At 31.2% G+C, this 127,470-nt stretch overlaps 6 protein-coding genes, 1 non-coding gene and 4 pseudogenes across 15 annotated transcripts; 6 read left to right on the top strand and 5 right to left on the bottom strand.

Moving 5' to 3' along the window:
• LOC149515391 (uncharacterized) overlaps positions 1-11,849 on the top strand; it is a 25,453-nt pseudogene extending 13,604 nt beyond the window's left edge.
• A 12,877-nt stretch (positions 11,850-24,726) lies between these two features.
• Positions 24,727-37,924, bottom strand: LOC111302912 (protein ENHANCED DISEASE RESISTANCE 2-like). Of its 4 annotated transcripts, none has more exons than XR_002691682.2 (22): positions 37,462-37,924; positions 36,250-36,324; positions 35,924-35,977; positions 34,955-35,020; positions 34,774-34,832; positions 34,157-34,233; positions 33,166-33,291; positions 32,669-32,703; positions 32,166-32,266; positions 31,990-32,085; positions 31,635-31,699; positions 31,449-31,520; positions 30,936-31,106; positions 30,171-30,373; positions 29,984-30,050; positions 29,572-29,747; positions 28,734-28,835; positions 27,450-27,497; positions 26,719-26,876; positions 26,533-26,628; positions 25,965-26,066; positions 24,727-25,104 (listed from the first exon to the last, which is right to left on the bottom strand). XR_002691682.2 is itself a non-coding variant. In XM_022898797.2 (22 exons), exons 1-22 carry the CDS (start codon positions 37,759-37,761, stop codon positions 25,012-25,014), a joined length of 2,328 nt encoding a protein of 775 aa, XP_022754532.2. In that variant the 5' UTR covers positions 37,762-37,924; the 3' UTR covers positions 24,727-25,011. The 4 variants fall into 4 exon arrangements, 3 of the variants coding, with proteins under 3 accessions (XP_022754532.2, XP_022754534.2, XP_022754535.2); XM_022898797.2 differs by having other exon boundaries at positions 26,719-26,862; XM_022898799.2 differs by lacking the exon at positions 27,450-27,497 and having other exon boundaries at positions 26,719-26,862.
• Positions 37,925-41,744: 3,820 nt separating this feature from the next.
• On the top strand, positions 41,745-46,573 carry LOC111304093 (uncharacterized). 3 transcript variants are annotated; one of them, XM_022900611.2, is made up of 4 exons: positions 41,745-41,935; positions 42,382-42,433; positions 43,134-43,289; positions 45,796-46,301. In XM_022900611.2, exons 1-3 carry the CDS (start codon positions 41,848-41,850, stop codon positions 43,282-43,284), a joined length of 291 nt encoding a protein of 96 aa, XP_022756346.1. In that variant the 5' UTR covers positions 41,745-41,847; the 3' UTR covers positions 43,285-43,289; positions 45,796-46,301. The 3 variants fall into 3 exon arrangements, with proteins under 3 accessions (XP_022756346.1, XP_022756342.1, XP_022756344.1); XM_022900607.2 differs by lacking the exon at positions 45,796-46,301 and adding an exon at positions 46,341-46,573 and having other exon boundaries at positions 41,746-41,935; XM_022900609.2 differs by lacking the exon at positions 45,796-46,301 and adding an exon at positions 46,354-46,573 and having other exon boundaries at positions 41,747-41,935.
• A 4,205-nt stretch (positions 46,574-50,778) lies between these two features.
• TRNAL-CAA (transfer RNA leucine (anticodon CAA)) lies at positions 50,779-50,862 on the top strand. Its single transcript has one exon. It is a non-coding gene; the product is annotated as a tRNA-Leu (tRNA).
• A 433-nt stretch (positions 50,863-51,295) lies between these two features.
• LOC149515392 (uncharacterized) lies at positions 51,296-52,481 on the top strand (annotated as a pseudogene).
• A 208-nt stretch (positions 52,482-52,689) lies between these two features.
• Positions 52,690-55,238, top strand: LOC111302532 (Tetratricopeptide repeat (TPR)-like superfamily protein). Its single transcript, XM_022898398.2, has one exon. The coding sequence runs from the start codon at positions 53,033-53,035 to the stop codon at positions 55,109-55,111; it is 2,079 nt and encodes a 692-aa protein (XP_022754133.2). The 5' UTR covers positions 52,690-53,032; the 3' UTR covers positions 55,112-55,238.
• Positions 55,239-56,840: 1,602 nt separating this feature from the next.
• LOC111302914 (serine/threonine-protein kinase AFC3-like) lies at positions 56,841-66,321 on the bottom strand (annotated as a pseudogene). Its single transcript, XR_016326539.1, has 8 exons — positions 65,796-66,321; positions 65,530-65,635; positions 65,402-65,428; positions 65,143-65,331; positions 65,011-65,059; positions 64,593-64,672; positions 63,550-63,634; positions 56,841-57,041 (listed from the first exon to the last, which is right to left on the bottom strand). The product of XR_016326539.1 is annotated as a serine/threonine-protein kinase AFC3-like (transcript).
• A 2,350-nt stretch (positions 66,322-68,671) lies between these two features.
• On the top strand, positions 68,672-70,584 carry LOC111302915 (group 2 truncated hemoglobin 3-2). Its single transcript, XM_022898803.2, has 4 exons — positions 68,672-69,041; positions 69,121-69,254; positions 70,087-70,231; positions 70,355-70,584. The coding sequence occupies exons 1-4, from the start codon at positions 68,905-68,907 to the stop codon at positions 70,449-70,451; spliced, it is 513 nt and encodes a 170-aa protein (XP_022754538.1). The 5' UTR covers positions 68,672-68,904; the 3' UTR covers positions 70,452-70,584.
• Positions 70,585-89,635: 19,051 nt separating this feature from the next.
• On the bottom strand, positions 89,636-89,947 carry LOC149515393 (uncharacterized). Its single transcript, XM_089742425.1, has one exon. The coding sequence runs from the start codon at positions 89,945-89,947 to the stop codon at positions 89,636-89,638; it is 312 nt and encodes a 103-aa protein (XP_089598551.1).
• Positions 89,948-101,848: 11,901 nt separating this feature from the next.
• On the bottom strand, positions 101,849-104,454 carry LOC111302533 (protein ROLLING AND ERECT LEAF 2-like). Of its 2 annotated transcripts, none has more exons than XM_022898399.2 (3): positions 103,356-104,454; positions 102,516-102,691; positions 101,849-102,209 (listed from the first exon to the last, which is right to left on the bottom strand). In XM_022898399.2, the coding sequence occupies exons 1-3, from the start codon at positions 103,474-103,476 to the stop codon at positions 101,913-101,915; spliced, it is 594 nt and encodes a 197-aa protein (XP_022754134.2). In that variant the 5' UTR covers positions 103,477-104,454; the 3' UTR covers positions 101,849-101,912. The 2 variants fall into 2 exon arrangements, with proteins under 2 accessions (XP_022754134.2, XP_089598093.1); XM_089741967.1 differs by having other exon boundaries at positions 101,849-102,212.
• A 999-nt stretch (positions 104,455-105,453) lies between these two features.
• On the bottom strand, positions 105,454-110,979 carry LOC111302916 (uncharacterized; annotated as a pseudogene). The gene is made up of 8 exons (XR_016326540.1): positions 110,813-110,979; positions 110,267-110,651; positions 109,338-109,506; positions 108,579-109,248; positions 108,363-108,537; positions 107,741-107,767; positions 107,287-107,372; positions 105,454-107,203 (listed from the first exon to the last, which is right to left on the bottom strand). The product of XR_016326540.1 is annotated as an uncharacterized LOC111302916 (transcript).
• Between the last annotated feature and the right edge of the window lie 16,491 nt (positions 110,980-127,470).

Genomic DNA, 127,470 nt, shown 5'->3' on the forward strand with positions numbered 1-127,470 from the left:
GTTCTCAAAAGATAAATCTCATAGAATAAAGGCTTCGAGCCATTGAAGAACAAACTTTTATGGGTCAATAAATGCTACTGGATTATGCCTAATTCCTGATGTCATGATTCCACCAAAGTTTAAAGTACCTGAGTTCAAAAAGTATGATAGGATCAAATGCCTTATTACACATATTATGATGTATTATCGTAAAAGAGCTGCATAAGTTCATAATAAAAAGTTGCTCATCCATATTTTTTAAGACAGTCTTACTAATTTAGCTGTTAGGTAATATGTACAACTGGATAGATCTTGTATTCATGAATGAAGAAAACTTGCAAGTTTTTTCATTGCACAATATAAAAACAATATAGATTTGGTACCAGATCGTATATCTCTACAAAACATAAAAAAGAATGATATTGAAGTTTTAAAGAATATACTCAAGTTTAGCCACTGTTCACTGAAAATGAGATCATAATCCTATTTGTCAATACTCTCAAGGTTTCTTATTATGAAAAAATAATTGAAAATGCCACTAAAAATTTCAATGATATGGTCATTTTTGGAGAGATCATTGAAAATACCATCAAGAATAGAAAGTTTGAAGGTGGCAATATAAAGAAAGGGGTTTTGCTAAAAAAGAAAGAAAGAGATACTTAAGCTATAATTCATGAAGAGCAACAAGTTAAAGGCTTCACAACATATCATCCTTATTTGATGTATCAACCTTACTATCCAACCATTAATAATGTCTCTACAAGTCTTTATGTTTATCAACCAGTCATATAGTCACCCAACTCTTGGTCAGTTGCTCAACCTAAGAATCGAGTGAAAAGAGAAAGAGCTCATATAGATCTAATTCCTATGACATACACTAAGCTATTTCTTCAACTCATTGAGAACTATTTGGTTGTGTCAATTTATTCAGAACCTATAAAGCCTCCCCACTCCAAGTGATACAATGCTAATGCTACTTGTGACCATCATTTAGGAATTGTTGTCCATTCTATAAAAAATTGCATAGCATTGAAATATAAAGTATGAAGTTTGGTAAAAAAAATGGATTGGTTAATTTTGATCAAAAAATAAGGTATGTGTTATCAAGAACCTTTTACTTAACAACACTGGGGTATAATTTTGAAGGAGTTTTTTATAAATGTTGTTATCTTAGGAACATTAAAAAATAATACAAGTTTTGAACATTTGTGTGTCTTTTAAGTCAATCTTTTATTTATCTTTCATCATTTTAATAAAGTGACAAATGCATTTTCATTACATTTCCTCATTTGTTCCATTGCTTTTATATATATGCCATTCATATTTCACCCATTCCTATATTCTAAATAATGAATGTTCAAACAATTATTATAATAATTTAGGATTCAATTTTGAAAGCATCATTCATATTGATGGAATTAATAAGTTGATACTCTTAATCTGTTGAGATTATTGAGGTAAAAAAGGATAGGTTTCATGAAATGAAACTAGCATGAGATTTCACTTATTCATATATGAAAATGATGAGTGTGTGATTTTTTGTGATGATTTGCTCACAAGTTTGCTCTTCATCAATAAATATTTTCTATTGAAAGTATTCATATTTGAAATGAAAAATGATCATTTTTCTTTTCTCCTTCACATAAGGATTAAAATTATCCAACTGCTATCCCATTTAAGTTTATTGATTTTTTTTTTGGAAGACTAACCAAGAATCACCTTTCACATTAGTGGTAAAGTTTGAAAAAGGTTTGATTATAAAGAGAAAAAAAAAAAAAAAAGGAAAGTGAAAGTCTCTAATGCTTTTGGAGGAAAAAAAAAAACCCTTCTTTAGTGCTCAAATCTTTTTTAAAAAATGATGAAAAGTGCAAATCAAAAAAAATGTGAAGAAAAAAAGAGATTTGATGAAGAATAGGGCAAAAAACAATATTACTCCAAATGATAATAAATGATAATAAATGAATCTTTGGTTTATAAATGATCCACTATACCCTAGCTTACATTACATTTTTTAAAAGTTTATTTTGATCAAATGTGAATGGCTAAAATGAAGAATTATGAATTGAACTAAAACAAACTTGTAACAAAAATGTTGGAAATTTTGATCGAAATATCACTGATGGATTAAGAAAAAAGAGGAAATAAGAAGGAAAAAATGTGAAATAAATGTGCAAAAAAGCAAAAAGGCTAAAAAAGTAAAATACAAAAACAAAAGAAAAAAAAAATAAAAAAGAGAAAGAAAGAAAATTTAAACTGAAAACACGAAAGGATGTAACAAAAAAGAAACTTGAAAAAATAGCCTTAATAAAGATCTCCAAGAAATAAAGATAATTCTTGAATTGATGAAAGATCAATAATATTAACGAAATGAGTTTCTAAAAAAGAATTCAGAATTAATTTATCTAGAATTATCTAAATATTCATTATCTTAAATGTTGCGTACCCTTCCTAGCATTTATCTTGATGATTCATCTTAAAATGATTTATTTACATATTTATTATTTACCGAACTTGTTCTTATAATGAATACACTTTCTTGATTTTTTTTCTAGTTTTTCACCATTTATTTCTTCCCATGAAGAATTAAAAAAAAATATGATGGATTACATTTGGCATTGAATTAAAATGATGATGAATGAATAAATGACTCTTATGAAAGATCCTTGCATTATTTCAAAAAGTTGAAAATGATTCGGGCATATTGAAAATGAAATATAAAAGATGAAAGAAGTTTAAAATGATGTTGATCCTTGTAGCTTAAAAATGAAAAGAAACATTCTAAATGTTGAGATCAAATGATGGAGCTAATGAAAATAAATTTTTTGTCATAAATTTGTTAATACATTTGTTGGCTAGTTCCAAAGAAGTTGAAAAAAATGATGAAAAGCTGAAAAAAAAAAAAAAGATATTAAGAAGAGTTTTGAGATCCCATTAAAAGAATAAAACTTTAGATTTTGATGATATAATGGATGAGACTACTTGATAGTGCATGATAGCTCAAGTTGAAAACTGCAAGTGTTGATGAGTTAAAAGGAATGAGAAGATAAATCAAGAGTTTTGAGAACCCTCTGATTTACCACAATTGAAAAGATAAATGAATTGCTTTGCATACATTGTATTCACCACATGCATTACATGCATGCATCATGCTAAGAATATTGCACTCATTTATGGCATTCATCATGCATATTTGAAAAAGAAAAATTTTAAAGTTTGAAATTGGGTTGAAATTTTGCATTCATGCGTTGTATTCACTGCATTCATTACATGTTGCATATATTGTTAGCCTTGAATTGATCCTTATTTTGAAATAACAAAACATTAAAGCTAAATAAACTTGATCAAGATTTTGAAAAAGGATTTATTTAGTACATGTTCTTAAGTTTTATATTTTGGTACTAAATAAATAATATGATTTTCAAAGGTTAAACAAACCTTTCTTGGTGTCATATTTCTCAAACCAAATCTATCTTTAAAGATTATTTATTTGAGCTTAAATGAAAGTCCAATTGTTGTTTTTAAAGTGAACTTATTCATTTTGGACTTAATACAATTTTGATAGTATTGGTTTTGAGAAATAGATTAACTTAGGAAAGCTGTTTTACAAGAACAAAGTTTTCCAACATTGAAATTGTTTTATTTTTATGTATTAATTCAAAAAGTCTTAATATTTAAATTTTATATGGTTGGAAAGCTATTTGAGTCTACTTTCTAATGGATTAAACAAAATCTAAATCTAAATTTTTTAAGAAAAGATTTTGAATTTTTACTAGACACTCTGCAGTTGTCAGAAAAACTGCACATGGCATAACTTTGAAAATTCACTATAATTCGTACACAATGAATTAGGTAATGAAATTTATATGAATAGAAATATCTTTAAGTCTAGTTTCCAAATCTTCAAACAGTTTATAATTTGGATTTGTATAACTCAAGTTATCGTCAAATTAATTAGTAGAGTAACAAACAGGAAACAACGACCTAACAACTGACAGGATTGATACCCTCATGGAAGGGATCGATCGAGTCATGATTTTTAGACATAAATTGGTTCAAAACATGAACCAATCGATCCCCTCATGGAAGGGATCGATCGGTTTTGGGTGTGGGCACTCAAACGGCTATTTTTTCATCATTCCAATGGGCATTTCTTCACTCCAAGTTTTCCCAACGGCTACTTCTTCAATTTCTCTATAAATTAGGCACTCCAACACACCAAGAAGATTGATGAATCAAGAGAGCAAGAGCTAATAAGCCACACTTTCATTCTCTCAAAGAATCAAGAGCTTTTAGAGCTTCAAAATCCATATCTTTGTATTTATTGTATCCAATTTTTATTTGTTGTTCATTCATCATTTTCTTGTACTTAAACTTAACAAACACTTAGCCTTAGAAAGGTTGTTCTATTGTTTGCAAAATTACCTTTGATGTACAAGAGTGGAAGAGAACAAGAGGTGAGATATCATCTTGAGAGCTTTGTAGTGAGATTAGATAAAATACTATAAAAGGTAAAAGTTTCTATCTTAAGCCTTAGAAAGAAAAAGATAGGTTGTATTTTCAATTCAAGAATAGTGGATTGAAGCCTTGGTGTGGACAACCAAGAAGAGAAAACGTAGGTGCCTTGTAGAGAAGGACCGAACCTCTATAAATCATTGTGTTTGATTTCTCTATCCTTATCTCCTTACAATTTGTTATTGTTTATATTTGATTTTAGATTCATTAATTGTTATTTTTTGTATTATATTTTCATCAAAAGTGCTTATTGTTTTAATTTCCATTCAACTATATTGAAATCATTTATTTGGGAAGAATTTAGAGAAATCCAATTCACCTCTCCTCTTGGATTACCATCTAACCTATAAAACTAACATATATCATTGCATTTATTACACTCATGCATTGCATGTTTGGAAAAAAAAGATTAAAGTTTAAGTTGTGAAATTATGATGGAATTTGAAAAATCTTTGGCTTATGCATTCATTGTATACATACATTGTATTCATCATATTCATCCCATGCATCATGCATGTTTGAAAGGAAGAAAAATTAAAGTTTGAATCTTGAAATTGAATTTAAGAATTATAGAGATAAATGAATTTGAATTTGAATCTTTAAAGATATGAGAACCTTCTGATTTACCGTAATTAAAAAGATAAATGAATTGCTTAGTATACATTGCATTCACCACATGTATTACATGCATGCATAATGCTGAGAATATTGCACTCATTCGTGATATTCATCATGCATATTTGAAAAGGAAAAATATTTAAAGTTTGAAATTGGGTTGGAATTTTGCATTCATTGCATTCATGCATTGTATTCACTGCATTTATTACATGTTGCATATATCATCGCATTTATTGCACTCACGCATTTTTGAAAAAGAAATATCAATGTTTAAGTTGTGATATTAGAATAGAATTTTGAAAAATCTTTAGCTCATGCATTCATTATATGCATATATTGTGTTCATCATATTCATCATATGCATCATGCATGTTTGAAAGGAAGAAAAATTAAAGTTTGAAACTTGAAATTAAATTTGAGAATTATGAAGAATATTTTTATTCATTGCATATGTTAGGAAAGCAAGAAGTAAAAACTAGATGAGAAAATTCTTTTAAAAAGAGACATTAGAATATATCAATGATGATCTAGATGAGATACAAAGAATCACTTAAGGTAAGAATTTTTTTAAGTTTCAATGCCTTTGTTAAGGAAGAGCTTTTTTGAAATAAGAATAATTTATAAGACCTTAGGATATGATATTAAAATTTTCAAATTTTAATTTTTAAAGTTTCAAGTCTTTATTAAGAAGGAACTTTCCTAAACATGATTTTATTTTTTTTCAAAGTTAAAGCCTTGGTGGAGGAGTTCTTTATTTTTTCAAAGTTAAAGTCTCAGTGGGGGAGTATTTTAATTTTTTTAAGTTTTAAAGCCTCAATTGTGAAGGAGCATTTTATATTTTAAAAGTTTTAAAGCCTCAGTTGTGGGAGAATATTTTACTCTTCCAAAATTCCAAAGACCCAGTTGTAAGGGAGTATTTTATTTTTCAAAAGTTTCAAAGCTTTAGTTGTGGATGACCATTTTATTTTTCAAAATTCCAAAGCCTCAATTGTTGAGGGAGCATTTTACTTTTCAAAAGTTTTACAACCTCAATTGAGAGAGAGTATTTTATTTTTCAAAAGTTCAAAGCTTCAGTTGTAAAGAAAGTATTTTGCAAAAAGTTTTAAACCTCTGAGGAGGAGTCTTTGCAATTTTCTTTTTCGATTTTTCTTAACCCAGATAAAATGGAATTTTTGTCTTTGTACAATTCTAATTTCACAGAAAATGCACAAAGTGGGGCAACTATAGACACCCTATTTTGTCAAAAGATTTTTCAAAATGCATTAGGCTTCGAATTTTATTTTTGATTGTGCAATTATGCCTTAATTATAAAAGTAAATTTTGGGCCCAAAGATTAAATCCTAAATTTTATTTGTATTTTAATTTTTTAGTTTAATTTTTATTTTTTTAATCAAAAAAGTTAAAGTCAATTGGTAAAAAAAAAAATTAAAAGGGTAAAAATAAAAAAGAAAAAAATGTGAGATTTTGCATGAAAAATCTTGGATTCAATTTAACTTTTGGATTCTATATCAAATTTTAACTTTAAAGGTTAAATAATTTTGGAAAAACTTGGAGCTCAATCTATTGAAAAAAGGAATATTACACAAAAAATAAAATTTGAAGAGAAACCCTAGATTCAGTTGAATTAATTTCTTCCAAATTAAAAGAGATTCAATCCCTATATAAAAGCCTTGAATCTAAGATTAAAAGGGGGGCCTCAGAGCAATTCATTTCAAAATCAAATAGAAGTCATTGAAAAGAGAAAAAATTTAGACAAAATTTTTAATTAACATGGAAAAAGCAATTAAGCAAAAAAAAAATCGCAAGAAGATCTAGTTGGAATTTTTAGAAAGAAGACTAAGATTTATAGTAGAAAGCATCAATTTTTGAAGAGTGAAAAATTGTTGGAATCCATGATTTATTAAGGTAATGTTTATTTTCATTTTTTGTGATTTTTGTATAACTTTTATAATATTTAATTGTTTGCTCTTATTTTTATATATATTACATGGTATTTTTTTTTGCATGAATTTGCATGATTAATATTATATTTGCATGTTAATCTATTTGCCTAATATAATTGTTTGCATGATTAATATAATTATTTGTGTGATTTATTAATATATTTGCAAGATTATTAATATATTTATTTGTATGATTATATTTAATTTGATTGCATGATTATTAATAAATTTAATTTCTTGATTATTAATATATTTATTTGCATGATTATATATTTAATTGCATAGTTTGCATGGTTTATATATTATTATTTACATGATTGCATGATTTATTTATTATTATTTGTATAATTATATATTTAATTGCATGTTTATTTGCATGGTTTATATATTTTTGTTTGCATGTCTATTTGCATGATTATACATATTTAATTGCATGTCTATTTGCATGATTATTAATTTATTTATTTCTATGATTGTATGATTATTAATATATTTATTTGCATTGTTATTTATTTATTTATTATAATTATTACATGATTTTATATTTATTGCATGATATGATATTGTATGATTAATATTATATTTGAATGATATTTGATTGCATGTTTCTATATTTATTATGTGTATAATTGCATGATTATATTTAATTATCTAATATATTTATGTGATTATATTTTATTTCAAGATTATATATTTGCATGGTATTTTTTATTATTGCATGATATTATATATTTACATTATTATTATTATTTCATGATAATTGACATATTTGCATGACATTCTTGCATGAATACTTTAGCATGATCTAGGCATGATATTATTACATTATATTTGGTATGATTTATAATATATTTGCATGATAATTATTGCATGATATGATTTAATATTTATTGCATGATTGTTGATATTTTGATAGAATTTTTTTGTGTGACCATGTGGTGTAAATAAAAAAGGAGATTGAAATTGTTTAATTTGCATGATAAAACCATCTTTGATTAAGGTTTAATTTAGATAATACATAATTAATTTGATATTAATTTTAGATGTAAATGGATGCTAATACCTTTGTTGCACATAACCGACTTTTGAATCTTAATTCTGATGATGTAGACCAAAACTTACTATTTTTAGGGACTCTTAATTTACACTGAAGATAAAATTAAATAAGATATATTCATGTAAGTAGCCAATTACATTTAAGTAAAAAATATTGATGACGACTCTATAATTTTTGTGTCTAATTGATAAGTTTCCCAACCTAAACATTATGACAATAGTTAATCAAAAGATTATGTTGAGTGATAGCCTGGCTAACAAATCAAATTGATTTAGCAAATTATACACATTTTCAATGTTGTTTCAACTTTGAATTAAAAATCAATCTCAAAACAAAACTCAAATGCAAGTAACCAATAACTCGAACATCACACAAACCATTACCAACATAACTACTAATAGCTAAATCATGAAATAAAAAATCAATCCTTGGTCTCTTTGCATAACTCTAATTGAAAAATCATGTAAAACAGACCTAATTGCTTTAATTGAAATTGTATGCAATTCACCAGTATCACCTACAATAGAATGAAAAACCATAATTTCTCGACTATTGATGTAGGTAACTACTGACTCAACAACTCTATTTTCAAAACATCTATTTAATGCTGACTCTTGCCTTTTAAAACTGTAATCACTTAGTCCAGCAAAAGCATTGATAGAAGACATTCTATTCCCATGACTCTCATTAGACAAACAAACATCATCTTATCTCACTATACTCGAGTCTCTATGATGGATATATTGACCACCATTGCTCTAGCACTCACTTATAGCACAACTCCTATTATCACCACAATGACAATTAACATTAATTTACAATGTGTCGTGAACATCTCCTAAACCTATTAGCCCTTAATTTTTCTAAACTTTCAATAATTTTTGCCTTAATTGTATGATAAAATCCATAACAAACACACGCAAATTTAAAAAAAAATAAATAAATACGAACAAAAACAATCAATAGAACCTTGAAAAGAATATTATCAACTTACATCAAGCAAAAAAACCAAAAAAAAAAAAAAAAAAAGGAAAGCACAATTATCGTCATAGCAATTTGCATACAAGCATATAAATCATCAATAATAATAATTAAAAAAAAATAACCACCAACTCTTCAATTAATTTACATAAAGTTGAAGAAAGTTTACCTTTTTATCCGGTTACTAGAGAAAAAATAGATGAGTAAAACTCATGTATGTAATCTGAATAAGTAAAAGAATTTCCAGACAGAAACATATGTGGTGGAAATCATAAGTTTAAAATCAGCTAAGAATGAAAAAGTTAGAAGGGCATACTCATCATGGGGTTGTCCACCTGAATCAGCGCTAACTCTTAAATGGCGGAGTTTTTTTTTTTTTTTTTTTGGACTTTTGGTTTAGAGACCAATGAAAATATGTTGTTGTCTAATAAGTGAATTTCAACAGATTTTGATTAAAGGAAAACAAACGATTCGAATCACAATTAAAATTTTATTTAATAAACCAATCAAAATTGAATATATGTATGTTTAATAACTTTACTTTGGATTATGTTCATCACGTGAATTTGTATATTATTCATTTATAAAATTGTTTATAAATTAATTAAAAGTTTATTAAAAACAAGGCTGGTTATTGTATGATTTTAGATTTTTAAGTTTGATTATATAAATTTATCCAAAAAAAGGTTTAATTATATATATTATTTGATTATTGGCTTTTTATCGTACACAAACAAATTTCTTAATTGTTCATAAACACGAGTATTAATTACTTAAAATAATATTATTTAATGTTCACAAAAATTCATTTGAAATAAATAAATCTAATCTAATTTGATTTTCAATTTAACTAAACTTTAATCAAATCAAGCTCAAATATTATTTTGAAAATTTTTATCGAATGCAAACCAAGCTTAAAACTTTTTATAGAAATAAGTCGAGTTAAAAAATAATAATTAGTTAAATTTGTTTGAGTTGGAATCATTTATAATCCTCAAAAATAACATATAAATTCTTTTTTTTTTTTTAATATCTAATGCAATAGTGCTATGAATGTTTTGAAATAAAAAGTTTCTTTAAGTCACAATTAGGATAAGGGGGAATATTAGAAATAATTGTCTTCACCGTAACAATTTGCCAACTTATAGTTTCATAGATTGCTTGTAATAATAACCATTTTGGATTCAACTTGAGCCGAGGTTGTCAGTAGTTATAGGCTCTGTCAATTATAATATTCCCTCTTGCTGGGTTAATGGTTTTTTTTTTTTTTTTTTTATAAATTGGTTGAATTTTCCATTTTAATAAAAGGTTATTAAAAACAAGTTTGGTTTTCCCCTTTTAATAACCAAACGGAAAGCAATGCATTATTTTTTTTTTCCTTTTTTTACTAAGTTAGTGTACTAAAAAAGAATACGAAGGCGAAATATAAGACAAGAAATAACACTAAATATGAGATGAAAACACAAAATTAAGATGAATTAGAATATTTATGAAATGATTAACGGTTGTTTAACTAAAATTATAAAAAGAAATTGTGTTTTTCTCTTTATTATTTGATTTGAATTTGATAAGAAGATATGAAAAATTAATTTCTTATAAATTTACTAAGATGTTAGGTAAGTAAATTTATTTGAATCTATTTAAGAATATGAAATGAAACTTAAAAACTTTTATAGCTAAAAAAAATTCTATGAAATGAAAGTAGTAAACTGTTTGAAAAAGAGTTGAGTCTGGGTCAAGTGGAATATTCATAATAAAAATGCGTTTGGGCCTCTGTCATTTGGGCTAGTCGAAAACTTCTCTGGCTGTCTTCTTCCACTGTTCGACCTTTCTAAAAGGTGGTAAAATTTTCCAAGCAAAAGAACTTGCAAAAACTAGGACGCCGTTGCCGGGGATCGAACCCGGGTCACCCGCGTGACAGGAGGGAATACTCACCACTATACTACAACGACATTGTGTTATACGGTGAACCAAATTTTATATAAGTTGATAAGTTAAGACTTTGACAAACATGCTATATGATAAAATAAGGTCCCACCAAGAGCAAATCTCAATGGCAATGCTCAGCCCCAACCTCATCCCTCTCCAGCGGCTCCGTGGAACCCACCGAACTACGCCGCCAGACTCTCCAACCTCCTCACTCTCACAGGCTACATTCCTCTTGGTTGCCCCACCATGGCTCCATTCATTCTTGGTGCCTTAGGCAAACATTTAGACTTAATCAACACCCTTTTTTTAATACCCAAAGTTGTTCAAATTTACAACGGATTAAAGTTACGTTCCCTCAAACCGCTACTTCAAACAACTTAGCCTCGTCGCTTGGGGAAGGATATGGTCGGAAAGTGTTGTGTCCGGTTCCAAAAGTTACGGACTAAATGAGCCGCCACTCGTTCCAGATTTTCTTAAGGTTAGTGGTGGGTGGGTCCAGGTTCGTATTGGCGCGTACCAGACGAGGTGGGTGGGGCGCGATTGTGCGGATGTGGTGGTGAAGAAAGGGGAGGAGAATGAAGGGGAAGTGGATGCGGTTGGATTTTTACGAGTTGTGCGGATGAGGGGTTTTGAAAAGTTTAAAAGGAGTTTGGGTGGGATAGGGGGATAGTCTGAAGGAGGTGGCCGCGCTTAGTGGTTGCGGCTCATGGGCTGGTCACGATGGCCTGGGTGGAGAGTTTGGGAGCGGACGTTGTTGTTGTGAGTTCGAATTTTGCTAGTTTTTAAGGGACGCGCTTGATGTGCGTTTGAAGGCTTTGCGACAAGAATAGGATTGCAAGTAAGCTTTTGAAGCAAGTGAAATGGAAATGAGTGGATGTTTTGTTTTTTAAATTTCTGAGAACTCTCTTGACGAGAATATTTAACAGTGAACAATTGGTCGGTTTTATCTTGAAAAAAATCAAAAACTGATTTAATCGACATTTCTTAAAAAAAATAATCTACCAAAATAAAAATAACGGAATTAATAGGCGGGTCGATTCGATTTCAAAATTTTCATATTTTTTTCATTAACTTTAAATAATAATTTTATAATAATTTTTACATAATAACATATCTTATAGTTCTTCCACTAATGTTATATTTATTATTTTAAAAAATATAAATAAAATTACAATATTATATAATCTATTTAAAAATCAATTTTAAAAAAGTCAATTAGTTAGGTTTAGTTATTAGTTTTAAAATTCAATCAAATTAATCTATTACATTGTTTTATTTGTTTGATCATTATTATAATCGAATTAATTAAAATAATTTGATCAAATTTAATTAATTTATGTTGATTAAGTTTTAAGTATATTACATGTCTGAATCCCTGTGAATCCATAACTTTCAAAAGTCTTTTGACACATATCTCATATAAACTAACATTCAATTAGTAAAAATTAGCTACCTTTAATTTTATTTTCATGTTATTTTAATTTTGATAAATAATTTAAAACAATCTATCCCCCACCGTTTTATTTAGTAAAGGAATACTTTTTGCCTTTGGGCTTTAATATTTAAGTAGTGGTTTAGTATTGTTGCCAATTTCTTTGTTAACTAATTAAAAAAATTAAAAACATAAAATATGTTTAGCAATTAAAATAAAAATCAAAGGTTAATAAATGCTTTTTAAAATATATATATATTTAAAAATTAATAAATTAATACAATAAAAAAACAAATATCAATTTTTTAAAATTCTTTCTTAAAATTTAAAACTTCATTAATAAAATACGCAATAAAAATTTTTAAATGAAAAGAAAATGTAAGATGTTATTCATATGTTCGAATCACTTTTAGAATAATTAACATGCCATTAAAATTGGTATTTTGAAGTTGTAAATTCAAAAAAATTTATACATATAATATTTTCTTTAATTAAGTAAATATAAGAGTAAAAGATTTAACGATACATTAATAATTTAAAAAAAAAATGCTATTTACATAATTATTTTGACTATAGCAGAGCACTATGGACTAGACTGTAGCAGCGCAGTCCAAGAAGCCAGCACTGCTAAGGAAAAGAGTGACAGTAGCATTAAAGTGGTAAAAATTCAATTCAACTCCATGAAAGAAGCATGCACAGACACTACAGATTTATTTATAACTCGAATATTAAGATTACCAGTTCATACCAGTGTCATATATTATGGCTGAAGCCTGAAGGGTAAGCTTGAACTTGACCCAAAAATAATCTCCAGATAAGAACCTATTCTGCCTTAATGTATGTTAGCTTGTTAGCTAGCTGAAAGGTGGCAAGTTCATTTGTCCATAACCAGGTCAACGAATACTAAATAGAAAACAAAAGATGGGAAAAAAATAAGATAAAAAGAAGTGCGAACCAATCAGTTTTTTTCCCAAGTGAAAAATTGTGCTATTTATACTATTAGGTGTCCCAAGTTCCGCAGGTTTTGTACAAAATATAATATTGTTCTCACCTGATATGATCTTGTTCAAGCGTAAATACAAGCGACAACGCTAGTCCCCTTTTTTGGTCGAGAATGGATAAGCTAGAAACGAGAAAGGATAAGGAACGGTAAAAAATAGTTCCAGCAGCGTCAGTCAACGGCTGTAGAAAGTTAAGAAGTTCATATTGCAGTAAAAAATAAGGATTCAATATGTCAATGATAGAACTAGGACTACAAAAGTCCTCGTTCATGGGATGATGGTCGCCGCCTTTCCTTGCTAGAGCATCGATGCATTGGTTGGCTTCACAATAGATATATGAAATCTTCTTCAGCTGCAACTGGTTTAACATGGTTCTGCAATCATGAATGAGAGGTTCAAGCACAAGGTTAGTGGGATGAGTGTTTGGAGTAGATATGAGGCTAATAACAACAGTGGCATCGAGTTCAATTTCCAGGCATTTGATTTGCTTAAGGATGGCAAGGGTAAAACCATCTCTAAGCGCCCAGAGTTCAGCTTCCACACTAGTTGCCCTACCAATGTATCTGTGGGACATAGCTATTCAGTCGCCTTTGTGATCTTGGATAATGGGCCCCGCTCCCACCTGATCTGAGTCACCAATGGCAGAGCCATCGGTGTTGAGTTTGTACCAGCCAAGGCTAGGGGTGATCCATTTGACTGGGATGAAAATGGAGGAGAGCAAAGTGAATTGGTGATCAGAGATGTTAAAATATTCCGCGACTTTACTTGTAGCGCGTTGGACGAGGGATATGTTAAGGTGGGTTCCCCTAAAGACAGTACCTTTTTTGGCTAGCCATATGTCTCAAAGAAGATGAATGAAGATTAACTTCCATGGGATATGAGGCCTTGATAGGGTAGTTTTGATGTCATGTAAAATTTGAGCCAATCAGTGAAGGGAAGTGAAAAGAAGGTCAGCAAGGATGTGGGTATCTTTACTTTTTGCCATAGAGGATTGACACTTAGACAGGTCCTGAAGATGTGCTTAAGGCTTTCTTCCACAACGTGGCTAAAAGGGCAAGAGACTTCTATGGTGATTCTTCGCCGTGCCAGAAACATTTTCATTGGCAAAATTTGGAGTATGCATTCTCGAAGAAAGAAGCTTAGTTTGGATGATATTCTGCTTCCAGATTCACTTATAGCTAGAGGACTCTTGGCTATCGCTGGGAGGGGTTATACTGAGAGTAAGCTCATAGGCACTAGAGAGAGAAAAATGCCCTTTCTTTTGGGGTTCTAACACATCAAGTCCTGATCTATATGGTGTCGAGGGAGTGGGATAGTAAGGATAGTGTTGAAGAGGCTGGTGGAGAGATGGAAGGAGATGGGAGGAAGGCACTTGGGTTAGAATAAAAGTTGGAAATTTTTAACACGGAACTTATCTTTATTGGAATTTAGAGAGCCAACAAGGTGAGAGCGCAACGGGCCCATGCTAGTCCAGTTATCATGCCAAAAACTGATTTCGGAGCCTTGCCTGACAATCCACCTTAAACCATTTTCAAGCACTTTCTATGAAACCTTCATTGAATTCTAAGTGCTGGAGGCAGTGGAATTTCTTTTGGGGTGCCGATGGGGTTGAGGTACTTGGCACATAAAATATTAGCCTATGGCGTGTCAGGGTTGTGCAACAACCGCCAACTAAGCTTTGGGAGCTGGGCAACATTCTGGGGCTTGAAGCGTTTGATGCCAAGACCACCATCAGCTCTGGGTTTGGTGACTGTGTTCCAATTGATATGGTGGAGTTTTCTTCCATTTCAATATGCCTCACAGGAAGTTTCTATTTATCCTATCGAGTTCGATGTAGATATTGGCAGGGAGTGATCTGTATTATATGTAATAAGAAAGGATGGCTGCAGTGGTCGATTGGATGAGGGTGAGTCGATCCGCATGTGAGAAGAGGTTAGCCTTTCAGCCTTATAGCTTGGAACGAACTTTATCAAAGATGAAGTATAATCTTGCATCTTCACTCATTGGTGATGGATGGGGAAGCCAAGATATTTCAAAAGGTCATTGGTTGTATTTATGCCGAGCGAAGAGGAGATCCAGGTTTTTGCTGATTAGGGGTGTTGGGTGAAAAGAAGATTTTTAGATTGCTAGAGGTTGATGCTTAAGCCAGAGTCGGAACAGAAATCGGCCAGGTTTTTTGTATGGTTGTGGTCAATTTTTTGTCAGTTTTTGCAAAAAGAAAAATGTCATCACCGAAAAGGTAGTGGGAGAACTTGGGACCGGTCTCGGTGGAGTTAATAGGAAACCAAGCCTTTTTGTTGCATGCCTCATTAATATTGTGGGATAACAATTCCATGCATAGGATGAAAAGGTAAAGAGAGGGGGTCACCTTGCTGGATTCTCTTAATGGGATGGAAGCTCTCGAGTTTCCCTCCATATACTCACATGGCTGAGAAAGAGACACAACTCATGATGAGGGATTTCAAAGATTCTGGGAAGTTAAAGAAGGTCAAAATTTTTCGAATGAAGTTCCATTCAAGACAGTCGAAGGCTTTTTCAAGATTAAGCTTAATGGCCATCCACCCTCTTCTGCCTTTGGTTTTTTGTATGGTGTGGATGAGCTCCTGGGCTAGGACCACGTTGTCGATGGACTGTCTTCTCAAAATAAAGCTAGCTTGAAAGGAGAGATGAGTCCTTTAACGAAAGGTCTAAGCCGTAACACAATTATCTTGGTGACCAGTTTATAGAAAGTGTTGCAAAGGCTAATGGGTTTAAACTACGTAATGAGGGTTGGGGTTTTACACTTAGGAATAAGGGTTATGAGGGTGGCATTGAGTGCATCGGGCATTTTTGAATCAAGGAAGATGTTTTGGATGGTTTGACAGACTTTATACTTTGTTAAGGCTCAGAAATGTTGGAAGAACAAAAGGTGTAAACCATAAAGACCAGTGGTTTTGTACGGTTTGAAAGTCTATAATGCTTTTTGGATTTCCATAGGGGTTACAGGTTGGGTAAGGGCTACAATGTATGTTCCCGCAAGTTGGGGCCGAGAGAAAGGGGCGGGATTAGTGCGAAGGGGAATATAGGATCGGTTAATCTTGTAGAGATCTCTAAAGTGGGAAAGAATCAGGTTTTGCAGGTTTGCAATTGAGTTGACCCAGTTACCAACCCTATCTTGTAGACCCAAATTTTATTGTTCGTTCCGCAGCCAAGGGTGGTTGTTTGAAAGAATTTTGTGTTACGTTTGTCTTGAAAAAGCCAGTTCACTCTTGACTTTAAGGCCCATAACTCTTCTTCATGTTTCAAGACTTGTTGATATTCTAGAGATAAGACTTTCTCCAGGTTGATTAGGGAAGGGTTTGGGTTGAGAGTAAGAACTTTATAAGCACACTCAAGCCTTGCCAGAAACCTTCTTTTGAGAGCATGTACATTGCCAAAAACAAGTTTATTCTAGACTTTCAGCTTATTCGTAAAAGACATAATGGTTTGGTGGAGAGGTGCGCTATTTGGGGTCCAAGAATCTTGGAGGATGGAGTTGAAGTCGAGGTGGTTAAACCACATGGATTGGAATCTGAAAGGTTTGTTGTTAAACTTGGTGCCTTTATAATCAAGGTTGAGGAGCAAAGGGCAATGGTCGGACTGAGTGCGTGAGAGGTTTGTTATTATGGCATTTAGGTAGAGGGTTTTCCAAGAAACGTTGGCAAATGCATGGTCAATCCATTCCTAGATCAACATGTTATGTTCTCTAAGATTTGTCCAAGTAAATCGTGGACCAGAGAAACCTAAGTCAATGATTTGGCAATTATCAAGACATGAATGGAAAGCTTTAAGTTGATTAGATGGGACAGGTAAGCCTCCTATTTTGTCATTAGCAGAGAGACACCCATTAAAATCCCCCATAACTAATCAGGGAAGATTGTGGTTTAAGATGACAGCAGATAGATTTTTTCAGAGGATTTTCCTTTCTCTGAACTTAGGGCTAGCATAAATTGTAGAGAGGAGACAGGAAAGGTTGAAAGAGTGTACCTTGATAGTTGCATGGATCTTCTATTCAGTGTTTCACAGAATGTTGATGGTAACGGCATTTGAGTTATAGAGCATCCAGATACTGCCTTTATACCCAATGGTGATTGTTAGGCTAAAAACCTTCAATCCAATCACACACAGTGGAAGCTAAATTAAACAATAAATCAAACACACAAGAGACAATAATTTAACGTGGTTCGGTCCAACTAACCTACATCCACGGATAAGAAAAAAGATCCACTAGTTGTAGGAAATTACAAACTTACATCAAATCATCAACCTCACTCAACAATCAATACTCATAAGACACTCTCAATCTCCTCTAGTCCTATAGAGTATTCTCAACCCAAACAAACACAAACCTAAACCCTTGTGCACCCTTTTAACACAACCAAACACATATCCATATGTTTCCATACATCATACCTATGTGGACCCTCTCAGTCTCCTTTAGTCCACTCACAAACAAACATACACACCCATAAGACGTAGAACCCCAATACTCCTATGGGGTGTCTATCCCACAAAACCTTACAACTCTCTTACATCTTTTTCCCATACCTAACCTTGTAGAGACTTCACCTATTTATAATCATACAAACTTGCCCATTAAGAATCTCACTCCTCTTAGAATTCTTCTCCTGTAAGTCAAACTTGCCTATTAAGAATCACTTTTCTTTTAGAATTCTTCTCTTGCAAGTCAAACTTACCTATTAAGAATCTTCTTTCTCTTGAAATTCTTCTTTTGAAAGTCTTCTTGTCCATCAAGTAATATCTGACACATCTCAAACAAATCTCTAACAAATCTCTTATGAGATTTGAGTCAATATTCCCAACAATCTCTACCTTGACTCAAATTCCATTAATCATCTGTCTTTATGCTAGACATGCTTGGCTTCACCTGTAATGAAAATCTCACAATCATATTCTTTTGTGTCTTCACGCTTCATACAAATCAATCCTCAATCTTAAACTCGAACTCTTCTTTTGAATCGAGTTCCTCTAAGCTTACTTCTTTCCATATCTCAAACCAAGCTCTTTCCATATCTCGAACTGTCAACTCTTTTTATGTCTCGAACCATCGGCTCTTTTCACATCTTGAATCTTCAACTCTTCTCACGTTTCGAACTTTCAGCTCTGATACCACTTGTTGGAGAACACCACAGCTCTGATATCATTTGTTGGGCTAAAACCTTCCAATCCAATCACACATAGCGGAAGCTAAATTAAATAATAAATCAAACACACAAGAGACAATAATTTAACGTGGTTTCATCCAACTGACCTACATCCACGGATGAGAAAAAAGATCCACTAGTTGTAGGAAATTACAAACTTATATCAAATCATCAACTTCACTCAACAATCAATACTCATAAGATACTCTCAATCTCCTCTAGTCCTATGAAATATTCTCAACCCAAACAAACACAAACCTAAACCTTTGTACACCCTTTCAACACAACCAAACACATACCCATATGTTTTCATACATCATACCTATGTGGACCCTCTCAGTCTCCTCTAGTCCACTCACAAACAAACATACATACCCATAAGACGTAGAGCCCTAATACTCCTATGGGGTGTCTATCCCACAAAATCCTACAACTCTCTTATATCTTTTTTTCATACCTAACCCTGTAGAGACTTCACCTATTTATAACCATACAAACTTGCCCATTAAGAATCTCACTCATCTTAAAATTTTTCTCCTGTAAGTCAAACTTACCTATTAAGAATTCTTTTTCTTTTAGAATTCTTCTCTTGTAAGTCAAACTTACCTATTAAGAATCTTCTTTCTCTTGAAATTTTTTTTTTGCAAGTCTTCTTGTCCATCAAGTAATATCTGACAAATTTCAAATAAATCTCTAACAAATCTCAAACAAATCTCTTATGAGATTTGAGTCAATATTCCTAACAATCTTCACCTTGACTCAAATTTCATTAATCATCTATCTTCATGCTAGACATACTTGGCTTTACCTGTAATGAAAGTCTCACAATCATCTTCTCTTGTGTCTTCACGCTTCATACAAACTAATCCTCAATCTTAAACTCGAACTCTTCTTTTGAATCGAGTTCCTCTAAGCTTACTTCTTCCCATGTCTCAAACCAACTCTTTCCATATCTCGAACTGTCAACTCTTTCCATGTCTCGAACCATCGGCTCTTTTCACATCTTGAATCTTCAACTCTTCTCACGTTTCAAACTTTCAGCTCTGATACCACTTGTTGGGGAACACCACAGCTCTGATACTATTTGTTGGGCTAAAACCCTCCAATCCAATCACACACAGCGAAAGTTAAATTAAACAATAAATCAAACACACAAGAGACAATAATTTAACGTGGTTCCGTCCAACTGACCTACATCCACGGATGAGAAAAAAGATCCACTAGTTGTAGGAAATTACAAACTTACATTAAATCATCAACCTCACTCAACAATCAATACTCATAAGACACTCTCAATCTCCTCTAGTCCTATGGAGTATTCTCAACCCAAACAAACACAAATCTAAACCCTTGTGCACCCTTTTAACACAACCAAACACATACCCATATATTTTCATACATCATACCTATGTGGATCCTCTCAGTCTCCTCTAGTCCACTCACAAACAAACATACATACCCATAAGACGTAGAGCCCCAATACTCCTATGGGGTGTCTATCCCACAAAACCCTATAACTCTCTTACATCTTTTCTCATACCTAACCCTGTAGAGACTTCACCTATTTATAACCATACAAATTTGCCTATTAAGAATCCCACTCCTCTTAGAATTCTTCTCCTGTAAGTCAAACTTGCCTATTAAGAATCCCTTTCCTTTTAGAATTCTTCTCTTGTAAGTCAAACTTACCTATTAAGAATCCTCTTTCTCTTGGAATTCTTCTTTTGCAAGTCTCCTTGTCCATCAAGTAATATCTGACAAATCTCAAACAAATCTCTAACAAATATCAAACAAATCTCTTATGGGATTTGAGTCAATATTTCCAACAGTGATAGTATCTTTCCGGGCATCAAAAGGGATGCGATCAATAATGTGGTAAACCTCCTTCCCACGAGCTCTAGTCTTAGTGATAATCATGATTTTAGGGTGGTGGAAAGAGACCGAGTCCCTAACTGTGCTAATGAAGTCTGAGTGACGAACACCTCTACAGTTCCAGACAATGATGGACATGGGGTGGTGGTTTGATGGGGTAGGGCTATCAAAGATGGCTGGAGCTTCCATCGAATTAAGAGAAGGGTTATGAGGGCTCATTAGGGCTATCTCTATCCAGGGGCAGATCTCGATCTTGTGTACCAAGGTGTCGGGTTCTTGAGTTAAAAGTGAACTCACAAAGATCTTGAGTTGGCGTATAAGGTGGCTAGTTGCTATTTTTAGCATTGAGGATTGAGAGATGATCAGGTGGTTTTCTAGTGGCCTGCTGACAAGTTGCGTTTCTAAAGTCGTCAGCAGCCATGGGAGTTAGTTGGCAAAATCTTTGAGAAAGCCATGTTGCAGAAGATTCAAAGCATGTAATAGTATCGAGTTTGGTGTTACCAATGGCTATACTGAAGGTGGTAATATCAGCATTGGTGCAAAAGCCCCCACTAAAGTTTGCACTCTTGACGTGGATCGGGGTTGAAGGTGGGAACCTTGCCAGGATACTGTCTCTTGGAGACGATGAAAGCCGAAATCTCCCATGGATTCAATGTCACTCAAGGTTCTCCTCATCTAGTCTTTGTTCTGACCTAAAGAGGCCAAAGGAGAAGGTTGAAGTGGGGGATGACTGATCCCGTTCAAGGAGTTTCTGAGACATGCTCTCCTGTTTCAACGCTTTAGGCATACTCTCATTCTTTGGCTGGCACTGTGGTTTTGATATTCCGGCCTCTGAAAACGAGCAACCTGTCATTTTTAGAAGCAACAGGTGAGCTCAAGAGTGGGGCGGAAGGGGTGTTGGGTAGAACTGTTGGGGGAGAATGGGAAAAATGTGGGCGTTGGTGGGGGGATCGTTCCTATCACGTGCATAAGAATGCATGGATAAAGACGCCCGCGGGAATGATTCCTCGAGTAGGGGAAGGCAATTGCATGCAAATGGAAAAAGCTTTTTTGCGTGAGACAAAACAGGGTTGACGTTGCATGCAATTGGCAAAGATTTTGAATAGAGAGACGTTGCGAGGTCAATGGGTGGCTTTGCAGGCTTGATAGCTAGCATGGCGAGGAGCGGGTCATGGGATACAGCCTGAAAAGGGCACTTTCCTTTGAGGGACAGGGCATTTAGGATAGGGGAAAATTTTGCATCAGAGGAGTTAGCTTGAGGTAGGGTGATTGATGGGGACAAGCCATCAAGCTTTTTGTCAGGGCAGGTGGCGGGAGGAGCGGGTCATGGGATACAGCCTGAAAAGGGCACTTTCCTTTGAGGGACAGGGCATTTAGGATAGGGGAAAATTTTGCATCAGAGGAGTTAGCTTGAGGTAGGGTGATTGATGGGGACAAGCCATCAAGCTTTTTGTCAGGGCAGGTGGCGGGAGGTATGCGGCTGGGTCGTGGGATCGCGTGGCGCACTTTTACTGGGAACCGTGCCAACGACTTTTGTCCTTGAACGGCTCATTTGCACCAACATCTAAGGACCATAGCCCTCGTCTTCATGAATTGGATCATTTTCATTTGGGTAGGGTTTGGGGAATTGTTGTTGGCACTACAAATTTAGTCGTTAGCGGCACATAAAATAACATCATTAAAGATTTATTTATCATTATTATATATTTTTTATGATAAAAAAATTAAATATCATGATAGTTGTTATATTTATATCATCATTAAAAGTCCAACGTAATGATATTAAAATATTATTATCTATTATGAATATAAGATAATAATAAAATTAGACGTCATCTTATATTTTATTTTTTTATAATGTTACATTTCATTAGTTATATATAAAAAAAATTATTAAATATTATAATCGTCACAAAATAAATAATAAAATTTTATATATTTGTGAGGAAAGCTAACTTGTCACAGGATTGTTGATATAATTAACATCACTTGCGCTTATAAGATAGCATCATAAAAAATTTTATAATGTCACTAAATATACATACAAAAATTAGGTGACGATATATTAATTTTGTATCAATTAAATTTGTCATCAATTATAAACTTATTTTTGTCATTAAAATAAAAATTATTCGTTGAATTTGACGATACTATAATCATTATGAAAAATATTTTTGAGTGACAAATTAATCATTTTAATGTAAAAAAAATTCTTTTATAACGGTAACAAAATATTGAACAGTCATAAATCATCACCATCATTTTTTTACAATAATCTAATATAAATAATATTGTTCTTGCAAAATCTTGTATAAATAAGAAGAAATGATAAGATATCATCTAAATATTTGTATTGATTTTAAATGTAATACATTCTTTAAAGTCAATCCTAAAATCATATAGAAATAATATTATCTAAAAAATAAATAATATCATAACTATGAAATAAGTAGTGATCAAAAGTATGTTTTGAATCTCTCAATCCAAATCTTGTGTTGATGGTGATTGTGAGTTTGTGTCACTTAAAGCTACAACAAATAATTAATAACAAATATTAAATGATAATAAAAACAATAAAATTAAAATAAGACAAGACCATGGGATCCATCAAAATAAGGTATACAAATTCTCACATTCCTGTCAACTAACAAAAATATTCGAATCTAATAAACATAAAAGTCAATCTGGCATCATCATTCTAAAACAAGCTTTACAATAAGTTAAAGTTAGTATGTATTTTTCGTTAAACAAAAAAAAAATGATCTCGAATTTACTATGTATCTTTTACTTTCCTTTTTATCTTCAATGGATTGATCTTTGTGATTGATGTTAGAATCTTATATTTTTAAGAGTGAGAAAAAACTAATTTTTTTTTCTACCCTCTTTCTCTTTTGCTACTAATAGACACATTATTAACGTGGAATGAGCAACAAGTCGTATCTCATCTAATTCATCAAGTAAAGTTGAATTCAACAAAAAAAACTAATAAAAGAGGCCACACTTGAATTTAAAAATTAAAAAAAATAACAGTGCAATGCTATATGTAATGCTCCCAATAGCATGCAGTATGTGATTAGTAACAGACCCTCCACTAAAACCAAATACAGAAAAGGTAGGGAATTAAAAAACATCACAAAAAGAACTTTTTTACCAAATAAATTTGACTATAAAATTTGATGATAAGAATTTAATAATGTTATCTTGTGACAATTTAATATATTTTATCATATAAAATATTAAAATAATATAAAAATATGATAAAATATATTATTCATTATTTTTTACTTATTTTGCATAACAAAATATAATGAATCACTTTAAAATATTATTACAAATTATCAGATTTATTGTAGTGGCTTCCGTTGCGTCATTGATGCTTGGCTCAACATAGTCATGGTAGGTCTCTTTCTTATGACCAAGTCTACCACAATTGAAACATAGGAGACCAATACTTTCATAGATAATGGATTGCTTTTGGCCGTCTATGGTGATGAAATTTGGTAGCCGTTCATCAAGGTTTACTTGGAGACAGAGCCTAGCATATTTACCTCTTTCACTGTGAAGAGTGTAGTTATCCACTCGGAGCAACGTGCCTATTCTTTTACCGATTTTGCGCGTGATGTCGACCGCTAGAAAACGACCGCCAATGAACCAAGGCCCCCCCTTGAGAACAGTTTCATAGTTCTCAGGAAGTTGAAATTTAATTTCAAAGTAGTCATTGCCAAGGTCAATAGTATAAGATTTACCTTGTTGGAGTTTCCAAATTAGGTTGTGTTTATGGACAAGGTACTGGTAACCTACAGTTTTGCCAACAACTTTAATGACGAGGATTTTAGCCCAACTTGACACCATGCACTGCTTGTCTGCCTTTGAGAGGGTGACGCTGACAATATCTTGATCGTGATCATGATCTGTGACTTGACTGTCTTCTTCTTCAGAGTCAGTTTCCATACCGTCGCTTTCTGACTGGTACGAAGGTTGGAGATGATACCATAACTTGCACCCACGAGGGAGTCTTTATAAGAAACAATCGAACGGGCTGATGCGGACAAAGTTTCTGTAACATTTATTAGATTTCCCTTTACCTTTTTGGTGCTCCGGTAAAGTTCAGCTTCTTCATCGATGGAAAGAGTGTTTTTAGCCATTTTATATCAAGATGCCTCTAGTTACCAGATTTTCTAAATTGCTTGTAAGGGTTGATTGCTGTTAGAAAGTAAAGTTGAGTGAAGAAGCAGGAATTGATTCTTTCAATTACTGTTTTTCGTTGCTTTGCAGTGCCCAAATTATGGTAAGTAACCATCCCCAAAATCCAAATAGGAGGGGATAACGCTAGTCCCCTTAAATCAAGTAAACTGCATGCTGAAAAGATAAAAACTTTGGAAGCCAACTCATCAATAATCTTACACTATACCACATGAGACATTTAAAAATGGAGCCTACTCGTAGTGATGGCAACCTTGGAGCACAATATGCGTAAAAACCCGCATACGAGGAGTGGCAAACGTCAAACATCCAGCGGCACAGCAGATTCAAGCCGCACACGATTCAGTCGAACGGTGCCGAGAATGTACTCTGGCAATTCTGCCTCTTCCTTTGCCTGCAGATGGAGCAAGCGTCAATTATCTAAGCTTCAGACGTTTATTTTTAAGGGAACAAAATAGAAAGAATTCAACCTTACTGAGCACTTTAGATATCTAGTGTGTATTTCTGTAGTACTTTCATCATTCTGTGACTAAACATGATTATGAATTTCAAAATAATAGAGGATATTGTTCAAAGAATAATTAGTTGAACACGAAGAAACAAGGTGAAATTTTGTTCAGAGTGAAAAAAATAAGGATTTTCTAAAACTTAATAAGCAGCCAAAATTTTGGAGTTTTTTTCTTAACCGGTTGGTTGTCTACAAAGATACTATCGGCAGAAAAACCATGACGACCTATATACACTAAAATTGTTTATTTCAGGGAAGTTACAGCCGCAACAAGATCCAACCGAAAAAAAAAACCAAAAAAATTGTGCATTTCATTACTGTACCATAGAAAAGCAACAAATTGTTTGGTGCTTGATGCTTGCAAACAGCAATATAAAAAACCACACAACCCAGAGCTAAAATGCTTGAGAAACTCCTACAATCTCAAGTTAGACAAGAAAAAAATTCATAAGAAAGGGGCTGTTTAGAGTGCTTTTTGTTTTCTGTTTTGTTCCCAAAACACATTGTGAAAACTGAAAACTTTCCCTAGTCTGGAGAACAGAAAAATCTCAGTAGACAGAGTTTCCAAACATGCCCAAAGGTTTCAGAGATTATTCAAACAGCAAATTCACAAAATTCACTTGACATTGCATTATAATTAACCATAAAAAAATCCTAACCATTTACAAGATCAGGTCTATTCCAAAAAAGAAGCCCACATAAAAATCAGTACTTTCACAGATTAACAGCGCAAAAAAGGCACAAACCTCAATTAATATTGCAAGATCTACTACTAAGCTTGTGACATATCCAAGAACAAGGCCAATAACACTTCTTGCTACTGATGATGACCCAATATCCACGTCAATCTGCATAGTAGAAGATACAGCAACAGTATCATCAAGATCAGAAAGTCATCATCTAACAAGTCAATAAAATCAATACCAGTGAAAGATTGCAAATCAACTTCGGAAATTGCAAGAATAGGCATTAACTTCTCAATATAGAAATATACTACAGATAATTGCACTATATACCACTGCAGTGGAACTTCTAAGATTATAAAGATATCTAAAGACTTTAGATCCAGCCACTACCTAGGCTTCAAAATTATAATAACATTTGCAGACTTGGTCTATGAGATTCCAAATTCCCACTTGATCCTATGCAGTTAATGCATGCTTAATGTAAACCATGAAATACTATCTATGTTTTTCATATATTTGTAGTTTATCGATGAAGTGCATCATTTCACGCCTAAATAAAATGTGGATGCAGCACTCACTGGCTTGCCTACTGAGGCAAGGAAATTAGCAAAAACTGAGGTTGAATTACCTCCAGAAAGTTGTCTTGTCTGAAATATTTGCAGGTAACAGCTTTCCCAAGCAGGCAGGCTTTCGTTCCAACGGCACGCTTGACCATCCAATACCCCTGTGCATTTGAAAATAAATGAGCTTTTCAATAGCATTAAAACAGATAGATAAAATCCACTTGAAATGTTTACAATATAGCATATCATACCTCAACAATGCTTGGTATCAGTTTAAATCTTGCATCACGAAACATATCCATTCCATCCACAAACTTTCCCAATAGAGAATTTTTATTCACAGGCCTTTCAGCAGCATAATAGAGGACCAAACTATAGTTTGGTTTTGCAGGAACCTGAAAGAGAGACACTAAAACATATATCCTATTTGAAATACCAAAATGAAACTTGTTGCAATCAAAAATAGAATTCCATTAAAATTCTCCCCAAGCTACAACTATTCCCATTGTCATCCCCCAAAGCTGGCATTCTTGGGAGAAAAGTGGAAACAAGAAGCAAATCTAAAGGCAAGAGAGTGATCTTAGTTCACCGTCCACAACAATAAAATTTGTTGAAAATTTTCCACTTTCATCTTCATATCATCCACTATATGCATGCCTATTTCTAGATTAGCATTTCTTCAAATGAACTCATAATATTGTGTTTAGTAACTATGGCCTAAGTATCATTACCGATAATGATCCCATCAGAGCAGGGTCCTAAAGGTCAGAAACTGAAACCTATATGTCCCAAGCAAACAACTTTCTGCTCTTAATGGTTAGTTTCTACAGAAGTAAGATGTAAGCCTTTAACATAGAACAGTGTTCATGACTGTCTTATGCATTGTAGGAAAGAGGTCAATAAAAGTTCCCAGTATATAACAGGTATTTTGTTCAAAAACATTGTACTGATAAAGAAGGTTGAACTGCATCCACATGCCTACCTCGAGATTAATCACAAGGATAAACGGAAGCGTTTTTCCTGCATCTGACTGAAAATGAAAAATAGCAGTTAGGTCATAACTCATAAAACTGTTCTTCAATTATGCAAAACCATGCATGATAGCTCAAATATTCTCAAATTAGCTTGTTCCATCTGGAAAGGAACTTTTTCTGTCCAGTGTGACAGAGAATATGACAGTGAGTTAATTATTTTTAAAACAAATGCCCAACACATTAGGAACACAAAGATGCAATAATAAACAGTTTGGTAGTCTCAAAACAAATTATATAGTCCCCAATGGGAGTAGCATACTATTTGCTAAGGGATATTATCCTAAGTATAAACAGTTAATTTCCAAACTGAAACAAAAAACTTAAGATCTAAAAATCTGCCAGGCATTTGATAGCTGTTTCGCCAAGTCTCTTAATAAATAGGAGATGAGTGCCGTTGAGATGAGGATGCTGCAATGGCCGTGTGGGTATACAAGAAAAGATTAGACAACAAACAGATGATTTGAAAAGACAGGGTTAGTGAAATCACAAGAGAGGGAGATACGGTGAAAGTGGGAAAGGGCTTTGTTTAGCATTGTTAGACGTAGAAATATAAATGGTTTGACAAAATATAATTTGAAGAAATTAATCACTATATAGATTGCCAAAAAAACTGAAAACTTCAAAGCTTTCCATTGTCAGTTTTAAAATTGTTTCATCCAGTCTAAAAGGCTAACCAAGTTTGGGAAAAAATATGAAAATCTCAACTGAAGGCACCTTTTCCTTTTTATTCCAGCTCAGAACTCTCAGAAGGAAATGTAATAAAGAGTAACAAGCATACCAAATTGACTTTCTGCTACAACAATATGGTTCATTCATTTAATTATCATACAGAATCAAGGCTAAAGATGACTTTTAAGGAACAAGAATATATATTTTATAATCCAAACCTAAAAAATATATAAAATTTTGCTTAGAATAAAAAAGTATACCTTTAGCATAGGAATAGCTTAGCCATAGCATGAAAATTTGTGAAACCCAGAAAGATACTGATTCCCGTTATGGATTTTAGCACTCAAATTTGAGAATGTAAAATACACATAGATCAAGAAGGATTGGATAAAATTATATTAGTCTTGACTTTTCTACATAATGACTGTTGAAAGTATATTAAAAAATAAACACCAAAAGCCATCATTAAATGCAGCAAATTTGCTAAGAATGAAGCAACTTCACATGATGTTAATAAATACTTGCAAAGAAAGGGGAGCAAAGTATGAAACCTAGCATAATACCTGAACTAGACACCTTGGATGCAATGCAATTTTATCTGTGGCTTTATCGACCTTGAACCAGTCAACAGCTATTAGCTTGAGAAGGGGATCTGCACCCATTACCTGCGAAATGGTTTATATTGTTACTTAATTGATTCTCTGCAGAACAACTATTATCTCAGCAAGAACAAGGAATGTGAGGCACACATCCCAGATATACTAAACAACAGGAGGGCTGTCAGTTATGAAATAAAAAGAAAATTTTCATCATAGGAAAAGCCATAATTTCTCATTTGTATTGAAAGCTGCAGATTGCACAACAGCAAACACATTAAGCCAAGATGATTACAGTTTAAAAGCAATCAAAGAACTCGTACAATAAGAAAGATAAAATTAATAAATGGATCAAAATGTACTAATAATTCAAACAAAGCACATGAAACTACTGAACTAAACAATAGGGTTTCAACTTTAAAACAAAACAAAGAATACAACAGTAAGACAGCAAATACTGCTAATGCATACACATGTAAAGCCCATTTCAGTCGATTAATCAATTTTAGAAACCAAACCAGCCTAGATTAGGTAAAGGGAACTAAATCAAACCCATCGTTACCAAAATTACTGGCAAACAGAAGCACAGATATAAACTCAGGATGAAAACCAAATGAATAACACTACTCTCCAAGCAGAAACCACCAGTTATTCGGATATGTATCTCATTTGGCCATACTAATATACCAGAAAATCTTATTTCATGCTTTGATGTTATAAGATGATGAGATAGAATGCACTCAAAACAAATAAAACAAGAAGGAAAAATACATGTCAAATGATTTTGAAGAAAAGAAAAGCTCACCTTGGCATTATCTTTTAAGTAAGTCTTTCCTCTTATCATAAATCCCCTACCGCTAGGAGAAGTCCAACAATTTGAATCAGCTTCATCCTTTCCTTTGTGGAGGGTACCATTGAATTGACTAGCATCAACATGCACAGGAGGTACACTAGGATCTAATTCTTTATTTGCATCTGGAGCTACATCCACAGTGACCCAATACTTAGCATACTTAATAGTTCATAGTGAAATTAAGGATACGAGATTTTTTAAGCTATAAGCTATAATTATTTGTTACTGACACAACTAAAAATGCAAAAAGAATGCATAAACCAATAGCAAAAGATTTCCTCAATAAAATCTTCCTTTTCAAATAAAAAGTAAAATGTAAAAGTAAATTATCTTTCCCAACACAAATTTTCAGAGAAGAAAGAACCTGAAGCTTGCTTCAAAGCTAAGCTTGAGATGGCCCAAGATACATTCTTCAGCTTAATTTTCTTTTCCTGATAAGTTAAGACCAAACAATCAATGATAATTGGGTTACATCAATCCACTAATAGCTTCTTTTTGGATGACGGGGATGCACTTGTTTTTTTCAATGAGGTTAAGAGGAATGGGATTACCTTCTTGTCTGCATCATCCTTGCTCTCTTCATCTTCTGATGATGAAGAAGAATCACCGGTAATTGCATCATAGAATTCATCCTGAAGTTCTACATCCTCAAACTCGCCACTGGAAGTTGAACCATCAGAAAGTTTTGATTGGACAACCATGGTGGAAGAGTCAAAATTGAGTGATGGATTTGCTCCAATATATTCCTTTAAACCTGAAACAAGATTTACTAGGAAACATAACTGCACTGCAGTGACTGTGACATAAATGATATCAGTGACAAAACCCTGCAGGTTTTGATTCAGCTGTTAATATTGTTTTTTACAATAATTCTTGAATTTTTGTCATTTATGATCTCATTGTCACCAGCATTCTATGTCTGTGCATAATGTGAGTAAAGAAAAGTACTTCTTTCTAGTCACACTGTCAGAAAGTCATGTAATGTATACTCATCATAAACCTATAAAGTGGTTGAGACAAACATCAATCCAGTCATCGAATCTATCACTAGAGAGATAAATGAAAGAGTTCTATGCCGCCTTGACTTGAAAGTCCTAGGGATAGTAAAGAATAGTTGCATATGTTGGAGATCAGTGAAGTAAGGTTGTCTTAGCTGATCAAGTCTCTAAAATGCACAAAAATTTCTGAAAGCCCACCCGTCAAACAGAGATCTCAGAACTGATTTAGTGAGACAACAAAATCTAGATGTCTTAAGCCATTAACTATTAATATCAGATCACAAGTTAGATAATAAGGACTTGATTAGATAACTAAACCTGCCACTTGGGATAATAAAGCATATGGGATGGTCTTCTCAAACTTGGAGCAGCTGTTTTTCTTCCACCTACACCATCCAGCAGTATGAATCTCCAACATCTGCGTTACAAGGCATTTTGTAGTGTTTGAACCCATGGGTGCATTTAAACTTCTAATCTCCCAAGTAGACGCTGCCATCCATACATATATACATATATAAATTATGAATAGATAAACAAGATTTAAAACAAGCATAAGGTCTCTTTCCTAATGTAACCTATGAAAGAGTTATCTTGCAGTGCTCCATAGCTGTAACTACTACCTTATAAATAATTGAGTACCAGAGAATGGAAACTTGACGTCTAAAAGCAGCATTTGCTGCTACCAATAGAAAATATAGAAAAAGAAATCATATTTATGGATCAATAAATCCCTTCAAATTTTGATCTAGAGAAAGTACAGAGATCCAGAGAAGAAAAATAACAATGCTTCAGAGAGAAAATATTTTTCCATCTAAGAATACAAATTCTTACGATTAATAGTTGTACGTCGGTATCCAGATCTTGGAGGCTGCTTCTTATGTTCAGCTGGAAATTGCAAAATTGCTGCCAACAAAAAATATCTTATATGTGAGCGAAGTAGAGGCAACCAACATCTTGAATTTCATACAAGTATAAATAAACTCAAAATGTTATAATGTTATAAGCATATTCTCTTACTGTATGCACCATCTTGCCCTCGAAACCATTGCCTAGAGAAGACAAAATCTCTCTTGGATTGCCATCTAGAAAACATGCAATAAGACAAATAAATGCAAGCCAATGGCAAAAGAGACAAGATAGATTCATGCCAATTTGATTAGCTGTTGATTAACGGAGGAACCTAATATCGTTCAACCTTTAATTATCCTTTTTTATGAGAAAATTAAATGTTGTAAATACATCAAACCAATCAGAAGTGCAAACTATGGATGTGCTTGATAAAAATCACTTCATATCTTAGTACATATGCATGACACGCTGTTTCCGAATGGTTCTTCAAAGAGAATAACTAGTCCATTCTGAAAAAAATTACCGAGTAAGATATTTTGGATCATAAGTTCCGTAGATAACATCATAGTGTCCATCATAGGAAACTATCAGCTCCAAGTCACCTGTCAACATATCCCACCTGTGAAGATAGTTAGTAGAGAAACTAAACTTGCATTACTGGGAAATATGAAGTCAAGGAACCTAGGTGGAACAACTTACTCATATCTCCTATGGCGGTCGAGATTTAAGATTACTTCAAAAACAGTATCTGCGCTTGCATCTACAAGAGCAACAGCCTTCACAAGAGCACCCTTTCCACTCTACAAATAGTTCAAAGAACATCTTAAAGAAGGCTTGAGTCATTCATCTCACGAAGAGAAATTTAAAACTTTAATATTCTAGAGGAACACAAAGAAAATTGTGTTCAATGATAATTTTAAGGCAAAAAAAAAAAGCTGCAGCAACACAGGAATTCAGATATTTTAGATCTACAAGTTCAATAAGCAATATCTGTAAACTGCATGTTTAGCATTGAATTAAGTTTTTAACCGCTATACTGGTAATCTGAAGTTGTGATATATGTGATATGTTCCTGAATGTATTATCTCCACAAAGTGAATGGGATAAGGCTAAAGTTCCAATAAATATGTGGGAATTTCCATAATGATGCCTATCCTAAATAAAAAATAAAATGAAATAATTAAGTATGATCATATAAATACCTTCGAATCAGCCACATCCTCAAAGATTCTAATACCTGAAACCATATAGAAATCAAACTATTAGATGGTTATAGAAAAATGTTTCTCCATTAGGACCATTCCATTTTCTTAGCATATTGAGACTCAAAATAACATACTATCCTTTATAAACGGTGAAATCTTTCATTCTTCATATCTTAAAGAGAGGAAATTTAGAAATCTTATTTCGACATGCTCAGAAACCAGCCCTCCCAAATTATAAAGCTTAAGCAGTTTTAGCAAATAGAATTGTTAAAAGAACATGATTAGATTGCTGTAAGCCATTAACAGTGAGATTATGAGGAATACACCATTACCGTTTTTCCAGTTCTATATGGATTATTGTCTGCCTTGCTTTTATATATCATTACCCTAATCCAAGATTTTCATTATATTGGTATCCTTTACTCCTTTTTATCTTGTCAATTTTCTTGAATTAATGCATTTCATTTAACCAAAAAAAGGTATATGAAGTATACCATTGACCGTACGAACACATTTCCATTCATGTGCTTCAATTGCATCTCCAAACTCCCCTTTAAAGTATCCATCAGACGTACCATTACCATCCAAGTTCGAGGTTTGCCGTAAAAGCATCTCCGGACCTGTGAACAGCCAAAATAAAAGAAACTGAAAATTATAAATCAGCACTACAAAATTATTACATTAAGCTGAAAAATCATTAATATATACTTATTGGAAACATAAAAAGTTATCGGATTAAATCAAATAGAAGAACCTCAATGAGGAAAATGTTTTTGGAAAGAAAAGGTCCTTCATATCAATAAAATTCCTAAATTTAACTTTTCATTTCCTAGCAATTTTAATGCTTGAATAAGACATGATAATGTTTTTTCGATCTCTCGAAATCATCAATTTTCTAGAATTTTTTTTTCAAGGGTGTTCTCTATGTTTCACATGACAAAAATGCTCAATATGCCACCCCTGAAACTCCTAACACCAAGGTATGTTCAAATTTAAGAAATCATTATCTTGATTTTCAATATGTCACAAAGTTTGCTTTCTCAGAACTATCGAATTGAACTAACTTGGGATGTGCACTTAAATTTTTATCACCTTCATTTAAGATGGGAAAATTCCACCAAGACTCAGCTAAAATACACCAAATATGGAATGGAGACTATAAGATGCAGCATTCTCCTTATCTAAAGACTCAAGCACGAAGCATTAGCTTACCATGATTCAACCATAATTTTATGGTAATATCTAAAAGGTGCAGATGGTAAAGTGCATTTGAAATGTTTTTATATAATCATTTATGTGAGGAAGCATGCTAACTATGATACATTAAGAGGTTATTTTATATCACAAAGTGGACATAAAAGAATCTTCTTTGAATATTAAAAGCTAAAAAAAAAAAAAAAAAAAGAGGGACAAACCAAACTTCTCTTTTTGAACCTTAAAAGATGCAACGGCCCAAAATCAAAATGATGGCAAATACCAGCTCACCTTGTCCAATTCTTATAAGCTTTTTTAAACCATGCGCATACCGCCTTACTCGAGGTCGACGGCCTTCCAAATCAATACTTCAGAATAAACGGCAGAGTAATTTATTTTTCTTTCAGAAAACAATGTAACGAAGCATAATACTTAGAAGCATTTAGGAATCAAATTGATTTTGTTACAAGTAGCTACTAGCTGCTATACGTTCTAGCTCAGCTATAGAGTCAAAATAAACATATATATATAATATATATTATAATAGATACATACATACATACATACATATACATATACATATACATATACATATATATATATATATACACACACATATGAAATCACCAGACAATATACCAAAACCAAAATTATAGCCTCAACTTAAGTTACATCAAAGGACTATATAGTTATACTGCATCTAATTCCTCTCACAGATACGCATCCTTCCATTCGTAGTCTCTTCTCAACCTATCAATTGGAATCTATTAATGGACTTTTGTCCCACAATCTACATAAATACAATTAGTTACCCATAAAATTTGTCTAAAATCAGTCTTTAACTATTAGTCTATTAGCTAACTCAAGTAAGACCACTATAGCAAGATAGTCAAGGAAAAATAACTTACTCAGCCTCCACGTTTAATTTGTTTCTGGTACTACCTCCTCTTAAAAGCTCATATTCAGCCTGTCAAAATAGGTAGCTGATTATGTGAATAGATAGGAAAAAAATCATGAGAGCAAAACAAGTTCTTCTCTTCTAAGAAAGCAACCACATATATGAATCAAACCATTTTAAATGACTTGTACCTGTTGCTTGGCGTGATCAAATGCCTCCATCCAATTTCGAGCTTCCCCAGCTGTGGAACAAGCAATCTTGAAGCAGAAAAACACTAAGTTAGTCAAGAGCCATTTCAGAGCACAAGACTATCTAACCATTAATAAGAAAGAAAAGTATTGTCCGCAGAGAAAAGTAAAAAATTGTCTTTTTCCCTATGCCATGGAGTAGACATCACAGGAGAACCAACAAAATGCATCATGGATTCACTACATAACATGAAGGATTAACAGCCATGATTTTGAAGAAAGGATAAAATATGGTTTTGGTTACTGAAACAATGAAAATTATGGGAGCAAGGTAATCAGGATATTAGAGCAAAGCAAATTATATTTCACAAAGACAGGTACAAGAGGTTTTCCTTTTGACTCTTGCAGGAGATTAGGGGGCCATTATCTCTTTCTTAGCAGAATGATTCAAAGAGGGATTATTGCTGCACCCAATGGCAGTTTGAAGTTGAAAAAGAACAAAGTGGCTCTGCTTGTCAGCTCTAACCAGTTCCAAGTGATTCAATTACACTTTAAAAAAAAAAAGGCAGCCAAAAAGGTAATAAATGAGTCCATCAGGTATCATTTTACTGGGATGCCCATAAAAAATAGTAGGCCAGATAAGACTAACAGGTATTATCTTGTCATAATCACATCATTCCCTTCAATACTACATATAGACTAGAGGAAGTACTTATAAACCTCTCATGCAGTTACTGAACCCAACCAAATATCTTTTGACATGTTTCAAAATTAATTGTAGGGAGAGAGAAAAAAAAAAAGTGAGCCAAGACAAGCATGCTATCACCCAAAACATTTGTATAACCTACCCACAATTTCCAACAACTCAACAAAGTTAAATATTATACATACAAACAGAATGTCATTTGTCATGCAAAATAAAAGCCAGTATCTAGCAATCATTATCAATTCAATTGTGTGAAGCAAACTTACTTCTCCTTTCTTGGACTCATCCAATCGATTGTAAAACTGTATAACATAGAGATCCTATAAATGGTTAACAAAAGAAAACTGTTAAGCACAACATCAAGTTTCATTATTGATTGTCCATAAAAACATTAATATAATCAATCGAGAAGCAAACCATGGAGTGATCCAACATAAGAAAACAGTTCAGACGATCAAACACTAAAAAGTGAAAGTGGGAAAAAGAAAACTAGAAAAGAACCACAACGTACTATCTGAGAGCAAGTTTTTGAAAAAAAAAAATTGTGAATAATAACTATAAACAAATCAAATGATAATTAATATATACTCACCCCATTTCTGACTTTTCGACGCCCTAACTCCTCCACCATCATTGTAGGTCCTATGACACCCTTCCTAATAGGTCTCTGGACAAGGAACATATTAGCAACCAACAACAATTAAATTGGAAGAGTGGTCTAACCCACATAAATTAAGTAATTGTTCCTTAATGCACAATGGCAAGAGATAGTAATGAAAACTGTCCAAGAGAATTAAAAAAAAAAGATTCCATATATAATATTGTATTTGAAGATCTCTCATAAATCACCATTATAATAAATAAAGGATCTCCTTTTGAATGAACAAAGAAAAAAAGCCTTCAATTTAATCTTTGTAATTAGTGGCCTATCTGAGCTGCGAAGTTCTCATAATAGATGACAGTTCTACAGTCAAAGGCCCCAAAGTAGAGTAAGAGGACTTTACAAGCCAAATTTCATAACAATGTAATGGCAAGTTAAATTCTATAAAGAACTGAAATCCAAACTTCTAAAGAATACAATAGTGAATCAATTTTAGTTAAATTATGTAATCATTAAAAAGGTCACAAATTACAAGCACAATAAAATATACTATTTATTTTCCCATTCAATAGACTCTCTGCATCTTTTTGAATGTTGTTTTATGAACTTTAATCAACTTCCTACAAACTGCAAAGCATCTAGCCTTTTAAGAATTTCACTCTGTTTTGAAATTTGAAGGATGCCCTAGAAGCAAATAAGTTAATTCTAGAGAAAAAAGCTACATATTCTCCCTCATCTTTCATTTTTCTTATCCAAGAAAACAAATATTAACATCTAAAGGAATCGACAAGATTCATAAGGTTTATAGATTTCACCAAACAGAAATGTGTTTAACCTTCTTTTCTCTTCCTATGCTTATGCTAAATTAGCTAAAGGCAGCAAATTCATTTTACTAATTTAACAAAAATTTGGAGATAGATCAAATATTTGGACCCAAGGTCAACAACCTCAATCTTCATCTCTCCACTTAATCTTAACCCATTCACTAAAACACCATAATTAAAAGGAAAACCACCTAAATAAATTTTCAATAGTCAATAATCAATATTCTACAACAGCTCAAGAATCCATAAAAGGAAATAAATCAAAATTTCACCATACTTAATTTAAAAATGAATAAAAAAAACCTATGCATAATCAAAAGAGATGCAATAAATTCAAAACAAAAGAGAGAGCAGAAAAAGAAAAAGTGACGTTCCTTACAATGCCGGGGTTCTCGTGAGGATCTCTTTTATACATCTCAACATATTTTCCCTTTATAAAGAGAAATCGAAGGCGGCAATACTCGTGGCCGATCGAGTTGAGTCCTATATGATAAACCCACCCAAAATATTCAAAAATCCCTTTCTCGTCACAGCTGATGCTTCGGCTATGCTTATGGTGATGAGCGTCGCCTTTTTTGCTATTATTACTGTTGTTGTTGTCGTTGCTGCAGCCATCGGACAATTCTTTCTCATGTCCTCCGTCACCACCCGCCTCCGTCAACACTGTCGTTGTTTCCATATTCTAAATTTTCCGTTTCAATGAAAAAAAAAATCAACTCAGATTTAATTTAAATTGATTCGAAGATTTTTCCATAAATTATTATAATAGATTTGATTTCGATTTGATTGAGAGCGTATCTGAGGGAGGGAACGAAAAGCAGAGAGCGGCCAGGGGAGGAAGTGAAACCTTTGTTTTGGCCACTTTTTTATGTAACGCGTTAGTAATGTGGGGTCCACTGTGCAGGTTGTTCATTTTGGTGAATTAACTGAACATGTGCAGAAGTGAATTCCATTAAAAAAATAGTTAGCAACTTGTCAAAGTTGCTGAGAAAAATCAAAAAAGTTTTTCGAACATTGATCTTGTACACGTGGTCAGCTTGTCCGGTTACGATCTTGCCATGCCAGCAATGAAATAGGTGATTTTGTGTGACGTGGGGAGATCTGATTGAACGATTTGGGACTGTCGGCATTGGAGTGGGAATCACACCCATGGCCATGGAAAGCGACCTTTACATGTCAATATCTCAAATGCCTCGATATTTCCTTTTCTTTTTTTTTTTTTCTTAATTTATAAAAAAAATGAATGTAATTCAGGTATATTTTTTGGTTGGTAGTAATAATTACATTAAGTTTCACTCGTTTGTTTAATTGAAAATAATTTTTTAAAAATAATTATTTTTTAAAAATTGAAGTTTTGTGTTGTTTGAATAATTTTGTGAAAAATATGATTCGATGTTTAAATATTTTTTTTTTAATTTTACATTTTCATCAAAGTAATATTCTTTACATAATTATTAAATAATATTTTTATATTTATTCAAAATAATAATAATAAATATCATAAATATAAAAATAATAATTAATAAATTAAAAAACAGGACATGATAAAACAATCATAATAAGATTTTAATATACATTATTTTGATTGTATGAGTTGACACTTTTTTTTTGTCATGGTTTTTTTAACATATATTACTTTGTTGTATGAGATGTTACTTTTTAGCATATATTATAATTATTTTATTGTGTTTGAGTTTTTTAATTTTCTCCATTGTTATTCTTAAACTTATGATGTTTGTTATTATTATTTTGGATAAATATAAAGATATTATTTTAATAATTATGTAAAAAATATTATCTTGATAAACATATAGATTTTTCAAAAAAAATTCAAACACCAAAAAATCATTTTCATAAGATCTTTCAAATAATAAAAAAAGCTTTTTTAAAAATAAATTCATTTTTCAAAAATTATTTTAAGTGAGACAAACGTAATTTTAATTTCTTTTACCTGAACTTTTATTATGAGTTTCATTAAAAAAAAAAAAAAACTTTTCTTGTCAGTCAACTTTTTATAGGGTAAAATTATACAATAAAATAGCAGGACTAAAGTAGCATGATAAAAGAAAAGTTATATAAAGTTATGTACACTTGTTTATTAATTGTCATTCACACACATAAATATTAATATTATAAATTTTTAAAATTTTTATTATAATTTATAAATTTTAATGTTTTTGATTTTTCACTTAACCTCTAAAATAAAAAATCGATAAATAATTTATAATTCTTGTTATCAAGAAAACAAATTTCACTTTAGATTATAAAAAAATATGACTATCACTCAAGTCGCATTTTTCAGTAAGTTTCGTATTAACTTAGGACAATTAATAGAGTAATTCGTTGACAGACAGCATATTAAGTTAAACACGAAAAGATTGAAAGGTGATTAGAGTTTATAAGACGGCAGGAATAAATCTGAATCTAAGAATAACAATGAGTAGTGAATTCTTAAGACTAAGCAGAATTGGAAATTTTTCAGAAAAATATTAATAAAAAAAAGGTTGAAATGCAATTAAAATTTTGGAATATCTAAAAATAACCTAATTGCGATAATTATAAGAAAGGAAACTTTATATTAAAAACAAATAAAATATGCTATTTTAGTAATTGAAAAAAAAAACTACAGCATTCTTAAGATATAAATTGTTTAATATAATTAATTTGTTTTATATATTATTTTTTAAATTACAAATTTTATAAAATTGAATGCTTTTAAATATTGCTTCTGTTGTTGGTTGGGCCTATTTTGGCTAGTAAAAGTTATATTAAGATTACATTGATATTATGGATATAAGGATTAAATTGATAAAAAATAAAAGTTAAAGGATTAAAATATGTGAGTGCATTACTTTAATGCAACACTTGAGTTGGTAAAGCATTGTCTATATGATGATATCTTAGGTATTGTCAGTTAATTTGGAACTTTTCTCTAAAACAACTCCAAAATTTCAGTCAAAAAATTATCCTGATAATCGCTGATTTGCTCTTATATGTCAAGCTCCTAACCTTTCAAATCCAATTGCTTGGTGTGGAAGGATAAAGTGTCATTTTCATTTGTCACTGTTAAATTACGCGATTATGCCAAGTGAAGAACCCAGATGCCGACTCAGAGTTCTCACTTGATTTAACTCTCGTTTGAATTTTATCGTATTTTTATTATAATATAATTAAATTTAAATATTAATTTTAATAAAATTAAATTAACATAAATTTTTGTTAAAATTAATTTTCAATCATAATTATAATAATAATAATTATTATTATTATTTTTAACCTCACCACAATTAATTTTATTATTCATCAAAATAAAGTTTAATTCGTTTTTTTAATTTTATATACTGTATGTGTCGGCATGCATTGATTGTGACACAATTTTTCTTTAATAACTAAAAAAATTAAAGAAAGATTCTGTTTTCTATACACACACTGGTGTGTTTCAAATACATACATTACAAATTTGGAGCCACAAAATCAAAATCACTACCTTAATTAAAATTTTGAATTTACAAAAGAGTTGAAAGGCGAAAGTAGATGTGTCATTCGTGGATAATGCATATTTTTATAAAAGGAAAGTAACGCTAGAACAAAATGATATAGTATAATATTGCCTTTTAAGAGCAAATAATGGTAAACCACGTAAAATGCAGGACCGAGAAAGCCTGTCTTTTAGGGCTGATGCTCGAATAATGATCAGATGCAAGTTCCACTAGAGCGATTTCTGTTCCTATAGTTCTTTTTTTAAGGTACATGGTCGGCGGCAATTTGAGATGCATGAAAAAGTTGTATAGCTGGGGAAATGAGATGCTTCATTTTAAATGGCTTTCCTTTATAAAGTCAAGTGAATAGGGTCCAAAGGATGACCGCCCGTGTAACATTTAGGTTTGTATATATGTCAGATGTTTAAGGAGCATCTCAATTTTAGACAAAATAAAGCATATTACGTACAAGCCTGATCAGTAACACTAACATAAAAAAACATTAAATAGGAAATCTTTAGACCAATCGAAGGGTCCAAAACCAAAAGTACTGGACGGTACTCGCACCACCAAAATTCAGCATCAAGCTACCAAAATTTGAACAAACTAAATCGATTTAATCAAATTAAATTTTTTTTTTTTAAATTGGTTAGAATATACATATGTTTATATCCATGAATAGTCATAACCGATGAGTGATAATATAAAATACAACACAAAAAAATATAAAAATAACATGATTTAAAATTTTAATAAAAATTATATATAAATAAAATAAAATAAAATATATATTATATTTTTATATTAAATTATTACATATAATTTTTATATAAATTTAATGTAAATATATAAATTATTAATATTATATATTATATAAAAATATAAATTGTCAGATGAAACTTAGAAAAAATCAATTGAGAAAAATCTGCTTTAATAATGTTTGATTGGGATGGGTTTCAACTTTCAATATCGAGTAAACTTAAACGTGCTGGGCCGGCTCTAAGCTCACAGGATTGGGACGCTACCATCAGAAGGCCATGAGCCCATATTTATAAATTTGTTTTTTCCTCTACCGCCCTTTAGTAAATACCGTATTTGAAAATTAAAAAAATTTAAAATACCGGTGAAATTGAAATACGGGAAGAAATAGAGGCAAATAATTAGATTGCCTCCAAAGAATTTTAAGTATTTTAAAATTGCCCCTATAAAACGAATCAGAACCTCCATTTCTCTTTTTCTCAGCTACTGAATTAAAAAATTCTCTCTTAAAACCTCGAAAAGAAGCAATGGCAAGTTCACCATCTCAGGGTGATACTCAGTCTCTTCCTCAGCCTGCTGCAGAAGCTGAATCTCACCTCTCTTCTCTCGTCTATGGTTCATTCTCTTCCTCTATTTCTTTTTCTCCCTTTGTCCATTCGTTACTTTCATTTCGCTTCTAATTTCAAACAACGTTGAATATTCTCTTATATTATCTTATTCCTACTTGAAATCATCGCATGTTTGAAAATTTCACTTTAAAGAAATGCATTTCGTTTTTATTACCTGCGTAATTCAAATTGTGTGAAATGTGAGGATCTTTGCTTGAATCAGTTTTTAATAGCACAATTCGTAGTTAATTTCTTGAGACCGCTTGTCGTCCTCGTAATTTTGTGGATTTTGGATACTTTCGAGGATTATAAGTTTAACAGACAAATTTCATTTTTATAAATACGTGCTTATAAAATATTTTTTTTACTAAGTTATTTTGTCAGATCTTGTAACGTTCCATACATATATGTTTAGTTATTTATCTCACAATAATTTTCATTTAATTAATGCAGATATGTCGCAGCATGTTCAGATGGCAATGGAGAATATGCTTAAGACGATAACGTGAGTAAATCATCAATGTAACTTCATCTGGTGAATAATGGCGATATGGAACTTAGTTTGCAAATTTTGTTGATTATTGTTGTTTCTTTATCTAAACTACTGCCTTCTTGTGAAAATTACACAAAGAAATAATTAGTGTATTTTAATGTTTATCCGCTTTCTTCTTTTTCTAGTTCTCTGAATTATTGTTGTTGTCACTTTTGGTCCTTTGCACTATCTATACATTTTTGTTTGGCTGAGAAACTGTGATTTCAAGAATGGTTATTCTCTGACTTTGTTTACTTGTTTTAGTTATGTTTTGTCTCCTTAGCCTAGAATGCAGCTTTTTTTTTCTGGTAGTGAAACAGTTTCTTCTGTGCTAGTGTGCTTTTGTAGTAATATTCTCTCTTTATTACTTACTCTGAACTGCTAACGAACACACCAATCATGATTTTTATATAACTCTTCCATTCACTTATAATGCTGCAATAAGTTTATAGCAAGGAAAATGAATTTGTTAAAGGCATTCAGCCATGTTGTCCTTCCCCAGGATTGCTTGATCTTTATTTTTCAGATCCGACATTTCTTCACTGTCTCATTCTTTCCTTAGCTATTCTGTTAAGATTCTAGGAGACAGGTTTAACATATCATTAGCTTGTTGCAAACACCATATTTCTCCTATCAGTGATATTCTGTTTACCTTTTAATAAAAATTCTGCAGTGAAATTGATCAAAACTCTTTGGGAATAGTGGAAGAAATTGAGAAGTGCAAAGACTCTGCTCTTGAAAGGAAGAAAAGCTTGGGGGAAGAGAAGGAACAGTTTCAGAAAGCTGCATACACTGTTTTGGACATGCTGAATAACAGAGACTGAAAATTGTAAGCTCTACTGTTTCCATCACCACCTTCCCATTATTCTTAAGGAGAACCTAATAACTGAGGATGGGTTAATTTTGGGGTATAAATAAACCCTACATTACCATTAGCATTTAAGCTAAAGCACAATGGTTAAATATTGCATTGCCCCCTGTCCACAAACAATGGACGTACATCCATTCATATACACGTGCAGTTGTATTGCAAATATTTCTTTCTTTAGAATTATATGGATTTGGTTCGGTTATTTTGGTTAATGCATGATATTATAAATTTTCTAATATTAGTTTAAATCTGAATTGAATTTTTTTTTAGACCGATCGATTCATATTCTATCATTTAGGTATCAGATTTTAAAATTTAATTTTTTGATATTATTTTAATCTAATATTTAATATATTTAAATAGATTTAGATATAAAATAATTATTTTATTTTATAAAAATTTAGAAAATACATAAATCAAGAAAAATATATAATTTGATTTAATTCAGATATTTTTAGTTTTTTCATTTTTTGATCTAAAATTTAATCCAAATCTAGTAGAAACACTTAGTATCCGAATTTAACCAAACAAAATAAGAAAAACACTTACATGAACTCAACCTAACAATACAATTTTCAATTGATTTTTGATTTTATTGGTTTTTTTTCTCATTCCTAAGAAATATCATGCACCATAACTTCTCACACATTTAAAATCATCACTTATACCGATCCATATATGAATAACTGATCAAATATTTCTTTAACATTTAAAAAATGAATAATTGATCATATTCTCTCTCAAGAGCATTCAGTTCTTCAACTTTTGAGCTGTCAGCCAAAAGAATAGCGCCCCCTCTCTTTCCAAATTTGATCTCTGCATTAACCAAATGTAACCAAATTCAGCTCCTGCATTAATGCTCACTTCTCTCTCCTTTTGGGCATTCATTAAGCGTACGTTAGTGTAAACACGAAAATGCTGTTTTCCTCTTAAATTAAGGTCATTAACTTTCCAATCACGTGAATTAATGAAATTAATTTTGTTAGAATTGTTATACATTATGTTAAGTGGTCTATGTCGTTGTGACGTGAAATGGAAGTCTCTTCTACTGGTTTAATAGGCTTAGTTTCATGTTTGATGTCTCAAGACTAAATATTTCAACAAGCTGTCATGTACTCGATCACCTTCTCTTAGAAATGAGTTTTAGTTGGGTTATATCTTTGTGTTTGTTCGTTTGGTTGCATTTTTCACCATTCCTTCAAGTCTTTTAGCATGCCATGTGGAAGTTAGAAAGCAAATATTTGCTTTTTGAGAAGCTTGTAGTTGCGTCATACCAGCTAGATTGAAGAGGTCCTCGGTTGAGTTAGGCAAATATATGAGCCTTCCTAGTCTTTCATGAGACATTGCTCCTTCGATTGGATGATGCCTATGGATTATCAACCGGATGGTAATTGCACTTAGTGAAGGACTGGAAGTGTCTGGTGTTCCCGCAAAATAATAGAATCAATAAGTTGCAAATATCTACAGAATATTATGCACTTTATTAAAAGAACATTATCTGGATCTATTTGACAATTCGTTTGTTCTAGATATAGCATGCTTTGGAATCCATGCGCTTGAACATTTAGGTTGACTCAATGAAGAAAATTAATGTCCTCATCACCTTAGGACAATCATTTCTGGATATGGAGTGTCTATTGTCCAAAATAGATGATAGACTCACCATTTTTCCCTCAAAACACTAGCTTGGCTCATATGCTCAAATATGTTATATGTCAAAATACAAAATTAGATGCTAATCAAGAATTAACATCTATGTTTGGACTTACTACGGCTGACATCTATTAGTTTAATCGAATCATTCAATATTGGCTCATACAAATTTTTGTAGTATAAATGATTTTTCATCATTGGCTTCCAAATTGAATAATTTGTTTTTGTCTTGGGTTGTTTTTAGATCGATGTCTAAAAAATAATCTTTGCTTTGATATCGGTTGATGGGAGATTTGTCACTCTTGGAGTTTACGAGATCACATCAGAGAGCTCATACATATATATTGGATATCACTTGAGCCCAAAAACTTAAGTTATTGGAGTTTTGGGTCTTCCATGTATATATAGAATATCTCACTCACATTTTTTAGTGATGTGGAATTTTTTTACTCACATATGAACTTATCTTAAAACCTCCCCAAACCAATCATGGAATTGCTTATTCAAATTTACAACAACAAACTAAGTTTTATATCCCATAACTCTAAGGTTGACTGTATGAAAGGCCAAAAAATGAATTATGTTAGGTTGTAGTTTTGAATTTTCTTGCGTTACTAATTTCTATTACATGCTTATTCAAACTAATCGTGGAACTGCTTATTCAAATTTAAATCTCTATTACATGCTCTGAGCTAAGATATTTTTCAACAGCTTTGGGCCCGACGTGGATGATTTCCCATAAAAAATTTGCTTTGACTTATGATCTTTTTTTTCAATCTCTGAATTATTCTTTTTTCCCCTGTGAGTGTAGAACTGACTACAAACTGCCCATGTATGGAGACGATAAAGTTTACAAACCTGCATGAAGTTGCCAATAATAATCTCTCCGTCTTTAGTCTGTGGTTGCACCGTTTGTTTGAAATGGTAATAACTTATCTGAATAACCTGTGATACCCCAATTTCTCCTGTCATATTTGCAGAACCTAGTTTTGACAAAAACTTGAAAAGGAAAGGCAGTAACTTAGTTTAAGACAAGAAATGGAAAGAAAGAAGCTTTAGTTTAACATTACAGGTATTACATGTGGATTGGTTTTTTCACTCTTATAATCTCAAGAAAGTAATTCTCATACTACTAACATCCTTTTAAGTCTCTTGCTCAATGATCAGAAGGTTTCTTCATGATCATATCTTGTCTTCCGGTGTCTATGGTATATGTAGCAATTCTTCATGTGCATTTTTTTTTTTGCTAGAAGTAAACGATGTTGATAATTGAGCTTGCAGTTAACTTACTGATATTTGTTTCCTAGATTTGCTATACCTTACTTTCTTAAATTAATAATATTTTAATTACTGCAGCATTTTTTTGAAGGTATTAAAAGTTAAAGGTCAAATCCATCGTCTTAGAGAAATCATAGGCAAAGCGAGCTGTTACTTTGGAGACTGTCAGCGGTCTGAGATATTATCTTTCAGATATTTGTTTGATAATAGTTGCTCTTATGTTTCTATCTTGATGGTTTATGTTTTAACTATACTCTCATCATATATGGTTTCATTTTGATATTAAAATGAGGCATCTTTATCTGTGTTCATCTTTCACCAATATCTTTGTTTATACGCAGAAAATGGTATTTTGATAGTGGCTCCCCCACTGCCACCTCCCAAAACATTAGGAAAACCAAAAACAAAAAGAAAATCTATTATTGTAGTTCCTATCCCATTAACAAAAAGAACATCTATTATTGTAGTTCCTATCCCATTTTTCTAAGTCAATAGGAATATCATGCTCTGAGTCTATAAATGCAATCACTATGAAATTATACACTTGTACCATAAGATATACCAGCTCCATTCTATTCTTGTATGTCAACACATCTTGCAGTTCCAGAGAGTTTAGGTTTTGCACCTGAGGTTAAATAGAAGGCATAAACATTTGAAAAAGAATGATGCTATACCACTGCTCCCAATACTAGATTGTAGAAGTCTGTAGGTATTGCATTTTGTAAAATAATTTCAACCTTTGGAGGAAACTGTTCTGCTTTCATCTATGACATCTGTAAAATGAAAATATATGAAAAGGTACTGTATGATAACACTGTTTTTCTATAGTAAGGTGGGTAGATTTTGATTACCATTTCGTGATTGAAATCCACTGAAATATTGGATTGTAATTTTGTTAGGGTGAGTTCTTTTTTTTGAGTTGATGAGGCATTGCTTCAATTGTAAGTTGTAACCCACACCACAGACCAAATAGGAGGTTTGAAATTTGAATCCCCCCTTGTGACTTCATATAAAAGAAATGGAAATAGTGGTACCAGCTGAGAAACAAGGCCTTCGGAGACTCCTTTGAATAGGTAGGTTTTTTCAACAGTATTTAGGAAGAGGTGCTGGGCAATGCTGAATCTTATTGCCTTGGGCAGGTCCTGTAGCACTTTTTCTTGCTTCAAGTCTGCTGTCTTGAACTTGAGTTGCATGTGTGCGGGCATTTGTTCTCTTATGCCTTCTGGGAGTCTATTTTTGCTTGCATAACGCAATAACTCATTGATGGCATCTCTCCGTCAAGACATGATCTTACTTTATGGTTTATTTAATATGTTTGCATTAAAATGCTATGTGAAGTAGCATTGTGGGTCGTGCAAGTCTGAAATATATGAGAGAAATTTGGCCAGCATAGAGCTACCTTAATCTCAATACCGAAGACGATAGAATCATATCAATCCAAACAACATTAGCATTATGCGGAAGGTTGCCTGTAGGACTGACAAAGCAAGACTTATCAGTCTGTTTCCTGATGATCCACTGCTTTATATGCTGCTAATCTTGTACGCTATTGTTGTCTATGAGATGGAAGATGTTCTCTATAAATGAAACGAGAGCAGAAGAGAGAATAACCATGGCAAAGGTTCTGACTACTGCATGGATGATGAGATTTGTCTTTGTTACCGATTATATAAGCGGTGAGGCCAGTGTTTGAATAGCATATAAATCATGTTAAATATCTTCCCCCTTTTATTCACTGCATGCAAGTCTCCGTAGCCAACTGTGGTGAGAGTGACAATTGACCAGTAAATGGAATAGCCGAATAGTTGTAGCCTAGCCAGACACTTCTGTGCTTAAAATCTTCAACCTTACTTCCAATCCCCGTATGAGCTGTTGTTTTGTGGCGTGCAGCTAGTGAGTAATTGAAGCAACCAGCTGAATGTACTGCAAATACCGTAAACTGCCATTGGAGTAAAATGAAATTTACTTGTAAATGTTTGGTTAGAGATGGAGATTGGAGAATCCTGTAGGAAATTTGCCTTTTAAATCCAATAATTATGTGACATGTTTTAATAATAAAAGTTATTATTTTTACAAAATAATAATTTTTATTTTTTGGCATGTGTTTACATTTATGTGATAAATGGTTGTCCATTTTAACTATATAAAATGTGATTAGGGTACATTAATATAATTAATGTATAGGAGATTCTAATTATATTATATAATTAATTAATTATAATTTATTCACAATTTTAATACAATAGAATAATTTTATTTGTAAAGATTGTAGTGTACCAATGAGATGATTTGCCTTGATTATAAAAATGAGACATTGATTTGGTATGTTAATGCATTTGGAATGCATTGAATTTGGACTATGGTGAGAATGTATCTTTTAATATTGCCACTTATAGGATACAATTTTCAATGCTATTATTATGTAAAAGGTCTTCAATTATGAGATAATGATGAACTTTAATTAATTATTATAATTTCTTTAATATATCAACGAATGCGATTTATTTTGAAAATTTATTATTTCAAATTATGAAAATGTAAATTCTCAGGGTGGAATTCCACATTTTCGTTATGAGCAAAAACATTTCTTTAGCAATTTATTAATTTGATTAAGGAATCCTGATTGGGTATTTTAGCATAAAGTATGTTAAAATTTAATAATAATCATGAGAACAAATTGTTTCAAGGAATAAAGGACAATAAGCTTAAAAGGTTGACAGGGTATATTATTGCTTATGAATGTTTAAGCAGAGGGATTTGTTTACATGTAGTTACCAGTTTGTACGTCAAAGGATTGAGTATACACTTCTTATAATTTAATTATTTCCTAGAATGCAATTACAATTTTATAGTGATAAAAGTTGTAATTAATAAATTTTTAAATTTATTTATGAGCTAAATAAAAATTATAGAAACATGTTGGAGCTAGGATTTAAATGTCCTTACTGGTTCCTCCTTCTGCCTCTTTAATGATTATCTAGCTTAATCCAAATATTATACATATATACATATATATGTCTATCTTGTTTAAGCTTCAATAAACTGTCAATTTAGAGATATTTTTTCCAAGTATTTATGTAAACCATAGAAAATTTTAAGATCGCTTAATTTGGTTATTGTATATCAAATCCAACAAAATAAGAAAAGCAGAAGGAAAATAATACTCACACAGATTAGTTTAAGGAGTCTTGTCCAAAAGTAGCTAAAGCCTGTGTCTTTTTCTAACCTATCAAAAATGAGTTCAAATTAGAGAAGGTATTGGTGTTTAATCCCTCTTTGTCTATCTCTTGATGTTTGAGGAATATAGCTTTGAAATTCAAGAAGCTCGCAAAATGAGGCTTGCTTAAAACAATGCATGTAGTTGTTAAGTTAGGCATGATTTACCTTTCGAAGAGTTCAGTAACACGCCAGAGACGAAGCTAGCTGAGGAAGCCAAAGCCCTAACCAGTGTGCCATTTGCCAGTCAAGATTCTGCATATGAACTGGAATGGCAGTGTAGGTGCTACATCCGTAAAGAACCAGAACCTCGTCACGTATCTGAAGAATCGCAATTTTATTTAGATATTAGAACACCTTTTATTGCAATTATCAAACATTCAAACTCAAATTTTTAGGCACTTTGGAACTTAAGAATTATATCTTACAAGCGTGAGGTTAGTTGTATAAGATTATATATAATATAAAGATTTTGCATTTTGCTGAATAAAAGCTAGTAACTCTCAAATTATTTTTTTAATGAATGGTTCAAACTTCAAAACAGATCTAAGCATTCATTCCTTTGGTAATTGAATAAGAAGTTTATTTGGTAGCCTTTTAAGTATGGGTTTTCACTCTCACAAGGCCTTTTGTTTGGTGGATCAGGGCAGCTATAGTGACAGCTGAAAGTTTCAGAATTAATCAGGTCAGCGGATATGCTCAAAATGCTTGTCCTTCTAACACTTTTTTTTGTAGCAGCCAGGAAATTTTGATATTGGTTTTGGATGTAATTTATGAGAACAACGGTTCTTGAATTTCTTCAAAGTAATTTCTATTTCAACATCTGAGTTTGATCGAGAAAAAGTAATAATACTGGTGGAAATATTGAGAAGGCTGACAAATTTCTTGTCTCGATTGACAATGATGATTGTCACCAAGGCTTCCTTTTTTCAAAAAGAGCATCACAATTCATAAACATCTTCACTGTTTGAAGAGGAAAGGTTAGGGGGTTACTGTTTACTGTGCAGGAGAATTATGCTTCAATAACAGATAATGCTCAGTTTTTTATGCACCCTTTACCTCTGCTGTTCTGTTATGCTTGTTAATGATAATCTCCAATTCCAACCCTAAAAAAAATCCCCTGTTTACTCTTCATGCTACTTCAACCCCTTTTCAGTCTCTAAGCATCCTTTTGAAACTTCACCTGGGAAGTGGGAAGGAGTTTGACCGGTAGGGACGGTCCGTCCCATTCTACTCCAGTTCTATATAGCTTAGCCTATCTAACGAAATAATAGTAATATGATTAATCCTTTACACACATGTCAGGATGGCCGAGTGGTCTAAGGCGCCAGACTCAAGTTCTGGTCCTCGAAAGAGGGCGTGGGTTCAAATCCCACTTCTGACATTTTTCCAAATCTTGTCCAAAGCGACTTAAATTTTGTTGTCGGCCTGATGTTAATAAACGAAGCCCAAAATGTAGCCCTAACTTTACATCCACCTCAAAGTAAAGCCTCAAATATGATCCAATTTTAGTTAATAGCCCAAAAGGACAATGGCAGTCCGAAACGTAATATCCACAGCAAACCAAAGTCCAAAATTTGACCCAAATGTGATATATCCATATCATAACAAAGTCACCCAATCATAGTCTGATTAGTACTCATTGTCAACAGACAGCAGCATTTTTTTTTTTTTTTGAAATTAAGATTTATTGTCAACATGGCAACAAGGCGTAGGAAAATATCTTTTCCCCCTCTCTATTCACGTTTAAATATCTTTCCGAGGGTTGTTTCAGTTTATCATGTCTTGATAATTGGAGCAATTGAATTACAGCGGTAGAACAATTCTCCATTTAGGAAAGTGAAAGTATCTTCTCAGGTTTAGCTTTTGGGGTTCTTAATTTTAACTTGCTTGTTGAATGCGCAATTAAATATCCTTTGTTGGTGTCACCCAAGTAACTAAAATAACGAACAAAAGTCGAAGGATACTATACTAATGGTTTTGTTAATGTATTCCACGTTCTTTGGACTAATTGCTTTTGAAAATTTATTGCTATGCAGCTTCTCCCAATGCCGATGATAAAGGCTCTAGTCCTGTGTAGGCTAAAACATGATCCTATTTTTAATGTTGATTCGAGTCAGACCAGTGCTTATGATAGTGGAATTGGTAAGGGATCAGTTTCGCATCGAGGCGGGACAAGCATTGGAGCTACTAAAGATCCTACCTTGGATGCAAGTCGTGAAGGGAACATAGTTTCATTGGATGATCAAAATTCATTTATTTCTACTTCAGGGGTGGTGCAGCATTCAGAAACACGGTTTATGCATCTGAGAAGACACGCATTTTATGCTCAGTAATTGTGGCCGTTTTAGTTGTATTGTCAAGCTTGGGATTTCCTCTTCTAGGAAACAGACTCTTGGGGAGTATTTTTAGCTTTAGGCCTCTTCATTTTGCTGAACAATGTGACATTGTTGACCCCACGACTTCTTTTTGATGATCGTGGAAGTTCTCAGAGAGCTATAGGAGAAGAGAACAAAGCGGCTTCCACGGATGACTATAATTGGGCTGACCAATTAAGCAAGACTTTGGAGGTAGGATTGGAAGTGCAGAAGGTGATTGATGCAGCGTTAATAGATTGCAGTATATTATTCGCAATAATTGTCATATGTTGCCTCTCCTTTACATAGCAATTCAGCAAGCATGTTTCTGTTGATTAGTTTCAGAATATGTAAGGCATTTGTTGTATGTTTTTGGCTCCCCACTGTATTTTTCCAAGCTGAATAGATCAAGAATGGTATTCTTTGGTATACTTGCAAGTTATTTCTTTGTATTTCAAAACTATCGACACCGAGGTTTGGTTCGCACTTTGTGATTCTCATGCTGCAGTTGTATGGTATCTGAATTGATTTACCTGATACTGGGATTCGGAGTCCTGCTATAAGATAAAGCTCTTGTTCTATCTTCATACTTGTTCATATCCTTTTGTTTGCCACAATGCAAATTAACCTATAACCATTTCCTTAAGGACCTGGCAATTTTATTTTAAATAAGATAAAATGATACGGTGTGAAAATTACATAAATATATATATATATATATATATATATATATATATAAACATTACAGTTCAAAATTTTAACAAAAATTATTATATAAGTTTGGCAAAGATAAAAAAAATTATATTTTGTGTTTGACTTGTTACATGAATTTGATATAAAATGTTACTCTATTTTACAAGTATCTGATGTAAAAACATGATATAGATATCCGCATCCAAATCTATTAAGGCGGTGAAGTGAGACAATTCCACGGCATGGAATATGAATAAAGAATGAGACTTTAGTTCAAATGATCAAATCCATACATATGAAATATACCCGGAGATTGGCAAGTAACTCGAAGAACGTGCTTTTATTACAAAAACCACCATTTTATCTCGAAGAAATCATTCTTCGAAAGATTGGCATCAATTTTCTTCAATTCCGCTAAGGTCACGCAATCATGCAACATGGGCACAGAAAGGATTTTTACTAAATAAAGGACTTAAACTGAAACGCAGTTTTGCACGATAATCAATGACCCGATTGTTATTTCCTATAAGGAGTAAGAGGCAGAGATTAGCCAATCTCTTAAGATGTTGTTCAAAAAAATCATTGCCCGATCAAGGGGTTCAGGTTCATGCAGCAACTGTGAAAATGGGATTTGGTTTTGACTTGATGTTAAGCAATGATCTTGTAGATATGTATGCAAAATGTGGTATAATGGACATGGCTTCTCTCGTGTTTGACAGAATGATTGAGAGAAATGTGGTTTCTTGGACAGCGCTTATGTGTGGCCATTTACAAAATGGTAATGCCAGAGCAACATTGTCACTTTTCTATCAGATGGTATTTTCATGTTTTAAACCAAATGAGTTTACTTTTTCCACAAATTTTAAAGCTTGTGGAATTTTGAATGTTCTTGAGATTGGGATGCAGATTCATGGTATGTGTGTAATATCTGGCTTTGATTGTGCCCTTGTGGTGGGGAATTCTATAGTTGATATGTACTCAAAATGTGGAAGAATCAATGAAGCATTGACCATGTTTAATGTTTTGCAAGATAGGAATCTTATAAGCTGGAACACAATTATAGCAGGTTATACACTTGCAGGCCAGGGTGAGAAAGCTTTAGTTTTGTTCCATAAAATGCAACAAAATGGAGAAATCCCGGACGAGTATACATTTACAACCATGTTGAAAGCTTGTAGTGGTCTTCGTAAGATTAGGGAAGGATCAGTGATTCATGGTTTTTTGATCACTAGTGGATTTCCATGTTCAGGAAAGGCAGCCATTACAGGTTCTCTAATTGATTTGTATGTAAAGTGTGGGAACTTGATTGAGGCTCGAATGGTGTTTAATCAGATTGCGGAGAAAAATCTTATATCTTGGAGTGCATTAATTCTGGGGTATGCTCAAGAAGGGAACTTGGCAGAGGCCGTTGAGTTATTTAGGCAGCTTCAAAACAGCACCACGCAAGTGGATGGGTTTGTTCTATCAAGTATGATGGGCGTGTTTGCTGATTTTGCACTTGTGGAGCAAGGCAAGCAAATGCATGCATATGCTGTTAAGATTCCTTCTGGTTTAGAGATATCTGTGCACAATTCAATTGTGGATATGTATCTCAAGTGTGGAATGCTAGACGAGGCAGAAAAACTGTTCAATGAAATGCCAACAAGAAATGTTGTTTCTTGGACGGTTATGATCACTGGCTATGGAAAGCATGGTTTTGGCAAAGAGGCAATTCATTTCTTCTACAAAATGCAATTGGATAATATTGAGCCTGATAGGGTGACTTATTTGGCTATACTCTCGGCATGTAGTCATTCTGGACTCATTAAAGAAGGTGAAGAATGTTTTTCACAGCTGTGTCGTAATCGATGGGTCAAACCTGGGATAGAGCATTATGCCTGTATGGTTGATCTTCTCGGTCGAGATGGACGCTTGAAAGAAGCCAAGGACCTCATAGAAAGCATGCCTTTAAAGCCAAATGTAGGTATATGGCAAACGTTGCTCAGTGCTTGTAGAGTACATGGAGACCTGCAACTCGGGAAAGAAGTAGGGCAAAACCTTTTAACATTGGATGGCGACAACCCTGTCAACTACGTGATGGTTTCAAATATTTATGCTGGGGCTGGCTATTGGATGGACTGCGAAGAAGTAAGAGAATTAGCAAAAGCAAAGGGGTTGAAGAAAGAGGCAGGGCGTAGTTGGGTGGAGATTGACAAGGAGGTCCACTTTTTCCATGGCGGAGACAACACACACCCGCTGACAGAGAAAATCCATCAAGTACTGAAGGAGATGGAGAAAAGGATGAAACAAGATTTGGGCTATGTTCATGAAGTGAAATTTGCATTGCGTGATATAGACGAGGAGTCCAAGGAAGAGAGCTTGAGAGTTCACAGTGAGAAGTTGGCAATTGGTTTGGCGCTTCTCCATGGAGGCTGGGCTGAAGCAAGAGTGATCCGGGTATTCAAGAACTTAAGAATATGTGGGGACTGTCATGATTTCATCAAGTGTTTGTCAAAGATTCTAAAGGTAGTTTTTGTGGTGAGAGATGCTAATAGATTTCACCAGTTCAAGGATGGTCAGTGTTCTTGCAGAGATTATTGGTAACTCTATTTTGGCATTTCTACTTTTCAAAATCTCCCCAAATTGAATTAAAAAAATATTTGTTTGTACAACAACATTGCTTATCTGATTTTTACAGAAAGGAAAATAGTTTTCTTCCCTTCCCTCGTATCATCCCAAGAAAGTCCGATGGTCCATTTTTACTTACATTTTAAGCAATTGTTTTAAACAATCCAAACAAGAGCCCTACCCCCCAATTCAATAAAAAGAAGGGGCTATTGTGATCAAGGACTTCACAACAGAAGATGCAACTTCTATACCAACATTCGTATACAAACATGGGGATCTCAAAATTTGTGGCCTTTGCCATTGGTCTCCCATAGATATCCAAGCACTATGAAACCATTAATTTACTATTTTCTGCTTAACCTAGATTTTTTCTTTTAATAAAAGAAAAGGGATGATTAAGAGCTTGAGGTTGGATTATATTTCAATTAAAAATATCAATTTTATTCATATTTAATAAAAAATTCAACATTTTTCTCGAATAAAGATAAAAATTAACGTTATATTAAAAATATAAAAATAAATATGATTTTAAAATTTTATTAAAAACATAAATGAGAATGTATATTATAATATTTGCAACGTATCTATATCTCGTCATGTATATATATTTAATAAATAAATTTTTTTATTAAATAATATAAATTATTATTTTAAATTAATTAAAATTAATATATCTTTACTAAAAATTATATACTTATAAAAAAATTACTTAAATATACAAAATAAAAATTAAAAAAAAAACTAAAAAATCAAATTTTATTATTTTTTAAATTTTGAATATAAAGATTACATGTATAATCAATTAAATTCAAATCGATATAATATAAAATTCAAGCTCGACTTCAAACTTGAAACTCAAAATTCGATTCGAACATTACCAAATTTTATTTTTTTAATTTAAATTTAACTTAGAGATAAAAATTAAATTACTCGAAGTCGATCAATTAAGTTTGTTTAACATGTAAAAAAAACTCGATCCTTATACTCGACAAAAACTTGATTATTTGTACTTGAGCTCGAGTTTGAGATGTTTTATAATTATTTTTTACCAAACCTAACAAATATTATATTTTCAAGATAATAACAACAACAACAACAATAATAATAATAACTTACAAAACAATCAAATCCATGCAAATAAAAAACTCATCATATGATTCAAATACAACACACAAATAAAAGATATAATTAATCTTGAAAATTAAAGTTCTACTTGAAAGATATTAAATATCCAAGCAAATAAGTCCACACACACAAGTTACTACAAATCGACAACAATATACATGCTTGTAATGATGTCTTCACAATATTATGTCTTCAAATGATCGTTTGGCCCTTATTTTTTTCCTACAAACTTACACAAAAGAATAATTACAAAACAAACAAATTACAATTAACAATAAGAATAATAGTAACTTTAGTCTTTAACTATCTTAACTATACTACAGTGATGCTAGATAAAACAGAAGTATCAATTATTTTTAGAATTTTCTTATATTAGGTGGTTCCATTTTTATATTTATTTAGCTTACTTCATAGCAAGCTTTCATCCTTCATAAAGAACCTTTACTCATACCATGTTATGTTAATCTTCTGTCTTGTACCAAGGAAAAGGGGAAGTAAGGAGGCAATAAGCAAAATGATGTTTATGAGCATAACTCCAGAAAGATTAAGCTGAGATATATGTTTAAAGTAATCATAATGCTTACCTCCAACCTATGGGCCCGAGTGCACTTGCTCAGTAGGAACTGCAACTGGCAGCCGTGGTAACTGCAGCTGATGATCTAAAGTTCATTTCGAGCACTTGACCTCCTATTTTGCTTGAAGTTCAACAGTGACTTGCCATCACACTCTATGACTTGATCCAGTTGTCATAGGCTTTCTTCACCAGCTTATCTACATAGACCTGCAGAAATTTTTGCTCCCATTGTTAAATTAATGAAACTATTTTATTCAATTTAAAAATAAAACTGAAAATAAAGCTGACAAGCTGGCCCAGAGCTTAAGCAGTTGAAAGTAACAACAAGATGCGAACTCAATTAAAGGCCTATCAAAAAGGCAAAAAACAAAGACTATACTTCGGAAGAAAATCAAACCAACTCCATGGTATCTGATTAATTTAAATCTAACATCAAGCCAAGAAGTTCTCAATAACTCTTTTTATCACTTGTAAATTAAAGAATTTTTTAGTTCATTCTCAACCATGTATAATAAATACGGCAGGAAGTACAGCTTAGTTAAGACACAATTGGCTTACCCCTAAAACAAATCAACTGCCACTGCCATGCTTTTAGGTTTATAGACCAGAACCAGAGCACAAAAGGTCAATATCCAAAACTGAAAACCAGAAAGAAAAAGTCTCAGATTGACCTTCTCTTAACGAGTTTAACTCAGAAAGCTGCAGGGCAGCAGCATTAAATTTCAGCAGCCTGGAAAGTCAGAAACTGAATGCAACTGTCACATTTTCAAAACAGAATGATGTACTATCCTGCATTCATAAGACAGTAGTCATTCCTTCCAGCTACCAGTATTTTCTTAATTGTTTTATTTTGCTGAAATGCCACAGAATAATGTCAATTGATTTCAACAAATCTGCAGTACATTAACAGGGTGAGGGAAGTTGAAATTAATTCATTGGTTACTCAACCTATGACGCAGCTAAATAAACCAACACAGAATAGCCTAATCAAGTCTCTTTCAGCAAGATTTGTCATTTTATATTAGATTAATGCACATCTGAACCAGATGTGCAGACTCCCTCAGATGCATAGATTATTATGAGCATATCCTAATCTATCAAGCGAAGAAAGCATCCACAGGATCCAAAGCTTTCCATCTTCTTTCTTTCTTTTTGGTTCATTGAGTTATAAGCCCTAGGCTGGCCTCTCTTGCATCCAGCCCGCTAGATACCCTCTACTCCCACAAGAAGGCAAAACCAGTGGATGGTGCTTCTTATACACTGTCAAGCAACTCAATTAAAAAAATAATAAAAATCCAAGAAATCCACGAATGAAAAACTAGATATAGTATGAAGTATGGACTCATATTCCCCTCTGTGATCCTTGACAGTAAAAGCCTCCATCTTAAGCACTGTATACCTGAAGTGCCCGAGATTTTACTGCTGAATGGAGTCAAGAAATATCAAGACTTAAGCACTGGAATCGGAGAAGATGACTGACTGAGAAAGGCGCCACTTGGGAATTGGGATATTGATAGGGTGTTTGGGACTGGAGGAAGCACCACTTGCTTAGGAGTCGGGAGTGAATCTGAGAAAGAACAAACAAAATGAAAAAAGTAGGGTTTTCTAGGTTAGGTATATTAAAGGTAAAATAGTAAATTACTAGTTAAAATAATTAAAATATATTAAAATATAAAAACTTAGTTAGATGCACGAGCTATTTGAACCGAGTATTAGAATATTCAAACTTGGCTCGTTCGATAATTCGAGCTACGCGAGCTCGACCTCGATTCAACAATGATTGAGCCAAATTCGAGTTTTATTCGAATCAAACTGGAATAGCTTGCAAGTACTGATGTATCATTTATACCCCTAATAGAGATTACTCATATCCATTAAATACCCGTGAGGATAAGAGTGAAGATAAATTTAAAATTGTGGAAATCTAATCATCATTATTACTTGATTGATTAACTTTATCTATTTTAGTTAAGTCACTTATTTTTAGAATAACGAGTGATTTGGGTAATTGCACCAAATCCATTAAATATTTTCTATTATGAGTAGAGAGTAATTAGCTATTTTAATACATGAAAAATCTTAGGTTTAAAGCAAAGAATATTCAATTTTTAGCCTATATATTTTCATGCAATTCTAATATTGTAATAAGAAAAATATAGAAGAATAAAATAGTTTAATTCTAGAGATTTCTTCATGGTATCAAATCACAATCTGAACCTTTGAAAATTTTCACTCGAAGTCCAGCATGGTCAGTAGAAAGAAGAGCCTGACGTCGGAGGTTACCTTTAACCCCAAAGCTAGTGTTATTGGAACAGGGTTTTTAGCACAAAAAGGTAATTTTCTAAGTTTCTTGAGTGTAAAACTAGAGAAATCAAATTCATGGATTGTGGATTTAGGAGTTTTAGACCATATGACTAGGGATGCATCTATATTCAGTAAATGCAACCCATGTCATGGAAACTTCACAGTTCGAATTGCTGACGGGTTAATTCCAAAAGTAGCCGATATAGGTTCTGTTATTATTTCCAAAGAGATAACACTTAATTTTGTTCTGTTTGTCCCAAATCTAAGTTGCAATCTACTAACTATAAGCAAACTTACAAGAGACCTTAAGTGTGTTAATAAATTTATTTCAAATATATGTGAATTTCAAGATTTGGACTCAGGGAAGATGATTGTCAATGCTAAGATGTGTGTAGAACTCTATATCTTAAGAGCTAATGATTCTGAAAGACATATATCAAAAAACCTTTTGTGTGGCTTCATCCTTTAGTAATAATAAAGATGGTAATATCATGTTGTAGCAGCATCGATTAGGTCATCCAAACTTTTTGTACCTCAATAGGTTGTTTCCCTCATTATTCAATAAAAATTCTAACAACTTTCAATGTGAAGTCTGTCAACTATCCAGACATACCCAAACCACATATCCTAATCAGCCTTACAAATCATCCCATCCGTTTTCAATGATACACAGTGACATTTGGGGTCCCTCCAGAGTAAATAACATTACTGGTTCGAAATGATTTGTCACATTTATTAATTATCACACCAGGATAACTTGGGTATTCCTTATGAAGGAAAAATTAGAAGTGGGCCAACTATTCCAAAACTTCAACAATATGATCCAAACTCAATTCAAAACCAAAATCCAAGTGTTAAGAACCAACAATGGGAAAGAATATTACAATTCAATCCTTAGATCATATCTAATGAAGCATGGTATAATTCATCAAAGCTCATGTGTCGATACTCCTCAACATAATGGTGTTGCTAAAAGAAAGAATCAACATTTGTTGGAAATTGCAAGATCCCTTATGATGGCTACCCATGTACCTAAGCATTTTTTAGGTTAGGCTATTCTTACTGCTACATATCTTATAAACAGAATGCTTTCTCTAGTCCTGAAATTTCAAATCCCTTGCCAATCTCTTCTCAGTTCCTATCCTCACCTTCAAATCATCTTGTCTATTCCCATTAAAGTGTTTGGATGCACTACATTTGTTCTTACCAGCCAACAAAACCAAAGCAAATTAGATCTCAAATCCAGCAAATGCATGTTTCTCAGATACTCCCCAAATAAAAAAGGATACAAGTGTTACTCACTAGTAACAAAGAAATTCTACCATTCTATGAATGTTACCTTTTTTGAAAATCAGCTTTACTTTCCCAAAATTGCCATTCAGGGAAAGAATCCAATCACATGGGAATATCAGCTTTGGAAAGATCCTATTACCGAACCAGCAAACACTTCTCCAACTCCCCTTCAAGTCCGAAACATCTAACCAGATTCCCAAAGTCCGTTTCAAGTCCAAAACATCCAACCAGATCCTCAAACTCCCTTTCAAGTCCAAAACATCCAATTAGATCCTCCAAACTTGAAGTCTACACAAGGGAAAACAAACAAAGAATTGATTGTCTATTCAAGAAAACATAAAACTCAGAAGGATCTAGGAAAATGTACACCTTCAAAGCAAAACCAAGAATTCAAACCAACTCTAGAGATACTTGAAACCAACATAGGTAACATTCTTACTAAATCTAATTCAATTGAATCTTTTAATGATCTTGATCAACCGATTGCTCTAAGGAAATGTGTCAGTTCAAGCACTCAACACCCAATCTGTAATGTGGTTTCTTATGAAGGTTTATCACCCGATTATCAAGCTTTTGTTACCACATTAAACAATATGCAAATTCTCAACAATATTCATAAAAAACTCATGCAACCAAAATAGAAGATGGCAGTTTTGGAAGAAACCAATGGCTTAGAAAAGAACAAAACATGAAAGATTTCAGGAATTATCCAAAGGGAAAAATCCAGTTGCATGCAAATGGATTTTTACTATCAAGCACAATGCAGATGGAAGTATTAACAAATTCAAAGCTCACCTTGTTGCAAAAGGATTTACACAATCATATGGTATTGACTATGAGGAGACATTTGCTCCGGTTGCTAAACTTAATTCAATCAGGGTGTTATTATCATTGGCAGCAAATCTAGATTGGCCACTCCACCAACTAGATGTCAAAAATGCATTTCTTAATAGCGGCCTAAAAGAAGAAGTTTACATGAAAATCCCTTAAGGATTCAAAAACCAGGACAATTCTAGCAAGGTATGTAAACTTCAAAAATCTTTATATGGCCTCAAACAATCCCCACATTCATGGTTTGATAGACTAACAAAGGTGGTAAAGAAGTATGGTATTTCACAATGCCAAACTGATCACACCATGTTTGTCAAACATTCACCTGAAGGAAAAATAGCCATTCTTATTGTCTATGTGGATGATGGAGACTATGTGGAAGAAATTAGCAATCTAAAGAACCTCCAAGCCAAAGAACTTAAAATCAAAGATTTGGGAAACCTTAAATATTTTCTTGGCATGGAGGTAGCTCGCTCAAGGAATGGCATCTCTGTTTCATAGTGTAAGTATGTCCTAGACTTATTAAAGGAAACTAAAATGCTTGGATGCAAACCTGCTAACACCCTTATGAACAAAATGAATAAGGTAGGAATGAAAAAAGGAAGTCCACCAACAGATAAGGGCAGATATCAAAAACTTACGAAACTCATTTACCTCTTTCATACAAGACCAGAGATCGATTTTTCGGTTAGCATGGTAAGCAGATTCATGAACAACCCAACTAAGGAACACTTAAGGGCTATGCATCCAATCTTACAGTACCTAAATAAGAGTCCTATTTTTCGGTTAGCATGGTAAGCAGATTCATGAACAACCCAACTAAGGAACACTTAAGGGCTGTGCATCCAATCTTACAGTACCTAAATAAGAGTCCTAGTAAAGTGTTATTTTTTAAGAAGACATCATGCCGAAATGTTGAAATTTACACTGATGATGATTGGGCTGAATATGTTACTGACCGAAGATCAACTACTGGTTATAGTACCTATGTGTGGGAAATTTTGGTTACTAGGCGAAGCAAAAAGCAATCTGTAGTGGCTAGAAGTAGCACAGAAGTTGAGTTTAGAGCTATGTCTTGTGGCATATGTGAGGGAATTTGGCTGAAAAGGTTGCTAGGGGAGTTAAAAGTTTCTGCAAAAGAATCCATAAAGATATTCTGGGACAACAAAGCTGCCATAAGAATAGCAAAGAATCATGTTCATCATTATAGGACTAAACACGTGGATATTGATCGTCATTTCATCAAAGAGAAGATAGAGGAAGGAATTGTTAAATTAGTTTATACTCCCACATGCCTCCAAACTGCAGACATACTCACTAAAGCTCACTCTCAAAACAACTTCAAGAATCTGAAGTTCAAGCTGGGCATGATTAACATCTACCAACCATCTTGAGAGGGAGTATGGATATCTAATCTTCATTATTATTTGATTGACTGACTTTATCTATTGTAGTTAAGTCTCTTATTTTTAGAATAAAGAGTGATTAAGGTAATTACACCATATCCATTAAATATTTTTCTATTATGCGTATAGTGTAAATTACTCATTGATTAGCTATTTTAATGCATGAAAATCTTGAGTTTTAAGGTTGCGAACATTCAATCTTTAGCCTATATATTTTTATGCAATTCTAATATTGTAATAAAAAAAATATAGAAGAATAAAATAGTTTTATTCTAGAGATTTATTCAAAAATACCTGTTGAATATAAGTTAGTAGATGGATATAACATAAAAATTCGGGGATGGGAACGGGGAATGCTCTACCCTACCTTGAGATTCTTAATTTCAATAAACCATCAACAGTTCTGCAAGCGAATATCTTGAGCTCTCTACACGTGATACCATGGTCTGAATAAAGAACAAGTGTTAAATAGAGAAAGGAAAAGTACATACCAAAGCAGACACATGAAAGCAAATCTGACCATAAGACGATAAAGCTTCTTAACAGCTCTAATACTATCCCTAGATACCACTCCTTCAGCCCAATTTACTTTCCGGAAATATTTTTCAGCACCCCGACTGTATAAAATCCAAAATAGGGTGATACATGGAATTACAATCAGTTGATTATTACGAAACTAAAAGTAAGCTGACAACTTACTTAGCCCTTCAAATCATATTATCAGGAATAGGTCCTAACACTCTCTCCATCATTGCCAAATGTTCCAAGTTCTCATGGGTTTGAAATAATGCTTCACCATGCAAAAAGAATTCAAACAGTGTAAGTTCCTGTGTTTCACATCTGATTGAAGCTAAATGCATCAGAAGAAATGCAGCACTTACCATGCATAGTTCAATAAGTATACAACCAACAATCCATAGATCACATGGATAACTCCAACCAAGACCTGCATCAATGTTTTTATAACTGTTTCAAAACAACAGATAGCACACTGAAGCATGTCAAAGTAATTTAAAGCATACACAGAAACAAGCAAGGTAAAAAGGAACCAGCAGAAAATAAAAAATCAAAGCAAAGATCCAGACCAGCAACTGAAGTCAATAAAACATAATCAAATACGTGATATTGAAAAGGAAGGACTAATGAAATTTCCAGTTAGGATTTTCAGAGAAAAAACATTATCAGTCATTCTAGTATTGTTGCTCCTAGATTCTATGATGTGATCCTCGAATAGCCTTCCTTGAAACGCAAACTCAATTAGCACCTGGAAGTTTATCGTTCAAAATTGAATTTCTTTTACCTATTCCTGAAAAGGGAGGAAAAGAACAGAAGAAAGACTACACATTGGCTTTTCATACTAGGAATGGAACACATTCTCATTTTCCAACACAATACTTGGTTACCTAGAATTATCTCAGGGGCTCTGAAATGCCTTGTGGAAAAAATGGAGCTAGGATTCTGATTATCAAAATCAGTACCACCAAAATCAATCAGCTTAATGGCACTTGACTTTGGCAAGCACCTGAAATGCATTTCATCTAAAGAAGTCCTATCATCTGCACCATTCCAAGCATTTTTTTATTTTCATAACCAAGTTTGCACACCAAATCTAAAATGGCATAAATTGTCTATTATAAAAGGCCATATACCTTGCAGCCAGGAAGCCTTACATATTCAGAAGATACACAGGTCAGTGTGAATTAAGTGTAAATCATGCATATCTGCCAAATATATTAGCAGCATGGGAAAAAGATGTTAAACAAAAGGGAGACAATAAGCAGCCCATGCTACCCCTGAACAAACAAAATAGACCAAGAAACAGAAGGGCTAATTGGTTAGAAAAGGAAAGAGGATAAAATAGGAGCCAAGAACAATCCACACACGACACATGCTACAGAATCCAAAAGCTTGCAGTCCAAATTACCAAACAAGATCCACAGGAAATGGGCAGTATTTATATCTCTTTAGAAAATCAAATAAACTTGGTCCAAGCTTCTCCAATACCTGGTAACATCATTAAAATGCATCAACAGAAAGGTTTTTGTTTAGTTCCAATTACATGAGTGCAGTCCACAAGGACAACATATAATCAAGGTATCATAACAAATTCAACTACCCCATCCATTTACAGAATAAATATCAGGATTTCAACTAAATCTCCTGAAAAGAATCACAGCAAACAGAGAAGGAATGAAGCATCATTCAAAACTTCAGCCACTTCTTCATAGCAAAATGCTAAGCTAACCTCTTAAAAAGGCTGCCGATTCATAATTTCCTTAAAGAAAACGCATGAGTGAAAAGACACATAAAATAGTTAAAAAGAAGTTTCATTGGATACTTACCACACAAATGCGATTGCAGTTATCAAACCCATTCCGAACCTGCACACAGCTGCAAGAACTAACCAAAAGAGTCTGTAAGCACAAATAAGACGAGAGGCAATATCCACAAACTGAAAATAGTAAGACACTGACCATGAGGTGCCTTTATCATTCTTAGCCAGATATTGAAGTATATCAACTTCAATCATTATACTTCAACCATTGCTGCATCATGTTCTTTATGTATGCTTCTAACTACCTTAATTGCAACATACTCTCGTGTTTGACAGTCCCAACAATCCAAAGCTCGGCCAAATGTGCCCACAGCACTAGCAATTTTTGCTGAAATGTCCCACAACCATAATAAAAAAAAAATTAAAAGATCTCACAGTAGAGCAATTTGCCAGCTAACCTTCACCCATCTAACTAAGTATTTTATCTGTCAAAAAATAAGTTACGCAAACCATTAATCAAAAACTAAATCATAAATTCAAAAGAAAAAATTTGAAAATTAAGGTAAAAAGGAAAAAAGAAGATTACATCTGGGAGTGAGATTTTCGCCAAGATTAAAGACGTGATGGCCTTCGTGATCATCATCCCTCGTGGGGGGCGACGAACGCCGAGCCGTCACTGGAGCTCGTTGCGCCTACAAACCAATTCCCACCCCCAAAAAGGTCAGATTTTTATTCATACCCAAGTAAACAACCTTAGCCTTTTAGGTTAGCTTTCTCCATTATGCTCCGGCTCTGCCCTAAGGCCTCTAACCCTAGTGTTCTTTTTCTTTTATATATATATGAGGAACCAACCTCTGGCACAGATGGTGCCCCGTCCCACCGAAGACGAGGCCGGTTATCCTGGTTCGCGCCTTCTCCATCTCTTCCACTTCAATCATCATGGTTAACTTATCGCAATCGATCCCTCCATATATCTGCAACACCGAATCTATAAACTTCCAAGAGATTTTACAGCTTTTGCCAAGATGAAAGCAATCGGAGATCTTTTAGAGAGAAACTTCCTTTTTAAGACAGAAGCGGTTAGCCAGTTAGGTGTTTTTTTTTTTTTTTTTAAATACGAATAGGGGATTTATTTATTTTTGCGCGAGTTTGTTGATTGTATGCTAACATTTATATTCCCTTGCTCTCTCGCTCTCTCTCCCCCTGCATATGGCTCGGAGTGTCAACTGGTTGGGTTTAGTTTTGGTCAAATTGAAAATGTTAGTTTTAGGGAGCCAAGCACGCCGGATCCAAGTTTTTTTTTTTCTTATTTTTTGCTCCAACTGTATTGTGTGATATATTTAGGTAGTATTGCAATTGGAGCTATCGGTTGCATTATTTTTTAAGTTAAATATAAAAATAATTCTTATATTATATATTTTTTATCACCTTAATATCTAAAAAAATAAAATTATTTGTTTGAGATTTTAATTTTTATTTCAGCATTTATTTGGTACTTGATATTAACGTGATCAATTAATTTTTTGATGTGACATAAATATTTAATAAAATATTTATACGTTTTATAAAAATACAATTAACATTGCATTATCAATTGTTATATCAATATTTAAAAAAAATTTAAAAATTAAAAATCTAAAATACTTTGAAAAACTTATAAAAAATAAAAAATTGAAATATTTTTTAAAAATTTAAAAACATTAAAAAAACCTAAAAAGTTCAAAATACCTCAAAATTTCCATAAAAGTATGAAAATTTCAAAAAAATTGAAAATTTCAAAAAAATTGAAAATTTCAAAAAAAAATAAAAGTTTAAATAAAAATAAAATTTTCTTTAAATTAAAAAAAGATTAAAAAAACTTTAAAAATTCAAAATAAAAAATCTAAAATTTTTAAAAAAATCTAAAAATTTTTAAATAATTGTAAAAAATTTTAAAAATCTAATTTTTTTTAAATCTTGCAATTTTAATTTTTTTATGTATTTTTTGAATTTTTATTAAATTATTAAATTATTATTTTTCAGCAAAATTTTTTAATTTTTATAATTTTTAGAATGTTTTATGAATTTTGAAATTTTTTAATTTTTCAAAATTTTTAAAAAATTATCAGATTTTTTCAAAAAATTTTATATATTTTTAATTTTGAAACTTTTCAAAAAAATTATATATATTTTTTAATTTTCCAATTTTTAAGTTTTTGTAATTATTTTTTTAATTTTAAGAAAATTTTATCTTTCTTAAGATTTTCATTTTTTCAATTTTTTTTGAATTTTTTTAGTTTTCATAAATTTTTTAAAAATTTTTTTAACTTAAAAAAATTATATTTTTTTAATTTTATAATTTTTTAAAATATTTCAAAAGTTTTGAAAAATTTTTAAAAATTTTTAGAATTTTTAAATTTTTTTAAAATTTTATTTTAATGCTGATAAGAAATTATGATGTAACGTTGGGTGAACTTTTTGATATATTTTAATATTAAATTGGATGTTCATATCACATCAATAAATTGATTAATGATGTTAGTTAAAGGTACTAAAATAATAATATAATAAAAATTAAAATATCAAACTAATAATTTTATTTTTTTATATATCAAATTAACAAAAAATATAACACTTAATCATTTTTATATTTAATCTTTATTTCTTAAGTTGAAGATGAAGGGAAAAGGTCTAATGAATCCTTTTACATTATTTTTTCAGTTGGACACTAAAGAGAAAGGGTATAATGAATCATCAGATTTTATAAGGTTAGTTTGCTTAAGACAAGTATTGATTTAGTGTAAAACGAAAATAAAAGATATTTTTTAATTATAACAATAAATTATCTTTAATCAAACAATTACTATTATACTCAATCTCACATTTATTATTATTTTTAAATTTAAATACATATTTTTATTTTTAATCAATAAACACATAACTCTATTATTAATTTTAATCTCAAAATATAAACCACAATATTACCATTAAAATAATTAATATCACCTAAATTCATCTCATCATCCGCTCAAAATAAATCTCTACACGTCATCCACCTGTCCTTGTTTAAAATATTCTTTCTTTTGTCTTGGAGGCATTCGAAAGGCTTAAAATTTGTGGCCGTGAATAAAAATATAAATGATATATTAATATTTATAAATTATTTAAATTTAATTTAAATAAAATTTTAATTTAATTATTATTGAGTAAAATTTGAGTTTGGGTATTTAATTTATTGATTTAATTAAATTTAAATATTTTATATTCGATTTAAATTATTCATGAATCTAATTAAATTTTTATATTTTAATTAATAAAATATTTTAAATTTAAATTTTAATATAAATAATTAAATTTTTATCTAATATAAAAATTAAATTTATTTTTATATATTAATTAAATTTAATCAAATAAATTTAAATAATTTAATTTTTTTCTTAAATTAAATTTAAAAAATAAAATTTAATCAAATTCAAACTAAATTTTAAATATTAAATTTAAAATTAACATCGAATTCAAATTTATTTCTTATCAATTCGATCAAATTCGAATTGTGCGCTCATCTTTACAGCTGTTGGTGAAGTAATTATCAAGCAAGAAAAACGTGATACAACTCTAGATTCGATATAAAAGTTAACCAATAGCGTCGCATCAAACTCCCAACTTTGCTCCATTGGTCCACCGCTTCCCCATTTATCGACATAATGAGCCCAGAATGGCTTCATAAAAGAATAAAATATCCCAACCAAAAACCATCAGCCCACGGAACCAAACGACCACAGCCCACAGATTTGGAGATTGATTTCATTGCAACAGGAAGCAACAGAGAAAAAAAATACACATATATAATGAGCGTTCCCACCACGCGACCACCACGAACCGCCTTTATATAGTCGAAAACAGCTCAAGGGAACTCAACTGATTCTCCAGTGGTTCCTCAGTTGCACTTCCGACCAAGGACATCAAACAGAAGAAAAAAGAAATGCAGTCACTGCAGGAAAAGGCTTCTGAGTGGAGCGGCGTTAATACTGCCGATGCTTTTGCCATTGACGACTCTAATTTGTACCAGAAATTGGGACTCCAAACTTTCATCAACCTCTCCACCAATTTTTACACTAGGTATCCTTTTTTTTTCTTCATAACGGGGCCTTTTTTGTAATCAAGATCTTGTATTTTGATTGGTTGCCTTGGAAATTAGGGTTTATGATGATGAAGAAGAAGAGTGGTTTCGATCAATATTTGCTAATTCCAAGAAAGAAGAGGCCATTCAGAATCAATATGAATTCTTTGTGCAACGGATGGGAGGACCTCCTCTTTATTCTCAGAGGAAAGGTTTGCTAAATTTCCATCCTTTTGTTTCATTTTGTCATTGCCTAATCATTTGTTTGTTTATATTCTTTTTTTTTTTTTGCTTTAAACTTTTGTTCAAATCTATTCGGTGGTTTTGGGGCTTGTTTGATTAACATTAGTTCAAGAATTTGAAACGAAAGGAAAGATTTTTAGACTAATTTCGGAATATGAAATTCAATTATTCAACAATAGAAGTAAGTTGAACTCCTTAATGGTGTATCTAGGTGTTTTTCATGTAATAGATGTAGCAATGGTTTTGGAATTACCAGTATTAGACTGAGCAAAAGTAGAGTCTACCTTCCCTGTTTGGTCTTTATAACAGATCTTTCTTGACGAAATTGTGTACTTACCTTACTTCAAATTAACATTCTAGCAAATTGCAGTAAAAAATCTTTTGGCTGTTACATGATGTTGTCCTTGATTTTGATTGCGAGACATTATGGTGAAGAAAGAGAAAAGCTGACCATCTACTGTGGGATAATAGCCTTAATTTTACTTCTATATTTTGGACAATTATATAATTGTAGTTGATAGTATTAGGAGCGGGCTGGCTTTCTTACACCCTTTAATGGGTTTGTGGTTATTCTTCCTTGATATGAGTGATAAAGGATAAAGTATCCCTATTGAGGCTGCCTTTAGGGTAATAAATCAGAGAGAATATAGTTTCAGGCTGCTAGAATCCGATTTCTTCTTGCGACTTACTGGATGTTAATCATTTGGTAATAACGCTTCTGTCCTCTAGTCTTTCTCTTAACCATTTCTTGGACTGGGGTTTATTTTGGGCTTCGTATCTTTTCCTGTGATGCGTTTGCAGGTCATCCTGCATTGATTGGACGTCATAGACCATTTCCAGTCACACATCAAGCTGCAGAGAGATGGTTACATCATATGGAAAAGGCACTGGAGAGTACCCCTGACATTGATGCTGATTCAAAAGACAAAATGATGAATTTTTTCAGGTGTCATATTTGCTTTTGTTTCATTTTTGTGCTAATATTTTATTTTTTCCTTTGCTTGTGTGAGAGAAAGTTTGTCATTTTATTCTTCTTAAAATTCATGAAACATTATAATGTGTTTTTCAGGCACACTGCATATTTTCTTGTGGCTGGAGATGAGTTGAAGAATCAAAACCAACGAGTTCCATGTAAGCATGGGGCCAGCAAACCAACTGCACCATAAACTTGTTAACAGGAATCCCCATTCCTTTGTTGGGAGTAACGATGGATATTGCCATTCATTAACCTCTTAATTATGATAGTGTTGTAACTTACACAACCATTTTATATAAGTAAATCCTGAAATTTTTACATTACTTTGTTTTATATGTGGATGAAATTATTACCGGTTGTCATAATTTCATGTACTTGCTCTGGGCTGAATTCTCATAGTGGCTTTAATATGCTGTTTGAGAACGGAAAATTTTAAGTAAAGCCTCTATACCAGTGGTGATCAAACGTTCTAGAATCCATAATATAACATCTCTGTACTTTTTAATCATATCATTGCTAATTATTGTTGATTGAGGTCATGCTATATAGGTGCATGAGTAGCCAAACTGGCCTTAGCGGTTTTACCACGCTATGTTCAACTTTTAGAAGTTAAATGGTTAATCAACTTTGGTACTCGGTCATGTTCAATTCATTTTCCCTTGCCGCTTGGCTCCTTGCTGTTCATTCTGATCTTGGACCTTGTCTGATATCCTGTCTGGGTAAACTTTTACACAATCCAGATAACTGCCTACCTTTCTAACGTTGACAAGGCTCCATTATAGCTAAGGTTGCTTGTTTCCTATGGTGATTCAGATTATTGCACTAGTGGACATGGGGATGAGATCGTTTCTATTATAGCTACTGTTTGAATTGAGGATTTTATTATTGACAATTGAATAGTGATGGGTGTCATAATGTATAGATTCGTAGATTTATCGTTATATTTGAAATGAAAATGAGTCGTCATCAATTTTTTTTAGTTAAGTGTTATTGACTACTTGATTAAAATTGATCTGTAAAATAGAGATTAAGTTCGAAAGTTAATTGCGTATAAGAAAGATTGTAACATTCTCATAGCACCCATCTAAGGGATGGTGTCAATTTGATTTCGAATTATCAAAGTCTTGCTCATTTTTATAATATACCAGATAATAAATTTTATATATATATATTTTTTTTGTTTCTTTTTTTTGGAAAAAGTTTCCTTTTTCTTAAAAAAAGACAAAATATATTTTTTTATTTTTCTGTTCATTTCTTTTTTTTTAAAAAAAGGAAATAAAATATAAGTAAAAATAAATGAATTAAAATAGAAATAAAAAAATAAAAAGAAAATGGAAAAAGAAAAACTTGGGACCGGGTTGGTTCAGGATACGGGTCAGTACGCGAATCCTCGGGTCAACGTGTGGATCCTAGCTTAGCAAAATGACTTCGTTCTAGAATGGTATAAAAGGGAATTTTCAGCATTTTTTCTCAGAAACCTCAGAACCTTTCCCTTTCTACCTTTCAAAATCATCTGACCTCTCTCTAAAAACCCAACAAAAAGTTTCACCGAAAACTAGAAATCCCACTGGTTTCTGAAAATTTTATCGAAAAATTCACTCAAAAACTTAAGAACTCACCGATTTCTAGAAAGCATGTTGGATTTTGAAATATCATTGAAATCTCATCAAAAAATTCAAACATTGCCAAAAAGTTTATCCAAAAAATTTATTCTTCGCCAAAAAATTCATCCCAAACCCAAAAAAATTCCAAAAAATTTTAAAAAAATTCCTAGGTAGTCCTAAACCTCCCCAGAACCTTTTACTACTTTAAAATCACTTCTTGAACCCAAAATCCCTCCAAAACTCCAATCAAAACCAAAGTCCCAATTTTTGAATCCCAGAAACCCCATATGCTAGAATTTTCCTAAAATTTTTTTAGCAATTTTCTCTTTGCTTTCTCTTTGTTTTTGTATGTCTCAGTATTAGAATCAGTTCAATTTATAGGCGATCTTAAGAGCAATTTCAGGAAACAGACAGAATCAATCCCAGGCTTGGATCCTGGGATTACATTATGTCTCGCAAGATTTTCGAGTTCAAAATTCCAGTCAGTCTCCTGCTTATATGATTTGGCATTGAAAGTTTGACTCGACAGGATTCTGATTCTAATTTTATTACGTGTGAATTAGAACAAAAAAAGAAAGAAGGGAAAAAAGAAAAAAGAAACATAAATATAATAATAATAATAATAATAATAATAATAATAATAATAATAATACAATGGAATAGAAAAAGAAAGTAAAAAAGAAGTAAGGATAATAATAATAATAATAATAATAATAATAATAATAATAATAATAATAATAATAATAAAATCTAATTGGACCTAAATGGGCAGAACGGTTTTGACCAAAATGAACCCAGCTGGGTTCAGCCTAAGATGGGCCCAATTAGGCCCGAACTAGAATGGGTCCAATTGGGCTTAGACTAGAATTGGTCCAATTAAACTGAATGAGAATAGGTCCAATTGGACTCGGATCAAAACGGGTGTCTAACTAGGCTTGGATAAGAATGGGCCCGATTGGGCCCAGACTAAAATGGTTGTCTACAGCTGCCCATCTTTACACATATTTGTTAGACAATGATGTTGCAAAACCTAGACACCCACTATAATCTTAAATTCAAAAAATGACTTAGATTGAACCAAGGTCAAGAGATCGAGATCAAATCACGAATCAAATGAAGTGATCAGGATGGAGTCGAAGTCAAAATAGATGATCGGGATGAAACCACGAATCAAGAATAATGATCTGGACTGAGCCAAGACTAAGTGATTGAGACGAAACCATGAGTCAAATGAAGCGACTATGATAGAGTCAAGGTCAAAATAGATGATCAAGATGAAATCTTGAATCAAGAAAAATTATCTGGACTAAGCCAAGAGTAGGTGATCGAGACAAAATCACGAGTCAAATGAAATGACCAGGACAGAGTTAAGGTCATAAATAAATGATCGGGATGGAACCACAAATCATAAGAAACGATCTGAACTGAGCCAAGATCAGGTGACAGGGATGAAACTATGAGTCAAAATAAAATGATCAGGACCGAGTTGAGGTCAAAATAGATGATCGGGATAGAACCATGAATCAAGAAGAATGATATGGACTAAGCTAAGTTAGATGATCGAAACGAAACCACAAGTCAAATGAAGTGATCAGGACGAGTCAAGGTCAAAAATAAATGATTGGGATAAAACCATGAATCATAAAAAAAGGATTTGGACTGAGCTAAGATCAAGTGAATGAGATGATGCAAATATATGTCTTATCTACGATGCAGATGAATCATGAATTATGGTACTAAAGCTTTTGTATTCACATTTCTGTGCACTTTTAGTAGAGAAACCATCGAACATCATCTTACGTGTTCACCTTCATTATGCACTCCAACAGAGAAATCTTTTTTCGTATTTGATAAAGAAGCTATTCAACCCGAACATTTTGGCAAATAAACCATCTTTCATTAGCCTGAAGTCATGTAGAGGAACCATCAACCTAGAGACATGTTTTCTATTAAAGGAGTCTTTTCACCTGTTTGTTGAAAAAAGCTATGAAAGCCAAATTCTCTTTTTTATTTTTGGGTTATTTTTTGGCTTTACCTCTTTTAATCCTTCAAAATAACATACTTCTTATGATTTTGTTCAATCATTTATCATTATCCCAATTTGAAAGTATGAGGATGCAAGTTATGCATTTCTTCTATTCATGGTAAGGCATAAAGAGGAATAACAATGTATAAGATTTAGAGAATGATGAGATGGCTTTCATTTATGTGGATAATTAATTACAGATGATGGTGTGAAGGAAAAAACTATACAAGGATGATTATTTTAGAGAGGCAATGCCCCAGGACAAATGATTAGATAACCATGATAACAAATTTTAGATTTTTTTCAAAAACTCGATCAAAACTCAATGCCCTAATACTTTGAAGCTTTTCAAAATTTACTGTCTCTGATATGCCAATTCCAGTTGCCTTTTAAAGTTCTAATCCTTCTTTTGGTTTGAAATTGCCCTTTCAAGTTTTTGACTTGAACTTCTCCCCTTTTTTTGTATGGTTCAAACTGTCTCTTTTTTTATGGTTTAAATCGCCTTTTCAAGTTTTTAATTTAACTTTTTTTTTTGAAAAATCAAGCAAAATACTTTTTCTTTACGTCAGAGTTGATGGGACCAAGGAGTTTATCTCTATCCATCTTCGACAAGATCAAGGTTCCTTCAGAAAATATTTTTTTTACCACATAAGGTCTCTCTCAATTTGAAGTCCATTTTCTTCTATTGTCATAATGACTTGGAAGAATCCTTTTCAACATCAATTATTTCTCTCGAAACTATCGAGGTCTGACCTTTCTATCATGAGCTCGTATCATTCTTCTTTGATACAATTGGCCATGGCATAAGGTTGTTAATCTCTTTTCCTTAATAAAGTTTAATTGCTCATAGCGTTCTTGAATCTATTCAGCTTCTTCTAGTCCCACTTCCATTAGGACCCTCAGAGATGAGATTTTTACTTCTACTGGTAATACAGTTTCCATCCCATAAATAAAAAAAAAAAATTGCTCCTGTAGAGGTTTGCATAAAAGTTTGATATGCATGTAGGGCAAAAAGTAACTTATCGTGCCAGTCCCTGTATGTTTCAGTTATCTTTTCCATAATCCTTTTGATGTTTTATTTTCGGCTTCCACTGCACCATTCATTTTTGGGTGATACGGGGTTGAATTATGGTATTTGATTTTGAACTAAGCACATACTTCTTGCATCATCTTGTTATTCAAATTCTTAGCATTATCTGATATAATTCTTTCTAAAAACCCATATCTATAAATTATTTCTCTTTTGATAAATTTACAGACCACAGATTTAGTCATTGTCGTCAATGAGGTAGCCTCAACCCATTTGATGAAGTAGTCAATCATCACAAAAATAAATCTATTCATATTTAAAGCTTTTGGTGTGATAAGACTAATAACATCCATTCCCCACATAGAAAATTATCAAAGTGGTGCTATAACATATAAAGCACTGGACAGAGCATGAATTTTATTAGCATAAATCTGGCATTTATGACACATTTGGGCATAATCGATGCAATCTTTTTCCATTGTCAACCAATAATATCTAGCTCACATAACTTATCTTACCATCATATGCCCATTTGCATGTGCCCCACATACATCAATTTGCACCTCTTCAACAATTCTTTTGGCTTCAAATATATTTACACAATGAAGTAACACTTGGTATTTACCTCTTTTGTACAAAGTTTCCTCATCTAGAAAGAATTTCATGGCTAATCTTTGTAAGACTCTTTTACCATTTTTCATTGCTTGATATGAGTATTATTAATTTTTTAAATATTGCATGATATTATGATACCAGAGGTGTCCATCCTCATCTTCTTCCAAGTTGGCACAATGTACTGACATATCTTTGATGTCCAATTTGATTGGCTGGATTTTAGCGGTATCACCAATCTATACCATGACAACCAAGGTAGCCAAGGTATCCACAATCTGATTTTCTTCTCGAGGTAAGTGTTCAAATCAAATTGTTTTAAATTGTTTGTATAGCTCTAAAATGTATTTATGATAAAGGATGAGTTTTGAATCTCTCGTCTTTCATTCACTTTTCAATTGATAAATGACTAGAGCTAAGTCTCCAAACACTTTTAATATTTCAATCTTCCTGTCTAAAGTCGTAAGCAACCCCATGACACAAGCTTCATATTCAGCAATACTATTTGTGTAGTTAAAATTTAATCTCGCTGTGACAGGATAGCAGTGCTCCATTGGAGATATTAAAACTACTCTAATTTTATACCCCATGGCATTAACGACCTCATTAAAAATATCCACCATACTTCATCATCATCATCATCTTCTTTTGATTCTAGAATGACAATCAATTCCTCATTTGAAAAATCAAACTCCATGGGCTCATAATCTTCGATAACCCTATATGTCAAAAATTCAGCAATGACACTTCCCTTAAATGTCTTTTGACTTACATATTCTATGTCATATTCAGAAAGCAATACTTGCCATTTTACGATTCTTTCTAATAGTAAAGGCTTCTTGAAGATATATTTGATAGGATCCAATTTAGCTATAAGCAAAATGGTATGGTACAGTATGTACCACATGAACCTTTTAGCCATCCAAGCTAAAGCATAACATATTTTCTTTAATGATGAATATTTGGACTCATATTCTGTGAAATTTTTCCTCAATAATAAATAGCTTTCTCTTTCTTACTAGATTCATCTTATTGGCTGAACACACATCTTATCGAACCCTCTTGTGCCACTAAGTATAGAGGGTTCAATAAATAATGCTTAATCTTGTTGAAAGCTTCTTGACATTGTTAATTCCATTTCTCAAGATTATTTTTCTGAAAGAGTTTAAAAATGGGGTTACATTTGAAAGTGAGTTGAGAAATGAATTGAGATATATAATTCAATCTGCCCAAGAAGCCTCGAACCTCATTTTGAGTACTTGGTGGTGATATTTTTTGGATGGCTCAAATTTTAACTAGGTCATTTCTATCCCTCTTTCGCTGACTATAAATCTCAGTAACTTTTTTTATCTGGCTTCAAACGTACATTTAGCTGGATTCAGTTTAAATTGAAACCTCCGTAACCTTTCAAATAACTTTTTGAGGTTGATTATATGATCTTTTTTTTTTTTAGACTTGGTGATCATATCGTCCATATACACCTCAATCTCTTTATGTATCATATTATGGAAGAGTGTCACCATAGCTTTTTGATAAGTTACCCAGCATTCTTTAACCTGAAAGGTATAAGTTTGTAGTAAAAAATCTCTCACATGGTGATAAAAGTAATCTTTTCCACGTCATCCAGAGTTATTTTTATTTGATTATACCCAGAGAATCCATCCATGAAAGAGAATACTGAATGTTGGGCCATATTATCCACTAAAGTATTAATGTGCGATAAAAGAAAATTATCCTTAGGGCTAGCTTTGTTTAAATCTCTATAGTCTACCCATATCCGTACCTTACCATCCTTTTTGGGAATAGGTACATTATTAGCCACCCATTTAGGATACTTGACCACTTGCAAAAAGCCTGCATCAAATTATTTTTTCACTTCCTATTTAATTTTCAACAACATCTCTGGTTTCATTCTTCTTAGTTTTTGCTATATCGATTTGCATTCTAACTTCAATGGTAACTTATGCTCCACTATTTCAGTGTTGAGTCCAGGCATATCTTGGTAAGACTAAGCAAATATATCCATAAATTTCTGGAACAAATCTTCTAACCGTCATTGGTCAACAGCCGAGAGTAAAGTACCAATCTTAACTTTTTTCTTACTTTCGGGATCACCCAAATTGATCGATTTGACCACTTCTTGATAAGGCTCAATGGATTTATCCTCTTATTCAATTAGCCTCATTAAATCTAAAGACAAAATATATTCTTTAAAATCTTCTTCAATATCAAGTTCATCAGTATTAATTACATTTTCAAAGTTAAACCCCAATTCATTATCATGATTATCTTCGCATTCATCTGGGAACCTGAAAGTTAATAGAATAAGAAATATTGGCAAAAGACTTTGTTGGTGGAATGAATGGAATGGAAGAAATGAACAAAATGCATGTTCTTACTTTTATTGAAATAATGAAAAATAAAAGGCCTAAACATGATATTTCATCCTAATGCTTTTGGGCATAAACGATTAGGATATGTGATTACATTGAAGAAAAATCATAAACAATAGGCATTTGGATGACCCTTCAATTCTATAATTTATATCCCGATGGGCAAGGTTAAACCATAACTTTCTCATTCTGGCTTCCATCATCCACCATGTGAATGGACAGATTGGCAAAAGTTTTTTCCCACTTTGGTTTCTCTTTTGCATTCTCTTTAGCTTTTGGAAACATGTATCCTTTAGGAATGAAATTTTCATTTAAATGGGGAAAAATCTTCAATTCATTTCTTGCCCTACTACTGAGGCTTAGTATTTCATTCATCCCATAACCTAATCCTATTCTATCACTATTATCCTTAAGCTTTGGGAACTCTCTCATCCCTTGAAGGTTCTTGCCCAAACTGAACCCAATGCTCCAACCCTTGTTGACCATTTGATTAATCATAATTCGACTGAATTTAAGTCTTTCACCCACTACATTAACAGGTTTAAAGGATCTGTATGAGCACTCCAATGATTTTTTTATCGCTTTTATATATGGGGCATTTATGGGTTGGGTTACCAACAAATCTTTCTCCCTGGCCACAATCACCAATTGCCCTTCTATATTGAACTTGATTTTTTGGTGTAATGAAAAAGGAACAACGTCTGCCTTATGGATTCATGGTCTTCCTAATAAATAGCTATATAATAGAGAGATATCTATAACCGAAACTTTTATATAGAAAACACATGGACCAATTTGTATGGGTAGCTTAACATCTCCTAATACTTCTCGTCTAGTCCCATCGAATGTTTAGACCACCATTCGATTGTCCTAGATATGAGACATATCAAAAGATAATTTTGCCAAAGTGGACATGTACATAACATTAATGGCTGACCCATTGTCAATAGAGACCTTGGCTACTATATAGCCATTGCATTTGATAGTGATATGCAATGCCTTGGTGTTTTTTCTACCTTCTAATGGGATCTCATCATCACTAAAGAAGATATGGTGTGGCACTACCAGATTGCCTGCCAAATGATTCATATACTCCACGGAGACATTATGGGCCACATAAGCCTGATTCAATATTTTTAACAAGGCATTACGATACGGTTTAGAGTTTAAAATAAGTGATAACAGAGAAATTTTGACTAACATCTTATTCAGTTGATCTAAATAAAGTACTCACTATGTTTAACTAGCTTAAGGAACTTGCAAGCCTATTTTTCAAGCATAAATTTTGATGTATCTTTTTTTTATGATTTTTAGTTCAGTCTGTTTCTCTTTTTTTTTATTTATTTAAAGTTTCTAGAGTATAATATCTCCCACTTTTAGTTATGTCACATACTCTTGTTAAGTGAGCAATTTTAGCTTTCAGCATATCTTTTTGTTACTATTAAATTGTTACCCTATATTCATAATTTCAGGGTATTGCTTTATTGTTTTTATAAAAAAATAGGCATGAGACTTTGAGGGCTATTGGTTTGGGAATAAACTTATTCCCAACTGATTGTGGTTTCTCCTTACAACGTATAATGAGGTTTTGGCACCCATTTGTCTGTCATAGCTACCTCGGTGTCTTTTAATGCTTTTGACTCTTCAAACAGCTCTATTTGGCAAAAGTCCATTAATTTTTAAACTTCACCTGAAACTATTTACAGACAGTAATTGAATAACCTAATGTACCATCATGATATTTACATATCTGAACTGGGCTGGATTTTTTCACATAAGTATATGAAGCCACTGATTGTATCATCCCAACTTCATGTAAGGCTTCATATAGCTGGTCGAATGGCATCTTAAGATCATTTACTCTCCTTTTCACATGCTTTTTATCCGTGTCCAAAACATTAATCATATGACTGGGCAAAAGGTTTCTATTGATATTAGGTGCAAAACTTCCATTTGCATCAACGCTTAAAAACCTTTCCTTAATCAAATTTTATACCCTATATTTAAAAGAGACATAATTTTCAGTAGAATGCCTGCCACTTCGAAATGATAATCGTAATAGGCATTAGAGTCATACTACTTGAGGTAAAGAGGTTCAAGTTATTTTATAGGCACATGAGGTATTAAATGGTTTTTGTAGAGCTCTTAATATAGTTCCATATAGCTCAAAGTTATGGGGTTAAAAGTTAGTTTTTTTTTAGTTCGTGGTTCTCTAGTATTACCTGTGGCACTAACTGGGTAAACAGGGTACCTTGGAAAAGATTGATAAGATGGTCGAGTAGTTGATAGGGACACATAAGTATAATTTACAGTATAGTGGTATGCAGGGTAAACAGGCCGAGTGTAGGTTCTGAATTGCTATTCCTTAAGACTCACAGCTTGAGTCTCATTTTTTTTTCTTGGGTGCTCTCTTGAAAGGCTCACATCCCTCAAGCTTACTATTTTTTATGGCATTTTTAATGATTTCTCTCGAAATCACCATATTTGTAAAGTTCTTAATCACATTTCCAATTATTCTTTCATAATAAGGTGACTTTAAAGTACTCATAAATAGCATAGTAGCCTTTTTCTCTGTTAAATGGGGTTATACCTGGGTGACCACATCCTATCACCTTTGAGCATATTGCTTGAAGGACTCAGACACCTTCTTTTTTATTGCTTACAGGGAGAGGTGATCAGGAACCATGTCAATGATATGTTGATATTAATTAATAAAAGATCTGGTCAGATCTTTTCCTGTCTTGATATGAGTCCTATCTAATTAGACATACCATCTAGCTATAAATCCAATCAAATTATCTTAAAACACATACATGAGTAGTTTTTCATTACTAGTATGTGCAGCTATTTTATGACAGTACATAATAATATGCGCGATAGGATATTTGGTACCATTGTACTTCTTAAACTTTGGTACTTTAAATTTTGGTAACATCACTACATCTAGTACTAGGCAAAGTCCCACTGCATCCATAGATCCATAGAAATCTATTCCCTCTACAGTTCTTAGTCTTTTTTCCAACTTGTTTATAGCCTGATCAGTTTTAGAATCTTCTAAGGGCATAGCTACCTGTGAGTTTTCCTTCATCTTTACCTTATTTACAGTGAAAAGTTGAATGGGTTCAATTGCTTTTTCGACAAAGATAAGATTATCATAGCTTTGGACATTTTCATGACTTGGTGCATAGGTCATTCTTGGGTAGTTATACTTTGAAGAAACTACTTGTTAAGACTGAAAGAATGGTGTGGTTTGATTTTATGGTGGGTCGAAGCTTGAAGGATATGCCAAATTAGTAGCTTCTTGTGAAGTATCTTTTTCCATTGATTTTTTTCTATTTATCTTTTCTAGAACTTTTAGAATTTGGCTCAGCTTTCCCTCTAGTGCTTCTTGAGCTTTTTTCATCTTTCTAATTTGAGCCCGAGTGTTGTATTGATGAAAAGCTATTATTACAGTTTAGTACCATAATTAAAGATTTAATGACAATGCTATGATAATGAATGCATAAATGAATGTAATGCAAATGAAAAAAGATAAAAAGTAAGAATATTTACCCTTTAAAAAGATTCAATAAAAAGAAAATTTCATTTATTCCATAGAAGTTTGTTTTACATCAAACCTAATATTGTTCATCTATAAAAACATCTAACTTGCTCATACTGATCTTTAGCTTCCTCAATGAAGTTCAACAATTTTTGCTCATGTTCCCCTACTAATGTGATAAATGCTTTCAGAGTCTCAGCTTTTTCTATCATTTCGCCTGCTTGGATTACAACTTTGCCTATCTGGGCGTGAGGTGTTCTATGTAACTCTGTCTTTCAACCCTTCTCTTTTGTCATACCACACTTGATGGGATAATTCTCTGTACTGTTTCATAAGGGTCCTAACATGATTTTTTTGTTCCCTCAATTTTAATGTCAGAGTCAGGATGTGATCTGATAGCCATTAATTCTCTTACTCAACCTCTATGAAAACATTTTTTATGTGGTTGTGCTCTTCTTTCAACTCTTCATTTTTATGAGCCAACTCAGTATTATTTATTTTTTTAGCTTGTACCTATATACGTAACCTCTTATGCTCTTGTTGTAACTCTTTCAGCTATTTTAGGGCATCATCCCACTCTCTAATAATTTTTTGGGCCTTGCTGTATTCCTTGAAAATTCTATGGGCTTGGACTTCTAGTTTCTCTACTTTTTTTTGCCATTGGTCTTTTTCTTCATGCAGTTTTAAGACCTCTTGTCTCAATTTCTTTTTTTCCATCTCATGTTCTAATTTTAAAAGCTGTTTATCAAATTCTTGACCTACTGGTAAGTGGTAATCCTGAGGCATAAATACAATCTCTTAGCCCATTTTTCTTCTTCAAGCCAAATATCCCTAAGAACTTAATCTGTGAATGGTCATGGGCTTATTTTTTTAGGTTTCTTTCAGGTTTTGATTATGTTGTCAATCTTTTGAAAGGTTTCGGACTCTTCATATGAGCAGTCGAACTAGCCAAGCTTGTGGCTCATGGGAATAAACTATTCAGCTCCATGATGCCTCCTTACCATTAATGGGGCATAACTTGTTAACCCCCATAGGCCTAGAAATTGGACCCCTATCTCATATTTACATTGGTAAAACATAGGTTCTTTGCCCATCCATGGAGCTAACCATTTTACCTAACTAGTAGTGAGTCATTGTAGTAGACATTTCCACTCTTTTTGAGTTCTTATCTCGGCCAAGTGCTCTGACAGAATTCTCTAATCAAATTTTGAGTGCGAAAATAAAGTTTGGTAAAGGTACTTTTTTTACATTTAAGATTACTTTTCATCCATACATATAATAAAGGTATGCAACCTATGAAGCATACTTTGTCCATTACCTATAAAAACTCAGAGATCTGATAGTTTCTGCTAAGATAATTAGTGAAGGGTTACAACCTCATTCAATTTACTCAAATAAATCCACCATTCTATTTCAATATGCCCTAAAACCTTGGAAAAGATGACCAACCCATATATGGCTAAAGCAAATGCATTCATTTCCTAGACATCATCTGGATGTTTGGTAATAAAATCCTGAAAGACCACCCATGGAATACTTTTATAGTCCCCTTTCTCTCGAATATATGAATCTATAGTCTTTTTTCCCACTCCTAGCATTTGGCCCAATTTTTTGTGATTCCTTGACTTGTATTTCTTCATATATGTTCGGTCTGGATACAATAGATACATACCTATTAGAGTCGAGTGCTCATCAATTGTTGGTACCAAATTAACCTCAAGAAGGATCCTAAAACTGTATCATCACCTTGATAAGTGAGTAGTCAACTCCACTAATAAAAGATATGCTATATATCCAAGCTTTTCACAGAAGGCTTCCTACTTTGAAGAGGTCATACCACTCCATATGTTTGATAAGCTTTTCAAGGTGTTGTGTTTAAGGAGTAAGTGGACTTCTCCTGATAGATGTGATAATATGGTAAACAATCTCCTTCTTTTAATTACCTTCATTTTTATTCAATCTTCACCTCTATGAGAAAATCACATTTAAAGAGCATAAATGAGGCATAAACCTGACGTTCTGTGGAATCCATGAGGACTTTTACTGAAATAGTTTTAGGATAAGAATATTATGCAATCTGCAAACATGTTCATGAATGTGTGAAAAAAGAAATAAAAAGAAACAAAGAAATTAGTTAGTCAATTCAATGAAATACAGGGAAAATATAGCAATTAAGATAACAACATGACCTAAAATTTTGGATTTTGTATAGAGGGTGGGAAAATAACGCTCTATCTACGGTTGGGCTTCTAAAGTCAATTATATGTGGTTTGGATTGCTTCTAAAAGGTTTTCAAATTATTTCCTACATCACGATCCATTACAGACTAGTAAGACACCTCAATCCTCACCCATAACAAGCTTCAATCGGAGAGGGTTCAATATAAGTGAAAGTGTTTCGTAAACCCATGTGGAGATATGAAATCTCACGAGGGCATAGGTACTTCACTCCCTCCTAAAGGTAGAGCCCGAGTGGAGGGTTTATGTTATGCACATGCAAGTGAATGACAGATATAATAAACATATGCTTAGGCAAATATAGACACTGAATAACAGGTCAGACAAATAAATAATAATAAAGTAGATATAAGCAATGAAAAAGAAGTAATTTCAAATTTGTTAGATAAGGCCTGGATAATAAGAAATCTTTTACTGGTTTGACTCTTATAATGTCTTCAACGGAGTCGTCAAGCTCTCATAACGTATAGATCCATGGGCCTACTGCTAGACTTGGAATGAAAGGGAGTCGCTACCAATCTTTTTTGGTTATGTGTGATTGGTCACCTAGTTAAAACTAATATGCAAAACAGAGGTTAGGTTCGAAAGTCGATTGTGCATAGGGAAGGTTGTAGCACCTCATAGCACCCATTTGAGGGATGGCACTAGTTTGATTTTGAATTATCCAAACCTTACTCATTTTTCTTAATATACAAGATAGTAAATTTTATTTTTTTTGTTTTTTTCTAGAAGAAGTTTCCTTTTTCTTAAGAAAAGATAAAATTTTTTTTTATTTTTTTGTTCTTCTCTTTGTTTAAAAAAAATAAAATAAAATATGGGTAAAATAAATAAATCAAAATAAAAAAAAACCTGTGGTCGGTGCATGGATCCTTAAGTCGACGCGTGAATCTTGACCTAACAAAACGGCGTCGTTCTAGAGTGATATAAAAGGGTCTTTTCAGCATTTTTTCTCAAAAACCTCAGAACCTTACTCTCTCTACCCTTCAAAATCCTCTAACCTCTCTCTAAAATCCCACAAGAAAGTTTCACCAGAAATTGGAAATCCCATTGGTTTTTGAAAACTTTGTCGAAAAATTCAATCGAAAACTGGAGAACCCACTGGTTTTTAAAAAGCTTGTTGGATTCTAGAAATCTCACCAAAAAATTCAAACTCTGCTGAAAAATTCAATCAAAAATTTCATCATTCGTCAAAAATTTCATCCCAAACCCAAAAAAACCCAAAAAAATTCCAAAAAGAAAAATCCTAAAAAATTCAAAAAAATTCCTAGGTCATTTTAAACCTCTTGAGAACTTTTTACTACTTTAAAATCATTTCCAAAAGCCCAAAATCCCTCCAGAACTCCAATTAAAATCAAAGTCCCAAATTTTGAATCCCAAAAACTCCTTCTGCTAGAATTTTCCCAAAACTTTTCTAGCAATTTTCTCTCTGCTTTCTCTTTGTTTCTGTGTGTCTTAGTGTTAGAATCAATTCAATTTATAGGCGGTCCTAAGAGCAATTTTAGAAAACGGACAAAATCAATTCCAGACTTGGATCCTATGATTGCATTTTGTCTAGTAAAATTTTCGAGCCCAAAATTTCAGTCAGTCTCCTGCTTATATGATTTGGCATTAAAAGTTTGACTCGGCAGGATTCTGATTCTGATTTTGTTACGTGTGAATCAGAACAGAAAAAGAAATAAGGGAAAAAAGAAAAAAAATAATAATAAATCTAATTGGACTTAAATGGGCCAAAAAGGATTTGACCAAAATAGGCCCAATTTGGTTTGGCCCAAAATGGGTCCAATTAGGCCTGGACCAGAACGAGCCCAATTGAATCAGGATCAAAATGGGTCCAACTAGGCTTGGACTAGAATGGTTCCAACTAAACTGAACGAGAATGGGTCTAATTGGACTCAAATCAAAACGAACGTCTAATTGGGCTTGGACCAGAATGGGCCCAATTAAGTCTTGACCAAAATGAGTGTCTACAATGGGCAATTTGGCAATGTTCCATAAAGTTAGCAAATGATTTCCAGCTACTCTTTTCTCTATGGAAATTGGATCGTGATGATGATCTTCCAACTAATGCAGGGGGGATGAATAGGAGAGTGATAGCTCAGGCTCATTGTCCTCTTCACAAGATGAGAACATTTTACATAAGCATTTAGAGATTTCAAGAGTTGGAGAAATCTACCGCTTCATGTCAAAAAAGGCAATAGTCAATTCTTTTTCTGCGTTCAACTTCGTGAATGGCGCTTCCAAAACCTCAAACTTGACGTGAAGGTGTTTTGTGTTGGAATAAATGATAGCCAAAACTTTTTTCTACCTTAAACCTTGGGAGTCTAGACTTCTAGTAAATCGTAAGCATAATTGGTATTGCTTTCGTAGTTGATGGTTTCATGGGGAATATCATATCAATATCTAATAGAGTGGTAGTGTGGTTTCTTGGATTTCTTAGGATTGTGATTCCAACCGCAAACATCTGTACAGATACGAGGCTCATCGTCATACAACTGGAGTGTAACTGATGGGATGAGACTCCAAGTCTCCAACCATGTGAGCAACATGTCTACCCGTTCCAAATCTTAAGGCATTATCTCACCAAAAGAGGTTGAGGTTGGCTCTGTGTCCAGCACCTACTGTGCAGACCACCGCTCCAAGTTGTGAGTCACTGCAACTTTGTTTGCATTTACTAGAATCTAGATTTGAAGAAGGTACAATTAAGTTGGCCGGGGCTGCCTTGGAATACGATTGTCATATGGTACAGTTTTTTTTTTTTTTTTTAATTTTGGGGGACACTCTAATGAAGTTGGCTTCGTGATTCTAAAGTTCCCCTGCTTTTTCCTTGTAATCTTTGGTGGTTTAAGAGTTATTATAATAAGTGTAATAGAGAAATAAAAAAAACCAAATACCAGATTCCAACACTGATTTGTATGATAAAGAAGCATCATTAATCCCTGCTTAGAGAATCTTTGGAGAAGAATCTGTACTATCTATACTAAACAGTTACTCCTCAAAGTTATTTCATCATGAAAGGAATCCTTTTAAAAGTAGTTAACTACAAGAAATGAATGATCATCTTGCTTTTTTTTTATTAGTTTTTAGATTTTTTTTATCGTAAAAAAAAGATTGCAGGAGTTTAAAAATAAAAAAAAATTACAAATAAGATTTGAATTTTAAAATTTGTTGAATGTCACTTACTAAAAATAATTGTATAAATTAATTAAATTATATTTTGAATTGAATTAATTTTTAGATTTGCTTTTAAGTAAAAAATTCCTTATTTTGCTTGGTTGACTTTAAGGCATAATTGAATGGCTTACAATGGGCTTCAAGGGGATCCATCGTCACAGCTGGCTTGGCGGTGCCAATCCCACCGAGTTTTGAAACCGGTTCTTATTTTTAGCTATTTTGATTTTTCTTTAGCCTAAGGTTTTGGCTTCATTTCTAGAGATTTGAACACTAGGATGGATGTGTCTGCTAAATCTCTGTTAAGCAATGTGCAGCGGTTAAAATTGGTTGAAACTTGAAACAATTGAAATGCCTAAAACTATGCGGAGGTATTTGGTTTGAAAGAATTTATATATTTTTCTTCAAAATTTTATTATTGAATATTTGATTTCAATATTTGATTTAAGATTATTTAATTTTAAAAAATTGACATATTTTCAACAGTATCTAAAGTTTCAAAATAAAAAATTTATCTTTTCTTGTGATATTCTAGAATTCTTAAGAGAAAAATAGCGTTATTTTCAAATTTGACCTGAAAAATACCTGAAATAACCGTTATCATTTTGAATAGCATGTCTAAAAATGAAATAGATTATTAAAGACATTTTTTATTAAAAACACTTTCAATAATTCTGTCATAAATTTTTATGATATGATTACTGAAGATATTTTTTTGTCAAAAAATGTCTTGAATTATCTTTAAAAAAAATTTTAATGACATTATTGAAGGAATTTATGATAAAAAATACCTTCAATAATCATCTTATAAATTTTTATAAGGTGATTACTCAAGGTATTTTTAGACAAAAATACTTTGAATAATCTTGAAAAAATTTTGAAGACGGTTATTAAAAGCGTTTTTGGCAAAAAAACACCTTCAATTATTATGTCATAAATTTTTATGACGTGATTACTTAAGGCATTTTTCGTCAAAAATACCTTAATAATCTAAAAAAAAAATTTAATAGGATTATTGAAGGTATTTTTAGCCAAAAACACCTTTAATAATCCCCAAAAAAATTTTTAATAATGTTATTGAAGACATTTCTAGTAAAAAATACTTTCAATAATCCAGTCATAAATTTTTATGAAGTGATTACTCAAGACCTTTTTGAAAAAAATGCCTTGAATAATTTTGAAAAATTTTTTTAAGGCGGTTATTAAATGCGTTTCTAGCAAAAAATGCATTTAATAATTTCATCATAAATTTTTATGACATGATTACTTAAGGCATTTTTCGTCAAAAATGACTTGAATTATCTTTAAAAATTTTTTTTAATGGAGTTATTGAAGACGTTTTTAGTAAAAAACGTTTTCAATAATCCTTTTATAAATTTTTATGAAATGATTACTCAATGCGTTTTTGTCCAAATATGCCTTAAATAATCCCGAAAAAAAATTTTAATGGGATTATTAAAGGTATTTCTAGTAAAAAATACCTTCAATAATTCAGTCATAAATTTTTATAAGGTAATTACTTAAAGCGTTTTTGTTGGACAAAAACGTAAACAAAAATACCTTAAATAATCTCAAAAAAAAATTTTAAAGCAGTTATTAAAAGCGTTCCTAGCAAAAAACACATTTAATAATCCTATCATAAAATTTTATGAGATGATTATTCAAAATATGTTTTTGTTAAAAATATATTGAATAATCTCAAAAAAAAAATTTAATAGAGTTATTAAAGACCTTTTTGACCAAAAATACATTCGATAATCTCCTCATAAATTTTTATGATATAATTACTTAATGTGTTTTTCGTTAAAAATATCTTGAATAATCCTAAAAGAAATTTTAATAAAGTTATTGAAGGTATTTTTGACCAAAAATACCATCAATAATGTCTTTAATATTTATTATTTTAAGAAAATTATAATAATTATTTAAGATTTAATATATATAGATTTTTTCAATCAAATGAATGAATTTGAAAATAAAATATACTGAAAATGAAATATATTTTTGAATATCATATTTTCTTGAGAATTTTTTATTTTAAATTTACAATTTCATGAATAAAATGTCCACTACTACTAAGATATATATATATATATATATATATATATATATATATATAAAGAAAACAGACACTAAATACTGCAAGATTCTCTTTGCTTTCATTATGGTGTCTTCCACTAGTGAATAGTAAATGGGAGAGGCGGTGAAGCATCTTCATCTACTTGTGAATAAAGCAGAAAGTAAAAGTTGTAACATTCTATGTTTCTGTTTTTTCTTGCGTTGTTCACTTTGCGTTGAGATCATAAACTAGGGATAAATTATTTAGTATAACCAAGAACAAGGTAACTGAAGAGAGAGAACAAAGACCGAGAAACACTCAAACATGCTTTGGAACATACTATTTCTTGGTTTAATAATTTGATAAAGTTTCACCTTGAAGACCAACAAGTTATCTTGAAAACCCGCAGTGAGAACTACAGACAGATTGGCATCGCTGCTTCCTGAAGATTTTGCATGAGTTTTGGACCAGAACATGATGGATTTGACTCAAAAAAATGGCATGAATTCACGGCCATTCTAATTTTTGACTTCAATCCAATGGCCTTGCAGAGAAAAGAACTCAAAACTAATAGTTTAAAGACAAGAGGAGAAAATAAGAAAAAAATTGTATACAGAACCATGAGGTTGAATTCTTATAAAGATCAAACTCAGATGATAATTAAACACAGAGTAAAGCTTTCCTATTCATTTTTTTTAATCACATCAATGCAACAATCCATTCCTCCTTAAGATCCTGGATGGATCAGCAAAGCGAGCTGAAAAAGAGCGAGAAAGATTGTCAGGTTCTGCCCATCCTGTTCCTTGGTCAAAATTTCGTGAGTATCCATCTGGGTCATAGGAAGCCTGGAATGCAACAGGAGAACTGAAGATTTTCTTCCTTTCTCTTCTGAACTTCTTCCAAAATGTTATCCACTTTGGTTTGGAGCGATCATCTTTGCCACGTTGCGTGTAGCTCCGGCCTAATGTGATAGTTTCTCTGCCTGACTTCTGCCTGTTCCATACTTTGATTTCCATGGCTAGAAATGAAGAAATTATGACCTTTTTATCTTTAAACTCATTCTAGACTTAGGTGGGAATTGGATGAGGTTTATATAATGCATGTACCGTGACTTTATGTATATAAATATATTATATATAAGAGAAAGCAACTTACACTATATAAACTTCAAAATATTTTATATTTTTTTTTAATTTTTAATTTTGGTAGATTTAAAGATGAAATTAAATATATATATATATATATATTCATGACCCAATTATATTTATCATTTCACCTAAAAAGAAAAACGTCATCAAGTGATCTTTGAGCATTTGTTCAGCCAATTACTTGGCTGCATAAAACACGGCTTGGCTATCAATATTTTGGATGACAATGAATGATTAAAAAGAAAACAGCTATGGTCAACTTAAGAATAATTCAATGGAAATTCTCAACAAAAAGTCCCGTAGATGGTATTTTTGGGTGGCTAGAGGAGTTGAATGAAGGTTGAAGGTAAGAAAATTTGAAGCTGCAGTTAGAAAGTATGGTTATAGGACGTCGGATTTGATTTTTCGGAATGCACTTTTATTTTCAAAGTCATTAAAATGTTTAAAGTTTAGAAAGGATAAAGGTGAAGTGAGTTCAAAAAGCTACAATGCAAGAAAAATATTTCAATTGTATGTACTTAGATTTTCTATTTATTTTTATATGAAAGGAAAGATAATGAAATAATTGACATGATAAATCTACATAAATTTAAAGAGAGTTTACATAAATGATTGTAAATTATATTTAATAATTTGAAACAAACATAAATTATATATAATAATTTTAAATAAATTAAAAATTAAAAATTTAATTTTAAAATGATACTTTAATAAAATATCGATGTTAGATATCTTTTTAATTTTAAGATAAATATGCATTAATTACATAAAAAAAATTACTTTGCTAATGAGTAAATAGTTCTAATAAAATTGAAATATAAATCTTAATAAGAATATTAATGAAAAATTTTAGCTCAAAATTCAAAAACATCGGATGAAGAAAAGATGGACCTGGAATCCTGTGAATAAATGAGAGAGAAATTGAAAAATTAATCGAAACGATCTGAGGCTAAATTAAGGCTCCAGCGAGTTTAAAGGTAAGCTACTAGCTAAGTCTAGAACCAAAACTAGAAAGAGAGGCCCACATTTTCCAGCTTCAAGAGTCAAAAGTTAAACAACCGAAAGAGTCTTCCTTGGCTAGCGGCGTGCAAGTGTATCAAATATAAAATACAGATGTACGAATATTTAAGCAAGTGAAGGTGATTGAATTTTTCCAAGGATTAGAATGGTAACCAATGACCGAACGTCACCAATCGTAGTTTTGAGTTTATAAGTTAAGGGGTTTTCTTTCACTTAATAATAAGTATATATACATATTTTTTAGGTTAGAAATATGATTCGTGAAAAGTGGTATCCAAATATATTTAATTTTTTTTATATAAAGTTTCATAAAAATATTAAAATTAAAGTAAATTCAATCAAGGTGAGACCCTTTCTTTTTTTTTTTTTTACAGACGAAAAAACTATGGCTGTGGTTACACAATTGAATGAAAAAAAAAATGAATTTCACATCAATAAAAGAGATAAAATGATGTTAGATTTATAAATCAAGAATCTTCCTTTGTATAAACGCGTCTTTTCAATTGAAAAAAATGTGAGCAAGTTATGTCACTATGAAAAAAAGTAAACTAAATATAGTTTCCAATTTTGAAAATCTGGCTTGAATAGTAGTTGGAATTAAGTTTGAAAGTTCATATTTGATCAGCTATTCAGTAGCCATCTTAGTTAATCAGCTAGTACTAAATTGCTCTCTTTTCATTCTCTATCGCAAATTGGCCCTGTAAATTCCTACTTTGAGATGTTGGACTGCAAACAGTAATCCCATTATATTTACCAAACTTTGGTAATTTGAGATATCGAATCAATAAAGACACAAATCCATAACTCAAAATTAAACTGCTCCCTCATGAACAAATTAATATTTCACCATTTCTAATTCAAATGAAAAGACAGAAAAGTTGGAAAGGCTTTTACTGTATTTCAGTATCCGTCTGACCTTGGCAATTTATAGATGGATATTCTCCCTAACGTTGGTCCTTAATTTTTTTTTTTCTATTGTCACACATCAACCTTCATGCAGAAAAAGGAAGCAGAAAGGAGCAAGAGACGACAATCTTTTGCACATGAATAAAAAAAAGATTGCTACATTGCACAGCCAAGGACTACCGTCTGTCTGACGTCAAAATTGCAGTTCAACATGATATGAGTTAATCGGAAATTATTAATTGCTACATTGCATAGCCAAGGACTACTGTCTGTCTGACGTCAAAATTGCAGTTCAATATGATATAAGTTAATCGGAAATTATTAACAAAACGAAGCTGAGGTCTCTATGAGGGGGCACTATTTGGTTTTTGTGACTGGTGGTCATGATCCTCAACTTCTCGTAAGCATCACAACAGGTATGAGAATAGTCTGACATAGGCCCGGAAAGCTCAGGCAGGCGAATTTTAAGACTTCCCAAAGACTTCTCTCTCACTTGAATGCAATGTTTTTTCATGAGCTTTAACTTCCTCTTACAACCTCTTTTTCAAGCTATCAACAACAAATTGCCTCTCCGAGACAGGTTCCTTTGTATTTGCATTTCACCTCTTTCAGCATCTATTTGATATGATGCAGATATCTTTTGCCTATACGTATGACAACATTCCTCGAATGCCTGGTTCTTGTGCAAAAATTCCTTCCTAGTTTCTCACATTTTTCTTTTAGCTTCATCTCTTCATCTTGATGTAAAATTTTGTTTTTTTTTATCACATCAGCAAATGAAGAGATAGCAGATTTAGCAACCTCATCAGGAACCTTTTCAAGATAGCCATGCCATGTATGAAGGAGTGCTTAGATTCGAGGATTCTGCACTCACGGAGGAGATGAGATTTTCTCTTTCAAGCTGCTTTCAATGGGGACGAGACCAGTAGTTGAGAGCTTGGATATATTGCTTTTGATGAGTCACAAGCTTATCAAATTGTGAATGCCATTCTTTGACAACACTATGAAGTTGGATGGTGCATTCATGGTGGTGCTTTGTCGTTTCTTTGGAGGCAAGTGCAATGCCAAGATATTTAAACCTTTCAACAATCTTGAGCTGGCTATCATAATGTATGCACATACTTGGCCACATGTTAGCCATCCTTTAAATTAGACGTCAAAATTTATGGTCATTATTAAATTCAGTTCAAGATTTTCAAGTACTTAAGTGCAACATGGATACATAATCAAAAACAGCAAAAGCCATTGGTGCTAAGTTGGTTTCTAAATTCAACACATATGAGCCACACAAACAATCGGGGATAAGCTTTTGAAGAAAAGATGCCAACTACAAAGAAAGCATAATCTCTTCATCAAAGTTATTATGCAGTGCGGGAAAAATTTAGTTATAGTTAGTTGTAATATTATAATCTATATATTTATATTTGTATTCCTATAATTAAGTATTTGTATTCCTAAAATTAAGGACAAAAAATTAGAATAAACAATCCCTCAATTATAGTATCAATTTTAAGAAGATTTAATTTTCTAATTTACCCTGTAATTAGTTATATATAAACGTAAAGTGCTTATATAATTCTTAAGAGAAAATTTTCAACATCCATTCAGTTTTACTCTTAGTTTTCTATGCAATTTTATTTTTTAGTTTTTTCACACGGTATAAAAATCAAGATTTTTTTTTTGTTACCTTTTTCAAATCTGTCACGTGATAGGCTTCTTTCATCTCTGTCTACACGTGATAGGGGCTTATTAAAATGATATTATCTCATATCTAATAAATATTTAATTTCTAGTAGTCTTATATTTAAATTGGACCTTTTCACTTACAATCAATTGGTTTTAAGTTAGATACTTAATATGATATCAGAGCTTTAGGCTTTTCTAGAGAAGCAAAATTTTCAGCCTTCATTATTTACTCTATTTTAAGCCTTCGTTGCCAAACCCTGTTCTATCTTATTTTTTCCTTCTTTAGCTTTAATTGCTAAGAGTCATTTCTAGTTATATTTTAATTATTAAGACTTGTTTCAATTAAAAAAAAGATAACAATATAAAAAAAAAAGAATATGTTATCGCTACCACCTGACTTGAGAAAGTATCGACTGGTAAAATCATCGGAGTACTACAAAAATGTCAGAAACATGGTAAGTTGGTAAAGAAAAGATTGAAAAACTGAGAAGCCTATTGAAAGCCCTTGAAAAGTCTACTAAGATATATTCTTTGGGTAAGGTATCTAGTTCAGGTAAAATCTCTAATTCTTATGTGTGGCAAAACAATTATTTACAGTTGATTGTAATCTTATAATCTATATATTTATATTTGTATATTTAGAATTAAGTATTTACATCCCTAGAATTAAGGACAAAAAATTAGGATAGATAATCTCTCAATTATAAGATCAGTTTTAGAAAGATTTAGTTTCCTAGTATATCTACTAGTTAGTTATATATAAACCTAAGGTGTTTGTATAATTCTTTATGAGCAGTTTTTTAATATACATTCAATTTTACTCCTAGTTTTTCATACAATTTTATTTCTTAATTTTTTTCATATAGTATCAGAGCTTTAGGCTTTTCTTGAGAAAACATTTTTTTCAGCTTTCATTACTGAATTTTATTTCAGGTTTTTATAGCCAAATCTTGTTAAATCTTTCGATTTTTTTTTTTGCTTTTATTGCCTAAAATCATCTCTGGTTAAATCTTTACTATCAAGACTCATTTCAATTATAAAAAAAATAACCATACTAGAAATAACATAATCTATAACTACTACTCGATTTGAGGAAGTGACAAATGATAAAACTACCGATGTACTACAAAAATCTCAAAAACAAAGAGAGTTAGATAGAGAAGAGATTGTAAAACTAATAAGCCTATTGAAAACTCTCAAAAAGCCTACTAGGATATGTTCTTTAGGTAAGGTTTTTAGTTTAAGTAATGTTTCTAATTCTCATGGATTAAATATCTTGGTTAAGCTTATTATAAGTTCTTAAGTCATTGACTCAAGAGCTACAGACTATATAACACATTCCTCACAGAAATTTAGTAAATATATTCTGTGTCCTAGTAATAAGAAAATTATTATTGCAGATGGTTCACTTACTATAGTAGCAAGATTAGGAGATGTTCAAATTAATCCATCGTTTGTTCTTAAAAATGTTCTTAAAAATATTCTTCATGTTCCTGGATTATCTACTAATATAATATTTATACAAAAACTTACCAGAGATATAAATTACAAAATGACCTTTTATCTCCCTTATTGTGAATTTTAAGACCAGAGTTCGACGAAAAAGATTGGACTTGCTAAGGAAAAAGATGGACTATACTATCTTGAGACATCAAACAACACAAGTAATATCAAGAATAGTTTACCTTTGTCATTTTTTTCTAAAAAATCTACCAATAAAGATAAAATTTGGCTTTATCATTTTTGTTTTGGACAATCTTCTTATGAAACTTTAAAAAACATATTTCATTCTTTGTTCAAAGGATTAAATGCTGAAAATTTTTATTATGATATTTGTAAACTTGCAAAGCAAAGATGTGTGTCTTTTTTAATTAGCAATAAAAGAAGCTCTACGTCTTTTTACTTGATTCATAGCGACAAATGGGGACCCTCTACAATTCTTAATATTTTTGGTGCAGGGTGGTTTGTTTCTTTCATAGATGGTTATACCAGGAGGATGATATTTTGTTTCTAAGTGTTGTGAGATTTTCATCAACTTAGAAAGGGTATAAGTGTTATCATCCTCTTACTAAAAAATTTTATGCCTACAGATGTCACTTTTGAAGAAAATAAATCATTTTTTACTCAACCTTATCTTCAAAGGAAGACTTCATTCATGAAAGATAAAGATAGACTTCTTATTGCTTGATTTATCCTCCTTTTCAACATTTTCACCTATCAATTCTTTTGAGTCGAAACTTATTTCTTATGACTCAAAGTCAAACACTGAATTTGAGAGTGAACCCATTTCAAATATAGAAGATGTGACAAAGGATAATATTGTTCTTAATTTTATGGAAGAATTACAGGTATACTCAAGAAGAAAAGTTTCAAATCCTGAACTAGTGCAAGTCCAAGAACCTGATCCTAACTCTGAAAATGAGATAACTACAGTTTTTGACTCTGTTTCTCAGAGCATGAATATCTTAAAACTATAACTAGTGATTATTATCTGTCTATTGCCATTAAGAAAGGAACTAAAAAATGTACTAAGTATCCACTATACCCAGTCTTTAATTTTGTGTTATTTGAAAAAATTTTAGCCTTTCATAAAAATTTTCTTATAAGCCTAAACACTATTTTTGTTTCAACTACACTATCTGAGGTATTATCTAGTGAGAAACGAAAACAAGCCATAAAAATAGAAATTGAGGCCTTAGAGAAAAATAAGATATGAGAATTGATAGAGTTGCTTAAAGAAAAAAAAATTAGTTGGGTGTAAATAAGGTTTCACTGTAAAATACAAGGCAGATGGTATTGTTGAAAGTTATAAAACCAAGATGATGGCTAAGGGCTACACTCAAACTTATAGAGTGGATTATCAGGAAACTTTGGCTTCAATTACTAAGTTAAATACAATTAGGATTTTGTTATCATTGGCTATAAATTACAATTGGTAGCTTTAATAATTTAATGTAAAGAATGCTTTTCTACATGGTGATTTGAAAGAAGAAATATATATAAAGATTTCATCAGGATTTGAAGGTCATCTAGAAGCAAACAAAGTATGCAAGCTGAAAAAAGCTTTATATGCCCTTAAACAGTCTCCTGATACTTAGTTTGAGAGATTTGTCAAAGTGATTTTAACAATGAGATATAAGCAGAGTCAAAGAGATCACACATTATTTATCAAGTACTCTAATTCAGGGAAAGTCACAATTCTATTAGTGTATGTTGATGATATAATTGTAATTAGAGATGATGAAAAATAGAAAGAAACTCTAAAACAATGTTTGATTAGAAAATTTGAGATAAAAAAACTAAGGAGATTGAAGTACTTCTTAGGAATTCAAGTGGCTCACTCACGGCATCATATTTTCATCTTATAATAGAAATATATGATAGATCTTCTGAAAGAAACTCAAAAACTCGCATGTAAACTTGTAAATACCATTATAGATCTTAATCATAAACTTGGATAAGCTAATAAAGATGCTACTGTAGATAAAAAGATGTACCAAATATTAGTTGAAAAACTTATTTATCTCTCACATACTAGAGCTGATAAGTATATGCTGCGAGTGTGATAAGTCAATTTATGTAAAGTAGTAAAGAAGTGCACCTACAGACTGTCTACCATGTATTGCACTATTTGAAGACCAATTTAGAGAAAGGTATCTTATTCAAAAGAAATTCAACCCTAATTCTAAAGGCATATACAGATGCTGATTCTACAAGTTTAGTAACTAATAAAAGATCCACCTCAGGCTATTGTATTTTTTTATGTGATAATCTTATGACTTGAAGGAGTAAAAAACAGAATGTGGTGGTAACATCAACTACTGAAGCAAAGTTTAAAGCGATGACTCAAAGAATTTGTGAACTATTATAATTAAAGATTATCCTAAAAAATTTAAAGATCAAGTGGGATAGACCAATGAGACTATTGTGATAACAAGTTTGCAATAAGTATTGCACACAATATTGTGCAATATAACAAAACAAAATATATTGAAGTAGACCAACATTTTATAAAGAGAAACTAGACAATTGGTTGATTTGTATACCATATATATCAACCAAGGGTCTACTTGTAGATGTGTTAACTAAAGACCTCAGCAGTGCAATATTTCAAAAAATTATTTTCAAGTTGATAATAAAAAATACATATTCACCAGTTTGAGGGGGAGTGTGAGAAAGCATTTATTTACAGTTGATTGTAATATTGTAATCTGTATATTTATATTTGTATCTTTACAATTAAATATTTGTATCTTTAGAATTAAATATTTATATCCCTAAAATTAAGGATAAAAAATTAAGATAGATAATCTTTCAATTATAAGATCGTTTTAAAAAGATTTAGTTTCTTAATTTACCCACTAATTAGTTATATATAAACTTAAGGTGCTTATATAATTCTTTATGAGTAGTTTTTTAATATACATTCAGTTTTACTCTTAGTTTTTCATACAATTTTATTTTTTAATTTTTTCACATTATGGATTAAATGTTTCAATTAAGCTTATTATAAATTCTTAAATTATTGACTTAAGAGCCACAAATCACATGACACATTCTTTACAAAAGTTAGTACATATTCTTTGTGTCCTAGTCATATGAAAATTATTGTTACAAATGGTTCATTTACTACGATAGCAGGATGAGGAGATTTTGAAATTAATCCCTCATTTATTCTTAAAAATATTCTCCATTTTCCTCAATTGTGAACTAATCTTATATATATACAAAAACTAACTAAAAACATAAACTGCAAAGTGACTATTTATACTTTTTATTGTGAATTTCCAGGCCAAAGTTTGAAAAAAAAGATTTGACTTGCTAAAAAAAATGATGAACTATACTATCTTAAGACATCAAATAACACAAGTAATATTAAAAATAATTTACTTTTGTCATTTCTTTATGAAAAATCTCTTAATAAAGACAAAATCTAACTTTATCATTTTTTTCTTGGTCATACTTCTTTTGAAACTTTGAAAAATATGTTTTCTTCTTTATTCAAAGGATTAAATGTTGAAATTTTTCATTATGATGTTTATGAATTTGAAAAGCATAGACATATGTATTTTCTAATTAGTAACAAAAGAAGTTTTACTCATTTTTATTTAATTCATAGTGACATGGAAACCCTCTATAATTCTTAATATTTTTTGTGTAAAGTGGTTTGTTTTTTTCATAGAGGATTGTGCCAAGGTCTCTTAGATATTTTTACTTAAATCCAAATCAAATATGAAATGTGTGTTTTTAAGCTTTCAAAACATGATTCAAAATTAATTTGAAGTGAAAATTAAGAGATTGATAATAGCTCTAATAATGTAAGAGACTATTTCAATCATAATCTATCTACTTATTTCCAAAAAGAAAAGATTATTTATGAGTCATCTTGTGTTAATACTTTATAGTATAATTGAGTGATAAAGAGAAAAAATAATCATTTACTAATCACAACTCGAGCCTTACTTTTTTAAGCAAATGTATCCAAATTTTATTGGGGGAAATCTGTTCTCACTGTCACACATATTATAAATAGATTATCTTCAAGGGTTTTGAGATTTAAAACTTCTATAAAACTATTCTCACAATTCTATCTTAAATTTAATACCATAAACAAGCTCACACCTTAGATATTTGATTGTACATCGTTTGTTCATGTTCATAGTCATAATAAGAAAAGTTGAATCTTATAGTAATTAAGTGTACTTTTATGGGATATTCATCAGCTCAAAAAGGGTTAAAATGTTATCATCCTTTTAACAAAAAATTTTACATGTCTACAGATATCATTTTTGAAGAAAGTAAACCATTTTTTACTTAACCTTCTCTTCTATGGGAGACTTTATTCATGGAAAACAAAGATAAAAACTTTTTTTTGCTTGACTTGTCCTTCTCTTCAACATTTTAACCTATTAATTCTTTTTAGTCTAAACCTATTTCTTCTTAGTCCAAGTCAAACACTAAATTTGAGTACGAAACCATTCCAAACACAGAAATTATGACAAAAGCTAATATTGTTCTTAATTCTATGAAAGAATTATAGGTGTACTCAAGAAGAAAAGTTTCAGCTCCTAAACCGATGCAAGTTTAAGAACCTTATCCTAACTCTAGAAATAAGGCAACTACAATGTCTTACTTTATTTCTCAAAATAAACATAAATCTTCTAAAACTAAAACTAGTGATTATGATCTATCTATTGCCATTAAGAAAGAAACTAGAGAATGTATTAATCATTCACTATACCCAATCTTTAATTTTTTGTCATTTGAAAAATTCTCACCATCCCATAAAAATTCTCTTATGAACCTAAACACTATTTCTATTTCAACTAAATTATCTAAGGTATTATCCAGTGAGAAATAAAGGCAAGCCATGAAAATAGAAATGAAAACCTTACAGAAAAATAAGACATGAGAATTGGTAGAGCTGTTTAAAGGAAAAATTTTAGTTGGGTGCAAATGAGTTTTCAATGTAAAATATAAGGTAGATAGTATTGTTGAAAAGTATAAGGTCATGTTGGTGGCTAAGGGCTAACTCAAACTTATAGAGTGGATTATTAAAAAACTTTCGCTCTAATTGCCAAGATGAATAAAGTTAAGATTTTGTTATCCTTGGCTGTAAATTAAAATTACAGCTTCAACGATTTGATGTAAAAAATGCCTTTCTAAATGGTGATTTGAAAGAAAAAATATATAGAAAAGTTTTACCGAAATTTGAAAATCATCTAGAAGTAAACAAAAATGTAAGCTGAAAAAGGCTTTATATGGCCTTAAACAATCTCCTAAGGCTTGGTTCAGAAGATTGCCAAAGTGATGCTAACAATAGGATATAAATAGAGTCAAGGAGATTACACATTGTTTATCAAGCACTCGATTCAGGGAGTCACAGTTTTATTAGTGTATGTTGATGATATAATTGTAATCGAAAATGGTGAAAAAGAGAGAAAATCTCCAAAATAGTGTTTGACTAGAGAATTTGAAATAAAAGAGATAGAAAGATTGAAGAACTTTCTAGGAATTAAAGTAGCTCACTCATAGCATAGTATTTTTATCTCACAATATAAATATGTTATGGATCTTTTGAAAAAAATTAAAAAGCTCGCATGTAAACCTGTAAATACCTTTATAAATCGTAATCATAAACTCAGAAAAGCTAATGAAGATGCTGTTATGATAAAGATATATACCAAAGATTAGTTGAAAGACTCATTTATCTTTCACATACTAGACTTGATATAGCATATGTTGTAAATGTGATAAGTCAATTTATGTATAGTCTTAAAGAACTGTACCTATAGACTGTCTATCGTGTATTACACTATTTGAAAGTCAATCATGAGAAGGGCATCTTATTCAAAAAAAATTCGAAGCTAGTTTTAAAAGCATATACATATGTGGATTATGTAAGTTCAATAACTAATAGAAGATCAACCTTTAGTTACTACACTTTCCTAAGTGATAATCTTGGTATCTTGTCAAAAAAATTTAGGGCTGGTTATAGAGGCATTTACATATACGGATTATGTAGTTCAATAACTAATAGAAGATCAACCTTAGGCTACTGCACTTTCCTAGATGGTAATCTTGTGATTTTGAGGAGTAAAAAACATGTGGTGGTAAGATCAAGTGCTAAAATAGAGTTTGGAGCAACGGCTCAAGAAATTTGTGAACTACTATAGTTAAAAATTATCTTAGAAGACTTGAAGATCAAGTGGAATAGACCGATAAGACTCTACTGTGATAACAAGTCTGCAATAAACATTGCACACAATTCTATGCAACATGACAGAACAAAACACATCGAAGTAGACAGACACTTCATGAAGGAGAAACTAGACAGTGAGTTGATTTATACACCGTATCTATCAACCAAAGGTCAACTTGCAAATGTATTGACTTAAGGTATTTGTCATGCAACATTTTAGGAAATTATTTCCAAGCTAGAAATGAAAAACACCTATTCACCAACTTGAGGAGGAGTGTGAAAAAACACTTAGTTACAATTGGTTGTAATCTTGTTATCTGTATATTTATATTTGTATTCCTAGAATGAATGACAGAAAATTGGGATAGACAATCCCTCAATTATAAGATCAGTTTTAAGAAGATTTAGTTTCTTAGTTTACCTTTTAATTAGTTGTATATAAACTTAAGGTGTTTGTATTATTCTTAAGAAAAGTTTTTCAATATACATTCAGTTTTACTCTTAGTTTTTTATAAAACTCTATTTTTTTAATTTTTCCATATGCAGCAACATTAAAAGCAACATATGGCTTTTTTTTTTTTTAAAGGAAAACTTACTCATCAACAAGCATAATAAGTCCGGGTACAAGTGCTCATCACGTAATTGGTTAACTTCTGAAACTGTTGAATCCATGGACTGCATGTCAACTATGTATCTTGTGTGTAAATGACTTACAGCCGCTTTTGTTTGCTCCATTGATTTAGCACTAGCTCCACGCTTCTTTTGCTTGTTTAACAAAGCAACCTTCCTTTTGTACTCGATCTTCATCAGCTCTCCCTGCTACAACAGGGACCAAATTTTCATAAGATTGAGAACAAGGTCAAAAACATGAAAAAGAATAACTTACCAATATTAAAATTAAAATGATCTTTCATTTATGCAATAAATTTAGCAGAAATGAGCTTTGCAATTGATTAATAGGGAACTTAATATTGACATGCCTATTATCTACATAGGATATAACTTATCCAAATTTAAACAGAAAGGTGTTCGTTTAGGAAGCAATATAGATTGCCACGGCAAGCAGCTCGCCATATAAAATTGAAAGGAGAGAAACGGATAAACCCAAGATTTAAAGTGTACCTTTACGTCATCATAAAGTTTCTTTTCCCATGCCAGCAACTTATCCAGAACAATGACATGAATCTGATACTCTTTTGAATCAAATTCATCCTTTCCATTTTCACCATTTGCCATACCTCTGAAAGACCTATTCCATGTAATGACATGCATTACCCTTACAGAATGATCAATATGTCCTACAATCAACAGGATCACTAATATGATCAATATATGTCCGCAATGTAACACATTAAAGCATTTGTCATTATAACTGCAATTACAACCTACAAGACAAGATTATGAGCCAAAATCCAGAATTTCTACGACCTGGATAGACATATTCTTAAACCTCAGAATTATTTTTTTTACTTTCAAAGCTAAATGTGCATTTTTCTGCTGGGAACGTGATGACTATCACCCTTTCAAATACCAAACTATAATATTAGTAACTTTAGAATTGTCAACTAAGCACCATTTGAACCCCCAAAAAATAGCAGCCTTTTTTTTTTCTAAACAATAAAGTAGAAAGATCTAAGGTCAAGGTCAGATTCTCACATAAAGCTAAGGACAACAAGATCAAAATGTAAAGCCATCTTATATATATATATATATAAAAAAAAAAAAGTCCATTAAATCATTCAAAATAACAATTTTTTTTCTTTTTTCAGATCTAAACAGACATCGAGCTTCAATCTTTCAAAGTAAAGATGTTGACAAATTCCAGACTTCACAAACACACTGATCGCAAAATATCAACCATGAAAAAGCTCAAATTGTAACAGCCAAAACTTATTAGCAAATTAACAATCATTCACATAACTTAAGACCAAAGTAATACAGAAAAACAAGCATATTACCTACCTTGATTATCAGCAAAATTGGAATGACAATGCAACCTTGTGGCCTCCAGCAACTTAAAAACCTTTTGAGCAGTCTCTGAGGCTTTCAAGAAATGATCATCAATCTCATTCAAAACCTGCATCAAATTCACACTAGAAACAGCCTTCACCACTGTCCTGAAATCTGATGGAGCCGTTTTCAATGCTCAATATGAGCCGGCTGCTTCCCTTTGTCATCAACCTCCACTGCCATCGCCCTCTTCTCCTCCGGCATCTCCGAAGTCTTCGGCTCAATGTTACTATCAACTCCATCATGGTCACTAAAACCCCACACCACTGACATTGTTCTTTAAAGCATCAGCATTTCTACTGTCAGTTTCATTGTGGTTGTTGTCCAAATCCAAGCTCAGATCTAGCATGTTATCATCGACTATAAAGAAGTAATCGCAAGCCACGTTTTTAGCTTCGGGCATCAGAGGAGGATGGGGGCTCACATTGTTGTTCTCCAGAGTCCTCGTGAATCTTTTCTGAAATCTTCATAATTATTATTTTCACTCACCTCGTTTCCGAGATGATGTTCTTAACCTTCTTCTTCGTCCTCTTCTTCTTCAATAGCTAGGGAAGAATCAAACTCCTTACGACTCTTTGACACGCATTGCAGCCACACTGACGGCGCGTTTTACGGGGGCAACGGGGCTGGAGAGAAGTTAGGAAGTGGAGGCTGTGGAGGGAGGTTATCGATCATTGGAGGCGGTTGAGGAGAAGAGTCAAGAGGAGGGATCTAATGGTCGCGTTCAAGAGGTTTTTTAGCTTCTTCAAGGCCGTAGTCACCCCGTAGTCACTCAAGGCAACGCCAGTGTTCTTCAAGGAAATGGCGCAGCCAGAATAGCCAGCCGCAAAGGCGTTGCGAGCTACAACATCATCTTTCAGGAAGGTATTGCGGTCCTTGCAACTAGCAACTTATTCTTCGTCATATATTTTGGACTGGGCGCAACCCATTTTTCTAAAAATGTAATCCTTTGAGATAGGGAACACCGAATGGCGCGGTGGTTCGGTTCTTTTTTTTTTTTTTCTATTGGTTTGGGTTCGAAATGAGACAAAGTGGAAAAGAGGGATTGGGATTTTTTTTTTTTGGGGGGGGGGGGGGGGTGGGGGCGGGGGGAGTGACGTGGAGCGAAAAAGAGTGGATACTGCCATGCTAGTACAGAGAGGTGTGCACAGCAGTGAGAATGAGAAGTGATAATAGTGGAGTATGCGTTTGCAATCGCTGTCCTTGTATCTGTAATCTCTATTTTTACGCTTGCTTTATGGCTCGCAAGTCTTACCTGGCATCACATCCTCACCTCTTCCTGGACGGCTTTCAGCACCCATCAGTTTTGGATGAATCAGAATGTCTATAAATTGCTCTATAATTTCTCCACTCGGTTTTCTTTCTTTTTCTTTTCGGGGCTCTCAAGTACAGCTATATAAATGGTTCATGCAGAAAAGATAAAATGAAATAGACCAAGCAAAAGAATAATTTAACAACGAATAATCTCCATGCATTCATTAGGTATTACGTGAGCTGATAATAAACTCCAAAGGTAGGCTATGCAACAAGATTTCGTCCGCCAGCCAGATGTCTTATACTACTAATTATAAGTGAAATTATATTGAAAAATTCTGTCTCCCAACACCATTCTACAAAGAAAACGACTCACTCTTGAATTTCGAACCCCGTTCATCTTCTTGGCTTGAAGAACAGTTTCCCTGCTCTCTTTTTCATAGAATATTCGTAGGATTGTTAGTATGACCTCTAGAATCCTGGATGTCAGAATGAGATAATTAATTTTCTTCTTTGCAAATTAAGAGTCTATTTGAATTATCGATAAGATTAATTTTGACAAAAATAAAATTAAAAATTATAATAAAATTAATTATGATAACAGTTATATTAAAATTAATAATAAAATATGTATTTATATACAAATACAATAATAATGTGAGATAAAAAATTTAAAAAAAATCATTAAAAATATTAAATTTAAACGTGTATATCATAACATTTATAATGTATATTTGATTTTTTTTAATTAATAAATTATTTAAATTATTTAAATCAAATGATATTTTTGTTAATATGTAAAAAATAAATGAAATTATTTTTATATCAAATAATATTTCTATTATTAGGAACATTATAAAAATAAAAAAAAAATAATGAAGATAAAAGAAATTCAATTGGGACTCCGGTTGTCCACTGAACCTTTGAAGCTCAGCACCCAGCACCGTAACTTTTGTTATCCAAACATGTCATATAGTGTGATTGAGAAAAAAAGTGGTTTAATCGCGCCGCACCGAGGGTTCAATGAGAACAAAATAAGCCCCAAGTCAATGTCAGTGTCTAGTTAAATAAGCCAACAACAAAAACCTGTAGTGAAAACTGTCCACTTTCTACTGAAAAGTGAAGGGCAGACAAAATGCATGCAGGTAATTCGGTAGTCAGCAGCAGGAGGAAACATAACTAAAGAGCTAGAGGAGAAAAAAAAAAAAAAAAAAACTCACCTTGCGAAAAAGAGGGCAGCACGAATGGCTTATAAACTTGGGAAACAAAACCATTATTATCAAAAGGTTCACATTGAAGGTTTCAGAACACTCGCACAAAGTTTCCAACTGAAGAGAACCAATTTTGCATGCAGCACCAAATTGCTAATGGACTAACTAAAACAAGAAAATAACGGCAAAAAGTAGGGAAGTAGAATAGAGTCACAGAGACTATACCCTCATATCAGATAGTCAGAACAAAAACTCCACATTGGTGGCTTGCTTCGCAAGAATACTTCCTTTTAATTCAAAGACAAACTATACAGAACATTAGCAGCCATGTCATTCATAAAGAAATGCACAATATGCTAACAAGAGAAGCGAGTAGTATGTTGTTTTGGAAATATTTACCAAAATTAGGTGAAGCAGAAAATTATTAGCGCTCATTTGGACTTACAGCTAGCCTTCAGTTTTTCCAACTCTTTCACTTGTCGCTAAAAATTCCAAAATACCTGGTTTAGCAAACACAAAGCAATAACGGGTGGATACACAAATAAAGGATAACAGAACTGATATAATCTTCTCCAGAACTGATCAGATCATTCTATCCGTAAGCACCATTCCATGGCCGTATCATATGCAAGTGTGTTAGAATGGGAAGAGAGTGAAATAGATACCGCTTCTTTGTGGAAAAAAAAGGAACACCCAGAAACCAATTAACAGAAATAGAAAAGGAAAAAGAAATCACTAAATAAGTCAGATTTACTACATCCATGTGGCCGCAGGTGTGTGTAACCAAGCAAGCATGCTATAACACCAAACACACATCTATAACCTAAGAGGGAGAGGAGAAATAGGTACCATCTCCCATTGGGGTTTGAGTTTATCAACAATGAGATGGCCTGCAAAAGTTCACTGCTTCCTTGGAAAACAAGGATTTGGCATGCTGGCAACAAGTGGCCCACACAACAAGAAACAAAGTTAAAGAAAAGCGAAAAAGGAGTATGCTCAGTGCTCATAAGGCCTGTTCTAAATGCTGCAAATTGATCTACAAGTTATGAATAAGGTAGAAACTTACCATAAAATCGGACCAGCATAGACTAGAAATAAGGTATAAACAGGTAAAATACATAAGTACACAATTGAAAGGGGTAAGGAGCGGCTGACAGAAAGAGGTGAAAGCGCTAGAGAAATGAGATCATATACCGAAGATCTAAAACTAGCTCTTGTGAAGAGAAACTTTTCAAACCCAACATCGAAGGGGCACACTAGTATGTGATGTGGCATACTCTAACTGACACGAGCACTAGTAACCACAGCATAGCTTGACAATGGCAGTTGAACCCACTGATTCAAAAAGCATGACACTGGGTTATTGACTACAATTATAAATACACAGCAACACTGATTGATAATGGTTGCATCCATACCTCTGATTTCGTAGTAACAAGCATCCCTTATCCAATTTTGTTACAACCTCTTCAGCTACTTGTTCTGAATATAGCAAAAGCTTGACCTACAACATGAACAAACTAATTTCCTTAAATGCACAATGGATCAATTGCATGCTATATTTCAGGGGACCAGAAAAGGTTTCTTTTACTTCTAGATAAGGTGCTAAATATTGGTATTTTGATAAACTAGGACAGGAATCACAAACAAGGACATAGGACATGAAGATTAATGACACAGACACAACAGCACAACAATTTTCAAAAATCACTTGAAGCAAACAATAATAACCCAAGGCTGAAACAATGTATGATGCAGTTTATAGATCAGTTTAAAGATTGTACACCAATTTCGCCAAGCATGAGAACATTCAAAGTAGACAGCTGAAACTAATTTAAACAATCGCAGAGGGAGTGACAAAGGAGTACTTACAAGTTCTGCAAACCATTTGCTCCTATCCTACCAAAATGCATGTATAAGAGAAAATGTAAGAACTTAAAATAATCTCATCTTCACAAGATTTTTCACATCAAGGAGAGCAACAATGGGATAACAGGACAGTAGTAAGTACATATACAAAAGGGGGGAAAGCAGAAACATGCATGCATGATACAGCGGAGGACACAACGAGGATGACTTGAAAATGAAACTTTTTCATTGAAAAATAAGATTTGAGTAAAAGCAAGAATCAGGGTAGCAAAAAAATTAAAACTACACCATTCTTTCATTTACATGTTAAAAAGAAATTAATATTTGAGGGCCAGTGTTTTTATTTATTAAAACAAGCATTAATTCAGGAGGAAAATTTTACTTTCCAATGTGAGGGGAACAAAGAAAAGATAGGTTTTATAAGATTTATCCATCATCTATATAATAATACCAGAAGTTCGACAAAATTATTACTTCAAAACAATAGAATTTCAAAATTAAGATATTTGAATAATATGTGTTAAAATTTTGCAAAGTAATCACATCTTTCTTATCAAATAAATTCCAATCTCTTTGCTTTGAGCTTAATATGCAGTACAAGTTTACAACCCATTTTCCTACTTACAGAATCGGGCCTACTGGCAACTTCCAGTGCTTTATCACCAGTTTTAATACCATCATTTGGAAGCCATGCAGGAGATTCTTTGGGCAACTTGCAATTAGTACATTTTGTGAGTTTATCATCAGCCTTCAGCTTCTTGGAAGAGTTTTAGGCTGTCCCAAAAGGATCTGTAGCACATCTCAATTATTTTCAGAAGCAGTTATATTTGGCAATAAGGGCTTTGAATTATTTCCATCAGAATCACAGTTTGGATCAAGCACATCATTCTTGTTCTTGTCATTGGAGACTTTCACAGAACTATCAAGCTTTACTCTCTTATATGGCCTCTCATCTGACTCACCCAAATCCTTGATGGATTTTAATTTTTCATCAACTTTGACTTGATTGACAAAAGACTTACCAAAACTACCTATCCTATCACCAGAAGTGTTTTCCTGTTTAGCTAATGACACTTTTATGTCCACATTTTCTTTAACTTTACCACTCAATCCTATCTTCTCACAAGAAGTCTTTTCCAGTCTATCATTGGTGTTTGTCCGTTCAACTGACTCTGTAGCTACACCAGAAACAGGCTTCTCTCTCCGGGAGAAAAACAGTTTAACTGATGACGCTTTTATATCAAAATTCTCTTCAACTTCAAGGCTTGAAGCAGTTTTGTAGTTAAAGCCATTCTCTTGTATATCATTGGCAGCAAGCTTCTCTCCAACCACAGGTTTCTGTTCCTCTCGTCTATCGTCTCCAGGAATTTGATTCTCAGATGAGTTTAGCTTAGAAAAAATCACCCTTTCATTTATTTCCATAACATTCTCATTCGCATGTTTATCGTCCACACCAAAGTTATGTACAGAACAGGGCTTCAGAGACCCCATTTGGTTAAAAATAAATTTAACTGCAACAAGTTGAGAAACAAAAAGAGGAGTTTCAACAATTAATACAACCAGCATTGAATGAAGGAGCAATAGATGATTGAAGAAATACCATCAATTCCTGCAATTTTGTCCTCTATCTTATCCAAGATAATGCATTGCCCAACATCAAAAGTACGGTAAAACACAAACTCAGCCATTTGAAGCTCTTCATCTGAGGGATGTGGGTTTCTGCCATCCTTTGAAATGCAAACTACATTGCATTTTCCAGCAATTGCTTCCTGAATTAATGTACAGAAAATTAGTAGCTAGGCAAATGAATGTCTGCTAAACACTTTCAAAAACACAAGACATATTGCAATGTTATAAGCTTATGTACATTATCACACTGATTGACAAAATTACATTTTGAAAACACCTTCTAATAAGATACACGATGCTACCTGAGACAAAAACAATTCCAATCAGAACTTTCATATCCTTAAGGATTAAGTGAATTGGACATAAATTACCATTTTCAAGAATAACAAGATTCGTCAACCAAATTTCTGAACTAGAGACCATTTTGTAACCCAACATGTGCGTCAAAAGTATCATGAGAGATAAAAACTCTTAGATCATTGACACAAAAGTTGCACTCTTATAGGGATCTAGCTACTTCATGCAAGAAATTTAACAAGATCTTAACAGCTTAGCGAAAAGGGGAAACTTTTTTTGATCTTTTGGGCTATATGACTGGGGTTGGAACCAGACCCTCATCCCAGAAGCTGACTCCAATATCACTGAGCTAACAGGTCATTAGTGGGGATATTAACATTTTACTTGTTAGATGAATGGAAAACCCTCAAATTGTCATGCTCAAAGTACTTCCCCATAATAAAGAGAAAAAGAAAACAAACATAATACATTTGTTGTCAGTCAATACCAAAACTCAGGAATCAGACTGTAACATTACAAATCACTAAACAGATAAGCTATAACTGTTGACTTTCGGAAAATAAAAAGCTCAAGTAGTGAAACAATTTATAAAATTCCAATTACCAAGGGATTAACGTTGGCAAGGCCTACTCCTTCACCGGATGCCAAAAAGACTTCATTCCGATGTGTCAATTCAACTACAAGATACTTAGAGATCTCAAAAGGTTGGAAAAACCATAAAACCTTCACTTTCTTGGATTTGTCAGGATTCTCCCATATTTTTGTAAGTTTGCCAAGATAAGGCAACTGTTCGCCTTCCTTGTGAAGATAAACATTGTCATAGAGAGTGTAGTCGAGACCATCATAAGTAAATGATTCATAAAACTGAACATTTTTCTTTCTACCACCAATTCCTCTCTTTTTGCCCCATTTAAATTCAAGGTTCCCGGCTTCGTTGACTTCTGCCATAGTCTCTCAGCAGGCAGCCACTAAATCAGGATAACGAAACCTGAAAATCAGAAAAATGGAAGAATTAATTAAACATGCGAAAACAGCATTGCAATTCTGTGGAATGAATATTCACGCATTTTGCAAAAATATTAACCACAGGAAAAAGAAGCGATTTCTGTAAATAAAATATTTTCCCAAAAATTAATTAGCAAAAGTTACCCGATGAAGAAAAAAAAAAAAAAGAAAAACCCTAGCGAAGAGCACGATCTCAAATTATATGGCAAATTGGCAATGGGGATCATGATTCCACTTTTTATGCTATTGGGGTTCTCGTAGTAATATGATTCCATTAATCTAAGTGCGCGTTTGTATTCAACCGCAATTTAGATACGATATTATTGATTTTAAATATTAATTTCAATAATATTTATTTAATTTTTTTTTTCAATTCATAATTATAATTATTTTATTTTATTTTTTTTAATTTCATCACAATTAACATTTATTTCTATAAAATCTAAATACCAGTATTCCATCAATCTATAAAATATTTCTTGCTTTTTAATTTTTATCTTAAACTACAAACATATATAACTTTTTATAATAATCATCTTTCTAATAATGTAATTATCTTTGTACTTATTTTCTTCACTCAATTTTTCTTTTAAGTTTAGGAGAGGGCGGGTTCTTTTAATTATTTTTTTATTAATTTATTGAGATTTTTTTCCTTTGTCTACCGAACACATTACATGTGCCTTGGACTGTAGAAATTAGATATCGCCCCAATTTCAACCTGACCAAGCCTCTTTCGTTCTTAGGTTATTTCAATTAACCCTGTAAGCAATTATAATCTACTCTAGAAATTTGTTGTAAATAAATTTATATATTTATATCATGTAAAATATTAATAATTTATATATTTATATTAAATTTATATAAAAATTATTTATTATAATTTATATCAATATAAAAATATAAAATATTTTTTTTATTTTGTTAAAATTATTTACTAATTTTAATAAAATTTAGATTACATTATTTTTATATTATTTTTATGTCATATTATTTTATAATATTTTAAATTGCACTCACTAATTCCCTTATCAAACTTCCAAACAACCCTTTGCACAAACAAATAAGTGAAAACTACACTTTAACCCCCTGTTTTTCGTGTTTATCAATTTACACTTGGTGCAGTATTTTTTCGAGATAATATCATATTTAATTTTTGTACTTAAAAAAATCCAATATAATATTTATACAAAAAGAAAGCACAATGTGAAATCTTGCATTGATTCCTCGTAGCAATTCACCCCAGGCCTTTTAACATCATTAAAGAAATTGTGGCGTAAAAATGTCTCCTTGTAAGACGAGAAGCTTTCAACGTGTGCATGTGATAGCCTCATGATCCATACTTGACACACATTTAAATATATATATATATAATATAAAATGTATTAAATATTTTTTAAAAATAGAAGTGAAATAAAAAATTTAAAAGTAAATTTTATTTTTTAAAAATAAAACCTAAAATCTTTTAAGTAATTTAATTTTACAAAAAAATTATAATATAAAAATAACAAAAATGATTACAAGTAGCGGTAGAGGATTTGAAAGTAAATTACATGTACACAAGTAATAATATATATTTATTATGTTATAATATATATAGTTATCAGATAATAATTATTGATGTGAATATTTGGATGGATAATTGTTTTTCAACATGTAAGATAATACATAAAATTTTTCATTATGATAACACATAAGATATTTATTTATTTTAAAATATTTATAAAAATTATATTTTAAAATTATTAAATTATATAAAATTTTAAAATTTAATACAAAATCAATTTAAATTGTAATGAAAATTTTTATTATTTACATCATTTTATCTTAATTTAAAATCAATTTTAAAGTAATTTATTTTTTATAATTTATTTACAGTTAACATACGTATTTTAATTTATCATAACTTTTAAAAATATTATTTAATATCTTTAATATTTTTTTATAAATACTTACTACATTATCTTTAAATTTTAAATATATTTCATAAAAAAAATATAAAAATATATATATAAATAAACAAACACATGTCCTAACACAATCATATAAACCCTGACAGAAATAAAAATTAGAGATTATTTTTTATGTTACAAATTGAGAACTGTTTGTTTGACAATTAGTTGACCGGTTCAACTTAGTAAAAAGGCAAATGCATAATTTTCAAAATTAAAAAAATAAAATAAAGCCAAATGTATTAATGACACTTTCACAGTTGCAACATCTTTTTAGCCTTTCATGTACAACTAAATAGAATTGATATATAATTTCTATACTTTTTAGTCATACAATTGTAAGAATATTTTATGATCTAAATCTATAATATGTTTAAGAAATTAGCCATCAAGAATCCATTTAGATTCTAAAATTTGTCATACCTTTACAATAAAAATGTTAACAGTAAAAATTCTTTAAGATATTTGTTGTGAATAGAGTCAAGATATAAAACATTAGAAAAACTATAGATAAAGGTATAAAATACTAAAATTTAAATATTATTATTTGATTAGATATTATCTATAGATAAATTTATTATTTAAATATATTTATAGATTAAAGTTTATCAAGATTTAAATGAAAAATCAATTTAAATATAAGATAATTAAATAGATAAAATTATTATTTAAATATATTTATGGATTAAATAAAATTATATAGTTTAATTCTTTACCGTATTTCCATTCAACTATTTTTCATAATATATTTTATCTTCTCACAGACTTTAACATTACTCTTTTTATTGCTCTTTCATTTAAGGTGAATTTATTTTTTCTTTTCTATTTTGTTGAGGTAAGCTCTCTTAGTTTAATTTTGACCTTTTTTTTATATATATTACAATATACAAAATTATAAAAATACATATATTCTTATATTTTTACTAGTATTATCTGTAGATCTTTTATTTTTTCGTGAATTCTTCACTCAATCAGGTAATACTCAATCAGGTAATATATTTTATTTTTTAATTGATTATTTATTTAATATTTTTTATTCGTATAAAATAAAAATAATACTCTAATTAATTGATATAGTAGAGTTGTATACCAATTTGATTTATTTCATTTTTTTTATCAAAAAAGTCATGGAACTCTTTTCTTTCTTTGCAAATGTTTTATTCTTCAAATTTTTGTTATTAAATAAAATTTCCTTTACTATTTTTTTTTTTTTGTAAAAGTATTATTCTTTCTAAAATTTTAAAGTTTTATCAAGTTAAATTTCCTTTTTTGTTTTAATTCTTATAGTGGACAACATATTCAGTTGAGGTGCAAAAAATCTTGCTATCATCAAAAAATAGTAAAAAGTCATGCTATCATCGAATTCTAGAGTATACAGCTGAATAATTATTTCAAATGAAAAATGAGATTATATCATATTCAAAATAATTTTCTAAATTTGTATGAATATCAATGTTATTTAATTAAATTTATATAAAACTCATTCACAAGAATATGGAGTTGCCAAAGTGAAAAAGATATTGAAAGAGTTAATAGGCCGTTCATATATTTTCGAAGTAGTACTCAATTATTACAACTTTTTTTATGAAAGTTCAAGATTGACTGTTACAAATGTTCATGAAATATTTTATGCAAAGGAAGTCGGTATTTATTTCAAAAAATGCAAAAAGTAAATAATTTAATACATTTCATTAAAACTTTTTGCCAATAACTTTCTTAAATAATTGTTTATAATTTAATGCTATTATTTAAAATTTAAAACTATTTCATTTCATTTTTTACAAGAACATGATTTTGTATCATATATCAACCTTAAAACAATTGAAAAGGACAAAAATTTGAAAAGTCATATAGATGCTAAAGATTATGATATTAACTCCTAAAAATATATATACATGGGAGTAAATTATCACGTATATTATTTAAATATTTAAAATCATTATTTCTCTTAGATAAATAAAACTTACCTTAAAATTACATAAATTTACAGGTGTACAAAAATGATAAAAAAAAAGTTAAAAAATGATGCAAATTGAATAAAGTTCATTTGAAGTGATAAAACTTTTAATTTATATTTTAATATTTTATTGTCATAATTAATAATATTTTTTACAATATCTTCTAGATTTTTTTTCTTCCTTCAATATTATTTATCATATATTTTAAAGTTTATTAATTTATTAATTAAAATTTTTATTTTTATTATGATTTGATATTTTAATTATATTAATTATATTTTATATATTTTTTGAATATGTTAAGAATTTAATAATTTTTATTTTTATTTTTATTTAAATTTAAATAAAATAAAAATAATCCATACATTGCAAGGATAACAAGTTGGTTGGATATAAAATACATATACTTAATTTATTTATTTAAGAATAAAAAATTGAAGAAAAAAAAATATGATCAAAATTCTCAATATATATATATATATATATATGTATTGGTATTATATCCCTCTCTTCACTCGGGTTAAGATCAATAGCTGGTTTAAGATCAATAGCTTTACATATATGTTGCTTGCTTCAAAATATATGTTTTTATACTATTGTAATTTTTTTTTTTTTTTGGCTATCCAATCAAAATAATAATGTACTACCTTAAAACAAAGTTCAACTATAACCCATCAAAACAATTATTTCAGAATTAAAAAGTCAGATTACTCCGTTGATTATCCATATTAGAAAGTACACAATTAGAGACAACATGGGGACTATGTTGGGAGCTTCAGCGAGAAAGATAACGTTTGCAACAGATTCCTTTAAGGTGGAGGCAACGGCGGTTTGCGAAGCTCTTAAGTTTGTTTGGAGCGGGGGTTTAAAAAATGTTATTTGGGAAGGGGATAGCCTAACAGTGGGTGGTGAAAAAGCTACAAAACGAGGAACCTGACTTATCACCAAAAAGGGTTATAATTAAGGAATAGAGTAGCCCATGGCCTAGGTAAGCAGCGTCTTCAGTGTACGGACAAATAGGTCAGGACGGATAAGAGCCCAAGCTTTGTTGCGGCCATGATATCATTAGATTCTGTTTCCTCCAATCAATGATATTGAATTCTTTCCTTCAAAAAAAAAAAAAGAAAGTACGCAATTAATCCCTTAAGTAATGTTGGCAAACTATACGTAAGAGGATGATGATTGCTAATCTCAATCTGATTTACACATCCTCTTTAATGTAATCACTCAATCATGCAAGCTTCAAAGAAAAAATATAAAAATTAAAATATATTTAGAAATTTAGAAATACCCAAAAAAAATTTAATAAAAACATACTTTTTATTTTATATTGCTTCTTCACCATCCATTACAATCTTAGTGTTATCTATGTACTATCATTTCTAGTAAAAAAAAATGAGCTCTTTCTTAAGCAAAATTATATAAATTTAATATGAAGTAGTTGAAGTGAACAAATAAGAAAAAAATAATAGTTTAGTAAAAAATATATAATAAAAACAGTTTTGAAAATTCATAATTGCAAAAGAAAGAAATAAAAAAATAAAAGATAAAAGGATTCACTATCCATGCAGCTAAGGAAACAAATTATTGCAATATACAAAAGATTTAGATTTTATATATGAATATAATAGTTTATATTAAAATAAAATAGCAATACAAAATATTCAATTAGTCTAATTGATTAAAGTAGCAAAAAAACACAAATATGTAAGTTAATAATGTCGATAATGATATCAATTGAATAAACAAAACAAACTGAAAGCATAGAAAAAAGTTCAAAAGAATAAAAAAAAATATAATTTCATATTTATAACTTTATAAAAAAAAGCAAATCAGATTCAACAATTTGGAAAAAAAATATAATAAAGTGAGTACCTTTTAAAAATGTAGTAGAAAAGGAATTAAAATACTTTTTATATAATTGCAGTCAGTCAACTTACGTCATATTACATGCAATTATAGATTAAACATGTAATTAATGAAAATTATTAGAAATTACATAGTATTAAACATGTAAGCATAATGTAATAGAAACTTTTCTAAATTTCATTGATTAATCATTCATGAAACTTGTAAAACAATTTTTTTTAACTACTCGATTTTCAACACCTTTTAATTTTGTAAAGTCCATTCCTGTATCAATTCAATTTATTTTTCATTTAACTTAATTAGAATTGTAATCGAAACATCAATGCCGAAGCTTATACATGAGCAAGCATTACGTGAATGACATACAAGAAAAATCAAATTTTGACTTCATTTTCCAAAATAAAAGGAAAAAAAGATTGCCTAAAAACAAAGTTTAGGTTCTTCCTTTAACTTTGTAAAGTCCATTCTTGTATCAATTCAATTTATCTTTCATTTAACTTAATTAGAATCATAACCCAAACATAAATGTCAAAGCTTATACATGAGCAAAAAATACGTGAATGACGGAATAAAAAAATCAAATTTTAACTTCAGTTTCCAAAATGAGAAGAAATAATGATTGCCTCAGAACAAAATTTAGATTCATGTCATTCCATACGGAAAGCTAACATAGGGTCTAAAAGCATAATCATCCTTATCAATTTCGTCAAGATCAAAATGAAAGTAAGTAGTTGTTTTCTTCAATTTCTCATCCATTCCATCTTATAAACATATTGAAACTCTCATTCAGCCATCCAATGTTAAAAATGATTCATCTTCCCTACCCAATAGAGAAATTTCAATAAGTATTTTGAAATTTAAGTCAGTTTAATAATTCAATAAATGCTCCATTAAAAGAAAAAAAGAAAATATTAAAATCATATTTTCAAAATAGAAATGCTCACCAATTCAATTTGTAATAGTGATAACTAAAATAATTTAAATCTTAAATCAATAAGAACACCCTAAAATAAAATAAAATAAAATAAAATAGTATAATTTTATTTAAAGTATTGAAAAATTTGAGCTACATTTGAAGCCCATTTCTATTCTTATAAAACGAAAAAAAATGAAGCCAAAAGTAAACTAAGACTATTATTCTTGGAAATAAGCCATAAGAAACACCAAAAAGTTTAAAAGATAGTTTAAATGAGACTTAAATTAGATATATTTTGTAATTAGGGATGATAACACTTTGGATTGGATCAAATTTGATTTGATTTTTTTGGATATTACATAATATTATAAATTTTAAAATTTTGATCTAAATTCAAACCGACCTTTCATACTATTCAATTTGAGCCGAATTAAATTTTACTAGTTCAGTTCGATTTATTAATTTTTGAAATTTATTATTTTTTATATATTATTTTTATATAAAATTTTAATATATTTAAATAAATTTCGATATAAAATAATTATTTTATTTTATAAAAATTTAAAAAATATATAAAAACTAATAAATATATAAAATTTAGTTAGATTCATTTTGTTTCACTTTTCAATTCAAAATTCAATCTAACATAATATGTATATTTAATATCCAAATTTAATCTGAATCGAATAAGATCAAAATTGATTTGAGTCAAATTAAACACTATGATTTTGAATCGATTTTCGATTTTGTCATTTTTTTCTCACCCTAGTCAGGGTAAATACTTAGTATAATAATTAGATTAACACTTATGCGATTTTTTTGTAAAGGATATCAGACAACTTAAAGGGATATTCTAGTTGTTTCTCATTTGACTATTGTTCATTTATGGAAGCATCATCTTCCTTATAGTGACCTTCCCATCATGGCCTTTTTTTTTTTTTCATGCATGAGCAAGTTTTGACTAAGAATGAGAGAATACAAATATATATCAATGGTCTAATCTTGCTTCATGAATCAATTAAAAATTGAAATTAGCCAAACATGATAAATTTTCTCCATCAAACCTAGATTTCAACTATAATTAATGAAATATGTCATATATATGACACAAATTCAAAAAAAAAAAATGGATTTCTTTTTGGCATTGTGTGTATATAGTGGGAGACTATCTAATCTATTAAATACTCACTTATTTAATATTAAAATTTTGTTTTGTTAATAAACATGATATAAGTTTCACACTAGAAACTATATGGTCATATTAAATGTTAAATAGCTCAATTAATAAACAATTAGCATTCAATTAATTATATTTCAATATAAAAAAAATTCTTTTTTTTTATTGAATTCATAATTCATTGGATCTCATAAACATTAAAGGAAAAGAGAAGGAACAAAGAGCAAAGGCAGTAACAAAAGCAAAAAGCTTAAACATCAGCACTACATATTACACGTCTAAACATTAGGCAGACCTTAAGGTGAATCCTTTAATTTCCCGCATCATTAGCTCCCTACCTGTAAAATAATACATTTATCATTCCATTTACAACCATGGAAGGGTAAAAAAGGCCATTCCATGAAAAAAAGAGTACTTATTGCTTTCTTAGTCAACTCAACTTATCCATATTCCACAAATGCAAGCATAATACTATTTTCTTAGTCAGCTCAACATATAGTATTTAGAATCAAACAAAATAAGAACTAATTTTATATACCATTAATTTAAACTTTATAAATGTTAAACCATAAACCATCCATTAAATTTAAAAATCATCATAAAATTTATTCAAAACCGTCAGTTAGAAGCCCATAAACAGCTTTAGACCATTGCATACCAAACATCATTCCTACTTTACTATATATCTTTTCAAGTTTGTTATAGTATTTTTATTGTCTAGAATAAAAATGTGAAAAGAGTCATAGACATTATTTCAAACCATTTATTGCATCAAAAGGTTGATTGAAAACTTAACCATGTTATAATGGGAGAGAAATGAACTCAAAAAGTACACCTTAAAAACATGAAATAGTACATGATATGATTTTTATAGTTTCAAACTATTCATTGCACCAAAAGACTAATTGAAAACCTTTTACTTAATTATTTTGTAGGTAGATAAAGTCAATTTCCTAAAACAAAATAAAAAACAAAATAAAATTTATGTTATAATTGTTGCTTTCAGACCTAATGATTTATGGTATTGAATTATAAATTCAATGATTGAGTGGAAGAGCTTAGGTTAGTAATTTGCATAAACATTAATTCAAAATAAGATACTTCAATTTATGAAAAAAAGTTTACTAAATTTCAAAAAAATAATCCAATTTTTATCAATAAATCCTCAAATGAAATAAAATAAAAATAAAAAGTTGTTGGAATTATAAAGGTCGCTATATATGGATGGCTTCACAAATTCATCTCAAAGTAAGGATGCATTCCAAGTGTCTGATTGATTTCATGGTCAATATCAACTGATGATCTAGCCAACCCTCCATTTCCTATATGTCACTTTCCCATCTTTTCTGCTTAGATTCTCTCTTTTCCTTTTTTGATATTATCTTTTTGTCCTAAATCTCTTAAAACTCTTCTCTTAAAATTTTCTTCTTCTCTTTTTACTTATTCTTTCTCTCTCTTTAATGTCGGCAATGGGGTTTAATATTTTGAAGACTATTTACAAATAGAAAACTCACTAAAAAGACAACTCACAGAAATGTGAATAATAACTTAATATTGTTATTAGAATAAATGGATAGCAAGTCTAGACACTAAGGTAGCATTTAGTATCATTTTCAAAATTATCGAAGTGATTTAATTACTATAGTGATAAGATCACTAAGGTGATTTGACTATCAGTGATGTTAGATTACCATATTTGATACAATATTACAAATCACTATATTTGGTGTGATATAAAAAAATAAATCATATAGTACAAAATATCCAAAATAATCTTGCAAAAAAGTAAAATATTTAATACTTATTAAATCAACAATTTATAAAATAATTAATTTTTTTAATATAAAACTATAAAGTATAAATTAATTTTGAAAAAAATAATTTTTAAACAAATTATTAAATAAATTCATTATCTTTTTCTAATCAATATAAATTTATAACATAAAATCTTTTTAGAATCAATGATTAAAAATTTGATTTTTTTTAAAATTTTTAGTGGTTAGCTTCTTCGGGTAATGTTGATTATCTTTTTTGTAAGGGTAAATTAGTCAAAAAATACTAATGAAAATTATTTTCCTATAGTGATAAAGCTTTTCCATCCTTTAAGTTGGGAATCAAATTACTACCTAAGGCAGTAATCTTATCACCCTAGTGATTTAAGATTATTGCCACGTAGAATTTTTAAATTAGTAGCAAACGATGTGATGTAATTACTGAGTGTAGACATTGTGATTTTTAAACAAATCACCTCATACCAAACACTTTCTAAGAGATATAAAAATACTACCCTAAAAACTCTAATCAATGATACAAAACTATAAAAGTTTACTACTCTAAAAGATCTACTTAAGAGATATAGAACTTGAGAACAATCTAAAAGATTGCTTAAAGATAAACAAACTCTACTATCATAGTACAAGTAATAACAAAAAATAAATAGGCTTGGAACATCGTTCAAAGTATGAGAACTTCAAAGACAGCCTTTTTTCAAGTTGCTAAATTAATGATATTGCCTTCAGTCTTGTCTTATTGAAATAGTGCCTAAAATATAGGATTTGCATGTGAACACAATAATCTGTAGTACAAACTTAATTAGCTACTCATTAACTCATACAAATTATAGCTTGTTCAGATTTAAAATATGCCTAATATCTGGTGTCTAAGTTCGTCCATGAATTTATCCATAATCTTATCCATCTTTATACTTTTTTTTTCAACTAGTATGAACATAATCTTTCTAGTCCAACCCACTTTATTCTAAATTTTTTTAATGGATTAGGTCTAAAGATAAACCTATCTTAGCTTTGGATAAATCCTTCTTAGTCTTAGCCTAAGTTGTAAAATATATTGACACTCAGGTGTCAATCTCTCCTGGTTAAAACAGACTTGTTCTCAAGTTTAAATTAGTTTTCTCGTCATGATAAAGTGACAAATCAGCAACATTAAAAGTGAGAGATGCTCCATAAATGTTGAAAAGCTCTATCTTATAAGCATTCTTCCTAATGCATTGGAGAACTCTAAATGGATTATTTACCTTAAACTATAACTTGCTAAATTTTTCTGGTGGAAATCTCTCTTTGCGTAAATGAATTCACATCAAATCATCTTCTTTGAACTCTAAATATCTTCGATGCTTGTTTGTTGCCTTTTTATATTTCTCATTTTGTTGTAAAATCTTAGCTTTTACTTACTCATACAATCGTTTGATATCCTTGGCCATTTCTTCTATATATCTATTATATTGTTGATTAAAAGGGAGATGTACTAAATCTAAAAGGCTTATTGGATTTTTATTATACACCACCTAAAAAGAACTATAATTAGTGGTTTGGTTTGGTAAGTAATTGTAGGTAAACTCTACTTACGGTAAAATAAGATCTCATTGTTTAATGTTTTTTCCTACATAACTTCTTAAAAGGTTGCTTAAATTGCAATTGATCACTTTCGTTTTACCATTTGTTTGAGGATGATGACAAGAACTATATTTGAAATTAGTGCTAAACTTTCTCCAAATGGTGCATCAAAAGTGATTAAGAAACTTGGAATCTCGATTAGACACCATAGATCTAAGAACTTTATAAAACCTCATAATTTTTTAAAAATATATATTAGAAACATGAGAAAAATCTATAGTTTTGGTACAAGAAACAAAATGTGCCATCTTTGAAAATCGATCCATAACTACCATAATAGAGTCCTTGTTTCTTTAAGTTCTCGATAGTCCCATTACAAAGTCTAAACTAACAACCTCCCAAGGAGCATTAGCACAGGCAATGGGGTATACAATCCAGTGTTTTGACCACTACTCTTGACAATATGGCACACTTGATTGGATAAAACTGTTAGTGCACGGACCATACAAGTAATAATAACAACCTTTCGGTTAAGATATCATCTTATAAAAATTAGTTAAAGAAATTCCTAAGCTAAATACCTATTATCCCTATACCTATCTAAAGTTGGCTTAATCAAACAAAGAAAAACATGGCATTAAACTAACTAAAAAAATAAAATCAACCAAAGCATGTAACACAAGTATAGTTTCATGTAAAATTGCAAAATGTAAACTAAATTGCAAAATGTAAACTAAGTAAAGTAAAATAAAATGCAAAAATAGTAGGTAAATTGAAATGCAATGAACTAAATATGATTGAAAGTACAAACATATCTGAAATGCAAGCAATAAAAAAATTACAAAATCTAAGCTAGAATGTGAAAATCGAAAGTATAGCAAAATCTAGAAACTAGAATTTCAAATTAGAAAATTGAATTTAATTCATGTAAAATCAAATGAATATAAACTAAAAATTGATAGTACATTAAAGGAACAATATAAGAAACTAAATTGGAGAATAAAAATTGGAAGGAATTACAAGAATAAATAGGTAAAAATGCAAAATACAAACTAATTTTAGCTCATTAACTATTGATTCAATAGTGAAAAATTTAGATCTAAAGTTTTCTAGAGAGAGTGAACTTGAATTGAGCTAAGGTAAACTAAATCAACAAGTTTACTAGAAAATCTAATAAAAATTTCATAGCAAAATAGGAAAACAATAGCTTAACAAGCTAAGGATCCAAATAGTGTGCAAATAAGCAGAAAACAGAACATGATCAACAAAATTAATCCAAACAACCGTAAAAAACATGAAATAAATTGCAACAAAATAAAAATAAGTAAGATAACAAGTAAATCTAAGAGATTAAAGGTTTAAAGGAGCAAACAAATCGCCTAAAAGAGAAAAGAACTAAGCTCTAACTTGAATTGCACATATGATTTTCATTACCTCTAAGATTTCAACCTCAGTTTTGTAAGAATTAACTGTATTGATTGGGAATGAATTTGATGTTGATTTTTTATTATATTGAAGCCTAATGTGTTAAAAAAACTATGAAAAAGTTTGGAGTAAAAATAAGTACGAAATGATTGAGCTTTACTTAAAACATTATAACTTAGTTAAGTATGAAAATACAAAAACAAATTTGAGATCAGTGAGAAAACTTGAAGATTTGAGCTAAAAATCAACCAAATATACGATTTTATTGCCTAAATCGTAAAGAAAATACTTGAAAAAAATGTAAAAGTATAATAAAAATCAATAGAAAAATATGACGATTAAAGGCTGTTTGGTTAACAAGAAAATAAAATGCAGTAAAAAAAGTGTAGAAATTAAAAAACAAAAAAAAAATCCTTAAGTAAAATATCCCTAAAATGGCTAGCTCCATTCATATTTATAGATAGGTGAATGATGAATGAAACCTTAAAAAATCTCTCCTTAATATTTACAATGAGGTGAGCTTTTAAAGACTTTTTTCCTCTTTGCTTCTTTACTTAGTGAATGGCTATTTGTAGGCTTCTTTATTCTTTATCAATTGCAAGCCTTCCTCATGCATTTTATTCAAAAAGTCTATGTTATAGCCAATGAAAGCTTTCCAATATGCCATGTCATCACCTTTTGAAGTATTCCTTTGAATGCCAAAATGTGATGCTTAATTCTAATGCCAATGAATGTTACATTCCATGTCACTAGTGCATCATTTTCTTTAGTGCATATTTTTGCAACTTCCCTTTTCATTTGGCTACAAAAAAACTCAAATTATTTAATGAATAAATTTATCATTAAAATCACTAGAAAAATTCTAGAAATAAACTAAAAAAGCTATAAAAGAAAAAAAAAACTCATTCAATGAGCAATGTAACTCAATGACACTAGTTTAGGCCATTTTCACAATTTGCATAAAAAATCCTCAAAAAATGTATCCAAAATTTTTTTAAATTCTTTATTTTCTTTATTTTTACCTACACATGAGAAAAATGTGCATTTAAGAGTATTTTTACCATAATTCTCAAGGAATAAGCCAAAATATAAGCAAATTACACTAAAAATGAGTATAAAAATACTAAAATTTTAGTGCAATCAACACTCTATATTGATCAAGGTGTTTCATTAAATTTCTTTTCATTCTCAGCCAATAAAACTTGTTTTGCAAAAAAGCAAATGCCTTGTCCCTTCCAAAATATCCACCTAATGCACCATCATTAGCCTCAGTGATTAAGGCTTGTCTCAAATAATATGAAGGAATGCGAAGGCTGTTAGCCTTAAAGAGATATCCATCATGCAACAAATATTGGTTGTGCAATCCTTACTTGCATTCTTCCTAAATCCAGCCAAACTAAGGGTTTACCTCATAGAACCCTTTGATCATATCAAATCTAATAACTTCAAAAATCATAGCCCCCGATAAGAAGTGTTTTCGGTTCAAAGCATCTGCCACCACATTTTGAGTTCCAAATTTATGCTTGATGGTGAAGTTATAAGTTTAAAGAAACTCCACCTAAGCTGCATACCTTCGATTGAGCTTATGTTGGCTATTAAGGAACTTTAGCACCTTATGATCAGAATATAAAATAAACGGCTTAGCAAAGAGATATTGGCTCTAGTGGAATAAAGTTTTATAGATAGTATAGAACTAATTGTCATAAGTTGAGTACTTTCGTTGGGAATCATTGAGCTTCTCACTAAAAAAGGTAACTTGTATAAATGTGAATAATGATTAAATATTATTATTGGATTAAAGAGATAAAAGTTGGCCACTAATATTAGACATTCAGGAGTATAAAAATACTATCTTAAGAACTCTAATCAATGATACAAAATTATAAAAATTCACCATTCTAGAAGATCTACCTAAGAGATACAAAATTTGATAATAATCTAAAAGATTGCGTAAACAAACTATAGTCTCATAGTACAAGCAATAACAAAAAATAATTAGGTTTAGAACATCCCTTTAAGTATGAAAACTTTAAAGACTTCATTTTTAGGTTATTGAATTAATGGGATTACCTTCAATCTGGTCTTGCTAAAATGGTGCTTAAAATATGAAATTTGCATGTAAACACAATAATATGTAATGTGAACATAATTAATTGCTCATTAACTAATGCAAATTACAATATTTTCAGATTGACAATATGCCTAAATCTAGTGTCTAGGTTCATCCATGAATCTGTCTATAATTTCATCCATCTTTATACTCTTCTTTTTCAACTAATGTGAACACAATCTCTCTAGTTCAACTTACATTATGTTTGCATTGGTTTAGTGGATTAGGACCAAGAATAAGCTTATCTTTGTTTTGGATAAGTCCTTCTTAGTTTTAGCCCAAGTTGTAAAATGTATTGACACTCTAGTGTCACTCTTTCTTTTATTTTTTAGACTTATCTCTTTTTTTAGATTCCTCTTCTCATTTTTCTTATTTCTTTTCTCTTTATCTCTAAGTTTTTTGGATTATTCTTTTCTTTTTTGTTTGTCTTACATTTTTTTCTATTTCTTTCTTTTGCTTCCTTCTTCCCCCCTTTTTTTAAGCTTCATTTTCTTTCTCTAGAATCTTTTTCCCTTTTTTTTATTTTTTAATTTCAACTTGAAGTAAAACACAACATTTTGCTTTCATTCTAAAAAAAAAAAAGGTCTCTATCAAATATCCCATCAAAGGATTGTTTTCATATAGAATAGATATAAATTTGAAACATATAATAAGAGTTTTATCTTAGTGATGTTTCATATGAAAAATTATTATAAATTTTTTTTGTAAATAAAATTATCACAAAATTAAAATTAATAACTTATTCAATACAAAGAATAAATTAAAGCTTCCTATTATATTTTATTGAATTATAAGAATCATAAAAAATAAGATATTAAACAAACATTATTATGTTTGACCAAAAAATTCAAACATTATTATGTTATAATAAAATATGTAAGCACTAAAACATTTTTCAATTAATATCAAGGTAAAATAAAAACAAAACTTTTGTACAAAACATTTGTTTTAAGCAATTGATCTTACTGATATTTATTTTTTTTTTTTTTACCAATTGAAATTAGTAGTCATTGTTAATTTATTTTATCATTTGATGTTACCTTTTGGCCAAAACATTTATGTTATCTAGTAAAATCATTTTTTCAGTTAATATCAAGTGTTTTTTTAACTTTTTTTTATAATATAAACTAACTATATATATTTCTTTTGAAAAATTATGAAGCTTATGATGTAAAAGTTATAAAAAATCAAAATCAAAATTTAGTTACTAATAAAACCGAATAGCTAGAACAATGACATGTAATTTGCTAAAGTTTTAAAAAATTACATGTAGCTAGTATATTCAATAAGCTCTTAATTAAATTGTAATATTAGTTTTGATTTTTAGCCTTAGTTTTAATGATGTATAAACTATTTTTACTTGCAAACTTTATATATTTTACTTAAAAATTTATATATCTTGTTATTTTTTTGACCAAATGTCATTTGTTTAGTATTTAAGTATTTAAGTATTTACATTATTAACTAACACTATGCATAAATTATTTTATAGAAAAAATTCTTCACACTTGACAAATATATTCAACTATACTATTTTTTGTTAAAGAAGACAAATTTTAAATTTTTATGTAAACTTGAAACAAAAATAATGCTTTTAAAAATATTTTAAAATTGATAAGTTAAAACTTTACAAATAAAAATTGGAGACAATAATATTACTTTGTGCGGGCCTTTCATTTATTTTGGGAGAAAAATTAATGCATATCACGATATACACTTAATTAACTTTCAAAATTCTTGGGGGTTGTGGTCCTTTCAAGTTTTTACGTGGCTCTAAAGTATATCATAGTATACACTTAACTAACTTTCAAAAATATTCTTGAGAGGCCATGGCCCTCTCAAGCATTTATGTGGATTCGACACTGATTACTAATGTTACAATTTAAATCTCAAATATGTAGAATATCGTCTTTTAAAAATAATTGTATGAACCAATTTAAATTTTAGATTCAACTTTTAAGTAAATTTTATCTCTTCATTTTGTCAAAATTAAAAAAAAAAGTATTAGAATTAATAGCACATTAGGTTTTTAAAACCTTGAGTCA

The sequence above is a fragment of the Durio zibethinus genome, chromosome 13 (genome assembly GCF_047325235.1).
Source record: "Durio zibethinus cultivar Kanyao isolate XHJ-2024 chromosome 13, ASM4732523v1, whole genome shotgun sequence".
Lineage (NCBI taxonomy): Eukaryota > Viridiplantae > Streptophyta > Magnoliopsida > Malvales > Malvaceae > Durio > Durio zibethinus.

Excerpts from the sequence above, each read along its gene's own strand:
- LOC149515393 (XM_089742425.1), bottom strand. The coding sequence starts at position 89,947 with ATGGAAATCAAAGTATGGAACAGGCAGAAGTCAGGCAGAGAAACTATC.
- LOC111302915 (XM_022898803.2), top strand. The coding sequence starts at position 68,905 with ATGCAGTCACTGCAGGAAAAGGCTTCTGAGTGGAGCGGCGTTAATACT. Across the intron at positions 69,042-69,120 it reads TCCACCAATTTTTACACTAG|GGTTTATGATGATGAAGAAG; the intron begins GTATCCTTTTTT and ends CTTGGAAATTAG. Across the intron at positions 70,232-70,354 it reads AAAATGATGAATTTTTTCAG|GCACACTGCATATTTTCTTG; the intron begins GTGTCATATTTG and ends TGTGTTTTTCAG.
- LOC111302912 (XM_022898797.2), bottom strand. The coding sequence starts at position 37,761 with ATGGAAACAACGACAGTGTTGACGGAGGCGGGTGGTGACGGAGGACAT. Across the intron at positions 32,704-33,165 it reads ATGTGTTCGTACGGTCAATG|GTATTAGAATCTTTGAGGAT; the intron begins GTATACTTCATA and ends ATATGGTTTCAG. Across the intron at positions 28,836-29,571 it reads ACTTAAAAGATAATGCCAAG|GTAATGGGTGCAGATCCCCT; the intron begins GTGAGCTTTTCT and ends ACCATTTCGCAG.
- LOC111304093 (XM_022900611.2), top strand. The coding sequence starts at position 41,848 with ATGGCAAGTTCACCATCTCAGGGTGATACTCAGTCTCTTCCTCAGCCT. Across the intron at positions 41,936-42,381 it reads CCTCTCTTCTCTCGTCTATG|ATATGTCGCAGCATGTTCAG; the intron begins GTTCATTCTCTT and ends TAATTAATGCAG. Across the intron at positions 42,434-43,133 it reads AATATGCTTAAGACGATAAC|TGAAATTGATCAAAACTCTT; the intron begins GTGAGTAAATCA and ends AAAATTCTGCAG.
- LOC111302532 (XM_022898398.2), top strand. The coding sequence starts at position 53,033 with ATGACCCGATTGTTATTTCCTATAAGGAGTAAGAGGCAGAGATTAGCC.
- LOC111302533 (XM_089741967.1), bottom strand. The coding sequence starts at position 103,476 with ATGCAGGTTTTGAATGAGATTGATGATCATTTCTTGAAAGCCTCAGAG. Across the intron at positions 102,692-103,355 it reads CAATTTTGCTGATAATCAAG|GACATATTGATCATTCTGTA; the intron begins GTAGGTAATATG and ends TGTTGATTGTAG. Across the intron at positions 102,213-102,515 it reads AACTTTATGATGACGTAAAG|CAGGGAGAGCTGATGAAGAT; the intron begins GTACACTTTAAA and ends TCCCTGTTGTAG.